Source organism: Gymnodraco acuticeps, unplaced genomic scaffold (assembly GCF_902827175.1).
Source record: "Gymnodraco acuticeps unplaced genomic scaffold, fGymAcu1.1, whole genome shotgun sequence".
Lineage (NCBI taxonomy): Eukaryota > Metazoa > Chordata > Actinopteri > Perciformes > Bathydraconidae > Gymnodraco > Gymnodraco acuticeps.
The window spans coordinates 227595-340000 of NW_022989979.1; the positions used below are offsets into that span (position 1 = coordinate 227595).

General features: G+C 42.2%; 9 protein-coding genes and 1 pseudogene across 14 annotated transcripts; 6 read left to right on the forward strand and 4 right to left on the reverse strand.

Moving 5' to 3' along the window:
* Positions 1-206: 206 nt before the first annotated feature.
* On the forward strand, positions 207-1867 carry LOC117543413 (interleukin-8-like). Its single transcript, XM_034211695.1, has 4 exons — positions 207-425; positions 590-722; positions 821-907; positions 1553-1867. The coding sequence occupies exons 1-4, from the start codon at positions 374-376 to the stop codon at positions 1650-1652; spliced, it is 372 nt and encodes a 123-aa protein (XP_034067586.1). The 5' UTR covers positions 207-373; the 3' UTR covers positions 1653-1867.
* Positions 1868-7354: 5487 nt separating this feature from the next.
* On the forward strand, positions 7355-13974 carry fbxo10 (F-box protein 10). 2 transcript variants are annotated; one of them, XM_034211740.1, is made up of 11 exons: positions 7355-7573; positions 7952-8588; positions 8785-9609; positions 9801-9950; positions 10229-10365; positions 10734-10804; positions 10922-11074; positions 11153-11494; positions 11576-11886; positions 11980-12167; positions 12765-13974. In XM_034211740.1, the coding sequence occupies exons 2-11, from the start codon at positions 8004-8006 to the stop codon at positions 12943-12945; spliced, it is 2943 nt and encodes a 980-aa protein (XP_034067631.1). In that variant the 5' UTR covers positions 7355-7573; positions 7952-8003; the 3' UTR covers positions 12946-13974. The 2 variants fall into 2 exon arrangements, with proteins under 2 accessions (XP_034067631.1, XP_034067630.1); XM_034211739.1 differs by having other exon boundaries at positions 11153-11886.
* Positions 13910-16825, reverse strand: polr1e (RNA polymerase I subunit E). The gene is made up of 11 exons (XM_034211742.1): positions 16711-16825; positions 16267-16370; positions 16097-16173; positions 15872-16013; positions 15645-15789; positions 15342-15452; positions 15120-15216; positions 14886-15016; positions 14710-14791; positions 14393-14524; positions 13910-14177 (listed from the first exon to the last, which is right to left on the reverse strand). The coding sequence occupies exons 1-11, from the start codon at positions 16784-16786 to the stop codon at positions 14012-14014; spliced, it is 1263 nt and encodes a 420-aa protein (XP_034067633.1). The 5' UTR covers positions 16787-16825; the 3' UTR covers positions 13910-14011.
* A 429-nt stretch (positions 16826-17254) lies between these two features.
* LOC117543434 (zinc finger and BTB domain-containing protein 5) lies at positions 17255-24551 on the forward strand. The gene is made up of 4 exons (XM_034211734.1): positions 17255-17742; positions 18537-18750; positions 18937-19809; positions 21066-24551. The coding sequence occupies exons 2-4, from the start codon at positions 18541-18543 to the stop codon at positions 22173-22175; spliced, it is 2193 nt and encodes a 730-aa protein (XP_034067625.1). The 5' UTR covers positions 17255-17742; positions 18537-18540; the 3' UTR covers positions 22176-24551.
* A 46-nt stretch (positions 24552-24597) lies between these two features.
* Positions 24598-27504, reverse strand: grhprb (glyoxylate reductase/hydroxypyruvate reductase b). The gene is made up of 9 exons (XM_034211735.1): positions 27261-27504; positions 26756-26889; positions 26608-26680; positions 26172-26288; positions 25980-26068; positions 25784-25888; positions 25392-25527; positions 25030-25160; positions 24598-24894 (listed from the first exon to the last, which is right to left on the reverse strand). Exons 1-9 carry the CDS (start codon positions 27431-27433, stop codon positions 24773-24775), a joined length of 1080 nt encoding a protein of 359 aa, XP_034067626.1. The 5' UTR covers positions 27434-27504; the 3' UTR covers positions 24598-24772.
* A 1076-nt stretch (positions 27505-28580) lies between these two features.
* Positions 28581-41505, forward strand: uba6 (ubiquitin like modifier activating enzyme 6). Of its 4 annotated transcripts, none has more exons than XM_034211700.1 (32): positions 28581-28663; positions 29214-29255; positions 29700-29794; positions 29917-29945; positions 30084-30178; positions 31975-32086; positions 32361-32441; positions 32540-32662; positions 32862-32985; positions 33279-33382; positions 33469-33531; positions 33871-33947; positions 34099-34165; positions 34298-34441; positions 34621-34767; positions 34857-34937; positions 35051-35128; positions 35902-36083; positions 36189-36294; positions 36713-36802; positions 36894-36974; positions 37089-37217; positions 37329-37380; positions 37467-37530; positions 37620-37689; positions 37766-37837; positions 37924-38047; positions 38548-38741; positions 39055-39182; positions 39389-39476; positions 39616-39710; positions 39927-41505. In XM_034211700.1, exons 2-32 carry the CDS (start codon positions 29215-29217, stop codon positions 40066-40068), a joined length of 3078 nt encoding a protein of 1025 aa, XP_034067591.1. In that variant the 5' UTR covers positions 28581-28663; position 29214; the 3' UTR covers positions 40069-41505. The 4 variants fall into 4 exon arrangements, with proteins under 4 accessions (XP_034067591.1, XP_034067590.1, XP_034067588.1 ...); XM_034211699.1 differs by having other exon boundaries at positions 28617-28663; positions 29165-29255; XM_034211697.1 differs by lacking the exon at positions 28581-28663 and adding an exon at positions 28670-29047 and having other exon boundaries at positions 29165-29255.
* Positions 41506-41583: 78 nt separating this feature from the next.
* On the reverse strand, positions 41584-61456 carry polq (polymerase (DNA directed), theta). The gene is given in 37 exon segments (XM_034211696.1): positions 41584-42311; positions 42599-42705; positions 42806-42941; positions 43049-43173; positions 43388-43499; positions 43572-43673; positions 43751-43833; positions 43931-44013; positions 44476-44584; positions 44732-44906; positions 45010-45138; positions 45224-45417; positions 45710-45917; positions 47356-47558; positions 47699-47839; positions 48027-49004; positions 49007-51243; positions 52023-52266; positions 52976-53100; positions 53196-53389; positions 53577-53719; positions 53903-54092; positions 54269-54411; positions 54552-54764; positions 54852-54998; positions 56996-57137; positions 57253-57454; positions 57541-57652; positions 57732-57888; positions 57995-58125; positions 58202-58378; positions 58954-59173; positions 59175-59199; positions 59304-59419; positions 59421-59759; positions 59867-59936; positions 61158-61456. Coding segments are annotated over 37 exon segments (8394 nt in total). The 5' UTR covers positions 61226-61456; the 3' UTR covers positions 41584-42197.
* A 1106-nt stretch (positions 61457-62562) lies between these two features.
* ptpn9b (protein tyrosine phosphatase non-receptor type 9b) lies at positions 62563-73700 on the forward strand. Its single transcript, XM_034211702.1, is given in 27 exon segments — positions 62563-62595; positions 65613-65648; positions 65650-65682; positions 65684-65729; positions 65732-65757; positions 66336-66425; positions 66667-66791; positions 66950-67054; positions 67151-67262; positions 67365-67412; positions 67414-67440; positions 67442-67513; positions 67515-67541; positions 67543-67605; positions 67607-68042; positions 68101-68216; positions 68218-68295; positions 68297-68361; positions 68500-68596; positions 69038-69108; positions 69218-69252; positions 69255-69279; positions 69657-69708; positions 69710-69826; positions 70132-70339; positions 71079-71218; positions 71220-73700. Coding segments are annotated over 27 exon segments (2358 nt in total). The 3' UTR covers positions 71295-73700.
* Positions 73587-85272, reverse strand: LOC117543380 (annotated as a pseudogene).
* A 9369-nt stretch (positions 85273-94641) lies between these two features.
* Positions 94642-103984, forward strand: melk (maternal embryonic leucine zipper kinase). 2 transcript variants are annotated; one of them, XM_034211553.1, is made up of 18 exons: positions 94642-94778; positions 95026-95163; positions 95250-95334; positions 96607-96723; positions 96796-96939; positions 97040-97108; positions 97663-97755; positions 98286-98384; positions 98865-98933; positions 99198-99296; positions 99608-99694; positions 99865-99990; positions 100247-100408; positions 100561-100840; positions 102450-102531; positions 102790-102946; positions 103027-103130; positions 103231-103984. In XM_034211553.1, exons 3-18 carry the CDS (start codon positions 95314-95316, stop codon positions 103406-103408), a joined length of 1887 nt encoding a protein of 628 aa, XP_034067444.1. In that variant the 5' UTR covers positions 94642-94778; positions 95026-95163; positions 95250-95313; the 3' UTR covers positions 103409-103984. The 2 variants fall into 2 exon arrangements, with proteins under 2 accessions (XP_034067444.1, XP_034067445.1); XM_034211554.1 differs by having other exon boundaries at positions 95029-95163.
* The last annotated feature ends 8422 nt before the right edge of the window (positions 103985-112406 follow it).

Consider the following 112406-nt stretch of genomic DNA (forward strand, 5'->3'; position numbering starts at 1 on the left):
GAAGGTGTTGCGCTGGGCTATATCATGCAAGGTGAAACTTAAGCTCACTCCATTGCGGAGATATTCCCGCGAGAGTGCGGAAAACTTTTATTTATTTCAAATGTGAAATTGTACCAATATACTCACGGACCACTAGGGGGCGCTCATGGACCATCAGTGGTCCGCGGACCACACTATGAGAAGCACAATGATTTGTTTAAGAACAGTGAAGTTGCTCAGTGATGTTGCAAGGCTTTCTGGGGTTACAAATCAGGAACAGATGGGAAAGATAAACAGCCTTGCGCAAGAAATCTCCACAGTCCGGACTTGCAAACTGAACCAGTGCAGTGCGTTTAGTTTGTTCGGCACAGATTTCTGACACAGCAGAGCAGATATGTATATTATAACTATCGTGGCACTCCTTTTTTTTTTAACAATCTCTGAGGGTGAGTTTAATTCTTTCAATTGCTGTTCAAATAAGAATTTGTTGTTGCACTCTGCGATGACAAGTAGCCTACCTGTTTATGATCTGCATTTAGCCACCAGCAGAACACTTTAATCTGTTTCTGTCCGGAAATGTTTATGCTTCTCTCACCTCTCCCAACGTCAGGTATCAGTCTGGGGAATTGGGGAGGGATTACACATTGTCGATGCGTCGGCAAAGAGAAAAAGCCAATTGGACGTTACATAGGAAGGGTGGAGGTGAAGCCTGCAGGCCCCCACTGCGAAGATATAGAGATTATGTAAGCCATTGTGCAAAAGTTTGACACCTATGTCATAATATGGCTGTAATATCTCTTAAAGTCTTACAAGAGATATTGATTTGTCTGATGTCCTGCAGTGCCACTCTTAAAAAGAATGGGCAGCAGATTTGTCTGGACCCCAATGCTCCTTGGGTCAAAAGAGTGCTCAAGAGGAAACCGACAGGGTACGTTTAGCATTACTGTATTTTTGTGAATGGGTTTTTCAAAACAATATATTGAAATTCTCCATGTTGTGGTGTAAGATTTGAAAAACATAGGATTGCACAGTCTGAGTCACATCTTTCATAGGGGATGTTGTGACCTTAGAGTCAACTTAACTCTGGCTATGTTGTGGTTTTCCAAGTTCTTCATTGTGTGTGTTGTTCATAATAAGTCACAGATCAGGGCAACATGAGGTTGTTCTAAAAAGTTATTTTTTTGCATCATGTTTGCTTTACATTTAACTTTTAATGAAGCTAGTTAACCATTAGTCATGCAGCTTATAAGGGAGTCTTTGTTGTAACAAGAGATGCCAGATCATTTCCTGACAATACGGAAGCAAAAGTCCCAGTCTAATTTATAATAACTTACTCAAAATTGGGAAATAAAAACATTTCACAACTATTTCAAACAATAGTAATATGTTACACATTGCATTTAAAATCATGGAATTTAAATTAAAAATGTAGGCTATCATGAATAATTTATTCGGCAATTTCATATTGTCCTTTTAATTGTGAGCAAATCATTATCTGCCACCAATTCCATATTCTGTGTTTGTGTAAGTGAAGTGAGATTGATTACTGTATATACATTTTTTTTCACTGTAGGCAGCAGGGGCGGACTGGAACTACAAATCAGCCCGGGACTCTCGACCGGCCCACTTCGGTACCGCCGGCCCACCGCGGTACCGCAAGTACATACCGCTAGTAAATTGTCGACGGGGGGGTAGACAATTTACTAGCGGTAGACATTAAGGGTAAATAATGTCTACCTCCGGGCCGGTGGACTTGTATTATCACTGGCCCCACCATTGTAACCACTGGCCCGGAGCATTCATCCAAAAAAAAATCGACTAATAATGAAGAAAATTAACACATTTTTTGCAATGGTAATTTATGCACTAACTACATTACTACTTGTAGTACAACATTTTAATCATCGGTTCTTCCTCATTTTCCTCAATTGTTCATATTTGGTTTATTAAAATAATGATATTGTGGTCATTGTTAAAAAATGTCTGCTATTATTATTATTTGTATAATGCACTTTCTGCCTTTCTGTCATTAGGAGTTAGACATGTAATGGCTATGTAATTGATTTGATTAGATCCTTCATTATCCTAAACTGCTGGGACATTTCGCCAATACCTTTATATTGTCTACTCTTCACTTACTTGTCAGCATAGGTCGGCATTGATGTACAGAGCCGACAGAAGACCTTGTTTATATTGGCATCATATTGAGAGGTGCAGCCAGTGACGCGTCCTAAAACCAGGAAGTATAAGCTGCTGGTTCCCTCGACAAGGGTTTTGGAAAATAGCGGGAAATAAGGTCTGTGGAAAACAAACCTGTTTGATAAATGCACGTTTTGTTCAGCCGGATAATCTCCACATGTCTACACTACTTTTATAATTTTCGAATCATAAATCTAATCGATAGATTATAAAAGGGTTTTAGGACGCGTCACTGCAGCCAACTCCATCGATCAAGCTGGTTGAAACTTTCTCTCCCTCTTCTTCTCATATTCCCTGTCACTCTCCTTTAACTCCTCCGGTGACTTTCTTTTATTTGAAGATTGTTTTTTGCCCGGCGCTTGGCCGGTTACCGCTGGTATTAAAAACATTTGGCGAATGGTTAGGTGGCGCGATAGTACGGAGCCCCCTAGGGGACATAGAGAAGAAAAACATTTTTATTTGAAACAAAAAAATGTTTTGCGAGATCTCGCAATACTTTTGCGAGATCTCGCAATACTTTTGCGAGATCTCGCAAACCCCCGTTGCAGTTTGTAGACGGTCCCTAATCTACGGTGGCCCTGAAGTGCAAGACACCACAGCATTTCAGAAAACACTACAGCATTTCAGAAAACACCACAGCATTTCACAAAACGCCACAGCATTTCAGAAAACACAACAGCATTTCAGAAAACACCACAGCATTTCACATTGGACGGAAATGGTATTCCTTTAGAGAGAACACTTCTTGTTTGTGATTGGACAGAGCCAGCCAGAGAAGCACTGCTGTGGTTGGTTGTTTTTGCTGTCAAGAAATGACGCCGATGACAGCGAAATATGTCCCAACACATCAGCCGTTAGCACACACTCAGAGCTTACAGCTCCTCATATCTGTTCAGAAACTGGACAAAAGTTAAACATGTACAAACCTCAGACTGTCTATGTCATGGCGAATACAGTCGCTGCTTTATTTATGTCTGTATGACGTTGTTGTGAGTGTGGACGGAGCAGCAACAGGTTAGTTTAGCCTGATGGATCCGATTCCATTCAGAAAACACGCATTTTAAAAGCTTTTCGCCTGCCGTCTTATCTGCAGACTTGTCAAAGCGTTAATTCATGGTTTTTACTAACCGTTATCAGTATGTAGTTACTTCGGCATCACTTTGAAACGTGTATTACAATTAAATCACGGTCAAATATGTTCATTTTGTTGTAGTTGGTATCTCCCATAGGATTTACATGGAGATACGCCCCGCCCCCTCTCCAGCGCCTCTTGTTTGAATGACAGGAGCAAACACAGCTGACAGCCGCGGTGAAACTCGAGCGATTAGAGCGATGCGAATATTGGGTGGTCTACCATAGTATTTACATGGAGATAAGCCCCTTAAAACCATGAATTAATAAAGCATTAATTCTGTGTTTACTCCTGTCATTCAAACAAGACGCTGGAGAGGGGGCGGGCCGTATCTCCATGTAAATCCTATCGGAATCGGATCGATCAGGCTAAACGAACCTGTAGCTGCTCCGTCCACACTCACAACAACGTCATACAGACATAAATAAAGCAGCGACTGTATTCGCCATGACATAGACAGTCTGTGTTTTGTATATGTTGAACTTTTGTCCAGTTTCTGAACAGATATGAGGAGCTGTGAGCTCTGAGTGTGTGCTAACAGCTAACGGCTGATGTGTTGGGCCAATCACGAAGCGTCATTTCTTGACTGGCAGCAAAAACAACCAATCACAGCAGTGCTTCTATGGCTGGCTCTGTCCAATCACAAACAAGAAGTGTTCTCCCTAAGGAATACCCTTTCCGTCCAATGTGAAATGCTGTGGTGTTTTCTGAAATGCTGTGGCGTTTTGTGAAATGCTGTTGTGTTTTCTGAAATGCTGTTGTGTTTTCTGAAATGCTGTTGTGTTTTGTGAAATGCTGTGGTGTCTTGCACTTCAGGGCCACCGTACTAAGCACTCCTCTCCCTCCTCAAGCTGCAGATTGTGACCAATTCTTGATGCTATGTTGTAGCGTTGATAAACGAAACAATTTAACTAAATTGCTAGTCAAAATACCAATACCACAGGACCATTTTTTTTTTAAAGCAATATTTGTAGTGGTCCGAGCGGGCAAGTGGAAAGTAGCCTACGTTATGCTGGCCCGGGGTGTCTAAATAGTTTTTCCGGGCCAGCGGGCCATTTAATGCCGGCCCACATCGTCCGACCGGCCCACTTCAGTACCGGCCCATCGGGATTCGTCCCGAACATCCCGATGGCCAGTCCGCCCCTGGTAGGCAGACACCTTGAAGAACAAACCTTCACAGATTTAGCGGAGAGGGAAAGAGAACCATTTTGTTACAATTGTATCACCACTAAAGTTCAAATCGGTATCATGGACTGAACTGATGGAGCCCAAGAAACATGTGTGGCAGCTGAGGTACTCAAAACATTGTGCTCAGATCTTCTACCCAACTTTTCAATTTATTGTGTGACAGTAAGAAATAGGCATGCTGATGTAAAATGTATATTTTCTTATTTGTTTGTAATCAATAAAAAACTTGAAATGCCAGGGGGATGAATGTTAATATTTGTACTAGAAAAAAATGAAAAATGCACAATGTAAACTGTATATGTGTTCAGACAGAATAACACTCAAGTGAAGTGTTGTGTCTGTCTGCAAACTTGTTTCCAGAATTGCTATTGCTTCACGTATCAGATTGGTAGAGATTATTGTAGACATAATAAATAATACAAGTTTGTAATAATAACAAAGTTCTGATATACAATCTGGACAACAACATTTCAGACAGTGTTTTTTGTTTCATGGAGGCAGCGTCCCTGCACAGTCAGATACAATTCTCAGTGGATGGAAAAAATCCACACTTTTAGGACAGCCATTTGGTGTGTGTGTAAAGTTCACTCCTCAAAAGGCTGCTGCATTGCTGACATAGCGTGATTTCACCCCAAAGCTGAACAGTCTTTCAGGTTATCGTTTTTGAAGAAAAACATTTCTCACACCTAATCAGGAGCCAACATCAATTCAATATTGTTGTTTCTGACCCAGCTACAATGACATCAATGACATGAGTAGATGGAATCATAAAGTCATAAGTGATATGCTCTGAGCTAGAAATTGTTTACTTACTTAATCTGCCACTTAATCTACCACATAGATAAATATAGTTTACTTACTTCTAAGAGAATTATTTTGCAAATCTTGTATAATTCATATGATTTTAAATTCAATTGAAAATCCTAGCATTTTTATTTAATTTCAACAATCAGGCAAATTCATGGTACATTGCCTCGAGCAGGGGGGGATTGGTGAAACCGGGGGATTGCTTGTATAAACATCACTACAGAGCTCTTAATCTGTTCTATTCTTGTAGGGGAAAAAAAGTTTCAAGGTTTCGCATATTTCCTGTGTGAAACAGGACTTCAGCATGTCACAACAGGTACAACGTAGATTAGATGTTAATCTGAAATGAGAATCATTGCATGGCACTGATTCGCATTTCAGATCCAGCCACTCCCAGTTTAAATGTGTTAGTCCCAGAGTTCCCGCATTTCACTGTCACCTGACTTCCAGGCCCTCCTGCACACCTGTTCCCTATTCTGTCATTGGCTTAGAAGTTTTTATACCAGCCCATTTCCCATCATTCCCCGCCTTTGTCTCTAACCGATAGTTTTATGGATGTTATTGCCTGTAGTTTCCTCCTGCCTGTTAGTGACTTTTACCTGCTTTTGATAAGTAACCTGAGCTTCAACATCAATCTTGCGCTCTGTGAGTCATCTTGTTTGTCCCTACCTGGTTTACATTATGATGGTTTCATGGATGGTTTTGTGATAGGGAGCAATGGAATATTTATTTTTAAACTTTTGAACATTTTGGCTACAGCTGCAAGTAAAAAACCTACTTTGAAGCTGGCTCCAGTTATTCTGCTTGAGGATGCCACTGGGGAATGAGGCCAAAGCTGCAACCAGCCGGTGTCAGAGCCTCCTGTAATCGAAGGAAAAGCTAAATAAACATCACATTCGATGTAAATTGCAAAAGGCTTTTTCCACAATCATTCTCAGAGGATGCATCTCACATCTAATAGTTTTATGAGAATTGTAGGCTATATTTACCATTTTAAAATGGGTTCAACATAGGAATAGGTTGAGTTATACAGTTGTAAAACAATACATATTTGGTGTGTTTTCCTTTTCGAAATATTATTCACACACCAAGAAATGTTGTTGCTATCTATTTTTATATAGTTCATATCTGTGACAAAGCACTGTAACCAACGTAAACAACTTGTATTGTAGTCTGTTGATAAACTATACATAGTACAGCAAACAGAATTTGTGCAAAGAAGTTTGCACAAAGGCAGGGAAACGTATGTCCTTAAAAAAAGCTTTATCACATATGAATGATAGCACCAGAATCAGATTCCATGTAAATATATAATATATAGCCTATCAGAAGAAAATACTACAAGATCACACTACAAATCAATTATCCCACGTTTCTTGATGATCATGTAGGCTATGTTGCTTAATACAGGCACAGACTTATACATATTCAATTATTGAAGAATTGTTTGATTAAAAATGATTTAAATAAAAATGCAAACATTCCAAGATGTTTCTTGTTTTTTATAGTATGTCGTTGTTTCAGGTTGTTTCAAATTACAATGAAAGTAATAAAAGTGTAAGAAAGCAATTGCACTCGAAATGAAAATCATATGCATAGGCCTATGCATCATAATTTACTCTTAATGCTATAATTAAATGATAATACTTTTAACAATACACAAGAACGCCTAGCCATCACAGGATTAAAGTGGTTAACAACAACGTTAACAGTCTGGACTGACTCTAATCAACATTTTACACTTAGAATTACAACAATATGGCACCACTGAAAATGTAAAAAAATAAGAAGGCAATCAAAACCAAATGTGTAATTGATAAATATTTTACTTAATGTTACCTTTTGTTGTCATCACTATTTTCTTTATATTTAAATGTCGTACTTTTTACTCTGTAGCCTATATTTACATTTATACCGCGAATCGAATGTCATCTTTTGAGTGTATATAATGTTGGATGTACATATTTATTTTTCTTGAATCAAGTAGAATAACATAATAAAAACGTTACCAGCAGTCCATAAGGTTAACGCCCACTCCAGGGAAGCGGAAGATGGAGCAGTTGTTTCTTCTTGCCGTAAACTGTAGGCAAACGTCTGAACTCCATTTCGATGGCACATCTGCCGCAGATCTGCAGACATCATGGATTTTATGAACTCTCGCAGCAGTGAGGGATAACCCGCCATGTAACGCTAACGCAAGACGGGAAAGCTGCACCGAACATTTAACAGACATGTGTTGATTCACGTTACTATGGCATACTGGTAAAGGTAAGGCTTTAATTTGTGACGGATACGATGCTTGTTGATGTTGTGGCTCTCGTTAGTTAAGCAAGGCTCGGAAAAAAATAGTTGCTTCGCTGGATAGCCGTCATTGGTCGTAGCAAACTCTTAAACATTATTATTTCAGGCCTACGTTATAACATTGATCACGTAAATAAAAATAACCGACTAACAGAATTATTGCTTCATTTGTGGTTTAACTGCTAAAATGTGCCTTTAGCAAGATGCAGTAAAAGCGTGCCACTGCAGCATCTAATAGTCATGTGTGTGATGTTTTAAAGGTCCTGTTTATTGTTGTTGTGTAACGGTTGGCGCTAGCGGTTGCCTTAACTGCGCGTGCGTGTGTGTGCGTGTGTCTGTTTCCAGGCTCCCCCCCCCCTCTCAAGGTGCTCCCCTGCCGGTGTGTGTCTCTGCTGCCATGGAGGTGGGCAGCCTCCCTGTGGAGCTGTGGAGGGTTATCTTGGCATATCTTCCGCTCCCTGACCTGGGCCGCTGCTGCCAGGTGTGCCGAGCCTGGAGGGAGCTCATCCTCTCCCTAGACAACACCCGCTGGAGACAGCTCTGCTTAGGCTGCTCCGAGTGCCGTCATCCCAACTGGCCCAGTCAGCCCCACCAGGAGCCCGCGTCCTGGAGAGATGCCCTGAAGCAGCACGCCCTGTCCACCCGCACCTGGACCCAAAATGGGCCAGAGCTCCAGTCCTCTGCCTGTCTGCACTTTTTCCGCCGCCGAAAAGACCGCAGGGTTTGGCATGTGGGTTCCGGATGCGAGTTTGAGACCCTTCGAGGGGCCCTTGGGGTGGTGGGGCCATATGACCGGGTAGTTCTCCACCCAGGGGTGTATGAGGAGCAGGCTGAGTTGGTGCTGAAGGTTCCTGTGGAGTTGGTTGGACTGGGTCAATTGGGTGAGGTGGCTCTCCTGGTTTGTATGGATCAGCAGTGCCCTACTGCCAGGCTGTGTAATCTGGTGTTCATGCCGCCCTGGTTCTCCACTGTGGTCTACAAGGTAGGTAACAGCTTGTCATGCTGGTTTCTTGATACAAACATTTCACATCTAGAGTTTAAGCATGCTGTGGGATGAATGCTGAGGGTTTCAAATTTCTGATTAGAATACCCTACTCTGCTCACTTTTAAATTATTTTCTTTCTGTCTTGCTGAATCTGTCTCACTCCAGTCATCTTTCTCTCTTTTCTTTGCTTCAGACCTCATGGGGTCACGTCCAACTAGATAACTGCAACTTTGAGGGGGCTCAGTTGCAAGTCCGTGGCCCGGGATCCTGCCAGGCTCGCTTCTGCTCCTTCTCGCAAGGCAGCTCTGCTCACTTGCTGGGTGTTGTCCTCAGTTTGATGGACAGCTGTGACTTTTCGGGTAGTGACACTGCTTCTGTGACTGTTGAAGGTCCTCCAGTGTCCGAAAGGAACTGGGCTTGTAAACACTTGGTTGCCCTGGCCAGGACGTTCCCATCATGTGGCGTATCTGGGAGTAACAGCCCTCCCAGTGGCCCTCTGCCTGGTTCCACTGGTGGGAATCAACCCCCAGGTTCAAATGTTAAAAAGGAGCTTGTGAGCATAGAAGACTGGCAGAGGAGGAATGGAGTAGACGCAGCCTGTCAGGGCACAGTGATTGAAAGCTGGAGTGATGAAGATCGCAGCGAGGGAGAGGAGGAGAATCAAGATGGAGGAGGAATAAACAACACCAAAAAAACACTCAAATTGGATTACAAAATCCCTTGTGACCATCATGGCCTAGCCCATTTGCTCAGGCCCCGGCCAGATGGCTCTATGCCTCTTGTCTCCTCCCCAGATCCACCATCTTTGGCCCCTGAACCCCTCACCTTTCAGCAGGAACTAGACAGGGACCCAGAGGCTCAGATGTTGGCTGCCTCCACCCTTGGCTGTTTCCTCAGACGCTGCCTCTTCAGGGAAGGGAAGGGTGGCGTGCACGTGTCTAATTACGGACAAGCTCGTCTGGAGGGCAATGTTTTCCGTGGGCTGAACTATGCTGTCCGCTGCATCCAGAACTCGACAGTAAATATATTTATCATTATGTCTTTTAGACTAACCAAATATTGAATGGCTTGAATGGCTTTTACAGGCTGCATACATTTTTTGAGTTGAGTATCAAGTTAAGGAAGTAGCTCAGATCATGAGTAATTAAGCAGCAGTTTCCTATTTAAGTGTTACTTGAGCTACCTGTCTTTCTCTCTTACCTCCTTCAGATAGTGATGCTGAGAAATGAAGTGTGTGAGTGCCGAGCATCAGGTATTTTCCTGCGCCTCTCTGCTCAGGGCCTCATCGCCGAAAACAACATCCATTCTAATGGGGAGGCGGGGCTGGACATCCGAAAAGGGGCTAACCCCATCATTCTGGTAACCTATGGTGCTCTTTTGAAGTAACAGGAACACACACTAATACTCACATTAGACAACAAAAATCTTATCACCAACTTCAGAGCTTGCATACTGTCAAATCCCTGATGATAGCTGATTGTTGCAAACAAATATGTGTCCGTATAATAACATGAATGCCGAGTTGACATCTATAAACAGTGCTCATATGATTTAACTTTAACATTAGAAGGTATGCATCAAAACAGCTCTTGATTTTTAGTCCTTTTAAACGACTCATGCTTTCTTTCATTCCACAGTGCAACAGAATACATAGTGGTTTGCGTTCAGGGGTTGTTGTCCTTGGCAATGGGAAAGGTTCAATTCGGAGCAACCAGATCTATAACAACAAGGAAGCAGGCGTGTATATTCTCTTCAGCGGTAATCCTGTGGTCAGGTAGGTGGGATTTCACAAACATATAACTTTAACAGGAATGTGTAGACCCTGCTATTACCATTTTGTGGGTGTTTCTCATAGGATTCATACTAGCTCTCCCTTCAAATGCTACACTTCTGCTGTTGTATGGCCTGATAATGCAACTTCACAATCTCTAGGACTACTGCAGTGCAGCGATTTATATTTTGCTGCTATACATAACCTAGCATTTTGCAGTAGAAATGGTTGTATAAGCAGTCCTCATGCCAGGGGTGCAGTTGCTTACATAAACAATTAAGCCTAACCTAGTGTTTCTGCATAGACTACTACATCAAGTCTAAACTCTGTCCTGTACAACTCATATTCTCTTGTCCCTTTCTCTGATTTAGTGGGAATCACATCTTCCAGGGCCAGGCAGCAGGGATTGCTATAAACGAGAATGGCAGAGGCATGATAACAGGTGATTACATTTCACATAAGAAAACCGATTTGGTTCTTCATTTAATTTCAGATGTTATGTGCCAGCCAAAGCACCATTGGTGGTTGTTTAAAGCATTTTCATATATTTTAACTACAGAGAATGTCATCAAAGAAAACCAGTGGGGGGGTGTGGACATCCGCAGAGGAGGTGACCCCATCCTTAAGAACAACTACATCTGTTATGGCTACTCAGACGGCGTGGTGGTGGGAGAGAGAGGCCGCGGCCTTATTGAGGGAAACCATGTCTACTGTAAGTAAATCCAGCCTGATGATGCATCATTAATGTACCTTGACATAATAGCTCACCTCATGTCTCCTCTTTCTTCAGGTAACAAAGGCTGTGGTGTGTGGGTGATGTCGTCCAGTCTCCCTCAGCTGCTGGGAAACTTCATCACCCATAACTGTATGTACGGGCTGGCCGTGTTCTGCAGGAAAGACCCAGAGAACATGGAGGGCAACTGGCCAGGGCAGGAAGGGATTGGTGGAGAAGCAGGCAGTGGGGAGAGGAGGGGGGTAGAAGGAGAAAGGAGAGAAGGGCAGGAGAACCTAAATGAGGAGGGGGAGCTGTTTGCATGGGAGAGTGATCTGGACAGTGAGGACGAGCGCCACTCTGCCCGCCGTGCCATCAGTGTGGCCCTGGTGGAGAGCAACTGCATGAGCTACAATGGAGGTATTTATAGACCTGTTGAGCCTAACCAAGTGTCAAGTTTACTCACTTCCTGTTTCTCATGTTCTCTCCATTTCTCTGTAGCAGTTGGTTTGTACGTGAAGAGCAGTGAGCCCCTGAATGTTTTTGCTAATCTGGTAAACGGTAACCGTGGCACTGGCATAGCTGTGCTTCAGAGCAGTCAGCTGACCCGACTGGTTACAAACTGCATCCTTGAAAATGGTCGAGGTGGTATTACGGTGGAGAAGGACTGCAGAGTGGAGCTTCGTGGTAACGGCATCTATAAAAACTGTGGCCATGGTGTCAGTTTCTGCGGCAACGGGCAGATTTTGGAGAATGATGTTGTTGGAAACCGGGGATACGGGATCCAGGTTTTGGGCGGTGCTGACATCAAGGTGAGATGGACTGAGACTCAGACACAGTTTCTTAATTAAATATTTACACATCATTTATTTACCTTCAATTGGTTTTCAAATGTTTATCTTTAGGTGATGCGCAACCGTGTCCAGCCAGCACAGGGCTGTGGAGTGGCTGTGCTAGGGCCAGTAAAAGGTGTTGTCCATGACAACGTCTTGTTCCAGGGCCACCCTGGCAACAAGAAGGAACTTCTTCATATGGATGCTGCCAATGAGAACTGTGTGTTGCGCAACAACAGTGTTCTAAGGCACAATCACAGGTAACTAGGCAACAGAAAGTGCCAGAGATTTAGACCCGCAGATGTAGTTGTCTATCCTCTTTTTCCTGTCAGACGATATTTGTCACATTGATGTGAAATATCACCTCGATCTGCAGCTCCCCTTTGCTTAACTGAGCTTTAGAAAGATATTAAGCACCTCTTTACTGCTTTGGTTTACATAAATTGTCCTCAAAGGGTCATTTTGGGCCAAAGGCAGCCGTTTTCAATGACAAAAGTCCTAAAAACTCCTGCACACGTCCAAATTGCCTGAACCAACAAGCTAGTGAAGCATTTACCAGCTAAAGACAAAGACGTGTTAGGTACAGAAACAGAGCTACAAAAAGTTAAAATTGGACTTATACTTGCCAGGTGGACATAACACATGCTGCCCGGTAAATACTGAATGTCTAGGTTAGGAACTGTTTACATATAATCTTAAAAGGTGGTATGGCAATGTTATGTTCAAAGTTTCAGACCACAATGGGGTTAAAAAGTAATAATTGCTGGTTTAAGATCTGCTCTGCTCCAGATTTGGTATAAATGTATTGTCTGGAAAAGTCAAATTCACCTCTTCCTTTTTATCTATGCATTTTGTAGCTGTACTTCTGCTCCTCCCTGGGTTTTGGAAAACCCTCCACCTCGCCCACTGGCCAGCTCACCTTCTGGTCTCTCCTTGTCCCAATATCCCTCCAGACTTGGAATTTCCATGACGACCAGGATCAGCGCCACTGTAGAAAGTGGTTGCCACAATGGCAGCATGTTCTGCTCCATCCTGTGAAAGCACTTAGAAACCAATATGGACTTGTGTTTGTTGTACATTTGAAGCACGCTGGCCTCCTCAGAGAAGACCTTTTCAAAAAGACGCCCTCTTGTTGAGGTCTAGTAAAGAAGATGTTCCGAGTATAACCACTTAAGGGGCAATCCCCCTTCCAGTACATTGAGGTGTCACCACATTTTGTAAATCTGAAAGAAGATTTGTATAACTTAATGCTCAAACACCAGTGCACTGGTGTTTGAGCATTTATCATTGATACATCATCACATGTGGACTCTTGAAATTAAGTTGCAGTAACACACATTCAGGCATCATCTTCCAACAACTGTTTCCATACAAAGCTTTAACTTAATTATGTTCTTTAACATTGATATTCATGTACAGACCTGCTGTAGACTTTGTCCGTTTGCTTCTGAGACTCACTGTTTGGGAAGTGCACATTTTTATAAATCCTAGCAGTAGTCAAAGGTTTCAGAGATGCCAGCTTCAACCATGCTGCAAAGTAAAGCTGTGCCTTGTTTGACTTTGTATTCAATCAACGATTGTAGCTGGATAATGAGTTGTCATAGTGTGAGTGTTTATGCAAAGATGAAAAAACAAAGCCAAACTCAAGCTTCTGACTCTTGCACATGGCTGCTTCCTGGTGAGTCTGTTTTTGTATCATATCAATGTTTTTCAAATGTGATCAGCTTTCTTTGAGTTGATAGAATTCACTGAGATGGGACCCGTTTTCCCTCTAGATACCATCGACACGCTGCAGTGACACAACCACAGACTTGCCTGGTTAAAGACAGTTTTAGAAGGAAAAATGATAAACAGTGTGCAATATGTGCTGTCTAAAATTGTGCCTATATGTTTTTACTGTCTACGCTAGATGTTTTCTGTCATCTAGAATTTGTTTACAGCTCATTCCTCTGCTTTTTTGTATCTTGCACAGTAAGCAATAAGTAAAGATATCATGTACAACTCAAGAGGTCACCACTTTATTTGTCTACAAAATAAACAGTTATTGTTTGTGACATTTCCAATTATTATTGTCCTCCCTCTTTTTTCAAAGTGTTCTTGATCTTTAGTGAAATTTCTTGCGTTTCGGTCTATCCATGGACTGCCCATATTTAACCAGAGGTAGAACAAGAGCAGCCTGCCTGTTTGTGTCTCGCACCCCATCCTCCTCAGCCTTCACCCGGGGCAACTTCATTAGAGTCAGTCCCATTGACTTTGCTATGTCAATCATCCTATAAGAAAACACAAAAACATCTGTTACCATTATACTTGCAGAGTTCTGCTTATGTCCCTCATACAGGCAGTTATTAAACAAACAGTAACATTAAGTTATATTAATATTTGATTTAATGCACTGGTCTTACACATTGTATCACAAGGAGTTACACATACAAAGTAAAACGCTTTTTCTTATACAAATACAGGCTATTCCCTTTTTCCCCCTTACCTGGCCTCGGTGATTGCTAGGTCACGGTGGAGTAATGTGATGTCACAGGTCATGTGACTCATGTGCAGCAGCAGGGCCAGGGAGTAAGCTGCTAGTTTGGAACGCATTGATGATGACACAACGTTCTGGACCCTAAAAGAATGAAAAAGAGAAATCTTGAGATTTTTTCAATAAAATTAGTGCAACAAGAATGGTCGAAGTGACAGTTTTGTGTTATGAAAAGAAAAATACATTTTGGTTTAAAATGGTGCATCAAGAGAGAGAAAAAAAAAAATCAGTCCTTGCAGATATAAAACATGACATAAGTTCCACCATACCTGCCACTGTTAAAACTCTCCACAGTGAATGTTTTAAACAGTTTGCTCTGAATGTTGCGAGGACAGCCTTCCTCCTGCCCGACTGTATACGTAAACAGAAGTAACAATTAGTTTGTGAACCATAGACATGCATAGGATCACTTTTAACTCTGAAAAAAGGCAAAAATCGAACTCACACTTGCGGGTGATGCTCCGCTGCCGTGACAGATTGAGGAGCAAAGAAAGGTAAAAGGCACATCGAGATATTTTATCTCTGGCTTCACCAACAGATGGCAGGTTCTCCAGGTGCTTCACAACAGACAAGCACCTTAAATAAAAAGTGAAAGTTCAAACAAAAGTTAGTAGATGGAAGAAAACAACATGAAACTTCAAAAAGAAAGTAATCAAGCGTGAGCTCTTTGTCCCCCTACCCTCCATCATCTCTCATCTTCTTCAGCTCCTCAAGGGTAAGTGATGCCATCTTGGTTCCAGCCTGCTCCAAAGATGCAAACTCTACTGGACTCAGGACTGTGGAAATCAATTAAGGATGACCCAAACAAACAAACTCAGCTGCAGCTTGTACCTCCAAATATATGATCTGTTCTACCATCTACAATTCTTGCATTCACTTGTTGACACAGAATAAAGGATACAATCATCAAATAGGTAGACGTCCTCAGGTCTATCAGCGCCTGCATTGCAAGGAGGCAGGTGGAAAGTCAGGTCTCCTTGGGCCTCTGTCTCAGCCACTTCCTGTTGGAGAGCTGGGTGGAGAAGAAAAAATGATGATATTCACACAGGAACAGCAGACTACTCAAGCAACTAGATCATCAGGGTTAACAAAGCTTCTTTTCTGAATTAACCAACATCTCTTGGAGATCTTTTCATGATCAAATGACTAGTTTATGATTTGGTCATACTACAGACTTCTATATTCATGAGTCCATGTAGCTTACCTTCCAGACCCTTCTGGTCGATCACAGTGTTGGCAGCCTTGGCCACAGCTTGGTGCAGAGTATCACTGCCCACCTGATTGAGCCTGCGGGAGCTCAGAGCTCTCTTCTGTTTGTTGGTGCCAAACGCCTCTATTAAAGAGTCAACCTTGAGAGAAATTAAAGATAAGATTATTACATAGAGTTCATTCCTATCTGAGCCAAGTCTTCTATTATACAAATCGTTGTACCTTATCTCTGTAGGTCTGAGTAGGGTCCTGGGTTTTTGCAGACTCTTCAATCTCTCCTGGTATAACAGGTTGCATGTTGAAGAGCTCAGCACAGTGCACCTCCATGTGCATGGTCTCCTTGTTTAGCACTCCTACATAATATCTGAAAAAACAGACACCCAAGCATCACATTTTATAGTTGTCTTCACACTTGCCAATGTGACCCAATAAATTACATTTACATACTTGCAAAGGTTGTTGCATTTCAAAGACCCTGCTCCAAAGTTATTTCCAACATAGGACAGTCTGTCTGATTCAGCAGCCTAGACAGGAAAAAAGGCAACAGTCATTAGAGTACTTTAAGTAGCACAAAGTAAACGAAAACATCAATAAGGTTGAGAGTTCATCTTTCTTACCATTATCCGCCTGCTCTTTTTCCTGGGGTTAGCCTCATCTGCGTTCTTATACATCGTGAAACCCAGTTTTTCTGCATTTTGGACGTTGCCGTTTGAAAAGCGAACTATGAGAAGGAAAAAAATGACGAGGACCTTGTCAAGACATGTGTTTTCACCATAACACATTTGGGATGATCATTAATGCAAACAGCAACTAACAAGATAAAAGTAGTTCATAAAGATTTTGATTTTTTTTTACTGTGGTTACTACAGTGAAATGTTACTTTTGCACGCTTTTGCAGTCACTCACAACACTATTCTTTAACAACTAGCTCTGGTGCTAGCACCCACGTGTGCAATATAAACGCGTGTTTAAAATAGAGACGATAAGAACAACCCAGCATTTAGTGGCAAGGTTATATTCTTCTAACTCGATTCAACAACCAACAAATATCGGACAGTCACCAATAACAGCTTTGTCGGAGTCTCTCTCCTCTTCACAACACACCAACGAGCAGGAGGCAGCCATAGTTGTTATCATGCGTTTGACGCAAGAGGTTTCACTCCTGTTTACTTCCGTGTTCACCAAGAACCTCGTTCAGCCCAAAGTATGTGTAGTTAAACAAAAACAATACCCACTTATACCAGAAGCAACATTGAAGTTATGAACATAATTAATTCGGTCAATTATTTTTATTTTAAATGACATCATATACAGTATTGTGCATTATTAGTACTTTAGTAATTGGACCTACTGTCTTACATTTACAACACTTGACTGTTGCATTGCAACTTTTACGTCAGAAAAATATCTCAGTACTTCTTCCAGCCCAATGAACCACATAGATTAGGAGACAATTAGCAGATGTTTTTAAATCATAGGGTAACAAATTGACCATCTTGACACATATATGATCTTTGGACACGCAGGCTGCGACATTGCAACAGCGACATCTTGTGGCAAAACATATTATGGCAGCTCTTCACCTCGGCGAGGTCATAGGCAGTACAGCGCCACCCTGTGAGTCTGGTTAGAAAAATCAGTCTGAGTGCATTACATTATTAAAAAATATAACAAGCATGTGGGACCCTGATAGTGATTGACATTCACTATGTGTCTCATTACCTGACTTTCGCTCGGTGGATGACACTGACAGCCAGGTCCAGCTGCACCAGACCCACGGTCAGAGAGAGAGAGCGCACACCACTGGGTGCTTTCGCCTCCGCTAAACCATTCAAAGCGAGGAAACTGTGACCCCGCAGGGGAGGTGGGATGTAGCACCAGAAATGCCTCCCAGCTAACGGTGTTTGATGGAGAAAAAGCTGCTTCGATACAGACAAGCGGTCCAGCCTGGTGACCGTATGCTACTGCTTCTGTTGTAGCTAGCAGGCAATTTGCTGGTCAGCTGCCAGCTAACTTTAGCCTTGTGTGTTTCCTCGCCCGGGCCTCTTGTTTCGGCTTCTTGTTAACGGTTCCTACGCTTCGGGAAATTCAAGGTAATGTTAGTTAACTTCCATGTCTGTCTTAGCTCGCCGTCATAACAATAGCTAATGATATGCTAGTGTAGCTAGTAACTTTGACCAACGTAAGCTAATTACACTACTATTTACACTCCGAAGCTATGCTCTGTAAAGTTAGCTGCTGTGTTGTCATTGTGTTTATCACTTTAACCTCACACCATAAGCACCCGTAAACATCAACACTAGCAAGAGTACAAGTTATTTTACAGCATTTTGCTTAACTGCAAGGATGTTTAACTGTTCACTGTTAAACATTGCCCTCAGTGCACGTTAATTACCTTCATTATTAGAATAGATATAGGCCCTCTATATCTGTAAAGACCAACGAATAACGACTTCTGTTTTTTTTTGCTAAACACTTTATCATCACTTCCTCAAATACAGCTGGCAAAATCTGGCCCCAACTTTACTTCCCTCCATCCTGTAGACACCAGGCCACTATATCATAAACACTCCCTAAAGCTACAACCCATTTTCATTATCAGTTCATTGTGTGGATAGTAACCCGAATAATCAGAGATCATTAGGTCCTAAAATAACTGAGAATAAGGAGACGAAAAAGCTCAGATAAAAAAAAAAAAAAAAGTGTGATCACTTAACTACACATTTGAGGATTTAGCAGCAATTGTTTTTACATTTCTTTTGTCGACTAAAGATTTAAGTAATTTCGATAAACTGCTGTTATTGTTATGTTGATCGACGAATGTTGCAAATCATGATTTGCCTCTCCCCGTTCCTCTATATTCAACCTCACCTGCCTCTGTCTTTAGGGCCATGGATTTCCCAGGTCACTTTGATCAGATCTTCCAGCAGCTCAACTATCAGCGTGTCCACGGTCAGCTGTGCGACTGTGTCATCGTGGTGGGCAGCAGACACTTTAAGGCCCACCGCTCTGTGCTGGCAGCCTGCAGCACCCACTTCAGAGCCCTGTTTACAGTGGCAGAGGGAGATGCAAGCATGAACATGATCCAGCTGGACAGCGAGGTGAGAATCTTAATGACATTGTGTTAAAGAAGGCATTCATTACATTTATGTTTGTACTCTTGAGAATGGAGGGTTATTCTAATCCATAATGGGAATTGATGAGCTTCAAATGATAAAAACAAGGATAGTCCGACTCCAAACTCGGTTTCTGCCACTGTTTTGAAATAACTTCCTGTATACTTGCAGGTGGTGACAGCTGAAGCTTTCGCTGCTCTGGTGGACATGATGTACACCTCAACGCTGATGTTGGGGGAGAGTAACGTCATGGATATCCTGCTTGCAGCCTCACATCTGCACCTCAACAATGTAGTAAAGGCCTGCAAACACTACCTGACCACACGTACCCTTCCCATGTCCCCCACACCCGACAGAACCGCCCATCACCACCCTCAGCAGGAGCAGCAGAGGCACAGGCAGCAGCAGCAGCAGCAGCAGCAGGTAGCAGATTTAGCAGCTAATGCTAACCTCGCAAACACTGCCACGTCAAAGTTGCAGCGCTCTTTCCTCCTGCAGCAGCTTGGGCTGAGCTTAGTAAGCTCTGCTTTGGGTGGGATGGAGGAGGACAGAGTTGGAAATGGAGTTGGAAATGGAGTTGGAAATGGAGTTGGAAATGGAGTTGGAAATGGAGTTGGCAATAGAGTGGGCGAACAGAGGGCCTCCTTCCCAATCCGACGCTTCCACAAACGCAAGCCCCCCATGGCCCTGGGCCTGTCAGAGGAGAGGCCCAGGCAGAGGCAGCGTCCCTCTGGGCCTAACCTGGGGATGTTAGGAGAAGAAGGGATGAACGCAGAGCGAGAAGAAGGAGGGCTTCTCTCCCCGGACTCCCACAAGATGGGGGATGAATCCAAATTGGATGGGGCAATGACCGGGCTAGTAGGGGTGTCCCAAGATGATCCACAAATGCCCAGCCAGTCGGACAGTGGACATTGTGAGGGGGAGGACTTGGGGAAAATGCAGGGAGGGGTGAGGAAGGAGGAGGACATGGAAGAGCAGGAGCACCAGGTCAACAGAGCAGGGGTGAAGATCAAATCAGGGACCGAGGAAGAACGGGAACAGAAGGTCAGTGTTGACTTGATTTGCAGTTGTTGTGACAAAGTAAGTTATTCTTATTAGGCCTAATGCAACAACATTATATTTATATCCTAAATCTTGTTTGTTGATACACAAAGCAACATATACACAACTACGGTGTAATTATCCAATGGATGAAAAAGTTAGATCGCAGGTTCCTCAACAGTGCCATTTTCAAGACATAAATAAAAAGTGGAGCATATTTTTGAGATAAAATATATACATTTCTATATATAATAATAATAATAATAATAATACATTTTATTTATATAGTGCTTTTCACAACTCAAAGACGCTTTACAGTATGAGGGAGGGTAGACAAACAAGGACAGGCAAACAAATAAATATAGTAAAATAAACAAAACAAAAAAGGCAGCCAAGAGGAAGTTGATTGAGAGGGGGGGGGGCTTTATGGGTAGACAGAGTTGAAAATATGTGTTTTGAGGCGGGACTGAAAGACTGAGGGACTCAGAGTCACGGAGATCTTGGGGGAGGGAATTCCAGAGCCTAGGAGCTGCCACTGAGAAGGCTCTGTCCCCAAAGCTGCAGAGTGTGGATGTGGGAATGGATAGGAGTCCGGCTGCGGTGGATCTGAGGGACCGTTGATAAGGAGTGAGAAGTTTTGTGAGATAAGGGGGGGCCAGATGGTGGAGTGCTTTGTAGGTGAGGACCAGAATGTTGTAGTTGATGCGATGGGAGACAGGAAGCCAGTGGAGGTCTTTGAGGACTGGGGTGATGTGATGCCATGATTTGGTATGCGTGAGGAGACGTGCAGCTGCATTTTGTACCCGTTGGAGTCTGTTGAGGGATGTAGTGCTGATGCCGTAAAGAAGTGAGTTGCAGATAAGGATGCATACTACAAGAGTAAAAAGAAGAATTTGACATTGCATATCTCGATGTTATGCTATTTGAAATCAACAGAGAGTGTCATTGGTCTTAAAGGGGAACCCAAAACAAGTTGGAATATAATAAAGTTTCTGCAGCTATACTATCATATTAATACAGCAGTGTCAAGTAGATTAGATGACTGGTTCTCAAGGAAAATCAAAGGACAAACTTACACAGAGACTCCTTTCAATTTAGTTAAATATTTAGTCAACGGTGAATGTGAAAAGCTTTCTTAAATCACTCGAACAGACGTTTTACATATGTATAAAGAAATCATGCTACTCTAGTTCGGCTGCTGTCTAAAATATGTCACTCTACTTTGGCCTGTGAGGAAACTCTTCTTTTGCTTCACACAGGTGGTGGTTAAACAGGAACCGCTAAGTTCGCCCGAGCCGACTGATGAAACGAGCGACGTGCCGTCCCAGGCTGAGCCCGGCGGCCAGGAGGAGAAGGCGGAGCTGAGCCCAGAGAGCAGCGACCGCAGCTTCATCTCTGAACCCCTCACCAGCTCCGACTCTCTGCTCCTGAAGAGCAGAATGGGAGGGGGCAGCGGAGTGGGAGGAGATTTTGGGTGTAGTAGTGGACTGGGTGGAAAAACTGGTTTTAGTATTTCGAGCTTCCTCAGCCCTAACGTTTTTGGAAGTGTCGGGTCGGGGTTGGTTTCTAGAGAGGATGACCTCCCCAACACAACTACTGGCGATTCAGTAGCACATCACTTCCTGCTCAGACAGGATGCAGCTGGGCCATCTAGCTCCGCCTCTTCCTCCCTTCTGATGGGCGGTCCACTCGGGGGCGAAAGTCGCAACGGTTTTGGAGACAACCTCCAAGCAGATTCTCTGTTCCTCCGTCCCCTGCATGATGGGTTAGGGAACCCCAGAGGAAGTGCCGGTGGGGGGCGTGGAGGGGTGGATCCGTTTGGCCTGGACTTCCAGCGCTCTAGTCTTGGGCTTCACTCCCTGGGGCCACCGTCCCGAGGAGCGGGGGGGGCTTGTACCACTGCGCTTAATTATCCAGGTTACAGACGCATCGCTCCGAAAATGTCGAGCAGCATGGGAGGAGAAGAAGGTGGTGTTCTCCAGGATGCTGCCTCTTCCTCCTCCAGCCTGGCAAGTCCTCTGCTTTTAAATGAGGGCGGGGGATATGAGATGAATAATGGCAGACCCGCCACCCTCCTCCCTCAGCTGACCCGAGCTTCAGCAGACGTCCTGTCCAAGTGCAAGAAGGCTCTGTCGGAGCATAACGTCTTGGTGGTCGAGGGAGCGCGGAAATACGCCTGTAAGATCTGCTGCAAAACCTTCCTCACCCTGACAGACTGCAAGAAACACATCCGTGTGCACACAGGAGAGAAACCCTACGCATGTCTCAAGTGTGGGAAGCGCTTCAGCCAGTCCTCCCATCTATACAAGCACTGCAAGACCACCTGTCTGCGCTGGCAGAACAGTAACATGTCCAATGGCCTGCTGTAGGACTGAGGACGCTGCATTCAATCGGAGCCAGGCGATAGGATTAAATACATTTGGAATCTATAATTGGCCAACTTTTAAGACTCCATAATGTTGAGATTTTTCTGACCGCAAGAAAGGAGAAACCCACATTACGTTCAAGTTCTTGTAAACACGTATAGACTGTAGAAAGATAAGAGGGAGATGCAAAGGGGCAACATTTATCACCGTGATTGCCTCATAGAAAACATAGATGAGGAATTGACTCCCCTGTAATCATCAGTGTTTCATGAGGAGTGTCAGTACATGCAGCCCATGACATTTATATTTATGTTTTGATTAGTGTATTATCCCCTGAACTAAGAATCGTATCTACATTTGGAGCCGGTCTCTTTGACTGAGTTCACCATGTTGCACTGCCATGTTAGTAGACACGCTAAGAACGGTCAAACCAAAGTTTTTCGTTAACTGACCGAAAACATTGAATCTACTTTGTTGTTAAACAAGATAGTTTTATTTAATGAAGAGAGGAAATTTGATGTGATTGACATTATCGATCAGGACGGTAGAAACCCAAAAGAACAGTTTATCAATAGCTGAGAAATGATGTTTGTGCATACTCAACCACCATGTAGTGTCAACGGTTTGACCTCTGTAGTGGCCTTTCAGTCCAAGCGCCTTTGAATCTCAATCATCATAAGTCTGGCTGAGCTCAGTTAAAGTTGAGAATACGTCAGCGTCCACATAAGTCTGAGTTTTGGCAGAATGGAAATAATTGAATTGCTCTGTTAAACCAATTGCATTTTTTCTTTTTGAGGAACAATGAGGAAGTGAAATGTCCACTCACCATCTTGGCATTTGAGGCAGTAAGCAAATCCGCCCTTACTGGTCTTTGCACCTTATTTTGTGTTATGATGTGCAGGAGTTGCACTTTTGTCGACATTTTAAATGGTTTAAAATCTGGCATTCACTGACTGGGAATGACCACAAAAGTTCTGGCTGTGGTAAGTTTACTGACCGTCCTCACATCAGACCAGGTTCCATGGACGCTGTTGTTTTGTGTTTGCAGTATTTGTGTTTATAAAAAGGGTAATGAAGTAGTGCTGAGAGGCAGAGCCGTCTGATGAAAACTGTTAACGGTTTGCTGAGGTTCAGCTCGTGTTGAAAGGGCTTTAGAAATGTAAATATTGCACTTTGTATGGGTTTCATCATTTTCCTCTTGAGGGGAGACAAGAAATGTCTGAAGATTTCAATATTGTGTTTAAGTTTGCTACTGTACTATATACGTGCTCTGTACATGTGTCTTTTTACATCTAATGTTGCATCTGTACAAAAGCACTTGGACAATTCATTATTTTCTTAAAACTAATATGTTAACTTGAATGTGTATTTATGTGAAAACGGAGCTGTATGGAGACTGTCCGACTCTACCAGCCCTAATGGGCGTGTTCCTCTTTATACTACCATTAGGATATGAAATGCAAAGTTCAGAAACTAACTTTAAATGGTCCTCTGTTCATTGTTTCAAGTTAATTTCGGGAGGTATAGCTGTTTTTTGTATGTAGCTGTATTTTAATGTCAACTTAATAAATGATGGTTTAGCGTGAGATTGAAAAAGAGTACATCGATGCTGAAAGTAATCTAAACGTGCATCTCATAAATTATAAAATCCATTGGCCTTTTTTTAGACTTGTTTTGCTTGCTGTATGTGTAGAGTGTAGGTGACGTATGTGTGTCGCCTACCCTGTCATTGCTTACATTTGCTAGTCAGCATCTTATCTTACTGTAGAGTCAATACACTGTTAGCCCGTACAAAAGGACAATTCTATTTGACATTCATGAGATCACCTTGACATTTCACTTCAGAGATGAATTGCCTTAAATGATGTTTCACACTGTAAACGCAAGCTGACCATTCACCCTGTAAATGTTGACATGAAACAAAGTCCTTGTAGCTTGGAAACAGAATTTAAAAGAATCCCTGAAGGTTAAATCTCTTGTCTTTTTATCTGTGTTCACTCCTGCATTCTGTAAGGAGGGATGTGCTGTGAGTCGTAAGGGGTGAAGGAAAGATGTAGGCCACCAAAATGACTTCCACGCAGTTGCCAGTTAAGGGTTATTGTGGTGCTGTCTTCTTTAGCTGCTGCATAAACAGTAAAAGGGACTACTGTATTAAAATGTTAAAATACATAAAAGGCCTACATTGTTAATGAACGTCACTGCCTTATGCCCTCTAGCTTGAAAAGCTGGGCTTTTGTTGATATGCCAAATCTGATGTATTTCTGTGTGTTTTTCTCAATGTAACCATGAGAGGATTAAATGTGTCTCTTTACTGTTGAACGCTATGAAGAATGTACAGTTCAGTTGTTGTATAGACTGAATAAAAAAACAATGAAATTCCGTTTTGTTGCAGTTGACATTTTTACAAGTACAAGCTGACAGCACAAAGGAGTAAGATAGTCTTTAATATAACATTACATGTTCAGTTGACTGAATATTTAAACAGAAACAAATAAAGAAGCATACAATCACAAACTTATAGTTTTTCCTTTGTCCTAAATAATAATTAAGCACATGAGTTAAACTGATGGTCAAGTAGCTTGAGCGGACTTAGTTTCCTATCACAGTTTGAGTTCTTTGATCATTGGCTCGCCCCGCAGACCCAGCAGGAGGTTGTTCGCTGCCAGGGCGGACATGTTGTTACGGGTCGCATAGGAGGCACTAGCAATATGTGGGAGAATCACTGTGGGAGGAGAGAAAGAAAACAAATGATCGAAAGTCAGAATGTTGTGGTGGTGATAAGTTGGCAAAAATAGTGTCACTTGAAAACCAACCAATTTTAAGGCAGTTAAAGCACTAATAATTCTGAGAGACTTACCACAGTTTTTGAGGGTGAACAGTGGGTGGCTGGTGGGCAGGGGCTCAGGAACAGTAACATCTAACCCCGCTCCTGCTATCTGCCCAGTGGACAGAGCCTCATACAGGTCTTCCTGGTTCACCACACCCCCTCTGACACAACATAGAAACCACGTTTATAGAAAGACAGGGAAAGCAAAGAGACTGTACTCTTGGTCAGATTAAGAAGAAAAAAGGATCCAGTATTTTGGTCATTACATTAGCACAGTCTTTTTTCAAAGTCTAACAGAGAGAAACACAAGATGAACCTTAAAAATAATGAATGTCATGTAAATAAGGTTATATTACTTAGGTTACTATATGTTTTAAGAAGGATAAGGGTACCTGCTTGTGTTGATAAAGATGGAGGTGTTTTTCATCTTGGAGAAGAGGTCTTTGTTGCAGATCTCCTTAGTTTCCGGCGTTAAAGCACAGCACACAGACAGGAAATCTGACTGCTTGGCCAGCTCGTCAAAAGAGACTAGACCCAGGGAAAGTACCATTGATGTTATTAGAATAAAATCCTGAATGTCTAATTTCATGAATTACAAAAGACAGGCATAATGAGTATTTCTGAGATCAACATGTGAGAGGTCTCTTAGACTAGCCAGCATAATATAATGCTATTAAAGCCTTCACAATCCAACTTGTTGACAGTGTTTCTATTGTGCATTGTTTATAGCAAAATAACATGCTGGCATAGGATATTTTAGTATCCACAAATCTATATTGCTTACCATATTCTGCATTGATGACACTGGCCAGCTCAGGCCTCGGGGCCACGTCTGCGTAGATGAATTTCTTTACTTTGAAAGGCGCCAGACGCTCGGCGATAGCCACACCTTAGAGCACAAACGGCATTTATGCAAATGTAGGTTCGATGACAAAATGATGGGCATGTTGTGTGTGGTGTTTTATATACTGCATGCTCACCAATCCTCCCCAGACCCAGGATACCCACAGTGCTGCCGGCCAGCTCGTGTCCACACAGCCACAGAGTTCTCCATGTGCCCCAGCCACCACTGACACAAGAGAGAGAGAGACTTTGACCTCTGACCCTTGAAAAAGTGTTGTTGATGTATACATGGATACATTTGGGGTGTGTGAGTATGCATGCAACATTACGTTTTGGCTTCATGTGTGGCCTCGATGAGCCTCCTGGAGGTGGTGAGCAGCAGAGCCACCGTCAGCTCAGCCACTGAGTCTGTCAGAACATCAGGGGTGTAACCCACACGGATCCCTCTGGGGAAAGGGCAAAACACACAAACGACACACAGTGTTATACACGTATGTCACAAGGGGTTGGCAGACACAAGTTTGAAAGTGTTTTTTCCATTGGTGTAACCTTGAAATTGAGAAATTGAATTAAACTTAATGTAGGCTCCATCTACTATATCAGAACATCAATTTACAAACACTCAAACACATCTAGCAATTTTACACAGGTCTTATTTATCCTGACCTATGCTCACTACTTCCCAAACACATGCACCAATAATTGCACTGACCAGTAGTATTGTCAAATGCAGCCTCAAGATTTTTTACGAAAGAGAAGAATTACCTTTTTTTCAGCTCCTCCAAGGAGAGATGGTCAAACCCCACTGACATAGTACTGAGAACCTTCAGGTTTGGACCTGCAAGAGCACACCAATCATTTACACACATAAACACATGTCAATATGCTAATTGTGTTCAGACTTTCCTCAGACCTGCAGCATCCAACAACTCTGTATCGATCTTCTCCGTCAGCACGCAGACCAGACCATCGACACCTTTGACCTTCTGCAGCAGCTCCTTCCTGGGCACGGGGACATCATCGGAGTCCCACAGCTCAAACTGCACCCTAGGAAAACAGAAACCATGACTGATTATACAAATCAAATGAATGTTTTTTTGTTGTTGGTGCAAAAAGTAATTAGTTGCTGAAGCTTCAGTTACAGTTCTCAAGCTATATCACATATACTGTAAATGATAGAGGCACATTTCTTTAACTCTGCTGCAGGGGAATACCCTTCAGGCTACCAGTCTTATCTGACTAACCTTAGGTCAAACATTAGCAGTCCTGTTTACTCAAAGTAAATGATGAACTTTGCAAAGCAGAGCATTAGCAAGTATCACAGTCAAATCAGCTACAATACACAATTACTTTGTCATATACAATATTCTATAATAAAAACATTGATTTAAAGTGGTTAACAGGTCACCAGTACTCACTGTCCAGATTCACGGAGGATCTTCAGGCCCTCGGGGGGGATCTGTCGAGTGATATACACCCGTGGCAGGGTTGACATCTCCCTCTGCACCTTGCTTGTTAGACCTCCCGCCATATTCAAAGGAGTAACAGCAACCTGCTGGAGCCGACGCAGTGCCATACGACTGCACCACATTGCAAGATGAGAGTGAATCTGTGGGCAGGTGTCTGAGAGATGACAGTGGTGCTTTGGAGAGCAGAGCCTGTTGTGTGTATCATTTGGCTCTAGTTCAAGGGGAGGTTCCTGTCTGTGTATTCAACCAATATGATAAGAGGGAGTGTGTCTCTAAATTCTGAAGTTGAAGAATACTGTCTGTCACAAACCAAACACAAAATCAATTTTTGAGCTGAGTCTGGTTTAAGTGTAAATAGGTCATTTCACTTCAGGCATAACAGAATTTAAAACACAGATTTATAAATAAAAATGTTCCTCTTGATCTCACTCACCACACACACACATTTAGCAGACAAAACACACACATTTACAAAGACAGTAGATCCCGAAGAGCATAGAGTTGTTTCTTGAAATCAACCCCCAGAATGGGAGACAGTAGGATGTAAATGGTTCACTCTGCTGCTGACCTTTGTTTCTTTGAACAGTAGAGGACCAAACGCTGTTATTTTAGTTCTGTCTCTGGCTGAAATATGTTTTGCATTTTGTCTTTACTTTTCAATTGGAGCTGACTTTCATTCAAATACATAAATACATGTATGAATGAATACATTACAAATAAATAATGGTTTGATTGCTGACCAAGGAGTTTTGTGAATAATATACAATATAATATTGTCCAAATAAGATAGGTATTTGTCTGTATCATCATAAAAAAGAGAGACAGGTTAACAACTGGGTAATATTGTTTGGAGCTATGATCGAACATGTGAAAGTAGTTTTCCTGCTGATGTATTTTCAAACAGTTTTAATTGTCATGTAGTAATATCATACAATACATACAATACACAATTTTGTACGGAAGATAAAGTTTAGTAACAACAATCGTTTTAAGAAGAAAAAAATGGGCAAAAATGTGGAACGTTGACAAAATGTCACATTATTATGAAAATCCAGTGTTGACTTGCTGATTTATTGAGTTTTGAAAATGCAAAAATCCATATTTAATATGTCATAAATGGTATATTTATAAAATACTTATATAGAAAAGTATTTTAAATTGACATTTAGGTGGTTTTTATGGTGCTTACCCTTCCAAAATAGGGGATATTTCAATAACAAATGAAGTCCTGAAAAACACTGTGAACCTATTGGATGGCCTTGGTCATGTGATTACGGTAACCCGGAACCACTCCAAGTTTTTTAACCAGTCACAACCATTCATTCGCCCTAGCTTGTCGCGCATACTGACAGGTAGCTACGTCTAACAATTGGTGTAATTTGTGACGATATTCAAAACGCATTTTTAATATAAATGTGTAGAATAGAAACACTTAACATAGCTGTCTACCCTGCAGATTTATTCGTAGCCTAACGTATGTGTCATCACTTTTAACGAGTTTAAGATAAGTGTTTTCGCCACCGGCTCCAGGCAGCAGTGGCACTCAGAGCTAGCTAGCTGTAGCTGCTAACACTGAGCTCTACTCAGCAGCTTCACACATCAGCCAGCGTTTGTATTACGGTAGCTTACTGTTGTGGTATGTGATTGCTAGCATACCTCACTTTATTGGATCAAGACAGACACTTAACCTTTTGACAGTTGTCAGGTCAACCACATTGCTGACAGCCACATTGAGGGTAATGTAGCCAGTTTGCTAACCCACAACAGGGCGTTGGTTTTAGATTAAAAACGATAACCACCAAAACGTTTTATATCTTTAATAATCACGGTTTGTACTTTTATATTTGTATAAGGTGGAGTTTTTATCTCAGACAGTTGAATTCCCCCCTCTTCCCCTCCCAGTATGGCTGCAGACTCGATGGAGATTGACGACTCTCTTTACAGGTAAGTCTATTTACATGATTTCCCTTACTAAACCCCTTACACGTCAGATACAGATTTTTCAAGACAAGGAATATCTGGCATGCTTTATGCCATACGTTTTCAGTTTTGTTTCAACCAAGGTCAGGTTCCCTTAAACGATGCATAATATAGGCTACCTGGTACCTCTCATGAATTTCCATTGGAAAATAAATGACTTGCACTTAATGATAATACTTGTTATACCTCTACTGTAGAGAAATATTTAGGAATACATTGTATCATGTATTTAAACACAACACAGGTTACATATAAAACAATGCAATCATCAATCAATTCAATGATCAGCAAGTGAGAATGTTCCTAAAAAGCATTTTAAAGTTAGAAAAGGGCTATTTTGAATTGCTCCTCTTGGTCTCTCTTATCACTTGTCCTCACACTTCCTCTTCCTTCCTTCTCTCCGTCCAGCCGCCAGCGCTATGTGCTGGGGGACAGTGCTATGCACCAGATGGCCCAGTCCTCCGTCTTTCTCAGTGGAATGGGTGGACTGGGGATTGAGATAGGTATGCTAAATGATAACATATTGCACAACAGCACTGTAAAGATATTCAATGCCAAAGTATTCACATTACCTACATCGCCAATTGCGGTTTGACACTAAGCAACTTCCCTTTTGGTTTCACAGCAAAGAATATTGTCCTGGCTGGTGTGAAGGTATGCGATCTCGTTCACCATTATGGTTGTCCAATACTGCAACACTAGCAACACTATATCGTTTTTTCAATATGTAGCATCTTAAGACATTTTATTTTTTTCTTCTGGCATTATCTTTTTGATTTATTTTGTGCACAGGCAGTCACCCTTCATGACACAAAGCAGTGTGAAACCGTGGATCTGGGCTCCAACTTCTTTATCCGCAAAGAGGATGTTTTGAGCCAGAGAAGAAGGTACTACACAACGCTGGATTCTTAATCTTAACCTCTCACTTTACTCACAATCGCATATAGCATATACGGTGCCTCTGGAAAGTATTCATACCCCTTCACTTTTTCCACATTTTGTTATGTTACAGCCATATTTCAAAATTGATTAAATTCATTTGTTTTCTCAACATTCTAGACACATTACATTACATGTCACTTGTTAGACGCTTTTATCCAAAGCGACTTACATACTCAATACTGTGGGCAATCCCCACAGGAGCAATTTGGGGTGAAGTGTCTTGCCCAGGGACACAACGACATGCTGACTGCAGTGGGGTTTGAACCTGTGACCTCCTGATCCGAATACCAACTCACAATCCACTGCACCACACGCCAATACCCCATAATGACAAAGTGAAAACGTTTTTAAAGACTTTTTTGCAAACGTGTTAAAAATAATCAAATGAAATATCACATGTACATAAGTATTCACACCCTTTGCTATGACACTGAAAATTGAGCTCAAGTGCATCCCGTTTCCACTGATCATCCTTGAAATGTTTCTATAACTTGATTGGAGTCCGCCTGTGGTAAATTAAATAGATTTGACATGACTTGGAAAGGAACACACCTGTCTATAGGAGGTCCCACAGTTGACAGTGCACATCAGAGCACAAACCAAGTCATGAGGTCCAACGAATTGTCTGTAGACCTCAGAGACAGGATTGTATCAAGACACAGTTCTGGGGCAGGGTACAGAAAAATGTCTGCAGCATTGAAGGTCCCAACGAGCACAGTGGTCTCCATCATTTGGTCTCTCTTCCTAAAGCTGGCCGCCCAAACCAAACTGAACATCGGGGGAGAAGGGCCTTAGTCAGAGAGGTGACCAAGAACCTGATGGTCTCTCTGACAGAGAGTAGGTAAAAGGCACATGAAAGCCCCCATGGAGCACCTAGAGTACTCTCAGACCATGAGAAAAACAAATTGTCTGGTCTGATGAAACCAAAATGGATCTCTTTGGCCTGAATGCCAAGCATCATGTCTGGAGGAAACCAGACCTGGCCAATACCATCCCTACAGTGAAGCATGGTGGTGGCAGCATCCTGGTGTGAGGATGTTTTTCAGCGGCAGGAACTGGGAGACCAGTCAGGATCAAGGGAAAGATGAATGCAGTAATGCACAGAGAGATCCTTGATGAAAACCTGCTCCAGAGCGCTCTGGACCTCAGACTGGGGCGAAGGTTCACCTTTCAACAGGACAACGACCCTAAGCACACAGCCACGATAACAAAGGAGTGGTTTCAGGACAAGTCTGTGAATGTCCTTGAGTGGCCCAGCCAGAGCCGGATTTGAACCGGATTGAATATCTCTGGAGAGAACCTGATGGAGCTTGAGACGATCTGCAAAGAAGAACGGGAGAAACTACCCAAAGATAGGTGTGCCAAGCGTGTAGCATCATACTCAAGAAGACTTGTGGCTGTAATTGCTGCCAAAGGTGTTTCAACAACGTATTGAGTAAAGGGTGTGAATACTTATGTTTGTGATATTTGAGTTTTGTTTTTTTTTAATTAATTTGCAAAAATTATTTAAAAACTTTTTTCACTTTGTCATTATGGGGTATTGTGTCTAGAATGTTGAGAAAACAATTGAATTTAATCCATTTTAAAATATGGCTGTAACATAACAAAATGTGAACAAAGTGAAGGGGTATGAATACTTTCCGGAGGCACTGTACATACTTTTCCTGGGATCCACATCCATATGATAACTCCTCTATCTATTCCTATTCTATATGTAACCTCTTTTACTTCTCTACCACAGGGTGGAGGCAGTGTGCCCTCGGGTTGCAGAGTTGAACCCTTATGTCCATGTCGACACATCTTCCTCTGCTTTGGACGACAACACGGATCTCAGCTTCCTTGGAAAGTATCAGGTAAGATATTTGTTTCGAAAATCTTTAGTGTGTTTTCTTTTTAAAAAGGTCTCAAATGTCCAAATATAACCTCTTGCTTAGTTAGTCCAAAATATATTTAGTTTAATATGATACAAAATGAAGAACAGCAGGACATCTTGGTTAATGATCATTAAGAAAACAACAGGGCAATTATGTTTGTGTCGATTGACTAAACCACCTAAAAACATTTTCATTGCCATTTATTTTTTAGTTTGCAAATAACCCTTTTGTTCTGCTCTGCCTCCTCTTTCAGTGTGTTATTCTCAGCGAAGCCAGATTGAGTCTACAGAAGAGAGTCAATGAGTTTTGCCACTCACACCAACCCCCTATCAGAGTAAGTCTACAGCCATATAGTGGTTATCCATAGTTCAGAGTTTTAGCTAAACCATGTCTTACACACACATATGAACCTTTTTCCCGTATTTTTCCCAGTTCATCGGCTGTGATGCATACGGCATCTGTGTGCGGGTGTTTTGTGATTTTGGAGACGAGTTTGAGGTGTCAGATCCCACAGGAGAGGAGCCCAAGGAGATTTTCATCCATAGTATAACGCAGGTACTCTATCCATCTTCTTCTTTATTTTATTTTGTATCATTAAATATGATAATGAGCTCCATCTTTGTGTGTTCGAAGAGACAGATGTTTGCGTAACATGAAGATGCAGTTCCATGAATTATCTTTTGAAATATGAGCCCAAAATGACGGTGCCTGCTCAAAATAACATTTGATCTCCTTTTTATTTTGGAACCTTCAGGATAATCCTGGGGTGGTGACCTGTATGGACAACCAACCCCACGGCATACAGACAGGCCAGAGTGTTGTGTTCAGAGAGGTCCACGGCATGGTGGAACTCAACGGCACCGCAAGGCCAGTTTCAGGTATTCATTCTACATTGACAATATTAAGTTCAATATATTAGATTTGTTTTAACTGAAAGATGGTTATCACCACAGATCAACATATTTAGAATATGGTTTGAGTTTATATTTTTAATGGACAAGGTGAAAACAAATGCGCTGCTCTTCATAACGTACTCTTGAACTATTGCTAGTGCAGATTCTGTTAAATCATTTTAGTTTGAAGGTACAAAATAATACATTTACCTAACTATTTCTGTCTTTTGTTTGTCTCTCCTTGTTTGTGTGTTGTTTGAATGTGTGTGTGGTATTAGTCCTTTCCCCTCACAGTTTTTCAATAGGGGACACATCCCAACTGCAGTCATATGCACATGGGGGTTTCTTTGTTATGGTGAAAGCCCCCAAGACGTTCAGATTTGTAAGTTGTCAACAAAAAAACATGTACATTTCTAAATCAACACTTTTTGTGTATGTGACCTTCATTTGTCCACTTTGTTGTTTCAGGAGACGATGGAGAAGCAGTTGTGTGATCCTCAGGTCATGACTCCAGACTTCAGTAAACCAGAGGTGAGCGCTTGAAGCTGTTCATCATCACACAGCAAGATCATCATTGACTGCAACATTACCTACAGAGCAGGCTTAGCTTGAATTTGATTTGAGCTACTTATCAGTGAGCGTTCAGAAAAATAGAGCCATCACAACCTCCAACCAAAGAGCATGTGTGTCCTTATTTAGCATTTTTTTGTCCGTATGCATTATTAAATTGTGTTTTTCTGGCTGTTGCAGTTAATGTTTCTGTGATGACAGATATCTAAATGTTTACCTTGATACGTGATACCAAACCCTGTTTATTTATTTTTTGTTTAGCCAAGCTGTTTCCTCAGTCTTTTTACATCTACCCATCAGGCCCCACTACAGATCCATGCAGCCATGTGTGCTCTGGACGTCTTTCAGGAGCAGCACAGTAGACTTCCCAACACTGGGTAAAGAAAATATGTCCCTGCTTTTCACTGTTGACACGGTATCTTCTGCTTTGTACTCCAACCGTCCCTGAGGATATCACGAGTCCGGATTTCAGTGTGTGAAGTTGAAATGTGACCCCGTTGTGAGCAGTTTTTCTCTTTATGCCATCAGGTGTTTACAGGATGCTGAGGTTTTACTGAAGCTAACCGAGGAAGTGAATGAAACTCTCAGGTGCAAAGTGAGTGTTTTTTCTTTTTTCAGTCCGTCATGCTTTGATTTGATTGAACCTGCAGAGATGCACATAAACCCTCTTTGACAACCCAATGCATGCATCTCTTTCTCTTTCCCCCCTCTTTCTCTTTGGTTCCAGGCTCCTGTGAATACTGAGTTGGTACGCTGTCTGTCGAGAACAGCGAGGGGAACTCTTCCTCCGTTAGCAGCAGCTGTGGGAGGTCTAGCCAGCCAAGAAGTTCTTAAGGCCATCACAGGGAAGTTTGCACCCCTGCAGCAGTGGGTAGGTTACCGCATTTAAACTGTAGGACACCTTTACAGAAGTGAAATGGGGCTAATGCATTCATTAGCTCCATCTACCATTGCAACACAGCATATGAAACCATTAGTTTTAGGGTTTTACAACATTTTCCCACAATTTTTTTTTGTGTGTGAATATCATGTCTTTCTATTTCTCTTAAGTTTTATCTCGATGCCATCGAGGTTGTCAGGCCACTTCAGTCTGTTTCTGCTGAGGAGTTTTTACCAAGGGGCGATCGGTATGATGGACTACGAGCTTGCATCGGTGAATCGATGTGTGTAGAGCTGCACAAGCTCAGGGTCTTCATGGTAAGGATTCTGCAGTGCATGCAACATCTCTTTTTATGTTGACTTATTTGAAGGTTTATGTCCTAACACTACACTGTGGTCTCTTCCAGGTGGGCTGCGGTGCCATTGGCTGTGAAATGCTGAAAAATTTCGCCCTGCTTGGGGTGGGATTGGCCAACAGCTCAGGGGAGGTGGGTGTTCTTTCTGCATTTCCTCTACTCTGTGTGAATGTATTTGTTATGAATTTTAATATTTTAGCTTTATGTAATTAGCAAGACTTCTTACTCTATCTGTCAATTCTCAGGTGTTCATCACAGACCCAGACCTTATAGAAAAGTCCAACCTCAATCGGCAGTTTCTCTTCAGACCACATCATATACAGGTAAACGTCTATTTCAATATTTACTCACCTCACCTTTGCAATATGTGAAATTGTGTCTCTACTGCTATGCAGCTGTATTCTGTAGAAAAATCGAAAAAAATATTGAATCACAGGAAGATAATTATACTAAAGTTATCGAATTACAGTCAGAGTGAAGGAGAAACTCGATCCGAATCAACCACATGCACCAAATAGCAGTGGTGGAAAGTAACTAAGTAGATTTACTCAAGTACTGTACTTAAGTACAATTTTGACTTGAGTATTTCAATGTTATGCTACTTTTACTTCTACTCCACTACAATTCAGAGGCAAATTGTGTACTTGTACTCCACTGCATTTATGTAATGCCTTTTAGTTACTTTGAAGATTTGGATTAATAATGGGAAATATGATCAACATTTAAATAAGACTTTAATTACACTTGGAATACAATCACAAGCTACCCTGCAGCATACAAAGTCATTTAAACTAACAGCACCTTTACCAGCTTTAATAAACACATTAATGGATCAGTAATTATAATCAAAACATATCATATATATTATTCTGAAATGGACCAATCTGCATAATGAGTACTTTTACTTTTAGTACTTTAGGTTTATTCAGAGACCAATACTTTTGTACTTTTACTTAAGCAACATTTTGAATGCAGGACTTTAACTTGTAACAGAGTATTCCTACACTCTGGTACTTCTACTTTTACTCAAGTACAATATCTGATTACTTTTCCCACCTCTGCCAAACAGACATTAACTTGTCTCCCTGTGTCTCAGAAACCGAAGAGTACCACGGCAGCAGAAGCCACTCAAGAGATCAACCCGGAGCTGCAGGTGGACGCTCATCTCCACAAGGTGTGTCCTGCTACTGAGAGCATCTACAACGACGTCTTCTACTCCCGTCTGAACCTGGTGGTCACGGCGCTGGACAACGTGGAGGCTCGGAGATATGTAGACAGGTGGGCGCAGATATTTAGATGACACAATTAATGCTCGTTAAATCATTCAGTTACTATTTGGGCCAACAACTGATATTGTGCTTTGTGCATTGATTGTGTTTTCAGCCGCTGTTTAACCAATCAGAAACCTCTCCTGGATTCTGGCACCATGGGAACTAAAGGACACACTGAAATCATCGTGCCAAATTTGACAGAGTCCTACAACAGCCATGTGAGTGTGTATGAGAGTGTGTATGCTATTGACTACCTACTAATATTTGGGTTTTCACTCACTCCATTATCAGAAATGATTCATAGACGCAAATCGTAGTTTCAGAATAATCTCTGTCCATACCATCACACCTGAAAACGCATATTACATGACCATTAACGTACCCTGATATTTGTGAAATCGTTACAACTATTGGTTTCTGCCCTGCTCGACTAAAGCATAATCCGGGAGTTTTTAAACAAAAAATGTCAGCAGCATTTTCAAAAGTCTCTGTTTTAGGGGTTTGAAAATATCAGAGTAGTGTGGATGCTCAGAGTAAACGTAGCAAAATATGTTTTGAGTTATAAAAATGAAAACCTATAAATGTGGGTGAAGTCTTTACAATGTTCCTAAATGTATGTTTTCCTTTGCTCCCCAGAGGGACCCCCCAGAAGAGGAGATCCCATTCTGCACTCTCAAGTCTTTCCCTTCTGTCATAGAGCACACTATTCAGTGGGCCAGAGACAAGGTCAGTCTGCTTAAAACCCAACAAGTGCTGATTATCATTTTTATAACTGTGCTGTCCTAATTTTTAAAATGTCTCCCTTGCTCTTGTCTAGTTTGAGAACTTGTTTGTCCACAAGCCCTCCATGTACAACTCATTTTGGCAGACCCACTCCTCGGCTGACGCGGTGCTACAGGTAAGACTGTTATGTCATCAGTGTTTCTCCGACTTATTATAAGAAACATTAGTGTTGATCTTGCGATGTAATAGTTGGTTTGAAAAGATTGTGTTTGTGTGTTTATTTGTGTAGAAGATGCAGGTGGGAGAAAGTCTGGAGGGGGCCTTCCAGGTCGTTAAACTGCTGAGCAAACGGCCCAGCCAGTGGGACCAGTGCGTCGTTAATGCCCGACTGAAGTTTGAAAAGTATTTCAAGAGAAAGGTAACGAGTATCCTCCTTAAAATTCATTTGATTTGCTTTATGTATATATGTTGGAAGCTACACAATATCATCTGCATGTGATTACATGCTACTCATTTTGTTCTCATGCAGGCCCTACAACTGTTGCACTCTTTCCCGCTGGACACGAGGTTAAAAGATGGAAGTACGTTTTCTCAAACAATTGTGTATTATTCAATTTACCAAAATAATTTTATCTGCATCAAAATAGTACAATTTTTTTTATCCTAGGTCTGTTTTGGCAGTCTCCAAAAAGACCTCCAGCACCTTTTGATTTTGACTTGAAAGACTCTTTGTGAGTATGCTCTAATGTTACAGGTTAAGCCGTTCCTTTATTGGATGTTTCCTATCTAAGCTTTCCCAAACCTCCCCCGTCCCCCTTAGGCACTTCACCTTCATTGTCAGCACTGCCCGGCTCTTCGCAGGGATTTATAACATCCCTTACTCAGAAGTGGTAGGTCGCATACACTCACACATTTACTCACTCAAACACACACACACACTGACTAAACTTTTCATTATTTTTTTAGGATATCTCTGAAGAGGCGGTGACCAGGATTCTCTCAGGAGTAAAGATTCCCGAGTACATGCCTTCACAGAAAGTACGCTTCTCCATTTATACGTTTTTTTGATTCTGTCTGAGCATAAAATATCCTAATCTAGTGTTTTTGTTTTCTGTCCCTTCCAGTGCATAGAGACGGATGAGTCGGCGAAGAAGCCTGATTCCATGAAGATGCCTCTAAGCAGTGAGGAGGAGAGGGAGGCCATCGCACAGCTGGAGCAGGCCATCGCTACGGACAACGTCACAGCAGGTTCACAATTAAATAAATACCAATATTTGTCAATGGACACTGATGTTGAGATACATTTTTAATGTGTATCTTGGAGTGGTATTAAGTAATATCCTATACATCGTTGTGAATAGTTAGGAGCCAGGCTCTCTATTTTCCAATTCTATTAAAGGTCCCCTATTATACTCTGTGAGGTATTTGGTTAAAAAACACACAATGGTGCTCTAGGAGGAGATTCAGGTGATAAGGTGGGGGGGTGTTACCTTGGTTGGTTGTTGGCTAACGGTTACACAAGCCAAAAAAACGTTATGACATCATAAAATGGCCAAAATCTGATCAGCTCTTTTTCAGACAGGATTTTTTGTAAATGGATCAGGACAAAAAGAGAGGGTTTTTTCATGCTTATGTATAAAAGCCATGAAAAAGTGGATTTTGCATTATAGGTGACCTTTACGTTTGCATGCCTATATTACAATCGCTGTAACCCCACCTCTAACAGCTGATACTGTCTGTGCTTCCAGAGAGGCTACAGGTGAGTCCACTGCTGTTTGAAAAGGACGATGACCGCAACGGCCATGTGGACTTTGTCACCTCAGCATCTGCTCTGAGAGCCAGGATGTACGCCATCGAGCCCGCGGACAGACTCAAGACCAAACGCATCGCTGGCAAGATCATCCCTGCTATCGCCACAGCAACAGCTGCTGTGGCTGGACTGGTGAGATGTTTTAAATGTTGCCATAGTGATGGTTTAAGTTGCTGTCATTGTTTTAAAACACTTATATAAAAAAAAATGTAATTTGTGAAATAAGAAAACAAAACAAATGTGACACTTATTTCTAGGATATATAGGTTACATATGGATATACATATATAATATGTATATATGTCCTGACTACCTTGTGCCTGTTGGAGATGGATGGATAGACAGTAAATAAATGCTGATGAGTGTGGTTTCATTGTTGAAACCAAATACATTTTTCAATATTATATCAATATATTTGCCTTTTTATTATTTTTGATTTATTCAGGTGGCCCTCGAGTTGATCAAGGTGGTTGGAGGCTATGATTTTGAGTCCTTCAAAAACTGTTTCTTTAACCTGGCTATCCCTGTGATGGTGCTCACTGAGCCTGCCCCACTGAAACAGACACTCATCAGGTAAAGTCTCTCACTGTCCCAAACTGCTTAAAAGTGATAAATCCTTAAACGTTTTGTCCTAGCATGATGGCATGTGTGTTTTGACCATACACTGAAGATGTCTTTCTCCCCACACGACTATTATTCATTGAAATCTCAGCTAAATTGCCCCAAATGTCATCATTATAAGTTATAGTGTAATGACAGCTGCATGCCTTCTCTCCCAGGGACAACATTTACTTCTCCATTTGGGACTGTTGGACCATCTTTGGCCATGAGGACTTCACTCTCTCTGAGTTCATGAATGCAGTCAGGGTGAGACACCATTCACTTGTTAACTAATCCTACTTGTTTATTATTAGTACTTCAGATGCAGTTACCACATCATCGTATTTCCCCTGAAGTCTCTTACTGCTGCGTTGTGTTTTTCAAGGATTTTGATGTTTCATTTCAGGAAAAGTATGGAATGGAGCCCACTATGGTCGTACATGGTGTGAAGATGCTATATGTGCCTGTGATGCCTGGACACTCAAAGAGACTCAAATTTACGTAAGTGTTTCCGTGAAAAACAGAACTTCTGAAAACTACAGGAAGTCTGTCTGTTGGACAAAGTCATGTAGTCTTTCTTTCTGTATGGCTTCAGAAGATGCTCTTTGTGGACTTTAGCTTGTGTATCTGTATCGATGCAGGTTTCCTGGACAAAGACTCATCATCATTTAAAACCAATCAACAGATGCACTTAACCCTGCCTCTCCCTCTGTTCAGAATGCAGAAGCTGATCAAGCCGTCAGTGGACCGCCGCTACGTTGACCTCACCGTGTCCTTCGCTCCAGAGGCGGACGGAGACGATGACCTCCCCGGCCCCCCCGTCAGGTACTTCTTAAGCCGCAATGGAGAGACACCCTGACACCTTCCTGGATGTCGTCTTGACACCCTGACACCTTCCTGGATGTCGTCTTCAAACCTCTTGTGTCCTTACTTCCCTTATTTCATGTAAATTCTTGTACCCTAAATAACCTGGGCCATGGCCAAGAGCTTTCCCTCAGGATGTTCTCTGACACGGGCAAAGCCCCTGGCCCAACACCAGCCCCCTGTACGTAATGGAGCAAGACAGTGCCAGTCCTGGAGCCAGATTTGTTCTTGCCCACACAAGGCTGCTTGAGTAGCACTTAACTGTACCTGTGTACATATTTTCTCTGTTCTGTTTTCTACTCTGGTGAAATGCACAGCTCTGCCTGTGTGGATGCCTTAATTGATTCATAACATTTGTTTCTGTTTGTGGCAGTGAGTCTGACTAAAAACTATGTTTACAGAAACTTGCATACTCCCTATTTGTCTAATTTCTGTTTATAGTCTGCAAGTCCCTAAAGCGGGTGGTGATAGGACTGTAGGGGCAGGGATGTGGATTTGTAGTTGGTAGGCATCACGTCTTCTTCCTCTGTCCTCTCATTGGCTGGAAATCATAATGTATGTACAATTACCAGGTGCAAAAGGTCAGAACAGTGAAACCACCAAAGATACTGATTATCATTGTGTCTGCAGATGGTTGTTCTCTTTTATGATCACCTTGACTGCCTCATATCACAGGGGACGGGCATTACCTAAAACATTACAGAGCAACACACAGGCAGCATCTTACCATGCTTTATCACATGATGCACATCAATTCTTAGGGATGTGTCACTGTGCTATTGACAAGTGCCAACTATTCAGAAAAGCAGCAATTTGATTGAAACAGTATGTTCTTCATTAGATAAACGGCATGAGTTCAATGGCTGTCACACACAGAAATAAAACAAGTTTTGACTGACACAAAACATCTGTTCAACATCCAGGATTACACTCCTGTTTTAAAACACATTTTTTGTTGAAAGAAACATGTTTGTTCAAATCTGTGCTGTTAATTCATTATTTGATAAACAACTGCATTTGTTTATTGATGTGTGTCCATGACATGTATTTATTTACTTGTTACTAATTCTTGTCACTTGTGTGTCAAACTGAGCCTGTGTTGATGAGCTCCGTGGAGTCGTGGTAATTGTGAATCAACAATGGACAAAAGTCAATAAAGGGGTATAAAAAGTGAATCGTACTTCTATTATGTAATAGAATTACGGTCCCAAGACACAAAATGATTATTTGGCCACGTTTATTTTTCTCCCCATAACCAGAGGTTCAGCAATTCACTTTGCACAGGAAATATCATATCGACAACATTTCTTGTGTAGTGAATGTCATAAGTGTAAACAATGTCAACATGTGACAATGATGTGTGTTCCTGTGACAGACAACTCAACCAATGGTCCAATAAAATATAAGATTTCTTGATGTCCACAAGACTAAAGCTGCTCTGTGTCTTTGTTTTACATAAGTAACAGATATACAACTATTACTTTTTTCACAGAAAAAAAAAACCTTCAACTATTTTGCTGATTTTCTTTTATAAAGTTTCAATCATCTGTTTCCAAGTAGTGAAAACAAGGCAAAACATTCTCCAGCTTCACACAGAATATATATTGTATATTAGATGAAGGCTATTTGTGGAACATAACAATACATGTATACACTTCACCTTAACAGCTCTGGGAAGGTGTTATGTTCCTTTGTTAAAAATTGACATTTTATAAAGTGAACCATTCACAAAAGAAACCACTAGCACATTATTCATTCATGAAAATAAGTGTTGTTGCAGCCACATGTTTCAAAGTAGAGAAATGAACACAAACATGTCAAGTATTACATTAAATAAAATATCATCTTGCATATCATCTCATGTCAAGTGTTGGGATATCGGTAAATACAATTCTATACTAGAAATATACTTGATAACTGTACACTGTTGGATAGAGTATAAATACATTCAATAGTTCATTTAGAGCTCATATGCCATCATAAGCATGTTTTCATCTTGCATTTCATTTGTGTTAATTTAGGGATTTAAAAATACAGATTTCTGTACAAATGATAGCTTCAACATATATTACAGAACCTTAAACAAAATGTATTTCATGTTAGTCGAACATAAACACATTTCCATTATATATCTAGGTCCTGCAAGTTGCCCCAGCTGGGTCCCACCTTGACTTTGGCCTTCATCTTTACGTACAGTTTTACTGCCGACTCCATCTCCCTCTTCACTATATGAGCAACCTGACAGAAATACAAAGAATGATGTTTATGTATGGGCTTTTCCACTTTCTCTCCGCTTGAATGCGTAGGAAATATATAGTCTACATTACTCAAAACGAACAAATGGTTATCTTTCATCACAGGCTAATCATTTACTGCAAACATACTGTATCATATTAGGGCCCCGTTCTTTATTTTGTGAAATGAGACTTATCAATGCATGCATACAACTGTAACCTGTTAAACTACTATAAAATACTTACCAAACACTACTGATGATTTAACAATCCAAATATTACTGTTCCTACCTGTATGAGGTCTTCCTCTGTGGTTTCATAGATGAGCTCATCATGCAGCTGCAGTACAAAGTAGGCTCCTCTGAGTGGAGATGTTCGCACCCTGCGATTACTGCTGGCTGTATAACAGACATCATATAACATGGTTAATCTGCAGACTTCGTAAGATCTATTCCTGCATGTAGAGTATACATAATGGGGAAATAAGATGTAAGTCACCTGAATGTGTGTGCTGGTGAGAGAGGGGCGCTGCAGGATATGTTTTTCGCAGTCGTTTCTGGATATTCACGGTGGCAAGTTTCACAATGTCTGCTGCTGAACCCTGCACAGTTGTGTTTACTGCCTGGCGCTCTGCCTGAAGACACAGGGATGTAATGTAGTCAATTCAATAATCACACTTTAATTAGACATTGCCCATCTTACAAATAAACAATGTAAAGTTCCCATGAAGAACGTGCTTACATGCCCTTTGACGTGCGTATTGGCGTTAGTGATCTCAGGTAGGTACCTCCTGCGGCCCATCAGTGTCTGAACATAGCCGTTTTTTATACAGTTCTTCACAGTTTCTCTCAGAAAAGCATTGATCCCTGAAACACAAGACAAGGCATGGATACTTCATTTCTGTTCCCTGTACTTCTGTATTTCTAATGATTATACCCTCTTTTATAAAAGTAACTGCAAACAATGCTTGGGATTACATTATGAACAATTCATTTTTGTAGGATTGTTACCGCGACAAACTGCAAAATATTAAAATGCACAAACAATTTATAACAATGAAAATCAAACAGCAGTGTATACCTTTGTATCGAGCCTTAAAACTCTCGATGTAGCAGGCCGCGTCGTTCTCCTCCACTCCCATTTGCTCCCCCAAAGACTTAGCTCCCATCCCATAGATAATGCCATAGCAAATCTGCAAAGACAACAGCCGTGAGAATGCATGCGGGTCCATGTGACCGTCTCTCTCTCTCCTGCCTAGCTGTACCTGTTTGGCCTGTTGTCGGAGGTTGTCGTTCACAGACTCGGGGTCAATGCTTTTCCACTCAGCAGCGATGCAGCGAAACACGTCTGCTCCTCCATTCAACACCTGGCAATGCCCACGGTTCATTTATTTTACATGTTTTTTTATGTTAGTTATGTGATGTTTCCTTGCTTTTTACTGACTTGCAGTAGGCGTTGATCCTTAGAGAGGTGAGCCAACACTCTCAACTCCAGCTGAGAATAATCAGCTGCCAATATCATCCCACCTACAGCACAGTACAGAGAGACACAGCTGGTAGAGCACTCTGAGACAAGGTTGCAGACAGTAAAGGTGACACAAAGCAACTATATCATTATAGTAACCTGAAAAGGGAACGAAGGCATGCCTCATGCTGACACAGAAGGCCGGGCCTTGTTCTGAGGTCACCGCAGAGTGTCTTTTCTTTCTGTATCAAAACAGTATGGGCATTAGTTGGACAAAAGTATTAACCTTAATGTAACTCCAGCCAAGTTTGGTGATTACTCATGGAATTCCAAACCATTCCCACCCACATACATAATGTAGTATGTTATTGTTTCACTTTAAATACCTAAAGTCTGTCTTTATCAATTGGTAAATGTTTTATTTCACTTTTAAACCATCTCAAACCAACATAGCAAAGGGGGATTGGCATTGCAGTGTTATAGGTGTATTATAAGTCATAGTCTTTGCAGAGATTTCCATATGACTGATTGTAGAAATATGAAAAACAAATGAAGGTGTATAGATGACTCAAATCCACGCGTATCATCACAATCCATAAATAAACGTTAAAATTGAAATATGAATCTTTGGAAAATATAATCTTGTTTTTTTGTTTATATGCATCAGATATAAACTGAATATTGATGTATTGATGTTCACCTACCCTGTTTTGCCGTCTTGTGAAGGTGGGCTCTCCCCCACCACCGTGGGCATGGAAATCTCAAAGTCTTTGGGGACATTCTGTATGTTGGGCTCAGTGAAGCTCACTCTACCTGAAAACAGAATGAACTTGGTCAATGCACGCTGTAGTTCTACTTCAAATAAAAACTGTATCCAACAAAAGTATTAAATTACCAACGACATTAAGGTGTGTCCACACACAGGCGCATTTAATGTCTTTGAGTGTGTATGTGTATTACCTGTGGCTGTGTGTGTCTGGGCGATGGGATATATTCTGTCCATGGCCAGTGTGTTGTGGTACTGCTTCTCCCGCTGCAGGGGGAACACCACCTTAGTCAGGGCGTTAGTGATCCGCCTCCACTCCAGGATCACACCTGGCAACGGGTGCAGAGGGCGGAGCTTCTCCAGAACATCCTACCAACCATTACAATTCGGTTTAAACAAAGTGGCACGTTATCTCACAAATATAACCTGATCTTCACACAACAGTTACAGTGTAATAACTTAAAGGTGTCACCTTGGTGGTGCTAAACTGTTTTCCAAGTCGTACTCTGCCGCCGCCTCGTCTGGTGTAGCCAAGAGTCTTCTTACTTTTGGATCCACCTCCGTCACCGTTTGGAGGCAGGTGCAGCTCTAAAAACAACACCTATAGTACACATGCATATGAGGACACATACGTTTGGAAATGGGAAGTTTTACTCTGCTGTATTATGCTGGGACAATGGTCAGACCTGTGCTATGTCGTCGATGCTGGTGAGGGAGAAGCTGTGTCCGGCCAGGTTGTAGGCCTGGGACTCCAGTGCTGAGAGTTTGGCTTGCATCACATGCTTTTGTCTTTCACACTCTTCAACACTGAAGCCCACTCCATTCAGCTCCAACAGAGCCAAAGACACCTGCGAGGGCATCTCAATGCTTCTGAATAAGTCTGTCACAAGCATTTAAAAACATTAAAAAAGGGTTAAATTACGTATATTTTACACACTTATATCTATACTCTGGAAATGTATGAATGTCTGTTAGTGTTTAATAATAATATTACAATTACATGGTGAACAAACAAACAAACAAAAGGGGCAAATAATAAAGTACAAATTAAATAAATAGCAGTAGGAGTGGAAGCAGGGGGACTGTGATGGGTTAGGGGTCAAAGGCCATGGTGAACAGGTGAGTTTTTAATGATGACTTGAAGATGTCCAATATATATATACTCTTTATACCAAGCATGCCGTCTTTCTCTAGCAGGCCGGTCAGATGGTTCATGACAGCGTGTACGAGCACGCTCTTGGTTGCTGCCCTAACACGAGGATCGTGTGCATGCGGGTTTCCAAGTCCGCCCAGCAGAGGCAACTCTTCAGGACAGTAGACCGTCACCATGTTGGGTAGAGTCCTCTCCTCACTGCCAGGGTCCAACAGCCAGCACGCAACCTGTGGCAGACAATCAAAACAACTTTGATAAAGTGTCCGAAACACATTTCATAGCAGAAATGGGTTCTTATCAACTTTCAGGTTTTTCTTAAACGTTCATTGAAAGTCCCTATTGTGGAGGAAATTCTAATTCCCTTAAGAGAAACTGATAAATGATTCATGGACAAAGTGTGCCTTTTGCTATATTTAATAAAGTAATTGAGAAAGTCTATATACAATTGAAATCGATCTCAAACCCAGGAACAGAGCAACTTCATCCTCAAAGGATAAAATGGCTTTGCACCCCGAACACAGCTTACACTAGAGAGAAAATAGCCAACTGGTCTCACCCATCAATTCTCTTAGGCATTGTCTAAAAATCCCCACCATTAAAGCATAAAACCCCACAGTCCTTAACCATTTGCAAATCCACCTTTTGCCCTTCCTGAAATGTAAATCCTAAACATATGTCTCTGTTAAACACATTTAGGACAAAAAAATACTATTTAAATGAGTAAAAGGCAATCAGAGTATAAGACATAATCTATATATCAGTGGCGAACCGTCAGGGCCTTCAAGGTATTCAGAGAATACCCTGGAACACTCAGATAAAACAAACAAAAAATCGATTTAATTATATAAATAAATGTAATAAAATGTATATAAAATGAATAAATGAGAATCGTATGTGTGTTGTTGATCTGTAATATTACAGTGGTACGTTGATTTGTTTGTCCTTCTCGGACCATGCACTACGCATTTCAGTGGTTTTCTGTTAGAAAAGAAAGCAACCAATCAGATCTTGTTCTGGGTATCTGGGTAGAATATTCTTCAACCAAGGTATTCTATATCCTTGATAGAATGCCCTGGCCGTTGCACTGAATGAGAGCGTACGTTTGGACTGTCAGTTTGATCAACCAATCATATATTGATTTGTAGCCAATGGGCGTATTCTTTCAGAGTTCCCCTCGGTTCCAGGGTGCTCTAGAAGGCCCGCTAGTTAACTGGCTCGAGACAGAGGATCTAGATGAATGCGACGAAGCAATTCATGCCATTTTATTGTTTTTATCGTTGAAATGACAAGTGCAACAGGTGAAGATGAAGTTGTTGCGGAATTGTTGTGAGTACCCTTTTCAAGACCACAATTCAGTGAAAAGACGGACATTGTAATGCCGCAAAGGGGAGGGGGTGTGTGTGTCTACAGAAGGTCCAGTTGTGATAGACACGGTTCGCCACTGCTATATATATTATTTAAATGATTATATGAACATTTGACATGACACCTATGTGTAGATTATGTTTATGCTTTTAGCACTGTTCAAATTATTCTGATGGCAAACCGTGTTTATAGAAAACCGACTGCAGTGACACTGATAATAAGAGTCAAAAAAGTCATTGGTGTGTGAGAATGTCAATCAGAGGTATTAAATGAAATCCCATATAGCATGATTCCCCTCACCTTGGGATCTTCACAGTTTCCCTCCAAGCTGATGCCACAACTCATGACCAGCGTCTTGTACACCTGGATGATGTCCCACGTGACGACCACACCTCCTGTTGGAGCTGTAGGCGTCCTGCTCAGACCGGCCTTCACCTGCTGCAGCCTCTCACTCACCGGCAAATCATCATCCAGAGGGGGAGGGGCCAGACTGGCGCTCAAACCTGAGGTGGAAAAGACATCAGAATCAGAATCAGGTTTATTGCCAGGTACATTTACACATTCAAGGAATTAGCTCTGGTGTCTAATGGTGCAAACATACACTTATAAGAAAATAAGTCGTATGTATGTGTGTGTATAATACCTTTGCTCTGCTCTTGCTGCAGAGACACGTAGTAGGCATCTCTTGCCCCCCAGCAGACAGACAGTCCAATCAACACCAGTCCATCCCTGTCTATTATTGGAAAACCATCGTCCCTGTGGAGCCTCTGGTTAACTGCTGATGCTGCACACACAACACAGGCATGGATGAGGACATTGCAAACAGCATGGGCTTTGCTTATAATGTTTAAAATGTATCATGTGTTAGATAACCATGCAAAAACACAAATGCAAGGGAGACTTGTCCAAGCAAAACTAGATATATTCAATCACTGGGTTAGCGCTTGGCAAAAACAGGTATCATCAATTACCTCTCTTATGTTTCCCTCCTATTTCCTCCTCAGTTTGATTACTGTGCTCCCTCTTCTCACAGGCCAAAGCCAGAGAGTACCGCTCCTTTGTTTTCCACTCATTGATGAAAGTGTTGAAGAGGCGCCTGTCACTTGCCACGTCTACAATGGAGAAGGCCCCTGAGCTGCTAGAACCGAGCGATGTATCCTGGGACAGCTGAAGTGAGAAGCCTTCATCAGTCACAGGTGATTCAGCATCAGAGGGGAGCTTCCCCCGGGGGGGCGGGGAAGCAGGACCTCCGGGAGGGCTTAGGTTCTGGTCACTGTGTAGCAAGAGTTTTGTTCTAGCCCTCGAGCGTGTAACAGTGTTGGGTTTCTGTCCCCGCTGGTGTCCGTGGGAGCGGTCTGATGTAGAATTAGGCTGTTCAGCGTCAGCTTCTGATCGATTTTTACTGTGTCCCGGGCCAGATGTAGGACATTTTGTGATCACTTGTTTTTGTAGCAGCCGAGTTGAGGGAGTCGACTGTTTGATTGGCTTAGCGATGAGAGGTGACTGCACAGATGACGTCGTCATTTTTACTCTTGGTGTGACAGGTGGAGTTTCCTGAGTAGGGGGAATAAGATCACCGGCAGAGCCTGGTCTCTCCGTTACATTCTCACTGTCACGTCTTGAGGGTTGTTCCTCCCGAGAATCATTCTCAGCAACAACAGCTTTTGACTTTGCTCCTTTTCTCTCCACCTGTATTGAGGTCTGAGGTGGATCTGGAACTTCTGCTGTATTTGCAGCATGTTTGAGCGTATGGGTTGTCAGGTGGCCGGTTGTAGTGTTTTGCCAGGGCTGGTCGGACATACTAGGCCAGCGGTCAAAGATGTCTTGCAAACCAGGGCTGCAGTCAAAACAGCTTTCAGGTGCGTTTTGGACTTCTGGGTGATTTAAAACTGCCTTATCTAACAATACAGCATTAATTTCTCCTTTCTTTACGTGTGTCTCTCCTTGCTTCCATTTTCACCCTGTTCATTGATCGTTTCCTGTCTCTTGCCTGGTTTATTGTCACTCTGTGCATAACTATGCTGTTTATTTGTGTGTTTATTGCCTTGATTATTACTGGTGTTTTCCTTGTCATGCTCATTTTGATTTGTGGTAGTAGTTGTAGTAGTGGGTTGTGGCTTTGTCTGACGGAGTTTTGGCTGTGATTCTGACATCTGAACATTGTCTGTGTTGGGTTGCTGAGCTTTCTGACGTGTGGCCCCTTGAGCTCTCTCTGTGTGTTTGAGCAAGCTCTGCCTCTCCAGAAAGTGTTCCCCCACCATCAGCGAGTCGCCCCACTCTGACAGGTTGAAGGAGGACTCGCCCCATTGGACCGCCTCCTGATTTTCAGCCTCCTGATTTGCGAGAAGCTCACTGCGTCTCTGCTCCTGGCTCGATGGAAGAGGGTTTATGATCTCCTGGCCAACAGGCTCCTCTTCGTCTGATTGGCCGAGACCAGCCAGCAGAAAGCTGTCGTACAGGCTGTCGAACAGGAAGCTACTGCTCCTGTTAACACTCTCAGAGGCAGCCTCCTCATCGCCGCCTTCATCCTTATCTTCGACTACATTATCCCCCCATGGACCAGGGGAATTCTGTAAAAACAATATTTGATTTTTAAACCACTTGAACATGTATATAATATAAGAATAAAAGAATGGATTATTCTGGATACTCACCTGGTTGCTGGTGTTGAGAATGAGCTCCATTTGACTATCTGTGATAGAAACATTGAATCTTGGACATGCATCAACTGGGGCTTCAAGATGTCCCTCATTATTGTCCTGATTGATTTCTACAGCTGTCTTTACCACATCCTCTATCATTTCTGTTTCTACTGTTTGACTCGTACCTCTATCAATCCCATCTCTGTGTTGGAATGCCGATTGAACAATCATTCTTTCTGTCTGAGTGTCCAATTCAAAGCTGTCACCGAAACTCTCCTCTCCTTTTTTAACGTCTCCCTCAGCTTCTCCTGCGTACAGCTCAGGAGATGAAAAGGTATCTACCTCTCCACCATCCATCCTTCTTCGCTTGGCCTCAGGAGAGAATAAGGGAACAGAGGTAGGAGAGACAATGAGGGGATTGTCTAACATATCTGCATCTGAAGGTGAAGAAATACCAGGAGGGGTTTTCTCCAAGGGGTCAGGAACACTAACTGCTGAAGTCACCTGGCCTGCAGGCGCTGAGGGTATTGAGTGTGATGTCTCTGCAGGCACTACGTTATTTTGTAGGCTTTTGTCAGTTTGTATAGAGTTGAGGACTTTGCTTAAGGCTCTCGAGTGTATCAGTCTACGTGGGTGCACAGGTGAGGCAGCAAGGCCATCTGATGTCCTTACAGGAACGATGTGTTGTTCTTCTACTCGTGATACTGGAGCTCTAAACCGAGGAGGAGGCATAGGGGAGAGAGAGGGCTGAGGACGTAGCGTCAGTAGAGGCAGGGGGCTGGATATGATATCAGCTAATTCCTGGGTCAGGCTCCTTTCAGCGACAGGACGGTTGGCCTGAGGACTCTCTGGTCTGATTGAGACAATCTCTTTACTCTTCTCTCCTTCTTTTTGCTCTGATTTCTTCTGCTCTTCTCCACCTTGCTTTGGCCTTGTCTGCTTTTGCCTTTCTCTTTTTTCATCTGGATCTTCTGTATTGTTTGCCGTTGATATTTTGTCATTTGTCTCATCATTTTTTGTACCTTTGCTTCTTTCTACTTGCACTCCATTCATAGTTTTTCTGTTGTCTGTCCTATTTAATTGTCTGTGCGCCTCTGGTTTTCTGTTTACCACCCTGACTTGGAACTTAGACCCCTGCTCTCTTTTGTCTTTTTCTTTTTCTTCCTCCATTTTCCTTTCCTTCAGTTTGTTTTTCTCCTCACTCTCCTCTCCATGTCTTTCAATATCTCTACTTTTCTCAATCTTGTCTCCTTGCTGGGAATCTTTGTTGTTGTCAACCTGTGCTTCATGTGAGCTCAAATCTGATGCAGTTGAGGTGTCTGAGTCGTCAGGGCTGTTTACGGCAGGAGCTCCAGGGGGAAGGGTTGTCGGGTCCCACTGAACTCCTAAGCGGGCCAGGTCTTCCTGAAGGAGGAGCCTCGCTTCAGAAACAATCTCAACGGCGGCCTCCTGTTCCGTCAAGGCCCGACCCCCGGTGACCCAGACGCAGCGGAGGCTCCGTCTCTCTGCTGCCTCCACCTCACTCTCATCCACTGCACGCTTAGAGCTGAGGAACAAAGACAGACCGGGAAAAATGTGCTTTTCATCTGGGGTCATGTTTCAGAGAGATTAATGTTGTTTGCTTATACTACAGTTGCACATACTTTATGCATGCTTAAGGCTTAAGAGGATGTAATGGGAATGTACCTGCTTCTATCTTTCTCATACTGATATTCTGCACAAACTGTGCTGTTGTATTTGCTGTAAAGTGTCTTTACTGTAGGGTATTTTTTATTATATGTACAGCACTTTGGCTCGACCAAAAATCGTTTAAAAATGTGCTATATAAATCAAACTTGATTTGATTTGATCACCATGACCTTTTCAAAATAAAGGAGTTGGTGTATTTTAAAATAGTGTTGTCAAGAGTAAAGCCTGCACAATCCAAAAGCATTTGTTAAATGTGTGCCTGAATTAGTGTCTTTACTTTTTACAATTTACATGTCGAGTTCTTTTTTGGGAAATATTTAATTTATATTTAATCAAATCATATTAAATAATCAATCAATTCACTGTTGACCCTTCGTTATTTTGCGAATAGGTTGTATTCAATAGAGACAAACAAGTTAGTTAATTAAAAAAAGATCAATATGAATGCCAGCATTTATAATTTCTCGTTGATAAACACATTTAAAAGTGGTACATGGAGTAGGTTTTAGTTTTTCCGTATGATGTTAATTATAATAATTATAATGTTCAGTCTGTGTGCTGTAAAGAGAGTCATATCCTTTTAAATAATATGTGTGTAAATCTGAAATGTAAACAAGCAAACAAACACACACCTACCTCTTAAATGGGATAGCATTCCTCAAGGCTTTCTCTACATCAGCTACAGTAGCCCTGGCGAGCTCAGCGACAGTACAGAGGCCTTGTGCGTACACTGCTCTGGCTCGTGTGGCATTCAGGAGAGAAACCCTGACGAGGTCCACCAGCTCCCTCTGGACTCCGAAGCTCAGCCTGGTCTGGAACTGGGACAACAGCAGCTCCATGTTGTGCCAGCCCAGGCGCTTGCAGAAAACTGTTACCATACCTGAAGGGATGGCAATGAGGCAGAGTGTTATAGCGTATGAGCATTTGATTTAGAGTCATTGAAATACTAATGCTTTGTGGTTCGGATTTCCTTAGAGTTTGCATTGATCATTGACAATATCTAATCACACCCAGACAAAGTTGTCACATGTCGCATTCAAGCACGGAACATATATATCATTATAATGTTCAATAATAACGTGCAATTACGTATCTGCCACTACGTTTCTTTGCACTATTCAATACTGCTTTTTTCTATTGATTATTTGACCGTCTATGTTTCTTGTAGTTATTTAATTGCTCTTTTTACTGCACTGTTAGTGTACAGTTTTATTATTATGCTGCTGTGTTTATTGTATCTTTGTAACTCTGGCACAACAATTTCCTTCGGGATAAATAAAGTCCTATCTTATCTTATCTGACTCTGTAATTCACTAGCATCTTCTAAACCCTGTCACAGTAACTTAATGCAAGAAGCGTAGGCACTTTACGTGGCTCTGAAGGAAGTATATAGGTGCCGAAACATCAGCTAATGGATTAAAGTCTATGCTGTATATATACGTCAGTCTAAAGTGCTTCTTGCTTCAAGTTACTGCTCTCCCTTTTTAATGTAAAGTTGTGTGTGTAATTCACAGTCGGTATATGCTACAGGGTAACATGTCCGGTGTTGGAGTCCTTAGAGACGCTCTGCATTACTCTTGAGCATTTACCTGCATACGTAGAAGCAGACTGCTGAAGAGACTGTAACTGCCCCCGGTTGCAGTTGTATTTGGAAGCCACTGTTCCCAAAGGCACCTCATTCACCAGATCATGGAGCACAATGGTGGTGAAAAATCTAAAACGAGTTCAGTAACGTTTTAGTTCAAATACAGAAAACAATGTGACTTTTTCCTATACCATGATAGAATTTATCTTACATAAGTGCATTACCGTTTATGTATGGCCATCTGTCTACGCTGCTTCTCTGTCTTGGCGACCAGTTTGCCTGTGACAGATCTTGCGAGGAAGCCTTCCTGGATGCCCACCAGCTCCGCTACTCTCTTCATCGATGACGAGAGCTGTTCCCACAGACAGAAGAACTGGTACCAATCTATGGTTGTCCACTCTGCATACAACGGGGTGATCTGAGGGGAATTTGGACATAACATTTCAAATACTGTGCATTTTAGGATGGGATATTTTTGGTATGGGTTAGAGGTAGAATTAAGATTAGGTTACTATTAGGAATGTATGGCTACACCATACATTTAGGGATAAATAAAGTTGACAACGTTTTAAGCAAATAATAAAACAATATCTGTGCATGTGTACCAGATACAGAATGTGCAAGTCATTTTCCAGTACGAATCCCTTCATAGCCCGCTGGAGATCTGCAAATATTCCCAGAGCCTCAGGAGGGGAGAGGGAGGAGGAGAGGGTGGCAGCACCTAGTTGGGTCGGACAGTACCGCTCCTCTGGGTACGGCAAAGACATTGGGATAGACATAGTATATATTTATTTAAAACGTGGTTAAGCTTAAACTCTGGTTTTACACTTCGTGCACATATTCCAATCTGAAAAATGAAGGACACTTGTGTAACAGTGGTTCCATTTGTTGCTAAAAGTCTACTTTAATTGTGTGTACAGATATCCAATACCTTGTCCTTCCTTCTGGATACTGATAAATTCATTCTCCATCAGCCATTCTACAGAGGCCTCAATAGCGCCTTTGTTGGTCTCTTCAGTTGATTCTTTTTTGCCGTCACATTTTATGCTGGCAGCCAGAAGTGAGCACAAAGCATATGAACTCACATCCTGTGGCGTGCTGGCTACACCTCCGACAATGATCTGCAAGTTGGGTTGATTCAATAAATGTTACGTTAATGGAGGTAAACTAAATGTACTTTATATTAACGGTCTCCATAGGATGAGAACAGTTTTATTCAAGAAGTATTTGTTTTGATCTAAATACGACATATAAATCATTTCATAGGGTGCCAAGTCGATTTAGATGTCAGCCATACCTCCAGGATGGCTCTCAGCATGCTGGTGGTGACGCCCTCTCCCTCTCTTCTCACCAGGCAGCTGCTGATTGGCTGAGGAGTACCCGTAAGGAGAGTAATTCCTTTCTGACGCTCTATCTCCTTACACACCAGCACACTCTCACCTGAAAGAAGACGAATAAAATGATGTGAGGCCAAAAGAGAGATCTATTTTAATTCACTTTTCTACTTATATGAGGCCAAATACTATGACTGAATGTTGTTGTCTCATTTTGTGTCTCTTTGTCCCTTTTTCCCTCTTTACCTATAGTGTCTACTCCTTTTCTCCCTGCTCGTCCGGCCATCTGTTTGTACGTGAGCGGGTCCAACATGTGTCCGTTGAAGGTAGGGGATCGAATGATGACCCTGCGAGCGGGGAGATTAACCCCTGACGAGAGGGTAGAGGTGGCAGCGAGGACTCTGACCGTGCACTGACGAAAAGCTCCCTCCAACACATCGCGCTCGTCAAAAGTCAAACCTAAAAAGACAGACTTGAACTTAGTCATATACACAGAAACATAGCCATTTATTTAGAAGTTTGTTGTGGTTGGTAAGAAATTCTTACCAGCGTGGTGGAAGGCCACCCCCCATGGCACAGTTCTCTGGAGGATGGGGTCTAAACCAGCTGGAGTTCTTCTCAGCTGGGCTACAACATCCACTAATCCATTCCGATCCAGACGCACTGCCTGAGGCTCTGCTTCGCCCTGACCACCTGAAAGGATGAGACCAGAAACAAGACTTCATTCACAAACAATATTTAGAACTTGACCTCAATTTTAAAGGTCCCCTATTATACTGTTTTTCATCAATATATTATAGGTCTCAGATATATACAAGACATGTCTCTGAAGTGTTTTGCTCGAAATACCAAACAGATCATGCATTGTAAACCCCTCTGCTCAGCCCTGTTTCAAAAGTGCTGATTCTCTGTCTGTTACTTTAGATCAGGGGTCTCCAACACGTCGATCGCTCGCGGGCAGCTTTTCAGTAGCTCGCCGCTCGCGGTTCACAGACTATAAAGAATCCGACGAAAATAAATGCACCTGAATCAGTCCGTGTCGCTGCGGCTCAGACACACATGGATTTATGTTTTAAAAAATACTCGCGTTAGCACCATGTCAGGTTTTTGGTGGATTTAATCAAGTCTTGGATTGCAGAGTATGAATGTCCTCTTGCTATTTTCAGTTGATAAATACTTGTGTAAAGTTTGTGAAGGCAGGAGGAAAGCTTCCGCGATCACTGTCTCCTCTGTTCCTCCAAACCCCGCCCCCTCCCTAAAAATAATGAGTGACAGGCTGATAGTAACCTGATAGAAACTTTATTATTCACTTAATCACTGATTGAGATGATGAAGCTAATTTAATCTCATACATTCATGGGATTTATGTAACAGTAAGACAGAGAATGTAAGTGTGCACCCACATGCACTATTTTAGTTTGTATATGCTGTTGTAAATACTTCTGTTGTCTGCTGTGTTCAGACTCAAGTCCTGTGTGTGATGCCACATTCAGGACATTCAGTGTCCTTTTTTAACAGAAGACCGTTGCTAGAAGCTGCAGCTAGACTGCAGAAGTATTAGTTTTTTGTTTTTGAGGATGGAACAATTTCACACAGTGATGCTAGACCTATGCAATTGATTTATTATGGTTTATAATTTCATGTCAAGACGAAGAAGAAGAAGAAGATGGCTGAACTGTGTCAATCCTGTGGAGATGGAGGTTATACATTTCCAAAATCATGTTCAGCTTAAGTCTCTGCAAAACTCACAACATTTCTGGAGCCTTGTAGACCCAGAAAACTATAATAAGAACATTCACCAAGCAGCACTGAAAATGTCTGCTTTATTTGGCTCTACATGCCTTTGTGAAGCAGCTTTTTCTGACATGAATGTAATCTAAATACAGAACAAGACTGACTGATGAATATTTAAATGACTCTATTAGAGTGAACCTAAGTGGGTACACTCCAGCATACCCCTCTGGTGGACTCCATGCAGTGCCATTCATCTCACTAACTGTAAAAAAGAGTGAATGCACTTATTTATTTATTTATTTATGTGCCATAAGATGCTTGTAAGGTGGTGATTAAGGTGATGTATTTACTATGTGGGCCATAATAAGAAGTGAAACATTTTCTTTTTCTCTTGGACATTTATGTGAAGTTAAGATTTTTGATAAGCTTTGGGTATTACAATTTCACACGTGTACAAAAGTAGCTTAATTTAACCGATGAGTGCTATGTGAAGAAATGTAAGCGATGTGATGGAAGTAGCTCTTGGCCACTTTCATTTTTTCAAAGTAGCTCTCAGATGAAGAAAGGTTGGAGACCCCTGCTTTAGATGACAATAAGGAGCCACTCCCCACGCCCCTCTGCGAGATATTTGGTTAAAAAGAACACAATGGTGCTCTAGGAGGAGATTCAGGTGATAAGGTGGGCGGGTGTTACCTTGGTTGGTGATTGGCTAACGGTTACACAAGCCAAAAATCGTTATGACCTCATAAAGTGGCCAAAATCTGATCAGCTCATTTTCAGACAGGTTTTTATATAAATGGATCAGGACAAAAAGAGAGAGAATCTTCTTTCCTGAAACTTTCAGAATCTCTTTACAGAGGGGACACATATTTATGTATAAAAGACATGAACAAGTGGATTTTGCATAATAGATGACCTTTAAATATAGAAAGTTCAAAATGTAAATTATTTTGTACCAGCATTTCTGAGGTTGTAGAATTCTCTGGCGATGCTGTCTGCCAGCTTCTCACACCAGTTCTTCGAGGGGCAGAACAACAACACAGAGCGGCCCTCTCTCACAGTCTCATAGCACAAGCTCACTATGTGGTCATCATCGCCCTTTATGAATCACATGTATTACACACAGCGCATGATTATATTACTGGTCAGAAAAGTAGGCATCATTCATTATGACACCCTCATTGGATGATATCTGAACTACACTCTCAGTTACCTTAATGTGGGGTAAAGGAGTAAACTTCCGGACCACAGAGAGGCTCTTGTCGTAGATGTTGCAGCCCACCTTGAAATGCTCCAGCAGGGGCACAGGTCTGTAGTCGGTCTGGTAAAGCTCTGCACCCAACCAGCCGGCCAGGAGGGAGAGGTTCGGCAAGGTGGCGCTCATACCTATGATCTGTACACCCTCAGAAAGAGACCTGCAGACAGACAGGTACAGATTGACATCAGAGGAACTTCGTAGCTGTTAAACAATACAAATATGGACAAAATAAAGAAAACAAACCCAGTGGTGTTCTGCTTCTGCGAAATGTAACGGATTTTGGTTAAGAGTAGTTCCAGTAGGTATCCTCTTCCAGAATCTCCAACCATATGCAACTCATCAACCACAACCATACCTTGTAGCACAAAATAAATCACACTTTTCAAATTCATACTTTATACATAAAAAGAACCTAGTTATCACTGGTCTGTTACCTAGTAGACCCATATTGTCCTCTTCAATGAGTCTGTTAACGAGAGAATTGGCTTTTTCTATGGTGCAAACAGCCACATCCAGTTTTGAGAATCCTCCAGCCGCCGAGGTGCTGCCCATATATCCCTCCACACGAACTCCAGCCTCTTCAAAAACACTCTATAGGGACACAGATAAAAGTTTGTTAGATGGAGATAAATACACATATGGACAACACAATTCTCATATTAACATGCATGTACTTTTCTGTCCATCTCTTCCTCACCTGAAGGTAGTGCATCTTCTCTTTGGCCACAGAGACAAATGGAAGAATGAAGAGAGCTTTTCTTTTGGTCTCTAATACACGCTTCAACATCAGCAGCTCTGCGACCAGAGTTTTTCCAGCGCTGGTGGGGGCTGAAAAAGAAGGAACCTAGAGCTGAAAATGACTGGCACTGGGAATCACTTTGTAAAGAGAGGTTCAGTTTCTTACCAGAGTATACCAGGTTTCCTCCCTGCAGCACCTGTCCAACAGTGAGGCACTGAGCCTGCCATTCGAACATGTGAGTCACTCCGTGTTTCTGGTAGCGCTCCAGGACAGGTTTTGGTAAGCCCCAACTGCATAACAGCAGCTTTTCAGCTTGTCCCGCGGGAGCACACAAGGCAACGCCTACAGTAAAAGTAAAAACGTCCTTTACATGTAGTATTTAATCAGACGTCTTTAGTACTGTGAGACATTGTATTTTTAGGAGAGCAAATTGGATTTTATATGGGAAAGATACATCTTATTTCAGAGTGAGGGCTGAGACTTCGTAGATGTCTTTGGTTGTGAATGGGGTATTGAGCTCTGACTGTTAAGTGTTTAAAAGTAACAGTGGTTTTCAATTCTTTACATGTCCATTTTTTTGTTTTTGGCAGGTAAAGGTGACAGCCCCCGCACTAGGTGTCTCTGTGTCCTGGCTCTTTTTTGTCTTTTGTCTTGACACAATGTGCTATAATAAATATTTTCCTTTTTGTATCTACTTCACTTTCAGGAACTATTTAAATGTTCTGCTTATGTTGCAAATTCCTACATTGGATCTTGAACAAATAACAAAATGTTATTTAAAAGCCCCAAGTAGTGGTCCCCGTCCCATTATATATCACAGCGATTGGGAGTCAGCAATCCAGCAAAAGTCAACAACACAGAGAAACAGAAACAAATGTAAAAATATGAACCCTAAAAATGAAAAGGAGTGCAGGTACCTGGCTGAGGTAAAGTGTCATTCAGAGTAGTGAGGTCTAAGCCACTGGGGACCGTGAGCACAGAGGCAGAGTGATTCTGTAATGATGACTGGAGTTTAGCTTTCTTCATGTTAGCCGCGAGGTGGGTGGGGCTGAACAAGATGTAGTCCCTCGAACCATCCGGAGGTGGATCAGCATTCATATTTGACACACTTTGGTTGTTGCTACCAGGAGAGTTTTTTTCTTCTGTGAGTACTTGCCTGCCTACTGAAACACACAAGTAAGACAAATCATTTTTCAACAGAAAAAGATAGAGCCGGATAATTGAAACTAAAGAGAAAGTGGGCAAAGATGTGGAAGTTAAAACTCACTTTGTGGAGTTGTCTACTTGCAGACTGTTTTTTATTTCTTGACCGGAAAGCCCATTGATGCAGGCAGAAGCTGGGGGTGTCTTGATATTGTATGGGCCCCTCTGAGCACACCCTGCTTTCCTCAGAGTCCTCGCTGAAGAGAAGCCGCTGTGCAAGATTTTTGCAGTCAGATCTCCATCCTGGTCTATTAGATTCACCACTACCCCCACAGACTCTTCCCTGGGGGCCGGGGGCTCTGTGGGGTAAAGTAAGGCCCCCGGGCTGAGGTGCTCTTTCAGTACGTACAGGGGCCAATGCCGCTGATGATGCTGCTTCTTCCTGTGCATTTCTGTTTCCTGTTGTTGGACATGCAGTGGTAACGGCAGGCTTCACGGGATCTACAGCATCCAACACCTGAAGCATTTCTTCATCTAAAGCTAAAGTGGATTCCCCCAGTGGAAACCCTTCTCCTCCATCCTACATTTAAGATGGAGAATAATACATGTAATTCGTATTTTATGTAGATGTGTAAAAGAATAGGAGATGACAAAGTAGGAGAAATACTATCAAGCTGTCACACTCACTGTGCGGCTGATGTTTGTTTTGTCGGGTTTCTGCAACAGTGTGTCTGGTGGAACATCAGGAGCATGGAAACTATCATCAATAAAAAAGGTGGTCAGCACATAACACACAAGACTGCTGTGTATTAATAGACAAACATTGAAAGATGTCTCTAGGCAACAGGTCTGATCTGGTTCTAATTTTTTAGGGGTGCACCGAATGGGAAATTCTTGGCCGAAACCGATACCGAAAATAGGAAACAGTTGGCCGAAAACCGAATGCCGAAAGGCCGAAAATGATTAATAGAAATATATATATATATAATGTATACATTGTTTACCAATGTTGTTCAGCTACCTGATTATGGAAATAGACATGATTATGGCAAAACTTAACTTAAATAATAATCACTATTTATTCAGCACTTTTGAATGCATACAGTACATTTATATATGTCATGTATTATTGCTAAAAAACATTATATCGCAGTCTTAGTGTCGCCAACTCGTTTCTAATATGCAAAGACAACAAATGCGTCTATGATGTATTTTCGATCAGACGAGATCTCTCCCCCGTCTGTGTGCGAGGGGGCGGGGCAGTTTACACACACGCAGCTGCTACATGCAGCGGAGCACACTGCGGAGATGGCGGAGAGAACGTGCTCCGAGGTGTGGTTAAACTGTACCCGTCTCGATGTGGAGAATACTTGTTACCATAAGTGCAATAAGAGTTTAGCATGTAAGCACGAGCAATTTGTCTAAACATTTAGCAAAAGTGCACCGCATGCAGACGGAGGAATGTACCGGGTTCGACCGTCTTTCTAGCAGCTCTGTAGCTCCATCCACGAGTAACGTTTCCACGTCAGGTGTTATGTATGCTAGCAGCAACACACGGAGTTAACTCCATGATACAAACATGGGTTAATGATTAGAGGAAACTGAGTTATTTAGTTTGTTAAAATTTCAGCTATTCTGTTTACACTCTGTCATCAGATTATTTAATACGATTTGTTTAAAGGCTCAGGGCAATCTCGATGACAAAGGTCAATGTTCTCCCCCCTGTGAGCCAGCCGCGAGCATGGTCGCCGCGTCTTTATTACGTCATCACAACAACACCTTAGGTTACCAACGTAAGCCTGTTCTGACATTCGGTGATATTTTTTCGGTGCTAAAACCCTTTCGGCCGAAAGCCGAAAGGGCCTTTTTAACCATTTTCGGCCGATAATTTTCGGTGGCCGAATATTCGGTGCATCCCTATAATTTTTCTTAATAATCCAACACTATTTAATTTAAGTGAAACTGGATTTAAACCTACCTTTTCTTCTTGATTTGGTGCTGGCCCATGTAACTCTTCTTTTTCAGCGAAGGACCTGAGGTGCTCATACTGAAGATCTGCAGTTTTTGACAAACGAGTTAGTAGTTGGTTTTTCAATAACATGACATCAGTTTGACTCTAGACACAACTCTTTTCAAATCTATATTTAACAAGGTGTATAAAAAGTAAGGAAGCGATCAAGCGAAAACAACTGTGCCCGGATGATGTATCATTTATGTTGCTAAGTGTAAACAATTCATGCAGCGGTTTACAAATGTCAAATCAAAAAGTCCGCCGAAGAGCCGCCCCGGTGCTCTACAAAAACAGTCCGAAGGGATAAAGCTTTGAATACAAAGGTTCCTAAGCACTCTGGGCCTATACCAATACAAAATAAAACATATTAGAAACGGGCAGAAGCTTTACAATCATGGAAATCTTATAGGCCATCGTTTATAAACTGGCCTTAATAACTGTACATGTGTGAGGTGGACATAACGTAGTGAAAAATATTTACAATTTAAATATATTGCTGAACTGTCAAATGGTAACAGTTATACAACCAAAGTTTATGTTCAGTAGTTCCTGAGTTTGTAAATAAAATAAAGATCAATTGTTTAAACTAAACTGTATTGATAAATAAAGTTTATGAATAATCACTTGTAGCTGCATTGCTAAACAGTTTATGAATTGTCATTATCAGACTGCATTGACACATATTTGTATGTGAATTATCAACAGTAAGCTGCATTGATAAAGTGTATGGTAGCAGTAGCAGCTGCTTAATACAGTGTGTGAATTGTCAGTAGTTATGCATTGTTAAACAGTTTATGAATTGTCAGTAGTATGATGTATTGTTAAACAGTTTAAGAATTGTCAGTAGTAGGTGCATTGATAAACAGTTTATGACAAGTCAGTAGTATGATGCATTGTTAAACAGTTTAAGAATTGTCAGTAGTAGGTGCATTGTTAAACAGTAAAGCTGTATTGTTAAACAGTTTATGACAAGTCAGTAACGATGCATTGTTAAACAGTTTATGACAAGTCAGTAGTATGATGCATTGTTAAACAGTTTCAGAATTGTCAGTAGTAGGTGCATTGTTAAACAGTTTAAGAAGTGTCAGTAGGTGCATTGTTAAACAGTAAAGCTGTATTGTTTAAACAGTTTATGAATTGTCAGTAGTAGCTGCATTGATAACAGTTTATGACAAGTCAGTAGTATGATGCATTGTTAAACAGTTCATGAATTGTCAGTAGTAGATGCATTGTTAAACAGTTTATGAATTGTCAGTAGTGCATTGATAAAAACAGTGTTGCGTGTGGGGCGGGGCCTCGCTCTCGTCTCGGGTGTAGGGCGTGAGCGAGCGGCTGGTGGGCGCGCCCGCTGCGACGTTGCGGAGGCTTCAAGATGGCGGAAGCCCTGACAACTCAGGAGCAGCTGGTAAGGGTCTCATTTACGGATTTGTTGTACTCATATCCCTGCCATGTTTGTTGTGTACACATGTCACCCTTAGTTGCCTTCCCCAACCGGCGATTTTTTGGCCGAGGCGATTGTCCCAGTTTAACGGTGTTTTCAGTAAACAGCCCTGGCCCGTTCGCTCCTCCCCGACTGACTCCGGTCGTGACTGACAGCAGTTTAGCATGTGTGTTAGCACGCATGCGTTTGCTAGTAGTAGTAGGGATCAGTTTTAACCGGCTATTTATGTCGATTACTCACACCCTTGATAACCAGCTCTGCCATGGAACACATATATATGATCATATTGCCTAATGTCACCAAGTGGTACGTCGTTGACTATGGTTTGCCCCACACATGTGGCTTCTCTTGTCTTAACGGTATCGTTAGCCATCCTGCTGCCACATGTAACGTTAACCTAGCTGCTGGCTAATGCTAATGGCTATTGTTGACTTGCTGGAATTTCCCGACAGCTATTTGCTAGACGTTAAAAATAATGTTGGACCAAGTGTAAAGGTTTATATTGACTCAACACTCATTGCTTTAAATGTTTAATGTCATAATGTACCATGACACAGATAAGACCCACTTTAAGATCTTATACTACGCGAGTGTTTTCTATGAGCCAACAAGCTCGCAGTGTCCTGCCTATCAGATTTACGGTCTAGAATTCACAGAAGTGATCCTCCGGTTCCTAGCATTGTTGTTGCCAACACTTCTAAGTAAAAGGGGCGGGCCTCTGACTTTGATGGAAAACACTAAATGTCAAGCAACAATTCTGATGACTGCTTGATTTCATAGCTACTACTTTGATCTTTCCATGGTTACCTGATCTCTAGGATAAGTCACAGGACTCTTGAGACATTACGATGTGTTTCTGGTTGCTAACATCACTTTCCAAGAGCCAGTAACATACAGCCATTATCCGCCCTGACGACACATGCAGTCTGTGTTGAAAACCTTTTCTAGTTCAGCTCGCTCCAGCTGAAATCAACGACGTGTTGCCTAGAGAGCTTACCTAGTGCTAAATGTTATCTGAGATACTGATGGTAGAATATACGCTGTATCCAAAGGACGCAACATAAAGTTACTCACCGAGTCATTTACATATACAAATGACACATTGATTCAGGTGAAAAGTGGTGGTGCACTGTGCATGTTACAACTTTTGTAAGGAACAGTCACTTTGGATCACATTACTTAAACTAATTGTTGCATAATGACATGATAACGAATAGTAAATTACAAATTGTAGTTGTGTCAACGGCAGCTAAACTACTCTATGATATCCTTATGTGTCTGATTTGACCCCTTGCTTCTCTGTCATGGTCCGATCCCAAGGGCCCTATCTATCACAATTATTTGTTGATTTCTATGGACAAAATATGTTATGGCACAACATTTAATCAAACAGAGCATTGCTTTCACTTCTATGGTGTGCTACATTCATGCTATTGTTTCACATTTGTACGTCAAAGACCATTCCTTATTCATAGTGCATCTCCTATAGCAAACTATGATTACAATTATAGCAAAACCTTTCACCCAAAATGATATCTATCTACTTGCTTACACTTTCATCGTGTGCTACATTACTGCTAAATAACAAATCCTCGCATTAAAATAAGACCTGCAATTAGTATTTATCAAATCTCTACTGTTCTACTCTGGACTGTAGTCACTCACGATATTTAGGAGAGATTTCTATGTGTTATGGAGGTATTTTTAACTTCAAGCTCAAATTCCATCATGTTCATTTAATTATGGTAAGCCTTCATTTTTTGTTTATTGTGTAGCCCTAAAGGTGGGTGTTTTTTATTGCCGTATTTTTAGAGTTCTCTATGTTTGCCTCCCATCTAATCAAGAAATGGGTCAAAAGACAAGATTGCATAAGGGTTAGGGGCGAACAGTTCATAGGGTGATATACATATTGAATCCACTTTGTCCCATGAGTAAGGAGATTCAAGTTTGGTACATAGCTGATGTGTTAATCTGTTGTTACTAGGGCTGCACGATATTGGAAAAAACGGACATTGCGATATTTTCTTCCCCTGCGATATATATTGCGATATGAAAAAATACAGGAATTGAAGAAAAGGCAGTTTTTTTTGTCCGCAAACCATCCTTTCTTGAACTTTAATGCTATACAATTGGTGAAGGAAGGATGAAAGATTTTAGTCACGGACGTCTGGATCTTAAGTTATCAGAACAACAAGCTGAGCTAGCTCGGTTAGCAGCGCCGAACTGCCCTGGAGAAACACATGAAACTACTTTATTCAGTGTTTTTACCTTTAATCACCGGGTCCGTTTGCTTTGGAGATTTGATTGTGATTGGTGGTTTGCTGTGCATGCAGAGCCTGCATGTCACTCACTCAAGTACCCCTGACATGAGAGTTTCCTTTGTAGCAAGCAGGCAAAATAATTATAACATGACGTGTTTGAGTTAATTTGCCTACTTAATATCGCACGTCCTAAAAAGAAAAGAAATAAAGAAAACATTTTTTTTTTAAATCGCACTTCCTGCGATGTGAATATCGCGATTATCGTCACAACACGATATATCGTGCAGCCCTAGTTGTTACCATGCATTGTCCTTGGCCTGGTTACATATTTGGATTCCGCTCCTTTGCGGTTGAACATCAGCTGACTCTTGTGTCCTGGCATTCGAGTGCTCTCATTCACATTAATCTTCCTGGGGCCACAGCCTGCCTGAAGCCATCTGTATCACACATTTTTGTACTTAGGCAGGGAAAAAGCCGTTCAAAGCTGGGTGTGCTGAGAGACTCGTGTCTTTTTCTTTGTCATGTCAGTTTGTGTGCCCTATTTTTGTCTTATATTTAACAGTTTCTCCCCCCTCTGGTTATTCCAATTCAGGACCACAATACCCTCATCTTTTTTCCTTCCATCAATCAATCAATCATCATCATTTTCTATAGCCCAATATAACCGTCTGTACAGAATATGATGGAATGTAATCCCATCTTCTCTCTCTGTGTGTCCAGGCTGTGGAGGAGTTCCTGGGTGAGGTGCGCAGCAGGCGAGCAGCCTCACAGCGCTGGGCTCGTGTCCCAACCCCACAGCTGTAAAGTTTCTTATGGCCCGCAAGTTTGACGTCTCCAGATCATCGACCTCTTCCAAGCATACAAGGTATTGCACTGCATTAAATGGTGATAAAACTGAAATCAGTATTAATTTATTTCATCAGCTACAGGTAAGATATTAAATTGCAAGCTTTGTGACCTCACTTTCTCAATATTGTAATTCTGATTGGAAATAAAACAACTTCATCTGATTTATTTGGTGGTGTTTTAAACTACCCTTTTGTAAAAAAGAAATGATCATGATGCAGGGTTTACAATTTCTTTATGCTGTTCTACTGGCACCCTACGATATGTCACTGCTCTCCACTGTAACATGTCTGCAAGTCATGATGTGTGAGACCACAAAGGCCTTCTGTGCCAGATTAAACAGGAGGTAGACAATAACGTCACGAACACCCATAACAATCGAGTGCACAACAACAATCACTACCTCTGTACTGTGTTGGAAGCATGTTTTGAGTGTTTCTTTACCATCAAAATGACATGAACCTTACAGAAACAATGCACCAACAAAAAGTCTGACGGACATTTATTTACAAGCTTAAATTGATGATGTATTTTGTTGCAGTTTGTTTACATGCTTTTCTAGCTGCAAGCTAATGGCACTCGTATTCTCTCCCCAAGAACACAAGAATCAAAGAGGGCATCATCAATATCAACCCTGACGAGGAGCCCCTACGCTCTGAGCTGCTGAGTGGCAAATTTACAGTCCTGGTGAGTCACAATTCATGATACACAGAAAACGGTGCACATGCGGGTCATTTAGGGACAGTTTTGTCTTTGTGTTCAAAAATCTTTTGTGTCTCTTTATGAATGGAGATGGAGTTAAAGATGGTCTGGAACTGTATACAGTCGCAATCTGAATTCATAGCTGCACGTCTCGCAAATCTAAGAATAGATGCGAAATTGAATTTTCCATTGATTTTTGTGATAACCTGTTAATGCATCCTACCAGCCTGGCCGTGATGCTAATGGTGCCGCTCTAGCGCTCTTCACTGCTCGTCTCCATCGGCCAGACGTCACCACCCACAGAGCGGTGCTGCAGGCCATCATCTATCAGCTGGACAAAGCCATAGAGAGGTGATGCACTTACCTCATTGTTCTGCTATACTGGAGTACTGCCTTTATTCTAAGTTACTCTCTATTATATTTTATGAAATCATATTTATTTTTTATAGCAAAGCTTCTTTGACCATCTTCCACTGTTTTAACTGGAAATCTTGTTCATTGCTTCCCAGTTTACAAACTCAAAAAGACGGCCTCATATTTATTTACGACATGACCAACTCCAGCTATGGCAACTTTGACTATGAGCTCTGTGTCAAAATCCTCAATTTGCTCAAGGTAATTATAAGAAGCACCCTCTGTTGTTCTCGAATCTGCCTGCCTTCAAGTGCTTGTGTCAAACACCTTTCATCATTTTGTCTCTCCTCTGTATTAGGGGGCATTCCAGCTCGTCTGAAGTGTGTCTTCATTGTATCATCACCTCTTTGGTTCCGCGCACCTTTTGCAGTCCTCCGCTTATTTGTGCGCGAGAAGCTGAGAGAAAGGGTACGTAATGGCACCTTTTTTCAGTTTGACTCACAGTATAACATATTGAATATGTTGTTTGGATGTTCATTTTAAATGTTTTGGTCTTTCTCCATCCTCCAGGTGTGCACAGTGAAAGCTCATGAGTTGGCCGGTCACATCCCCGTCTCTCTCCCTCCCTGAACACCTGGGTGGGACGTTCCCAGTATAGCCACGTGGCTTGGATCCAGTCCTGCGTTAACGCACACACAACGCAGATCAGGCGTGACACACCAAGAACAGGACTCCCACGACTGTGTGGGGAGGCCTGCTGCGCTCCTACAGCTTAGAGTGCAGCAACACAAGCGCAGGCGCTACTCTGTCCCCACACCCACATAAACACACAGCTAGGTTCCGAGCTAGCCGTGGCTAACTCTAACTGCTACGACGATACTAATGCTAACCCACACAACCACTGCGGAGTGGTGGAGGGCAGGACTCAAGGCCAGGGGCAGAACCAGCAGAGCCCTCAGTCTGCTGCAAACAGGCGGCAGGGGAACCACCAACACTGGAACGGCTCCGCAGTGAGCGGGGACAACATGGCGGTCAGCGGCTCGAGCCCCAACGCCAACATTAATGGTCGTGGCCGCCAAGCCCCTCCCCAATCAGATACGCCCCCCGACACACCGCTTTCCCATAAAGATGATGGGGATGAAGTGGATGGACAGGTAGCAGACCCTGCCCAAAGCTCTCAGAACAACGATGTTAAGGAGGAGGAGGAGGAAGAGGAGGAGGAGGAAGAGGAGGAGGAAGAGGAAGAGGATGATTGAATGGGGAGGAAGGGGAGGAGGATGATGGGGAGGATGGGGAGGACGAGGAAGGCGTGCCCCTTTGCCCCAGAAATCATTGCCTCGACCCCCCCCACCAGCCCTCCCTCCCAGTCCCCTGCCTCTGTCTTCATCGTGGGGTCCTGATGAGGAGGACAGCTGCATGGAGTATGTCTGTCCACATGCCGGAGCAGGGAGGCATGAATGTGCCCGATCTGGTGGAACACGTGAAGAGGAAGAAGAAGAAGGGGAATTTATCAGGAGTACGAGGAGATACGAAAGGAGCCCCCAGCAGGCACCTTTGACTACTCCAAGTAAGAGATAAGAATATTTTATCCATTGGGCTCATTTGTCTTTATTCTGTGTGCTTCTGTCTCTCTCAACCAATGGGAAAATAGATAAAAGATAACATTTTAATATTTAATTCCTCACATTGTATTCTGCCTTAACAGAAAACTGGCAAATCAGATAAAGAACAGGTACAGCGATGTTCTCTGCCTGGACCAGTCACGGGTGCGACTCTGCGAGCTCTGTGATGACGAAGATGAGGTAATCATTTATTCACTAACTTTCAACTCTCTCTCTCTTTGCTTTAAAAAATACAAAAAATTGAACCAAAAGTTTGATCAATTTCTTTTGATGTCTTCATATGTTTTATGTGTGATTGGAAGGCTGATATGCCTCGTTGTTTGCCACCTTGGCCTTCGGAATATATGGTTATAATGACCAAAACTATGAAGTTAAATTGGTTGTAAAAAAACGCAAATAAAAATCGGTGGTATGGCTTTGGAACAAATGTTGGTATTGGCAACGTAATCTGTTTCATAGTCATTATAATAACTTTTTTATGTGACTCCAGTCTACCCGTTTAAACCATTAACTGCAATTATCTGGCCTAAAATAAACCAAAGATGAAATGTGCTCCTACAGGAGGCACGTAGATTCTCACAGCAGGGAGTCCTCACCACTGTTTCTGCTGTGTTTTTTCAGACACCAGACTACATAAATGCCAGTTTCATGGATGGGTACAAGAGGGCCAACGCCTACATCGCAACTCAGCGGTGAGCACTTACTCTGGCCATTTACACTTTTTGTTTTGCTCCAACGCAACTCAGTCCTCCCGCAGACCTCAGTGGGGACCACTGACCTGACAGATTTTGTGTCCTTCAGGTCCTTTGCCAAAACGTTTGGTGACTTCTGGCGCATGTCTGGGAACAGATGGTACTATCATTGTCATGACCACCAGGTGAGAATTATTTTACATCTTAGTTTGGAAGTAAATTGTGGTGTAAAGGATTTGCCTAAAGCTGTGTGCTATTAGGGCTGTTTATTGTCAAAAAGCAGGGGATACGATGCCCTAAACGCTCATGCTACAGGGGTGACTATTCAATATATTGCCATATCTAAGCAACAAGATATATCACATCAACCACAAAGTCAACAACTGAGTTCCTTTGCATGAAAACTATTAATAAAAAATGGATACAGTATCACAGACATACTATCGTGAAACTCCCCTATTTCCCTACTTCCTTACATCCTTACTTTGTATACAAATTGGTAGTCCTAGTAACAGTATATCCTGATGGGCTGATGATGAGCTAAAGAGATGTGTAACTGTGTCTCAGGGTGTGGAGCGCGGGCGTGTTAAGTGTGTCAGTACTGGCCTACTGGGAGGATGGAAGGACTGAGCAGCACGGATACTTCCTGGTCAGGAGCACACACGTCCAGGTGTTTCAGGACTTCAAACTCTCTCATCTTGAACTTTACAACACACAGGTACGTCATGCTGACAGCATTTGTACTTGTAGTAGATCGACTCTTAATTATGTTAATTGGAAACAATGTCCTTACATAGCCTCACATGTATATAAAGATCTAATCAAAGATAACTCGATATGACACAGCTGCATTTAGTTCGTGGAATTCCTGTCAGTGCAATCTCCTAAAAAAAATTGTATATATTACAGTTTCATTTTATTTCACAATCATACTTGACATGGATACTGGCCTACAGGCTTGTACATGCTATTTGTCTGATATATTTCTGTCTTTCTCTGTGGTCCTTTATGGCTTTTCTTCAGTCTGGGGAGCGACGGGAGGTGTGCCACTACCTCTATGTCAGCTGGCCAGACTTTGGGGTCCCCAAATGTGCTACAGCCATGTTGGACTTCCGTGAGCATGTCCTGAGGAGGAGAGAGGCTGCGGTCCAGAGCCTGGGCTCCAGCTGGACGGGCCCTCCAGGGGGCCCCCCTGTGGTTGTGCACTGCAGTGCCGGCATTGGCCGCACAGGTAAAGCGCTTGATGTGAACACTATCCTGTGTTTCACTCTCGTTGCTGTTGCTGCTTTGACACTTGAGTTTTCCAAACCGGGATTAGAAACAGAATTGTCTTATCTTTATAATCATAGACCAGAACTTCTAGTATTATAAATATACTTCTTCATACTTTTTTTTGTACACTTTAATTGATCTACGATACGGTCATACTTTATTGTCAGATCAAGTCTGACATTTTTCTTGCATCACAGCAGCTCCATTTGCAACATCAAACAAGGATAACAATGAAACCCATATGTTTATGCTGAGACATTGTTCCTTTTGAGTAATGTGTGGCTTTATGTTGGCCTACAGTGTTGGTGTAACTGTAAAACAAAACAATTTAGTAAGACGAGTTTTCAAAGATATTTTTCAATTCTAACTACTACATAAGTCCTCAGTATACTGGACACTTTCTTTGTAAACGTCTAGTTTAAAAAACATTTGTTTCATTTACCAAAACAGCTAAAGTTTGAAAATATCAAAGTATTTGTACTTTAGCATCTAAAATGGGATCCAGAAGTGTTACATTTGTGAAAAAAATGATTTTATCTTTGCTAAAATTCAATACCATCTCTCAGTACATTTTTTGTACAGAGATGGTTTTTAGGTTTTCTGTCTTTTTTATAACGTGCCAAGTATGTGTATGCAATTGGTAACTTGTTTTTGTTCACCTTTTCATCGTCTCTTTATCCATCTCCCCTCCCTGACAGGCACGTTCTGTACACTGGACATCTGCCTGTCCCGGCTGGAGGACATCGGCTCGGTGGACATCCGTCAGACGGTGCGACGGATGCGCACACAGAGGGCTTTCAGCATCCAGACCTGGGACCAGTACTACTTCTGCTACAGCAGCAGTCATCGAGTATGCCCAGCGGCAATGGAAACTGAGCCCAGTGCAGTGGTCCGACTCAGACCTAGAGGACTGACAGCGAGTGAGGGACACACGTAGAATAAAACGAGTGGGATAGCCAACATAAGCCGAAATCATAGAACGAAAGAATGAAGATCCAGAGGAGAAGAGCGAGAAAATTAAAAAAAGACTGATGATGGATTTTTAGTTTCGGCTCTCGATGTAAAGACTCAGACTCCCACAGTTGCTCTTTTCCTTCGCATGAATTGATGACGGGGGAGGTGGAGAGCTGGAGATATAACATGCAGGGAGTGAGGACCGTGCATTGCGTCACCGATGAAGCAAGCTGTCCTGCCAATTTCCGAGCCCCTTTTATTTAGCAAACTGCGAGGGGACCTTGGCCTGCCCTGAACCTGTCTTGTTGACAAGAGAGTTGTACGAGTTGTAGCATTTTTTTTATATTTGACTTGCACATGAGTGAATGACAACTTGAAATCTTTCCCTTGAAGCCCTCCAAACCCCAGTCTTGTTCCTTTTTTTATTTTATTTCATCCTTTTCAACCCTGAACAACTCTGTGTTGACAGAGGAAATGCTTGTGTGAGCAAATGGTCGTAAGCGACAGTAGATCAGTGTGTGAGCCATTTTGTCCGTTTCCGGTTTTTCTTTTTTTTTTCATGTCCTTTTTTTTCTATGGTGCATTTTCTACTTGTGTTTCATATTTGTGCAAATGTAGACTAACTTTTCAAAGCCAAAGTCCTCACCCTGAATGCTTGGATGTACTCCTTACTGAGATATTATAGACTGAAGCCCATGTATATTCTTGTAACATACATTTATACATTATTGTGCATAATAACAACCTCTAAAAGAAGAGCAAAAAAAGCCTTGTTTAATACAAATTGACTTAACCATCAGAAGAAATATCTATGTAGCGAGCCAGGCTATGACAAAATACAGAAAAGAGTTCTGTTATCAAAAATGATATCTATTGCCAATCTGTGGGATTTATCAGGTCTTACATCATCTTTACTGTTGGAGCGTTCTGATTGGACGGTCTCTTAAGTAATTTGGCCTTAACTTGATTCACTGCCTCGTCATTCTCAGATCGAAACCATATCTGAAACTGTAAACTTTAATTTCCCCTTTTGTTCTTTCCCTTTTTAAATCTTACTCCGTTAATACCACAACTGTTGTTTTTAATTCTCGGGGCATATTCTGCCTCAGATAATTGTGCCTTCAAGTTTCCTTGGCTTAATGTCTCGCTAGTATAGTAATAACCACCCAAACGAGTTGCACTTGAATAGTACACGTTGACTATGTTCCAGACAGGACACCCACATTTTGCCTATAGTCCTGTACATAGTGCACTACTTGTGAATAACGGGAGAGTAGTGAGTAACCTGGGACTAAGCTCTGGTTTGAGACATGGCTATTCTCTTATCATTTGACCTCAGGGGGTAATTCTAGTGTTTTTGCCTAGTGTCAAAGTTCCATTTTGGGGTTTGCCTCTGGTAAATTATCATTTAAGAAAAAAAAGTATATCAACTTTATTTTGTATTTTTTACTGTATTGTATCCTACTATATTTATGTCTTTGTAAAACTTCTACAATATTGAAATCAGTGAATGTTGGTACGAGGCTACAAAGAAAACAGAGTAGTTAAAGCATTTGATAAGCTGAACAAATCAGATGGGGAGTGAAATATATATTTTTTGTTTTCACAATGAGATTTTGGTGGAAAGTTTCACTTGCCATTGTATTTTCAGAACTGACTTGTATAAATGGTGATTGTTCAATTCTAGGAAATAGAGGGGGGGGGGGGGTCAGGGGAAGCTAACAAGTATGTTTCTTATTGTTAAACTCAATAACAATTAACTTCTTTTTCGTCTGGTACCCAATGCCAAGGACAAGACAAAAGAGAGCTACCAAGACAACAAAAAGAGCAAAAAAAATACAAGCAGCTGCCATTTTTGTTCACAGAAGTCCAGCCTGGTGTCTATGAGTACAAAAATATATTTATAAAGGGTAAAGGTTTATCAGCATGGAAAGCGAGCCTTGAATGTTTTCTGGATAATGGAGTCCGAGCAATTAAGTCAGACAGACGGTGATATTGTTGGTGAATGTGGACCCTGCATCCCTCAATACCAAAGGCCCAGGCTCACCCTAAACAATCTTTCCTATCACACAGCAACAAGTGCAAACAAGCATGGACCTACCAATGCAGCCTTGCATCCACGGACACAAAGACTGGAGCACCTCGGGAACATTACTAAAGATTTGAAGATACAAAATGGGAGATTGTGTGTGTAAAAGACTGGCCCCAATGCTACAATAATTAGTTGTATGAGAAACAGAATGCCACATGCGTTTGTCATCGGTGTTCATTTAATGTTTTCTTATGTGCTTTAAGTTCTCGTGAATTATGGCCTTTTACATGTCAGCCCGGCTGTCCCATTAAAGCAACGGTATTACTATCTTGAATGAGTACAAGGTTTATGTGATCTATTTCCCACTGGATAGAGTTGTGCATACATAAAATACACCATGCTTTCAGTGAATATTTCCCCATAAAATCTTCACTTTCCATTCAATGTTGCCTGTTTTAAAAAAGCATTTCTCAGTTTTCCTCACCCCAATTATAAAAGCAGCCAGCTTTAGGCCTATAGATATAGGTTTAGGAAGTACATTTTACTCTATACGATGTTTTCTGGCCATAAATTACTAGTTGCTTAATAAATTACGTTTTTGTATATAAAAAGTAAACATTTATATAGTTTAAAGTATATAAATGTAGTTATTTCACTGCATTGTTTCCTTACATATCTCATTAAAAACAGGACTTTTGTACTCGGTGTAAAATTTGACATTGCTTGTCTTAGAATAGAAATATTCAAAAGCTTCTTTTAGTCCAGCAAGTTTAATTTTTGCGTCAGATGTCATCGTTTTTTAAATTTTAATTCTATCCAACTGTTTTTCTGGAAATTGAGGATTTTGTCCCCCATCACTTATACAGGAAACATAACAAAAAGGATATTTAAAAAGCCAATATGAATGATTAGAATGCCACTTCTCGCAAAGTAAACACATTTGAAAAATGTGGTTTGTGATTCAGATCATCTCCATCATGTGATGGGATCTTCCATGGCTCATGCTTCATCCTTCCATCAAGTTTCATCATCATAACAAACAACAGCTAAGTAAAAAAACACCCTTTTTTAAGAATAAATATACAAGTTCTTATATTTTACCAGTTCAAAGTTACACTGAGAATGAAAACACTCTAAAACTACATTTTGTGTGTGTGTGTCTGTAAATTGATATTATTCTTCATGTGGTTTGGTGTGATGATGAAACAGACTCAGTCGCAGCATCATCTGCGGATGTGGTTCCTCTGAAATGAGTTGGGGTATGTTTTGTTGGAACGGGAGCAGGAGGCGCAGCAGACACTTCTGTAGTAAGGGTACACACAGAGACGAGCCTGGACCACCACCACACAGTTATGATACTGGTCGCTGCAGGATGGATCTGTTAAAGGGAAGGAGGCACAAGTTAGTGCAAATGTCCTTCTTCCATTCAGTTGTATCCTCTACAACAGGGGTGTCCAAACCTTTTTCACCGACGGCCACGTACAGGAAAATATACGAAGGGCTGGGCCACTAACTAGAGGTATATCGCCTCATAAGTTAAGGTATAAGTTAGCAAAATCAATCAAATGTAGGTATATTATGCTGGTGAGTGGTGGCTGGATCCCTTAAAGCAGAAGCCTCAGATTAATTATAATAAGGACAAATTGGAAGGGTGTATTTCAAGCTTGTTATGTAAACAAGTCATTGGGCTTTTTTCTTATCAACTAAGATATGTTAGAAAATGTTTCCAACTTGAATTGACTGAATTTATTTGAAAAGTGGTCTTATTAACACATGAATACTACTGTGTAATATATTTGTACATGTATAGTTAAGAAGTACAATATAAGACAAGTACAAGTTTCATTTGTGGGCCATATTTCATTATACTTTTGAATTAGCTGAGGGCCGATTCAAAATGGTCCGCGGGCCGCATTTGGCCCCCAGGTCGTAGTTTGGACACCCCTGCTCTACAATACGAGTCTCAAGGCAGTTCCTAAGCCCTCAAAGTGGAGTCAAAGTAATTCTAAACCCTTTTTTATCGCCATGTTTTTTTTCAACCGCTCAATTCTTCCTCCATATGAACATCTTCATGGTAACATTATCAACATTGACAGCATCACAGAGAAATCTCACTCCAAACAGGTCCTCTCTGACCCTGTGCACTCTGACCCAGCTGCACTGACAGTGGGCACAGGAGGGTAGTACATACACTGGCTGACAGACTCACTTATCTCAGCTACACAGGGATGTTTGTTGCACTCATTCTCGGCTTTCTGGGGTCAAAGTCGGGTCACAGCGGTCGCTTGGGGAAATGTTGTCGGCAAGACAGTGCACGTCACGCACACGGTAGCCCGTGTTGCAGGAGCGTGAACACTGAGGTGTTAGAAAGAGAGTCAAGACAGAGAGGAAGAGTCGTACATACAGTACAGTATACATCATTTTATTGGAGTCCTAAATATGGACACCACTTAGTCGTCACAACTAAATCCATCACCTTTTGAACTAATTCTAAAGAAGTTGTGGTATCTGGCCATGCAAATATATTTGAGAAAAATTGCAAAATTGGTTCTTATTAAACTGAATGTGACAAAAGAAGGAAGCCACATCTGAATGGCTTGTTGAATCCCTTGTGTTTTCAATAAGGCAGCTCACAAAAAACCTATGGAATTTACTATTTTTATGTTTATGGGTTGGTAGGCACTACAGATACCAACATTTACAGTACATGCACCAGTACTGAAAAAGTGAGTTTCTGGTGATACAGTATGTCCCCTTTAAAGATGACATTCATAAATCCCATCAGCGTACTGTCTGTCCTTGTGACTCTAGATAATAAACAGACAGTTTTGAACACTATAAAGACTTTATAAAAATATATATACCCTCTGAAACTGTTAAGGTCAAGACCTTTTGAATAATACTTAAAGGACTTGATGGTGATTGTATCTGATCACAAATGTTGTTTGAACATTTAATGTTTAATTGACACAACCAAGTGTCCCAACTATTGACTATGGCTCTGACTGATACCACATGAGGGGCATGTCTTGCATAGTGGAAGAAGGGAAGACTTTGAGACACTTACCACGCTCCACTCTGTGACGTACCACTGGACACCGCATGGCTTCAGTCTGCAGGGCTGAGCTGTGATTGGCTGAGTGAGACTGGAACATTTGAACTGGTCCACAACCTCCATACGACCATCGTCGTTGAAAATACAAGCCACACTCCGGGACTGTGTGCCATTCCCGCACTCTGCAGAACACTTCACATCACACACACACACACACACACACACACACACCACACACACAAACACAACACACACACACACACCACACACACACACACACACACACACACACACACACACACACACACAAACAAGAGCAAAAGTTCAACACAAAAGGTAAAGGTTCAAATGTGTTATGTTTTCAGCTGTATGTGTCTGTGTTCATGTCAATTACCTGACCCCAGGGTCCGGTGTACCACTCCAGGCTGTTCTTGCAGGGGCCTGAGTCACATGATTTCAATTCTGCTGGGCGTTCCCCCTCGCAGCTGTCCAATGGCAGATCAGTCACATGATCCATCAGACACACAGTGGTCCGTGTTTGATTGCCTTGTCCACACTCTGTTGAACACTGAAAAAACATTCCACTCACATAAACTTTTAATTGAAGTAACTTAGTTCTTACCTTCTTTCCCTTATTCCCTGTTGTGTCCCATCCTCCTCCTCCCACACACACACACACACACACACACACACACACACACACACACACACACACACACACCACACACACACACACACACACACACACACACACACACACACACACACACACAGACACACACACGAATGGAGTATATTACACTATCTAACTTGTTTCTGTTACCCGTTGGCTCCAGAGGGAGGTGAACCAGCTGCGTGCACAGACTCCCATGTCACAGTTCTGCAGAGTGTCTGGTCTTAGGTTCATGTTGCACTCTTCATCCTCCTCCACCTCACCCTGGTTGCTCACGCACACCACCTCCCTGCTGCGCTGGCCCACTCCACATGGCACTGAACACTGGGGGACAGAAGGTGGAAGAGAGAAAGGGGTAGATGTTTCATTATCAGAATGCTAAATAGCGTGTCTTTTTAAATGCCTGTTTAATGACTGTAGACATGCCACTAGCTCACATATTGTTTAGCTTTTTTGGGGGTATAGACATTTTAGAATTCCCTAGGACCAAAGAATTTAGTCCATTCAGTTTGGAAGGACTTCTTATCTGTTTTTATTGTTCCATTTCCTATATATATATATATTCATGTTGCACTGTTGGAGGAGCCTGTGACGTAAGTTTTTCATTGCCATATCTGCACTGAATTTTGAATATTCTTACTCAGTATTACCATTTTAAAACAACTTTATAACTAGTCTGTACTCCACTATATTTCCAGAAGTGTACTTTATTGCTCTTCACCATTACATTTGTATGTTACTGTGCAGATTCAGATATAATGTACAAATCATATTATAATATGAAATATGTATTGTTATTGTTACATAGGTATTGTTCTCACCGAGCTCCACTCAGATCGTAATCTCCCACTGGCTGCAAATCTTCAGCTGGCATGTAGACTTGGTCACCGGCCTATCAGACGTCCCACACAGCTCCTGTGCCACTGTAACCGATGTCTCCGTCCCATTGGCGTGAACATGAGTGACCTGGAGACAGATGACCTGGCGGTGCTGAGTGCCAGGCCCACACCTCCTGCTGCACTCTGACCACTCCCCCATGTCAAAGCTGCAGCAAAAACAAAGGATGAGTGGGAGAAAATCAAGAGCAGTTTGCAGTCCGTCACAAAATATGTTGTTACACACAGAGACTTACATTTAGCATGATCTTCTTCAAGTCCCAGCTCAATGTCCTTAATTTGATCAACCTAGTCTCCTCAAAGGAGATCATAATTGAACAAAAGCAAATAAAGCCAATTTGTGATGCACTAGGCAACACATCCTCACTCCCAGATCGGCCTATGTTGACGTTATGTCAAGTCCCCTGTCGGCTTTTTCCAACGCAAGGGGGGGGCCTTAGCGTCCATTTTCAACGCAAAGGGGGGGCCCTTAGCGTCCATTTTTCAGCTTTCCGGGATGTCCATATGCTTCTATGGACGCTCATGGAAGCACGGCATTCGTTTGTGTCGGCTGCCCTTAAAGGCAATGTGAGCGTCCATTCTCATTGGATAACGGAGAATTGTACACCCGGAAGTAAGTATTCCCCTTACTGTCGATTGATTTTACAGTGATATCTGCACTACTCATCGACTAAAAACACCAGATTATCCTTGTTAATTACACAACATTGATTGGTTTAAATTGTGTGCAATGCTTTTGTATTTTTCCCCTTCGATTCGGAGAAACAAATGTTTTTTTCGGAGTAAAGGATGGCAGAAGACACTACACTACCCCAGAATCCCCCAGCTATCGTTTGGACTACACCATGTGCTCTGTTTGACAACCCCGTGATAGTCCTCAAGCTCTGTGATTGGAGAGTGTGCTCCGAGGGTTACGCCGATTCTCGAACAGCACTTGAAATGGGATGGAATCACGGCAGACTGTCCAAACTGGATTGAACCGGTCCACCGCGTCCCCCCCTCCCCCACCCTGTCCCCAGAACTACAAATGCTGGCTATTCTGTTTCGCAACATGTTCTGTATCTATGGCACGTCTCTACTGGGAGTTGTAGTTTTAAAATACGTTTTCGTATTTCCCATAATAAGAAGTTGCCAGTATTAAACTGTGTACATCCCTGGAGGTTTAGGGGATAGGAAACACTCACATTTAATAACATATAATTAATAAATGGGTGAAAATTGCTTGTGCCCATAATGGGCAGCATTAATATATATACACACATGCCAGCTAAGGTCAGAAGAGCTTTATTTAACAGCTGGTCTTATGTTTGTGACCCCTGTTGTTAATTGATAACATTACATTACATTAATTGATAAGCCTGAAATATGCACTTGTTAAGGTTCAGAGGCACATTTTTCAAATATGGCAGTAGCCATCGATCAGCTTAAGATAAGATATACTTTATTGATCTCAAGTTGGAACATTTGCGTTACATCAGCATGTGTAACAGTTAAAATGCAGTGGTGTTTATTTGTAAATCATTTAGTATAATCACACAAATTCTGTGTTTTATATTCAACAATTCTGTGTTCTTTATTTATTGATTGTTCAATACCTGACAAGGTCGGAGATGAAATATCTACATACATCTTATAAGAGTATAATACATGATGTATAATATCAGTTAAAATAAGTGCTTCAACATAGTTAACATTGCTGGAGGTATGCACAAATATTGATAGATGTCTTGTAATGCACTATTGATAAACCTGCGACCCAAGTTTTTTCATTCAATTTATAACTACACCATAGTTGTGTAGGCCTATATGATATGTCAATAAACCTTAGAAAATCTTGAAATCTTGAAAGGGATGTGCAAAATAGTCATTATATACAGTCTTTAATTAACTATTAGTAGAGAATAACGAGTAATTAATATACTTTATAGGGATCCTATTAATATCTAATAATAAAAATAATGAAATTCAATAACATGCTTTAAACCACTAGGTGTCCCTTTATATCAGCCTGTGCACCTTTATGGTGTAAATACAGCCTATCTACCAATTGGATCAAATATCAAAGTCAGCCGAATTAGTGTTGATACTGCAAGGAGACGTATTGTGTGAAAAGAAATGTAAGATGTTGTTTACTGGCTGATATATTTATGATCCACGTCACGTTCTTCAGTTCCTCATGTTTGTCTAGAAGTCTTCTCATCAGGGCTCTATAAATACAGAACTACGGCAGATATGTAATATTTAATGCAGCCGAACCGTGTATTACAATGCCGTTATGTGATGACTTCCAAAGAGAAAAGCAAGCACACTCGGAATAAAGTATTATTGTATTTAAAAAAAAATGTTTTCGGTCTGTTTCCGTTATTTGTTAATGACGATGTGCTGTGATGATGTGAGACTGGAATTGCACAGGGGAAAATAACGTAGGCTATCTTTAGATGCGGATTTTGTTAAACTAATATGTTTTGCGCTGTGGACCAACACTATACATTGACGGGGAAGGGGGTAGCATAAAGATAACACCATTAAACAGTTACACAACATAACAGAAATAATATCGATAGCAGCGTCCCTAGCAAACCACCTTGGTAACAATGAAAACGTTATGGACGCAATTTCCTGAAGTAATCTTCGTAATAACTAGCAAACTAAAGATCATGTACATCCACTGCACACACATAATCTGAAATTAACAACTCATATTTCTCGCATCAAATGACATCAAAACGCATTTTAATGGCCAAACTAACTTTAAAATAGGCATTTTCCATCGAGAATAAAACGAAGTTCGGCCATGTTTTTTTTTTCTGCAGGGAGAAATGTGAAGATCACGTGACGTCAAACAGAGCACATGGTGTAGTCCAAACGATAGCTGGGGATTCTGGGTAGTGTAGTGTCTTCTGCATCCTTACTCCGAAAACACATTTGTTTCTCCGAATCGAAGGGGAAAAATACAAAAGCATTGCACACAATTTAAACCAATCAATGTTGTGTAAATTAACAAGGATAATCTGGTGTTTTTTTAGTCGATGAGTAGTGCAGATATCACTGTAAAATCAATCGACAGTAAGGGGAATACTTACTTCCGGGTGTACAATTCTCCGTTATCCAATGAGAATGGACGCTCACATTGCCTTTAAGGAGCAGCCGACACAAACGAATGCCGTGCTTCCAATGAGCGTCCATAGAAGCATAATGGACATCCGGAAAGCTGAAAAATTGACGCTAAGGGCCCCCCCCCCTTGCGTTGAAAATGGACGCTAGGCCCCCCCCTGCGTGGAAAAAGCCGACAGGGGACTTGACATAACGTCAACATAGGCCGACCTGGGAGTGAGGATGTGTTGCACTAGGATAGATGTTCTCCTCGTCCTTTTTCACTTCTAACGTTTAATTTCTGCAATCCTCTGCTGCTTTTTCCCAACGAAAGAAATTATTCAGACTCACAGCTTACATACACTTACACCCTGCTAGATGGTAGCACAGCAGATCTGTTGTGAGTTACCAAGACATGAAAACCAAAGCCACACCAAAGAGAGTCAGTGTTGATTGACTCTGACGAGTAACTGACTCATGACTTGAATGTGTGTGTGTGTGGTGTGTGTGTGTGTGTGTGTGTGTGTGTGTGTGGCTGTGTGTGGTGTGTGTGTGTGTGTGTGTGGTGTGTGTGTGTGTGTGTGTGTGTGTGTGTGTGTGTGTGTGTGTTGTGTGTGTGTGTGTGTGTGTAGCTCACTATGCAGGACAGGACTGCATGTTGCACTCTTCTCCCTTGTTTTTTGGTTCAAGCGCAGGGTCACAGAGGTCAGCAGGAACAGTCGTCTGGGAATCTTTCTCAACACACTCCCAGAGTACCTGACGCCTGCCTGCGCAAACAAACACACACACACACACACACACACACACACACACACACACACACACATACACACACACACACGCACACACAGAAAAAAAGACTAAGCAAGTGAATGTGTACACATTTTGCCAGAATTAGGTCATTTCCATTAGAAATAATGATACAAAGTATGTAGTTTGTGAGCAATCTCAGCCATTAACAGGTACTGTTAATAGTTTAAGCTGTCATTAACTGTAAGTCTGTCATATTTGATATTCTAACATCTTATTATCAAAAGAAGAATGTTCCATAGAACATGAGTATCATTCACAAAAGAGAGATAGGACATTTGGAAAGTTTTATTTAAATGTGTGGTCGCCCTTTCTTTGAAATACGTTGTGTTTCCTCACCAGTCCCACAGGTAGTGCTGCACTCCGTCCGCCCACTGTTTGTCCAGGTGTAGGTGGGTTGGGGTTTCACGCTGGGCTCAGGGGGAATCTGGTTAGGATGGGGTTTCCTCTTTGATGATGTCATTGTTAGTGACCTCACCTTGGTGCTCCTTCTCCCCTGGTTGGGTTGGGCCCACTGTCTCAGCTACAAGAGTAGAAACAGTTTGAGGTTGAAGCCCTAATTTGACAGGCAAGTAATGGACGAAAGGTCAACAAAACGTTTTAAGAAGTTGAATAGATAGAATAGGATATGATATCTTAAATGAAATATCATATTGTTAAAAGACCCAGTTTATCCATGATATCCAACACAGAGGATTGCAATAATTTTGCCAAATTAGAGCTTCTTCTCTCAGGTCTGTGCTGTGCATGCAAGTGTGGGTTGATTGATTGACATCTCCCTCACAACACTGCTGTTTGCATTGGTACACTGTTTTGGTTGGGTAAAGTTACTTCCGTTATCGCTCTTATAATTAGATTAAGTGCATACTGTAGGGAGCAATTTTAGACATAGCCATGGAGTCTGGTGAGATCTTGTAATTCCGAGCATTAGTCCAGCATCAGCCAGAATAGAGGTCTAATCAGCAACAGTATAAACAGGGGGCTTAAAGCATAGGTTGTTGTTTTTTGAGAACTCTTGTACTTAATCAATATTTATAATCAGCATCAAAAGGCATACATTAAATTAAGCAACATCTAAAATATACAGTATTTAATGAAGGTTTAATATTAGTTATTGAAATGAAATCAGGCAGCTCAAGTAATTGATTCATATCTCAGTGTGCGGTAAAGAGCTCTGTGCCAGACCACACGTTTGGTCTGCCTGCCTGTTTCAAATGTCATCTAAATCCTAATCAAATACAAAGACAATTTTGCGGAAAATGATACATATCGGCGTTACCCCCTGAATTTGAACTAAACAACCACACACTCTGACCCTGTTCATGCAGAAACAAATCTGTTCTGTGTTACTGCTCCCTGAGGGCAACCCAGAATATTATATATATATATATATATATATATATATATGTGGAATTGGACACTGTTGTTATTTAGGCTCACTCCAATATGGTTTTAAGTGTGTGTTAGTGTGTGCACTCACCCAAGGGGCAGAATAGTAGCAGGTGTGGTCTGCTCACGGAGTGGGGGTTGTGCTTTGTAATGGCACAATGTATTCATAGTATACTCTCGGACCTGGTTGCTGGTAGATTAACTGTGTGAAAGAGAAAGTGATGATGATGTATTGTACAGCATTGTAGTACAAGTAGTTTTGTGTTTGGTTAGTGCATTTGAATGACGGGCAGCTCTCATGGTGTGTTTTAGTTTGTGTCTCAAATAAACATGCAGGTCTTCAGACAGTGGCCCGGGTGAAGTAATGGACTCTCCATTGCGAGAGCGGATTTCATTTGGCCGTTTGTACGTCAGCTCCAGTTCCTACAACGGTGAAGATCCCCGGCCTGTCAATCACCCAGTTGCCGTTGATGATGGAGACACCACTTTGTGTCTGCAGAGCTGGAGGAAAACGCCATATTCATCCTACACTTTGTCATCAAAAAGATGTATTCCATGTGTGTGTGTGTGTGTGTGGTGTGTGTGTGTGTGTGTGTGTGTGTGTGTGTGTGTGTGTGAGTGTGTGTGTATGTGTGTGGCCTAGCATTACTATACTTGTGGGGACCTAAATCTGTTTACACAGTCACGTGTGGGGACTCGCCTCCCTTATGGGGACAAAATGGGAGGTCCCCATGAGGGGAATCATTAATTTTAGGGTGAAGACTTGGTTAGGTTTAGGGTAAGGGTAAGGTTAAGGGTAAGGTTAAGGGTAAGGTTAAGGGTAAGGGTAAGGGTTAGGGTTAGGCATGTGTTGGTTATGGTTAAGGTTAGGATAAGTCTCCAGGAAATGCATGTAAGTCAATGTAATGTCCCCTGAAGTGATGTATACATGGTATGTGTGTGTGTGTGTGTGTGTGTGTGCGTGCGTGCGTGTGTGTGTGTGTGTGTGTGTGTGGTGTGTGTACCCAGGTAGTTTCGGCTCTTTATTGTCTCCTGTATGCTGATGTTGCATGCCCCTGCAGGAATCTCTGTTATTTTATGGTAGCCAACACGGAGGAAAGTCCTGGAGAAATGTCCCTTCACCACCTCAACACCCTGCCAACACACATGTTCAGACACTTTAGTGCACAAAAAGCCACCGGTACAAACACTGTATGTGCCCACTCATCTGCAGACTCGCTGCATGCTAGCTCACCTCTACCAAGGTTTCACCATCACTGGCATGTGTTGGAATAGTATCATAAATTCCGCTGGATCACATTGCACATTTTTCTCTCATTTTCATTATCCATTTTCTTTAGTACCCCTCTTTTTGGAAATCCCTAAGCTCACTCAGTCCAGACCAACATTTGGTTGGAGTTGAAGCCTTGTTGGTCTCCCTCTCCCCTCCCCGTGTACAAATCTCTATTTTACTAGTTTAACTCTTATGTTGTTTTTCGTGTCATGTCTATCTGGTCCTTCTGGTTTTTATTGTTTTATTCACAACCCTGAAAAAACTGGATCTGTTAGTGATTAGTTATCCTTAGTGACAAAAACATAGATAATATAAAGCATGTCATGTCATACAGTTATTCCCCTGATTCTGATAAATAATTTTAGCTGTGGTATGCATAAGCAAAACAACCTCAAATAAACTTAAGTTATATTGGGTAAAGTAAAAAAATGTCCTTCATAAATAAGAAAACAAGGATCTCACAATAATATATTTTGTGCCAATATTCCACTTACAAAAGTATTAGAAAGCATAACATTGCATAACATTTTAGAGCTGATAATAATTGGTTATAGTTTTTCCATGGCCATCTGGATATCCTACCTTCAGAGGGAGTGGACTGGCTTTGGAATCCCAGGGAATAGCATTCGAGGGCGGGTAGAAAAGACAGATGAAGGGAAGGAGAAGCAGAGCTCGACCCTGCTGTAGGGGCAGGAGCTGCTGCCACAATCCAGCCATGGATAGACTGAGGGAGGAGGAACACTCACACACAGACATATGTTTAATGGGAGTGTTGTGTGTGTGTGTGTGGTGTGTGTGTGTGTGTGTGTGTGTGTTGTGTGTGTGTCGTGTGTGTGTGTGTGTGTGTGTGTGTGTGTGTGTGTGTGTGTGTGTGTGTGTTTGTGAGCTGGGGTTGGCTTGAGAGGTGGGAGGGAAAAAAGACAGCGTTTTGAGGGGTGTAAGGAGAAGTGTTGAGAGAAAGTGTTTGGAAATTGTATGCACGTTTTAAGAAGTTGTTGCTAGTTTAAATCACACTCATTTTGCACCTCAGTAAGAATGTCTTGACAGCTCATGATGAGTGTTTATGATTTGATGACAGACTCCTGTAGTGTATCCTCAAGCCAAAAACTCTTTAATATCTCTTCCCATAAATTGTCATGCAAGAATATGAGGCTTTAGAAACACATCACTCTGGATAGACCTTCTTCTTGTTTTCACTGTAAAAGCCTTTTCTTGTTCAGAGATATGCCCCTTTTTTCTTTCTTCGTTCCAACTGCTGAGAGGAAAATGTAACATAAAATACCACAGTAAGTGTGTGTGTGTGTGTGTGTGTGTGTGTGTGTGTGTGTGTGGTGTGTGTGTGTGTGTGTGGGTGTGTGTGTGTGTGTCTGTGTGTGTGTGTGTGTGTGGTGTGTGTGTGTGTGTGTGTGTGTGTGTGTGTGTGTGTGTGTGGTGTGAGTGTGTGAGTGTGTGATATCCAATGTCAATAGCTAAATCCAAATGTAATTGCACCAACATCTGCAAAATATGATATATCTTTAGAGAATATTGTAGTAACCTGTACGCATGTAAGTCTATGATTGTACAGTCATTGTTTGTTAAAGAGTTACTGTGTCTCAATGCTCGCAGTGTGTGTGTGTGTGTGTGTGTGTGTGTGTGTGTGTGTGTGTGTGTGTGTGTGTGTGTGTGTGTGTGTGTGTGTGTGTGTGTGTGTGTGTGTGTGTGTGTGTGTGTGTGTGTGTGTATATAATCAGACATGGCAGCTATTAAGCTGTCACAGTGGAAAACTGAATTTGGCTCCCGTCTTGGACAGAGTTCACAGTATTCCCTGAAAGACTTTTGAGAATGCTCGTGTCATAGCCCAGTGACTGCTGGTTATTCACAGCAGGGGACCAGCGTCTTAGATCAGGCTGTCTGCCAGAAAGGGGGAGAATAAAAAAATAAAAGCAAGTGGATTTAGATGCACAACTTGTTTGTAAGTTTATGGTATAAAGGTGTGTTGCAGGACATCTGTGTCCTCCTGTGTCTCAGGCCAAAGGGCCCGGGGCCAAACAGAGAGACAGACAAAGACAGAGGCATAAAGAAAGAGACAGAGAGAGACAATACAGCTGTCACGATTATCATGTTATGTCACGTTTGTAGTTTTGTATGTTTGGGTGTTTGCTGTCATGTTTTCCTCCTGGGTTATTGTCTGGTCCTTTTCCCTGTGTTTTTTCCTCCCGTCGTTAGTTTCCCTGGTGTGTCTAGTTGTCTGATTGTGTTCACCTGTTGTCCTCCCCTGCCCGGCTGTTTCTCGTCTCGTGATTACCCCTCCCTGTATTTAGTCTTGTCTCTTCCTGTGTTCAGTGTTGGTTCGTCTTTTGTTGGTGACTGAGTTCACCGGTGAGTGTTCTGTTTTGTCTATGTTAGTTTCATTATCCTTGAAATAAAGGTTTATCAGAGTTATCTGCATTTGGGTCCTGCTTCCTTCACTCAACCGTGACAGTACGAACCAACCAGAAATGGACCCAGCAGATGATCCATTTGAGGTGGAACTACAACATGTTTCCTTTGATTTGGCTTGCTGCTATGATTGGTGGAAGGGAGCGTCCAGGGTTCTGCAGAAGGAGGCCGCTCTGGTAGAGGCGCACCGGTTGGCTATGGAGAAACCAGACTTGGTGAAATTCTTATTTCTAATTTTGAACTTCCTCTGGGTGTGTGATTTCCAGCCTGCTGACTACAAACGTCTCGGTGTGTTCCGTCTGGAGTCAACCAGTGCTTCTGCCCCAGTTCCTGCTCCTGTCCAGGAGTCGTTTTCTGGAACTCGTCTGGCTTTTGGAGGTCCACGGAGCCTTCAGGCGGCTTCTAAGAGAAGGAGTCGCAAGTCCAGGCTAGCAGTCCGAGCCCCAAGAGCCATGATTCCGGTCCCAGTTCTGGCCCCAGCGGCCATGGTTCCGGCCCCACCAACCATGGTTCCGGCCCCAGTTCTGGCCCCAGCGGCCATGGTTCCGGCCCCACCAACCATGGTTCCGGCCCCAGTACCGGGCCCAGCAGCAATGGTTCCGGCTCCAGAACCGGTCCCCACAGCCATGGTTCTGGCTCCAGAACCGGCCCATGCAGCCATGGTCCCTGCTACAGAACCGGCCCCACACAACCATGGTCCCAGCCCCAGTCCCAGCCCCAGTCCTGGCCCCAGCAGCCATGGCTCCGGCCCCAGTAGCCATGGTCCCAACTCCAGTTTCGGCTCCAGGACTGGCTCTCCTGCCGACGCCAGCTCCCCGTGTCCTGTCGGCGTACCGGCCGACTCCAGCACCTCGTCTTCTGTTGGCTCTCCAGCTGACGCCAGCTCCCGAGTCCTGTCGGCGTACCGGCCAACGCCAGCTCCCGAGTCCTGTCGGCGTACCGGCCAACGCCAGCTCCCCGAGGCCTGTCGGCGTACCGGCCGACTCCAGCTCCTCGTCTCCAAGTTCCCTCTCAAGTCTCCTCTCCAGTTCCCTCTCAAGTCCCCTCTCAAGTCCCCTCTCAAGTTCCCTCTCAAGTCTCCTCTCCAGTTCCCTCTCAAGTCCCCTCTCAAGTCTCCTCTCGAGTCCCCTCTCAAGTCTCCTCTCGAGTTCCCTCTCAAGTCCCCTCTCAAGTCCCCTCTCAAGTCACCTCTCGAGTTCCCTCTCAAGTCCCTACCCAATGTCCTGGTCTGTTGGAGATTCCGCTGGGGGTCCTGCCAACCCTGTGTCCTGTGCCGTGGAGGCCCCGCCGTCTACTCTTCTGCCGGGGGTCCTGCCAACCCTATGTCCTGTGCCGTTGGAGGTTCTGCTGGGGGTCCTGCCAACTCTATGTCCTGTCCCGTTGGGGGTCCCACCGACTACTCTTCTGCCGGGGGTCCTGCCAACCCTATATCCTATGCCGTTGGAGGTCCCGCCGACTACTCTCCTGCCGGGGGTCCTGCCAACCCTGTGTCCTGTCCCGTTGGGGGTCCCGCCGACTACTGTTCTGCCGGGGGTCCTGCCAACCCTATGTCCTGTGCCGTTGGAGGTCCCGCCGACTACTCTCCTGCCGGAGGTCCTGCCAACCCTGTGTCCTGTCCCGTTGGGGGTCCCGCCAACTACTCTCCTGCCAACCCTGTGTCCTGTCCCGTTGGGGGTCCCGCCGACGACTCTTCTGCCGGGGGTCCTGCCAGCCCTATGTCTTGTTCCGCTGGAGGTCCCGCCATTACCTATCTCGCCGGGGGTCCTGCCAACTCCTGGTCCTCTTCCGTGGGGGATCCTGCCGAAGCCTGTCCCACCGGCTCTGGTTCCTGTCCGGCCGACATCGGGTCCTGCCCGGCCTCCGGAGCTGTCCCGTCAGCGCCTTCCTGCCCGGCCTCCGGTGCTGTCCCATCAGCGCCTTCCTGCCCGGCCTCCGGAGCTGTCTCGTCTTCGCCCTCGAGCCCGGCCCCCTGAGAGCCGCGGTCTTCGCCTTCGAGCCTGGCCCCCTGAGAGCCGCGGTCTTTGCCGTCGAGCCCGGCCCCCTGAGTGCCGCGGTCTTCGGCCTCGAGCCCGGCCCCCTGAGTGCCGCGGTCTTCGGCCTCGAGCCCGGCCCCCTGAGTGCCACGGTCTTCGCCCTCGAGCCCGGCCCCCTGAGAGCCGCGGTCTTCGCCCTCGAGCCCGGCCCCCTGAGAGCCGCGGTCTTCGCCCTCGAGCCCGGCCCCCTGAGAGCCGCGGTCTTCGCCCTCGAGCCCGGCCCCCTGAGTGCCACGGTCTTCGCCCTCATGCTCGGCCCCCTGACTCTTCCTGCCGCTGCCTTCGCCCTCATGCTCGGCCCCCTGAGTTTGCCCGCTGTGGTCTTCGCCCCTCCATGGACTCTACCTTGCCCCCGGGCCGTCCGCCCGAGATCCCTTCCGGGCCCTCCGCTGTGCTCCTGAGCTGTCAGCCCAAAACCCGTCCTCCAGACCCCCTCCAACCACCCTGGTGGCCCTAGTGTTGTGTGACAGAATCCGTCCCTTGAGGGGGGGGGTTCTGTCACGATTATCATGTTATATCACGTTTGTAGTTTTGTATGTTTGGGTGTTTGCTGTCATGTTTTCCTCCTGGGTTATTGTCTGGTCCTTTTCCCTGTGTGTTTCCTCCCGTCGTTAGTTTCCCTGGTGTGTCTAGTTGTCTGATTGTGTTCACCTGTTGTCCTCCCCTGCCCGGCTGTTTCTCGTCTCGTGATTACCCCTCCCTGTATTTAGTCTTGTCTCTTCCTGTGTTCAGTGTTGGTTCGTCTTTTGTTGGTGACTGAGTTCACCGGTGAGTGTTCTGTTTTGTCTGTTAGTTTCATTATCCTTGAAATAAAGGTTTATCAGAGTTATCTGCATTTGGGTCCTGCTTCCTTCACTCAACCGTGACAACAGTGGCGTCATCTCTCTCCATACTGCTGTCAGTGTCCTCATGAGACTTCACAGAGCTCTGCAGGATAACATTCTGCTTGTCTTTCTCACTCCCGCTGCCTTCACAGAGTCCTGATTAAATAATCTTGTATCACGGACATCGTAGCCCTTTCTCCACAAATATGTGACTCATATATCTTTGTGGTTTTCACACACAAACATATGGACATTTAGCACTTGCACAATCAGAATAAAAATGAGGTTCTTGGAAAAGTTGTGAAATTCTCAGTTTGGCAATTTCACATTTACATTGTGAACAGCTGCCATGTCGTTCAGTTGCCAATCTTCAAATATTTTGATCTGAAATGTCATGTTTCTGCTACTGCTGCAGGTAGGCGAAACACATTATCTGTGCTCCATCCCACTAAATTCCTCCACAATGCCACAATAAGTTGCGCTTGACATTTCAAGTCATTTCTGATCATTTCCAACTCTTCTTTGTTCTTAATCCCTGACAAAACACCGTGGAAAATTAAAGAGCCAAGCAAGCTGCGCTACATTTTGTGTTTACTGGGCTAAATCAGTCCTCTGCCCAGAACTGACACATTCAGCCAGGGAATATATTGCACCCATATGGGTTTGAAGTTCTCCACATCATTAATGTCCATGAAAATATTATACCATAACATCTCTCAAGACTTTTGGAGTGTGTCTCTGTGGGGGTTGATTTCCTGGCCAGTGAATTTAAAAAAATGTATCTGAGGGTAAAACGTCATCCTTTGTGTGGGACTCAATGATGAAGGAGAACTGAATCACTTTCGAGAACAACTGCAAACACACACACACACACACACACACACACACACACACAGAGTGCCACAGTAACTCTTTAACAAACATATTGGCAGTCACATGAACAATCATAGACTTACATGCGTACAGGATACTTCAATGTTCTCTAAAGATAAGGTAGTTGTCATCTTTTGTAACTTTGGTGCAATTACATTGAGATTTATCGATTGACCTCATGAATATGACTGACTGCATACTGTATGAAGCTTGTATATGTGAAACTGACAAACGAAAACGCAGGCTGTCCAAGGCTGGTGCTGTGTCTGGTAAAACCATTGACTGTAACATAATTTGCCCCTCAAGCATATCAACCATTTATATATATTTGTATGATATAAAAGTAAAGTTTCTCCTGAGATGCATCTTATAAAAAGACCCAGAGGATGTTACAGAACATAAAAAACATGTTTAAATGTGCCGTAAAATTGTGAGCTCATGCAGATTTGAGAAGGACAGAGCCCTCACTGAAAGATTTGCAAAAAAGAAAAAGTAGATTATTTCTGCTTTCTCTACAACCAACCATATGTGATGATTTAAAAAAGGATTTAGTCAGTGTTTCTCTGTATTTAGTAATTCAATGTGTGTGTCTTAGCTGGCCACATTTACCACAAAAAACAAGAAGAAAATAACACAAAATAGTAAAAGACATTGTGGACGAACATAGAGTCCACAGCAATTTAGCTCAACACTTAAATCAAATATTTCTGTCCCTTAGATTCTGTCCTTTAAAAAACGAATGTCGCTTAAAAAACTAATGTTGCTTAAAAAACTAATGTCGCAACAGGATTTAGAAAAACTTGTCCATGCTTTTATTTTCAGTAGACTCGACTACCTCATTACTCACACAGCCCTCAACAATCAGGCCCCCCCCTACCTCACAGACCTGCTGCACCACCACGCCCCTTCCCGCTGCCTCCGCTCATCAGAAGCCAACCTCCTATCCATCCCCACCCACATCAATCACCGGACCTGGGGGGACAGAGCCTTCTCCGTCGCTGCCCCCTCCCTCTGGAACTCACTCCTACAACTCATCAGAGACTGCACTGACCTCACCACCTTCAAAACACTCACAAAAACTCACCTCTTCAATGGCTTTTAATATGTGATTGTTTTTGTATTATTTGACTTCAACTGTAACTATATATTTATTTGTTGTTCTTTCCTTTTCTTTTCTCTTCACTATATCTGTAAAGCGTCTTTGAGCACCTGTAAAAGCGCTAACAAATTCAATCTATTATTATTATTACTGCAATAGTGTATTCACAGAGCTCACTAAAAAATCTATCAGAAAGCTGCAGCTGATTCAGAACGCTGCTGCTCGAGTACTCACTGACACTAGAAAAGTGGATCACATCATTCCGGTTCTGAGATCATTACACTGGCTTCCAGTCTGCCAAAGAATTGATTTTAAAATACTACTGCTAGTTTTTAAATCTCTAAATGGCTTAGGACCGAGGTATATAGACGACCTACTCCATCACTATGAAGCATCCAGGAGTCTCAGGTCTTCTGGGTCGGGTCTGCTCTCTGTTCCGAGAATAACCACTAAACATGGAAAAGCAGCTTTTAGTTATTATGCCCCAACAATTTGGAACAAACTGCCAAAATCATGCACGTCCGTCAAAACACTTCCTATTTTTAAATCCCGACTAAAAACGCACCTATTTGCCGCTACTTTTAATTGAGCTGCCCATACTCACACTACAGTATGCCTTTTTAGTCATGTATTCTGTACCTGCTGTTTATTTATTTAATTTTTTTCATTACCTTTGCTTATTATACCTGTTTTTAAATGCCTTTTTAATAATGTATTTATGCTATATTTGTTCTTAAATGTCTTTTGCTTTTAATTTGGAAAGCACTTTGAATCGCCACGTTCTGAAAAGTGCTATATAAATAAAATTGCCTTGCCTTACATCACCTTTAAATCAGATTTTCTACATTTTTCTCTCTTCTCCAGTTCCCATTTTTCACATCTTCCTCTACTACCTTGTCATTTTCATTTTCTTGTCTCCTCTCCTCTCACTCTTCCTCCAGCTGTGGGTTGTTTGATGTCCCTCTGTCCCGGTCAGGCCAGCTGCCCCAGAAACCAAATGATAGGTTCTGTCATCCCGCTGACACCTGGACCTCCCCTAACCACCATGAGAAACAAAGGACGACCACCGATCAATCACTAACATTCCTCTGCAGTTGTCGGTCAGGGTTGAATAAGTATCAGGATGTGATATTTTCACATTTTTACTTGGAGAACATGTTTTTTCTTACATTTCAAATACTAATGCATATGTGTCGGGGCTATTGGGAGACCTAGGAAGTTTTTCTTAAGTTAAGACCTAACTTGTCCCAAAATGATAAGAAGGTGAAGGAAGTTGTCCTTTCCGATACATTTGGTAGGACAACTGACCATGAAAGAAATTGTAGTTAAAAAATAAAACTTTAACAGTGAGAGTGGTTGTATAAACTCATTACAGGTGGCTGACAAGTACAGGGGTCTGTTAAAAACAAGCAGTGGTCTCTCACCTCACCTCTCACCTTTTACTAATTACAGGCTTGAGGAGTTGTTTAGGTGAAGGCACACACACCTTCTGACAACTTAAATACACCTTTCTGGTCAGCTGCTGCAGCCACATGCCCAGCTGAACAGTTCAGACATGGCAACAAACAGGATGCTTTAAATCCCACAAGTTGTTGCCTGAACGTCATCACCAATATTCCACAAAAAAGCGAGCGCCACTCACCGGCAGTCTTTTGTTTTTCCAAGCTTGGGTCCTCTGCCAGAGGCCTGGGAGTCTGAGGGTTCTGTGCAGTATCGTATACTGTTCCTAGGACTGCGCTCTTCTGGGCAGAGATCTCGGATGTTTTTTCTGTGATTTTCTGGAGTCACAGTCCCAGATTAGGATCATACATTTTCTCCTTACTTCCCTCCAACGCTGTCTTTTCCCCTCCCACCTCTCAAGCCAACCCCACCTTACAAACACACAAAATGTCTATTGTTAATACTTTTATAATATGATACATAATAATATGTGCCATAAAACGGCATAATGTATGCTGTAAAAATGTTTTAATAAATATGTTTGATAAAAGCATCAGCCTTAAACGTTAATACAATGTGGTTGTAGCGCTAATTTTAAGTAAACAATTTAAATATTTATTTCACCAATGTCTTCCAATCTTGGTCCAAAACCAAGATCGGAAGACAGTTTTGATCTGACTTTATCTAGGTGTTTCTATTAATGTGTTATTGTATTTATATATGCATACGCACAGTTGCCACTTAATAAAATACACCTGCTTAAACTAATGTGGGCTACCTTCATAAAAGTTAGGCCTATTTTAAAAAATAAAAACAGTTTTAGAGGTGCTCATTCAACTTTGAATGATTTAAGAACACTTACAAACAGATATGCTTCCCCCCCTTTTTCCATTGAGGTTTGAGAACAAAGGAAACACATAACAGTGTAAAAAGCAGTCTCAAAAGCATCATGAATTCATTCAATAGCATGCATCGTTTGCATTCCACATATCTATTTATTATCACAATAAACAGTATTTTATTCCTTTAAAGTATTTTAATTAAATGTTTAGCTCGTCCTATTCTATTTAACAAGTATATAGTTTACTTCTCCTGCATTGCTTGCATATTGGTCACTTGCAACATTCTCCTGTCTATTCTGTTTCTTCTTGCATTATGTTTTATTATTTATGTCTTATATATATTTATGTTGCATTGTTGAATGAGCCTGGGACCTACGTTTTGCAATACCATAACTGTAGCTACTGATGCTTAACTTTAGCGATTTGAGCACCTGGAAAAGCGCTATATAAATGTAATGTATTATTATTATAATAATAAAAAACCTCTGATTCCTGAGTTCATGGCTGCAGTACTGTTGTTCGCCACAAGGGGTGCACGTCGCTCAAACCGGAAGCAGGAAGTGAAGTCAACGTCAACGTACGAAATTCAAACTTCTGTAACAAAACATCTCTGTTCGAGGGCTTTTCTATGTGGCGTCTGATTCCTAACTGATTTCATCTCCTCCGTCCCTCAGTTTCATTAAAGATTCAGGTAACATTCAAGAAGCATCATTCAGTTAGCTTGGAGTGAAGTAGGCTTTAATTACGTTAACGTTACTTGTATTAGTTTGGATACTTTTTTACGTCATTTGACACAAGCTTGCTAGAAAATGTTAGCTATCTAAAGCTGCTTTTACTTATGAAGGAAAGGTTGGTTAATTTAGTGATTTAGCGAGTTTAGTGCTAGAGAGTTTAGTGCTAGCAGTGGTGCTGTACGTTAAACGGGTTTCCTCTCGCAGCAGTGAGGTCACCATCGTGGGGCTGAGACAGGAGGATAGACTGGATAAAGAGCAGGAGGATGCCTGTGGAAAGGACGGAGCACCGCGGAGCCGACGAGCTCTACAAATATTATGACGTTTATGAAACCATCGGATCAGGTAATGGCAATGGTGATATGTCCTTTATCGAAACAGCTCTGTCAGTGCCATATCCACTCTGACGTGTGTTTTTGTATGTTTGTCAGGAGGCTTGCCAAAGTCAAGCTGGGTCGACACCTCCAGACAGGAGAGAAGGTTGCCATTAAAATCATGAACAAGAAGGATCTAGGGGTAAGTTAGATCAGTTGTAAATGTGAGCATTATTCAACATAACTTGCATTTTTATACAATAGATTAAAAGAAATGACCACGCCCAAAGTGGTGTGTTCAAGGTGTAACCCTATTTAATTGTTTTTTCATGGACTCAACATATAATATTCCGAATCACATTAGCATAAACATTAGCATCACTATTGTATATTACATGCAGGGGTGCACATCACTTTTTTAGTGAGTTACTCAGATGAGTACCAGGAGACAGCATTTGGTACTCACCCTACGCGAAGCGTGGTGTTAATAAGTGGAAATTAGCTCAAAGCTAAAATCCGACATGTTTACATTTTAAAGCATTATTTGTTTTAAATGTTCATCAATATCCCTCTTCAAATAAACGATTAGATAAATGAAAAGTGCAGTCTTCCTCACTGTCCTCCTCAGTGTCTCCTTCACTGTCCTCTATTTCCACTGCTTGCATGGTAGATGATGAAGATGCTGCAGATGCACCTCCCTGTCCCTGTTTAAGCCTGCAATTGTTTTCTCCAAAACTTGTTGCCAAAAATGTGAAATCCTCACATTTCCTGAGGCCAAGTTGAAGGGTCAAATACTAAGAAATGATCACATGACTTGAAGTCATATCTGATTTCAGATGTGGGAAGTAACTAAGTACACTTGTTCAAGTACTGTACTTTGGAACAATTTTGAGATACTTGTACTTTACTTGAGTATTTCTATGTTATGCTACTTTGTACTGCAGTTCAGAGGTAAATGGTGTACTTTTACTCCACTACATTTATTTAATACCTTTTTAGTTATTTACAGATTTGGATGAATGATGTGAAATATAATCAAATCTTAAATCAGACTTTAGTTCCACCTGGAGTAAATTCACAAGCTGCCCTGCAGTATACAAAGTCATTCAAACTAGCTGCACCTTTACCAGACAAGGAACACGTGTAGCCGAAATATGTGTTTTGTTTTGATGACCTATCAGGTACGCAAAGGCGCTTAGTGACGCAAGTGACATTGCGCATTTCAGATTTTTACCGTGCATGCATACCTGCGTACCAGTTATGTGCACCCCTGATTATATATACATGGCTGTAGTGCACATGTATGCCAACAAACCTTTACAAAAACGGCATGATTGATCCATACATAAACTATTGCTCCACTGTTTCATGTACCCAAACATTTCTGTATGCTGATCTTTCTGTGTTGTGAAGAACATCATTATTTAAATTTCACACATTTTTCAATTAATAAAGAAATTGTTTGTCACCCCAGGAGGACCTGCCCCGTGTGAAGGTGGAGATCGAGGCCATGAGGAACCTGAGCCATCAGCATGTTTGCCGTCTCTACCACGTCATAGAGACCACCACCCAGATCTTCATAGTGATGGAGGTAGGCACACACATAGACTGAGTGTGAATATGACCTTATTTATGTTTTATTTTACAATTGTCTCCCTCTCAGTACTGTCCAGGTGGCGAGTTGTTTGACTACATCATAGCAAAGGACCGTCTGTCAGAGGAGGAGACCCGGGTTTTCTTCAGGCAGATTGTGTCAGCGATGGCCTACGTCCACAGCCAGGGATACGCACACAGGGACCTCAAACCGGTGAGCACAAGCGCTGATTCCATGTGAAAGAGTGTCTCCTTGTCTGTGACAGCATCCTAATCTTAACATTTGCTACAACACTTGTCTTTCTGAAATGTAGGAAAACCTATTGATCGATGAAAACCACAACTTGAAGCTCATAGACTTTGGATTGTGTGCCAAACCTAAGGTACGTCATCAACTTATTCTCTGTCTTATTGTGTTTGTGGTATTGTGTTTACAATTTATAGAGAAAAGTGTATTAAACAAAACATCCTTGTGGACAATATTGCAGCTGAAGTGTTTACATCAGGGGTGTCAAACTCAATTTCATCGCGGGCCACATTCGCATAAAGGTTGCACTCAAAGGGCCGGTTGTAACTATATAAATATACAATATAAAATAATGTATTATATTACATTATTGCCTTTGCATTGGATTATTATCGGATAGGATAATAACTTAGTCATTAACTACGTCTGAAAGCAGATGTCCAGGGCAAATAATTGCAAGTCTCTTCAGTGCGCAAAACGAGATGCATTGTGGGACATATAGTTTATGGGCAACCTGCTTCTGTAAAGTGGCATGTAACCGTATAATAAACGTATTATATTCTTTGCAAGCTCTTGCGGGGCCACATAAAATGAAGTCGCGGGCCGGATTTGGCCCCCGGGCCTTGAGTTTGAGACATGGTGATTAATGCCTTTTAACATGATGTGAACATGTGGTCATGTCTCTTCTAGGGAGGTCTGGGTTATGAGCTGATGACGTGTTGTGGCAGCCCTGCCTACGCTGCTCCTGAACTCATCCAGGGAAAAGCATACATTGGTTCAGAGGTGAGAGATGATGCCTTTTCCAACTATGAGCACCACCAGTGTTATGACATTTCAGAATTCCTGCAGATCTTCAAAAACCTTATTTTACCAGAGTTTTATTTACTATTTACTGAATGCCTCTTGTGCACTAATGTCACACAGATCAGGATTTCGATCACAATTTTTTTTTTGTGGATTAAGCACTTACATACTGAGTAAGAAAAGACAAAACTGCCAAGTCGGCACACAAACACGCCCATTCCTATCTTCGAAACCAGTAGCAAGCTAAATTGTCCATAAGTTTTAGTATTTGTAAAGGTGTTCTTGAATTTAATTCCATGTAGCATTTCAAACATTGTTTACAACTTCCTTGAAGCTGTAGGAACCCTGTACCACACACATTTGTTTCCCCAATCAAATTCATTTTACCTGCCTGTTCCACATTTCTGCTTTTTCGTGGTTTGCTGAGTGTATTCGCTGGTGCATGACTCAGTGCAACTGAGCTGTGAAATCCTAACTGTAAAGCTGAAATACTGCTGTGTGATGTGCAGGCTGATGTGTGGAGCATGGGGGTGCTGCTGTTCGCTCTGCTCTGTGGATATCTACCCTTTGATGACGACAACTGCGGGGTCCTCTACAGGAAGATTGCAGTAAGAGAGCTGACCTTCTTCTAGCTGTTTAAGATGTTTGATATTTAAATGAGCCCACTGTGCTCTGATTGGTCAGCTCGCCCACTCTGTTCTGATGAGTCTACCACTATGGTCCACCACCGTTACAGTGGAACATCAGTGATTATGTGTTACAATGGCGTTAGCAACCAGAAAATGACACCAGCAATGACAAACAGATGAGAATGCTGCGTGGGGTCTGGGTGCCGTGTTGACGGGACGTTGCGCGGCTCGCTGCTGCGAGGAGCGGACAGTGTGAGCTAGGTTCATTTCCTGCTTGCTGCGTGGGGTCTGCGAGACAGCGAGACATCGCGAATGGACGCGGGATGGGGGGGATGCTGAGGGGGCTGCACTAGCTTCAATATCTTGTGTCAATTCCGTTTAATTGTTTGTATTAAGCTCAATCAAATCCCAATACTATCATGTTTCACAATTGTTTTTGTACATCTTTTATCTCTTCAGAGAGGCAAATATGATAACCCCCATTGGCTATCTCCAGGAAGTATCCTCATCCTCAATCAGATGTTGCAGGTGCATAACAATACTTTTATCACTTCACTTTTTAGCCATTTTGTAGACATTTCCCTCCATGAGTTACTAGTCTGGTTCTCATTGCACACTACTGGAACTCATCTACACACATCTTTACAAAATAATAGAAGTAGTAAAAAAAAATTATTTAACATTGTTGGTGCATATCATTTAATGACTTGTACAACATTTTAGATATTTTATTGGTTGTTGGATGTGTCGTCTCTTGATTATTGAGTTGTAGTTCTTGTGTTTGTCCTGTAGGTGGACCCCAAGTGGCGTATTACTCTTCGGCAGCTGCTTGACCATCCCTGGGTGATGAAAGACTACAACAGCCCCGTGGAGTGGCTTAGCAGAAAGCCGGTACACACACACACACACACACACATTCATCCATAACATACAGACAAAAATATCTAAATAAAAAAAGCACAACTGCAAACAAATAGTAGCTTTTAACAGTTAATGGAGCAGTATGCTATCTGTTTTACTTTAGCCTCTTTTTATTTTGATTTCCAACAGAAAATGTCATCAGTTATCTGACTTTTGAAATAATTCTTAATATGAACATAATTGTTTGAGATAATATTGTTTAGTGCTGACATATAAAAACAATACAAAGTTAAGGAGGGTCTGTCTTGCATTTTGTGTAACCATGCTGGGTCTTTTTGTAGCTCGGCCACATCGATGAGGACTGTATCACTGAGATGGCTGTCAACATGAAGCGATCGAGGGGGAGCACCACTGCGCTGGTCAAGGAGGTAAAATGTTTATTATGCTGGTCTGTTCAACAACAGTTGTGATTATGTTGCGTTATGGATGGTGACATCACAACAACTGCATATGTTAATCATATTAACAACCCCTTTATTCTGCGTAATTTACATACTCTCTATTTGATATGCAGTCTAAAACAAATGTCCTCTTACAGTGGCGGTATGACCAGACCTCAGCCATCTACCTGCTGCTGCTGTCAAAGAAGCAGAGGGGCAAACCTGTCCGCATGCGCCCTGAACCCACAGTGTGTGAGGACTCTCCTCTGCACCAGGGACTACAGGTCAGACTCGGCACCACAACTCCCAGAAGGCTTTTCTTCTTTTTCTGGGCTACTGACGGCTTTATTACTCTACCTAGGACATACTTGCTGTTTCCCAGTATCCAGATATGCTGTATATGTTGTTGTCTTTTTCTTTATTTTCTTTCTTATTTTGTCGTCTTTTCTTTTTCTTATTTTGTATTTTTGTTGTTTTTATTTCTTATTTCGTCTTTTTGTTTTTTTTAAAAATGTCTTATTTCTTCTCTCTTGCTGTCAGTCAATGGAAGCTCTTCACTTGAGTGAGGATGAAGATGCCGTGATGATGGGTTCTCTGGACCTTTGCTCGGACTACATTGATGATTGCCCCTGGGTTTCAGCCAAACATTACACACCCCAGGGAGTCAGAGGTCAGCCAGATGGAGCTGTAAACAAAGACACGGTATGTGAAATTTGGAACATGAGTGAATGCTGTCTCCAATGTCCTCACAGATTCATTTTGGGTTAGAAATATTGCTGAAAGGTTATGCCCTTTGTGCCTCTTCCAGAGAAATCTACTAACATCAAGCTTTTCTCTTCTTTGTATTGCTAAAGAGACTGGCATCCCCAGCGGTGGAGAAAAGGTACGCTTACAGTCCGACTCCAGAGAGGGGGCGGACAGCGGCACAGCACCGCCAGGAGAGAAGGGACAGAGACCAGGAACGAACCAGTGAGAACAAGGAGAATATGGCGGTGCAGCAGCAAGACGTTGAATTATTTGCGCTGCCTCCTCCTCGAACTCCCGTGTCCAGTAAGAAGAATCCACGGCCCAAGAAGAATGTGTTGACCACACCTAGTAAAAATGCTAACGTGGCCAATGCAGACGCACCTAAAGGTAAGAGCAGTTTCAACCACTGAACCCATGGCAGTAATCTAGAACAGGCAACACACAGTTTCAGTTCATCATGCAGTTTGTTTGTATACTGTAATTGTTTTTTTACGTTCCAAACAAGGGCCCAAAGTACAATCTCTATTCGATTATTTGCATTAGCCAACTGGCCCTCTCCACATTGCGCTCTCTCATTTATCTTTCCCTCGCTCAGTCCTCATGCATCTCATAATCATAAGTGCCACGTCCACATGCCACACATTTGCAAGTAAATTGTCTTTTTAGTAATAAACTCATTTATTGGGCCTATTATTTTCTATCCCAAAGCCTCTCATGTTTCTATGATTTAGCTGTCATTACTGAAACCACGGAGAATGGACACACTCAAACACTCTCATTTACATACACACTTATCACTGTCAACTCAAAGGTGAGGTTATTATTATCAGGAAGCTAATTATTTTCCTTTATCTGTGAGTGAAGGTCACTTATGAATGAAGAATCATTAAAGTCTTAATTATTTGTCAAAGTGAATTCTCTGCTCTGAGTTCCAGCCTCATTAGTTTCTTCTATAAACCCGTCCACAGGTGGGCTAAGCAGTCGACTATTGGGTGTTAAACTCTTGGAATTTGGCTTGGCCCTGCTCTCTTTTCAGCCTTCTGTTCTCTAAGCTACAGTGCAGACATGCTGCTTCTTAAAACACACACTCACGCTGTGGTCTGTGTGTCCGTCCCTAGGCGTGTGCTGTGACAGGTGTAGCTGTCTCTTTCCTCTGCTCACAGTCCCACGTGGGCTGTAGTGACATGTGTTCTCTTGCCACTAAAGCCTAGCTCTCCCCCTGTGTTGTGTGTGTGTGTGTGTGTGTGTGTGTGTGTGGTGTGTGTGTGTGGGTGTGTGTGTGTGTGTGTGTGTGTGTGTGTGTGTGTGTGTGTGTGTGTGTGTGTGGTGTGTGTGTGTGTGTGTGTGTGTGTGTGTGTGTGTGTGTGTGTGTGTGTGTGTGTGTGTGTGTGTGTGTGTGTGTGTGTGTGTGTGTGTGTGTGTGTGTGTGTGTGTGTGTGTGTGTGTGTGTGTGTGTGTGTGTGTGTGTGTGTGTGTGTGTGTGTGTGTGTGTGTGTGTGTGTGTGTTGTGTGTGTGTGTGTGTGTGTGTGTGTGTGTGTGTGTGTGTCAAAGCCTTTGTGTTCACAACTCTGATGACAAAGCCATCCAGTTTCATGCGTAAGAGCAAAGGGCTGTATCGGTCACTTTCTCATCTAATCCCCATCGGAGTTCCCCTTTTGTTTCCTCTCAAGATACTTTCAGGTTCCAAACATTACCTAAGTCGGATTTTTGTACAGAAGGGCTTCAACTGATAATTATTTATTAATATGCAAATTATTTTCTGAGTTGATTAATTAATCTTATGGTAAAATACAATTGTTATCCTAGTTTCTCAAAGTCAACAATGGTGTCTTCAAATGTTTTGTGTCAGTCCGAAATTGTATGATATTCAGTTTTATTCCATGCTTTTTTTTTGCAATTATGTTTTTGTCGAACCAACAGTTGGACTAATTGTCGCAGCTTTAAGTTCTTTCTCTATTCACTATTTTTCAAACAAAATGTCTGTCTGTGTTGTAGGTGAAGGCAGTGCATCTAAGAAGAGAGCAGAGTTCAAGGAGATTGCAAACGTCGAATTAGTGGCCTTCAGTCCTGAGCGAAGGTGAGTGGGGGATCTGATGTAAAAGAGAGGGAGTAAGGGATGGTGTGTGTGCTAAAATTGATAAATGCAGGCAATAATAGAATGAGAAGAGAAATACTCTTCACATCTAAGACTACAAGATGGCTTATGGTCTACAGAGACTCAACCACGGTTAAAAGTTGATATTTATGATAATACATCTTCATCTTACCTCCTGCTTTCGGTAAGAAAAGTTTGATAAAATGACAGGTCATGAGAGTCCTTGTTTTTTTTCTCCAGGTCTCGCTCATTGGACATGGCAGTGACATCAGACAGCGGGAAGAAGAAGAGAGCAGGAAAGGTGTTTGGTTCCCTGGAGAGAGGTCTGGATAAGATGATCACCATGCTCACTCCCAGCAAGAGACGAGCCCTGCGTGACGGCCCGCGCAAGATCAAGGTATGCAAGTCAACCCTTCATACTCATTCTGTGTCAAAAATAGTGTACATCATTATTTTTCTGTCTGTGTCTTCCCCTAGGCGCAGTACAACGTTACTCTGACCAGTCAGACCAACCCAGACCAAATCCTGAACCAGATCCTGTCCATCCTGCCGGAGAAAAATGTTGATTTCACACAGCAAGGGTGAGAAGACACGCCTTAACCTCTTCGTTCTGATCAGATAGCCCATTTCTGCCTATTCTTTGAACCAATTCTAATCTTTCTGTCACCTTCCTTCATTTAGGTATACCCTAAAGTGTCAAACCTGGGGCGACTCTGGTAAGGTTACCATGGCGTTTGAGCTGGAGGTGTGCATGCTGCAGAGGCCAGAGGTTGTGGGGGTCCGCCGCCAGAGGCTGAAGGGGGACGCCTGGGTCTACAAGCGCCTGGTGGAGGACATCCTCGCCACATCCAGTATCTAAATAATGCACTTTCCTGTCAATATCACTCCCAGTGTAAATCAATGGATGCCTTTTTGTGTCCTACAATAAATGATGTCTGATTAGGAATTGTAGCAGAGATTCAGACTAAGATCCGTGTCTTAACACATTAATGATTAGTTCTTCGTTATTCATAGTGAATATTTGAAATTGTCCTTAGGCCAGCCTGCCATCCCCAGAGAACATGTTACATTAAATGTATGAGAATTACATGTCAGTATGGCTGTTTCACTTTTTAATTGTAAAGCTGAATAGGATCTCAGTCAGTCCTCTTGAGATGAATGTGTGAAATGAAACAATGTTATTTACAGTATACCTTCTGGCTGCTTATTACCATATTTATGTCTTGATGTCGTTATTCTTCCCTATAGGTGTAATTTCCTGTTATTAATGTACATGTTTAAAATTCTTCCATCACTGCGTTTTACATGGTTGTGTTGTATGAACTGTCTTCTTTTATTTCTCATTGGTGCTTATCCAGTTCTTACTGTCTGTCGCATTGTGTGTGTAAGATTTTGACTGACGAGGAGAAAAATAAATGGTTTCTAGTGGATCTAATATGTCTGTGTTTATGTAGACAGATGATCAAGATTAATTTACGTCAGATTTTCTTTTTTTATTCACTCAGCAGTTTGATGGCGCAGTGGTGTGTTTTACACTTTGTCATCATCCTTCTGTTCCTCTGGTATACACTTCTCTTTGGTACAAAGATTGATAGTGATAGTTTATCTTAGTGACAGCATTTCTAAGTTCACATTTAGTCAAATAAGTGCTGAAAGGTGTGAAAAATGCTTCAACACTTTAGATGCTTTGGGTTTGAAAGCTCACATCCTTCACTCACATGTTCACAGCATTTTTATTTAAAAGTCATCCACATACCTTTATGTCCTTGAACTACAGAAATGCACATGCTCTGTGTTCTCGTGTAAATGTAAAACGGTGAGAGATTTATCCCTGATACTCAAAATGTTGGAGGATCATGGTTATGGCAGAAATGGCTGTAGGAGTGTGATTGTTATGACTAAATAATGATGATCATTGCCAGCAACATTTGAGCAAAGTGAAAAAAGCTCCTTCTCCCCCTCCCTGTTCCCAGACAAGATGCCACTTAGTCTTAACAGTGCTGCGGCTGATTGGCATGTATTCGTGGCAGCTTCTCCTTGGCGTCTCAGCAGGGAGGGGAAGGGTAACGATGGGTTGGGGTGATGATAAGGGGGGGTTTAACCTTAATGGAGTCTTGAGAGAGGGAGGGGAGTGGGGTGATCATTTAAGACGGAGGTGAAGGTTGAAGTTGGTGTGATTAAAAAAAAATTAGAACATATCCTCCATAATCCTCCAGTGTCGTTAATGAGTCATGCTGGGCTAAGGTTGAAGGCTTTGTGTGTGTTTGGTGTGGACAACAGCTGGAGTAAAAACCAGCTGTCACCTTTCTCTCAAATAAGAGAGTGTCTCCCCTCTTTTCAGTCTCCAGTCACTACATGAGCCACATTTTTATTACCTTGATGCATTCTTTCTAGACTAATTCCATTATATATTGTTTGGTTCTTAATCATAAATGTGGTGCTCTATAATGTTACATTTGTTTAAACCTCTCAATGCATGCAGACAGTAACAGGGCAGGTAGCAAATTAACGTATTGTAAGAAAACCCCATTTTCAGTTTGCAAATATATAATGAGGAGCTTTCAATGATTCTTGTCATGTCCCTCCATTCAAACAGGGGGCACCGCAATCCCTGTTCTCATGTTGGGAAGTTTGGTCCAGGTTTCACCGTGTCTGAACATAAAGGCATGTGGGACTTTTAATGTATCAGGAGCAGAGTGAGCTGACACACAGTACGTCCAGTTTGGAAGCAGTGCCGGGTAAATACAGATTATTTGTGAATAAAGCAGATTGGTGCTCATTTGTTTTGTTTGTTCTTTTCAGGCTTGTGAGTGTAAATCTGGTAGCAGCAATGAGGCTCCTGTTGACAGCAATTCTCATTCTTCTTTTTCCTATGTGAGTTTCTGAAGAGCGTTACACTGATACGGTCCAATGATTTTGTTTGCTATGTTTTGTGAAGCTACTGCATTACACATCCATTTCTTTTTGTTCCTCTGACTACATTGCTCATTTTCCAGGGCTTTACAAGGCTCAGATGTCTAATGACACCTCGCATGGAAATCCTTGTGAGGTACGTTAATGAAAAAACAATTATGTCGTTATGTGTGCTTTATCTTAGTGGTTCCTTAGGGTGCAGGAACCCCCTACGCCTAAGGGATCCCAGTATACAAGTGTTGAAAAGAAAAACAGAAGAAAAAGGAATAACAGTTTTAACTTTCCTCTAATTCTAATTTATCTGGTAAAATACTGAATACTTTCACCTCTCCAGGGGCCTCATTTATAACGCCGTGCGTAGGATTCACGTGGGAAGGTTGCTTACGTAGTAGAAATCCAAAAAATAGGTACAGAAATTTTCCGATTCACCAAACATTGCGTACCGGCGTACGCCGGTTTCCCTTTATAAATCACAATCGACTCGAAATGCGGTGCAGCTTTTGCGGACTTCACGTAACGCCCATATTTGCCTATAAATAGTCAAAGAAACGCCCATTCATTCATTCATTCATTCTGAGTGACTGACTTTATGAAGAAGATCGCAGGAAATGACGACAGAACAGCTAAAAAAGACATCTAACACCGTGGTTGCGTTCCGATAATCCAAAAATCAGCTCCTAAATTCTAACCCTATCTCCTATTCCTTGACCTCTGAGTGAAACGTCACGAGGTTAAGGGATAGTGGATAGGAGAATTCAAAAGGATTTAGGAGAAGACACAGCAGGGTTGCATTCCAATAGTCCATTTAGCTCTGATGCTGTTGTTTTATGCTTTATGAACGTGGACAACAGAGAAACATATTCTTCATGACCAAAGTTGGAATTGAAATAAAAAAGGAAAGTGAAACTTATGCTCGTCACCCTCTCCCTCCGGTCCACATTAATACAAATGATCCCAATACGTATGATTGTATGAACTATTAAAAGATCTTAAAATCAATACAAATGTATTTATTATAAACGTAAGTCCTTCACATCTATCACTGTGTATATCACCATTCAAACATCTTTTAAAAGTTGAACAAACTCCACACAGCTCAGTAAAGACTGTGAGATGTTGACTTTATTTGATCATTTCAGTAAAAACTAACGTTCATATTTCTCTTTTTGATTATAATACTGATGGACGTTCAAAACAAAGCACTTTGGCAACTTACCACATACGTTTTAAAATGCGTAATAAGCACCGTAACTTTCATGATATAATTTCTCCCATTATCGTTTGTGTCCGTGAACGGCCGACTGTTGAGTGACGGCAAATGCTGCGGCTGCAATGCATTGTGGGGCAGCATTTTCTCCTCTCCTTTCGGTTAGGGAGGTCCAGTGGTTCCTAAACTAAAGGAGGTTATAAAGGAAATTTGAAACCTCCTTTCCTTTCATTTGGAGAATTGGAACGGCACTTATCATGGCTGCCAGTGACGTACTTCCGGGTCATTTCACTCCGTTAGGAAGGTTCCTAAGCTAAATGGACTATTGGAATGCAACCCGTGTCAGATTTTGGTTATTTTGGGGAGGTCGAGATAAATCATATTGTTTGGTGGATGCAGTTTGAACCAGAGTAGCAGCATGGAGGTCGGATAGTCACCAAAATAAATAAATAAATGGCCCGAAAAAGGTTAATGACAAAAACAATACACATAGCCTTCCTCAGGCAGTGTGTTTGTACCGGGGACAGGAGACACCTTGATGAAAAACTGTAAGAAGTGAACGGGGAATCCCTGCGGAGTGGAGTCATGACGACTGGATCTGAATTATGTTTTTGTATTTGGTGGTTTGTGTTCCAGCTGTCGATCAGCTGTGCGCAGCGTCTCCACAGCAGCCTGTGCATCTAAACCCCCCCCCGCAGCAACCCTATATCCACCAGTTAAAGGAAATACAACCAATGTGTTGTGTTATATCAGCTGTACAATTGACCACATATGGTGTTCTTAGCTTCCATACCTCCTGTGTTTTACGAGCGACTTAACAAGTCTTGGCAAACGGTATAAAACACGATGACAGTATATAAAACCATGCTCCTATCTACAACCTAGAAATGCAAAACGGCGTCAGTTTAGACGTAATTCTGTCCTTCTGCTTACCGCATCATTTATGAGAAAACATTTCATAACATTAACACAACATATTCGAGGTGGTTTTCAATAACATATCCGTATTTATTTATTTCTCCAAGTTATGTTTTAGTGTGCACTGAGGAGTCGCAAACAGGCGTTTGTTTAATCATTTTAAGATTGGCTTTAATCAATGTTTGAAAATGAATTCTTCATATATGATAAATGAGAGGTAACATTTTATTTATGGTATTATTTCCACATATTTCTCTCCATTCTTCCTTCTGCCAACGGTGTCGCAGTTTCTCGTCTCTCCCGTTGTTGTGCTTAGTGCGTACGCATGGGTTAGAGTTTGCGTGGAGGACCGCACATTTCCCCGTCAAGTTAGTATTTTATAAATCGCAAACATTGGGTAGAAACTGGCGTATGCCATCTTTTGAGCGTATATGCCTTTATAAATGAGGCCCCAGGTCTCAAAAACCTTTACATTAAAATGTTTGGAGAGCCCTGTTAGCTGCTTTCTGCTGTTTCCTGTCTACAGACTGTCCAATACAAATACAAATGCTTCTAGAAAATCTAAGTAAGAAACTAGCTGGTCAATTAAATAGATGTTTTAGTTGGACTAGCATTCTTCAGGTAGCCATAACAACACTCAGAGATTTCGAACCAATACTTTCTATCAGCATTATTGTGTCACATGTCCACTCTGCATTTGTTCTTATAGGCTGTATCAACAAGCGAGGCAGCAGTGTCTCTCCTCTTGTCTCCTCTGTCCCTGTCCTCCTGGCTCTCCTCCACGCTGCTCAGACTCGTCCTCTCCGTCCCAGCTCTTGTCCTCAGCTCCCTCTCTCACTCCTCCTGGCCGGACCTTGGTGCGTGGCGACCCTCTGTGTCTCTCTGCTGCTGACGTGTCTGCATGTTGCTCTGTACCTGCTTCACCTGGAACTTGTGGTTGGGGTGATGGCCATGTTGATCCTCACACAACACAGAGTAGCTGACAGTGAGATCACCAATGAGAAAGTGTTGCACCAGCAAAGATATTGGAGCGGCATCACAGCAAAAGCCAAACTGGGGGTGTTTGGTTGTAAACAAGGCTGATTTCTGCTGTAACATTATCAAATTGTGTATTTCTTCAATTAAAATTCCATCTCAATTGGTTTGGCCTTTCTCTGACTTTCATTTACTTAATGAACTTACAACTGCAGTCCATTTTCACACAGAACTTGCGTTTAAATTGGCTTTGGGACACTTTTAAAAAGCAAAGTAAAAAAAAGAACTGATTAGTGTGCGTCCTCGTGACCTAAATGAGGGTGAAAATATCTGCTAGTTGCTACTTTAACAAACAGTCTACAGTTGTCCACTTATCTGTCTCTCTCATTTTCTCTCTTCTTGTCTTTAACTGTGGCCTCCAATTATCTGCGGATTGTTGTGCTGTTTTTCCTTCCTATCTGCAGATGTTATCATTAGACATGTCTGTCAAATGGAGATGAGAGGATAAGAGAAAAAGGCAGAGGAATAAGAGAATATGTTCTGCATTCATTGCACTTTTCAGATGTGTGTATGTTTATGCAACGCACTGCATGCAAACTATACTCCTGAAAAACACTAATAAAGGGAGTTAACAGGGAGAGAAACTACATGTGGTATAGGCGTTGAGCCAAGGCGGGGAATGCTTGGCCAACCAGTAAACAGGGTGTGCTTACACGCTGTGGCTCTCAGATCTTAGGGAAGCATTGAAATTGCACAAAAAAAACAACCTTATCAAATCTATAAACACTCCAGCCCAAGTGTGTAGCCATATCAAGTAATGGGTGAACTTTCTGTGCTGTTGCAAATGTGTGTGAGCGTGTGTGAAAGAGGCAGACAGAGAGAGACAGACGGGAAATGAGGCTGGATCATAGAGATTTATTACATGGCTGTGGCATCCTAATTAGCATAAAGACTGGACCGGCCCACTCAAGCAGAGAATTAAAAACCTTAATTGTGCTGTCAGCCTTCCTCTCTCTTTCCCACTGTTGACTCTACTTCATTCCACTCGCATTCGTCTCCTCCCGCTCTCTTCAGCCTCTCCTCTCTGCTTATGAAGTAGCATCCGTCCATTCTGTTTAATTGTTGGTGATAAATGGGAAGCGGGATGTTTGTAATCGTCTCAGAGATGGGGAGAGGTCGACAGTGATTTTCGAGGAAACACGAATGAGGGAAGGGAGAGCGTCCCTATTTGAAAAGAGGAGAACAAGGAGGTAATTTATCAAATGTTTGTTTCAAGGAAGGAAAATTAGCTTGGCAGGCTAGTGTTAGTGGGATTCGAGCCCAGGCCAAATGTCGAACCAGAAGTTTTCTATAATGCAATGTACACAACATATGGGATGGATGGCGGGACAATTTAAGATTTGTGTGAGGTATAAAAAGATTAGCTGAATATAGAACTAAATCCAGTTAATGTGGGTTTATTTGCAGTGACCAATGGACACATGATGTGTGAGGCATCCATGTTTTTTTGGTTTGTTTTCTGGCAACATTTCAAATTAAAACATGAAAAATAATGTGAATGCAATAAACAAGTCAGACAAGGTTAGTCACTGACCGTTTCTTTATTTTTAGACAAATATCAGTGTCTTATATCATGGTAATTAGTTCAAGGTGTCATCAGATATCTGTAAGTCGAATCACAAACAAGCACTAGAATAATTACGGACAAATAAGATGTTTACTGCTTGCCTCTCTCTTGATACAGTATAGGTGATTTCCAGGAAAGGCAGTCCAAAAACACAACAGTAAAGCAACTAGAAGCAACCGTTAATTAGGGGTCCTACTAGCGACTGGTACAATCATTGATATATTAAAAAAATGATCTTTAAGCTCGACTTTCTGAGCAGAAAGAGGGAGGAAGAGGAAGACAGTAGTTAAAGGTTTCTCAGGAGAGGAGGAGGAAGTGTTTTGCGAGGGTCAGTCCTGTTCGTGCGTCTTTGCTGTCAAAGCCTCTCCTGCAGCAGCAGACGAGGTTAAGACTAGAGAGGCCAGGCCTGCTGCTCACACTGCTTCTCCCTCACACTGACAGCTCGCCCACACACACATACATGTAGACACCAGCACACCCAACATGCATTGTGTTCAACTTTACACTTTACCCCAATCCTCCTACCTCCTTTTTTAACCTATCTGCCCTTCCTCTCCATCTCCTCTTTTGTGTCTTCTGCTCTCCTTTTGCTTTAGTTTCTCATTGTTTTTCTCTCTCTCTCTCTCTCTCTCTCTCTCTCTCTATCTCTCTCTCTTTCTCTCTTTAATTGGTCTCCGCTAGGTTAGTTTGGACAGGCCTATTCATCATAGTACTACCCTCAGAGACAAACCCTTAGGGATAGAGGGGGAGATAGACGGAGTCAGACGGGAGGGCGAGAGGGTCTGCCGCTTGTCAACCCACTCTTCTCCTCTTTTTTCCCTTTTTCCTCTCCTTTCTCCCACCCTCCTTTTCCTCTGCCCAGTTTATAGATGTCAGTTTTGCAGAGGGGAGAGGGGGTGAGGGAGGTAAGGAGAGGGAGGGAAGGAATGTAGACACATTAGTTAGGCTATTAGTTCAACAAGCTGCTTCCATGCCTGTCAATGGTCCGACATCCACACATAGACGGACATGAACACACACACACACTGTACTCACATCTGACATTTGCTACATGTAGTATCGGTGTGAGAGAGTGATTGTGAGTGACGGGCGAGGGGGGGAAAAAACTTTACATGAAACCACGTGTCTTGTCATTTCTGGTGTCTGGGGGGCCTTAATGAGTGAAACACAGCCCATAAGCACCCTGTACAAGCCTCGCTCATCTTTACCACTGTCACTGTGTAATGCATCTCTGTGACTTTAGCCTGTGTGTGTGTGTGAACATAGATGCTTCTGTAAAGGGCAATGAGAGGCATGTAACGGCTCATTCTGTGAGGTCCAAATGTCTTCGGTGATAAGGTCAGACCACATTTTTTCACTGTAAGTGTGTCAGATAGTTTCTTCTCATTTGATGAGCCAACAGTAGGGAACAGCAGATGAGGAGCTTCCCTCGAACGCTGTGAAGATTTTCCCAGTTGTACAATCAAATGATTTAAAGATGACGATGGAAACCGGTGGCAATTTACATGTGAAAGTGGGTTTGAATCGGCCACGTGACATCTCAAAATGAAACAATTTCAGTTTGCATGCCCTGATCGCAGGTTGAAAAAGTCAATAGGTGATGGCTAGCTAACGTTTGACTTTTTTCAAATCATTATTTTGGGTCTAAGGAGATTAAAAATGTCAAGTTTTATGCAATGTACAAGCTAAATGTATTGATAGATAGATAGATAGATCTGAAATAGAAATAAAATAGCATTAAAAGTTTAAAATATATATATATACATGGATGTGGAAAATATACATGGAAATACAACTTTCCAGTAACAAATAGAATGCAGGATATTATTGTGCAAGTAATGGATTATTCAATATTAAACAACAAAATGTCAGAGAAAGTGCCCTTCTTTTAAGTGAATGTTCCAACATCCCCAAATCTCTGCAATATGCTTGGTGAGTAAAATGTTATCATAATTTAATAGGAATTATGAAAAAATCTATGTAATTAGACCCTATAAAACGGAGTAATCCATTTTAATTTAATACGAAATGATTAATAACACAGCATTCACTTGCTTGTTGCACATCTTCAGCGATGCTGCAGCAAAACACATAACATGGTATGAATGCAGGACAAATGCACTCTCAGTTAACAGTATAAAGCAGAAACAGAGCAAAGATGGCAGAGAGTGGGAATGCAAACACAGCAGCAGTCATGAATATGCAACACGTGTATAA

Excerpts from the sequence above, each read along its gene's own strand:
- LOC117543413 (XM_034211695.1), top strand. The coding sequence starts at position 374 with ATGTATATTATAACTATCGTGGCACTCCTTTTTTTTTTAACAATCTCT. Across the intron at positions 723-820 it reads TGCGAAGATATAGAGATTAT|TGCCACTCTTAAAAAGAATG; the intron begins GTAAGCCATTGT and ends GATGTCCTGCAG. Across the intron at positions 908-1,552 it reads CTCAAGAGGAAACCGACAGG|GCAGCAGGGGCGGACTGGAA; the intron begins GTACGTTTAGCA and ends TTTTCACTGTAG.
- fbxo10 (XM_034211739.1), top strand. The coding sequence starts at position 8,004 with ATGGAGGTGGGCAGCCTCCCTGTGGAGCTGTGGAGGGTTATCTTGGCA. Across the intron at positions 8,589-8,784 it reads TCTCCACTGTGGTCTACAAG|ACCTCATGGGGTCACGTCCA; the intron begins GTAGGTAACAGC and ends TCTTTGCTTCAG. Across the intron at positions 9,610-9,800 it reads GCTGCATCCAGAACTCGACA|ATAGTGATGCTGAGAAATGA; the intron begins GTAAATATATTT and ends TACCTCCTTCAG.
- polr1e (XM_034211742.1), bottom strand. The coding sequence starts at position 16,786 with ATGATAACAACTATGGCTGCCTCCTGCTCGTTGGTGTGTTGTGAAGAG. Across the intron at positions 14,792-14,885 it reads GCGGAGCATCACCCGCAAGT|TCGGGCAGGAGGAAGGCTGT; the intron begins GTGAGTTCGATT and ends TTACGTATACAG. Across the intron at positions 14,178-14,392 it reads CTAGCAATCACCGAGGCCAG|GATGATTGACATAGCAAAGT; the intron begins GTAAGGGGGAAA and ends GTTTTCTTATAG.
- LOC117543434 (XM_034211734.1), top strand. The coding sequence starts at position 18,541 with ATGGATTTCCCAGGTCACTTTGATCAGATCTTCCAGCAGCTCAACTAT. Across the intron at positions 18,751-18,936 it reads TGATCCAGCTGGACAGCGAG|GTGGTGACAGCTGAAGCTTT; the intron begins GTGAGAATCTTA and ends GTATACTTGCAG. Across the intron at positions 19,810-21,065 it reads AGGAAGAACGGGAACAGAAG|GTGGTGGTTAAACAGGAACC; the intron begins GTCAGTGTTGAC and ends TGCTTCACACAG.
- grhprb (XM_034211735.1), bottom strand. The coding sequence starts at position 27,433 with ATGTGGTGCAGTCGTATGGCACTGCGTCGGCTCCAGCAGGTTGCTGTT. Across the intron at positions 25,889-25,979 it reads CCTGGGTCTGGGGAGGATTG|GTGTGGCTATCGCCGAGCGT; the intron begins GTGAGCATGCAG and ends TTGTGCTCTAAG. Across the intron at positions 25,528-25,783 it reads TGTCATCAATGCAGAATATG|TCTCTTTTGACGAGCTGGCC; the intron begins GTAAGCAATATA and ends CCCTGGGTCTAG.
- uba6 (XM_034211700.1), top strand. The coding sequence starts at position 29,215 with ATGGCTGCAGACTCGATGGAGATTGACGACTCTCTTTACAG. Across the intron at positions 30,179-31,974 it reads GTTTTGAGCCAGAGAAGAAG|GGTGGAGGCAGTGTGCCCTC; the intron begins GTACTACACAAC and ends TCTCTACCACAG. Across the intron at positions 37,690-37,765 it reads ACATCCCTTACTCAGAAGTG|GATATCTCTGAAGAGGCGGT; the intron begins GTAGGTCGCATA and ends TTATTTTTTTAG.
- melk (XM_034211553.1), top strand. The coding sequence starts at position 95,314 with ATGAACAAGAAGGATCTAGGG. Across the intron at positions 96,940-97,039 it reads CACACAGGGACCTCAAACCG|GAAAACCTATTGATCGATGA; the intron begins GTGAGCACAAGC and ends TCTGAAATGTAG. Across the intron at positions 100,841-102,449 it reads CAATGCAGACGCACCTAAAG|GTGAAGGCAGTGCATCTAAG; the intron begins GTAAGAGCAGTT and ends TCTGTGTTGTAG.